Source organism: Semicossyphus pulcher, unplaced genomic scaffold, assembly GCF_022749685.1.
Source record: "Semicossyphus pulcher isolate SPU_LCO1_2020_fin unplaced genomic scaffold, fSemPul1.0.p SCAF_20, whole genome shotgun sequence".
NCBI classification, from domain to species: domain Eukaryota; kingdom Metazoa; phylum Chordata; class Actinopteri; order Labriformes; family Labridae; genus Semicossyphus; species Semicossyphus pulcher.
In genome coordinates, this window is record NW_027211694.1 from 5597385 (window position 1) to 5741563 (window position 144179).

The 144179-nt window shown below is 42.7% G+C and overlaps 6 protein-coding genes across 6 annotated transcripts in view; 3 read left to right on the top strand and 3 right to left on the bottom strand.

Annotated features, from left to right (window-relative positions):
* rhno1 (RAD9-HUS1-RAD1 interacting nuclear orphan 1) overlaps window positions 1–755 on the top strand; it is a 1403-nt gene extending 648 nt beyond the window's left edge. The window contains exon 3 of the mRNA XM_069671448.1: window positions 1–755. This exon is cut by the window's left edge and continues 40 nt beyond it. Within this exon, the coding sequence (XP_069527549.1) occupies window positions 1–695 (695 nt within the window). The 3' untranslated portion in view covers window positions 696–755.
* Window positions 756–6960: 6205 nt separating this feature from the next.
* tulp3 (TUB like protein 3) lies at window positions 6961–27049 on the top strand. The gene is made up of 11 exons (XM_069671446.1): window positions 6961–7016; window positions 9875–9916; window positions 13527–13578; window positions 18479–18932; window positions 21065–21198; window positions 21285–21476; window positions 21769–21881; window positions 22157–22274; window positions 22363–22461; window positions 23948–24119; window positions 24208–27049. The coding sequence occupies exons 1-11, from the start codon at window positions 6961–6963 to the stop codon at window positions 24339–24341; spliced, it is 1566 nt and encodes a 521-aa protein (XP_069527547.1). The 3' UTR covers window positions 24342–27049.
* Window positions 27050–27213: 164 nt separating this feature from the next.
* LOC138599810 (protein mono-ADP-ribosyltransferase TIPARP-like) lies at window positions 27214–29505 on the bottom strand. The gene is made up of 5 exons (XM_069671567.1): window positions 28670–29505; window positions 28405–28573; window positions 28097–28284; window positions 27753–28013; window positions 27214–27661 (listed from the first exon to the last, which is right to left on the bottom strand). The coding sequence occupies exons 1-5, from the start codon at window positions 29503–29505 to the stop codon at window positions 27214–27216; spliced, it is 1902 nt and encodes a 633-aa protein (XP_069527668.1).
* Window positions 29506–30651: 1146 nt separating this feature from the next.
* LOC138599631 (E3 ubiquitin-protein ligase TRIM35-like) lies at window positions 30652–34367 on the bottom strand. The gene is made up of 7 exons (XM_069671382.1): window positions 34315–34367; window positions 33399–33819; window positions 32914–33009; window positions 32115–32345; window positions 32013–32035; window positions 31810–31928; window positions 30652–31634 (listed from the first exon to the last, which is right to left on the bottom strand). The coding sequence occupies exons 2-7, from the start codon at window positions 33816–33818 to the stop codon at window positions 31090–31092; spliced, it is 1434 nt and encodes a 477-aa protein (XP_069527483.1). The 5' UTR covers window position 33819; window positions 34315–34367; the 3' UTR covers window positions 30652–31089.
* A 26874-nt stretch (window positions 34368–61241) lies between these two features.
* ptn (pleiotrophin) lies at window positions 61242–113246 on the top strand. Its single transcript, XM_069670689.1, has 5 exons — window positions 61242–61452; window positions 96235–96329; window positions 97645–97818; window positions 101906–102067; window positions 112499–113246. Exons 2-5 carry the CDS (start codon window positions 96236–96238, stop codon window positions 112552–112554), a joined length of 486 nt encoding a protein of 161 aa, XP_069526790.1. The 5' UTR covers window positions 61242–61452; window position 96235; the 3' UTR covers window positions 112555–113246.
* Window positions 113247–119290: 6044 nt separating this feature from the next.
* On the bottom strand, window positions 119291–124365 carry chrm2a (cholinergic receptor, muscarinic 2a). Its single transcript, XM_069670688.1, has one exon. The coding sequence runs from the start codon at window positions 124354–124356 to the stop codon at window positions 122851–122853; it is 1506 nt and encodes a 501-aa protein (XP_069526789.1). The 5' UTR covers window positions 124357–124365; the 3' UTR covers window positions 119291–122850.
* Window positions 124366–144179: the final 19814 nt, after the last annotated feature.

Below are 144179 nucleotides of genomic sequence, written 5' to 3' on the forward strand. Positions count from 1 at the left end.
CAGTGAGACGCGGGAGAAGGAAATGCCTCTCTGCCACAAGCATCCTTGACAATTCCACTCAACTGTCCAGGAAAAACAGTGTGTGCAAATTCCCTGCATTATCATTTCAGACAAGGTCAAGAGATCAGTCTCATCAACCAAAGAGCACACGCACAAAGAAAGCTACAGCATGTACTGCTGTGCCTGATGCGGGAAATCAACCACAGGGATCACGTCAAATCAAAAGGACGGCTTCAAGTGCGCAGTGTTTAGACACACCAAAGAGGCAAACAACCTCAATCAGAAGAAGAAATGGTGAGAGAGTTTCTGATGCTGCTGCGTCCTCAAACAGATGTTTGGATGGGCCTGAAATTCCATCCGTTCAAGAGAGATGCATAATTCCAGCAGATGGAGCTTCAATACTTGCGTTGAATGAATTCAGCACTACTGAAATCAGCAGCATTGGTCTGCCTCCTGATGTGGACACTCCGAAAGTAATACAAGAAGGGATCAGTTGCCTGTCCTCCACATCTTTACACTTGCTACTGCCACAGCCATGTACGCCACCATATGATCAGCCACCTGACGTTTTGGTGGCTGACACACCAGAGAGAGATTATGGGCTGAAGGTGACATGGAGGAGGAGAAGGGGTTTGATGTTGTTGTTGAAAGAGAGAGGCCTTCTCTCTGATTCAGATGTGTTAATTCCAAGCTGATTTTGAGAGATGTCAAAAGTGGATACAGGTTATTTGTCGGACCAGGAGGAACTATTTTTACTGCACTGAATGATGCATTCAAAAGCATCAAGCAACTTTGTACTTGTTTTTCCTCTATTAAACTTTAAATAATCAAATTATAAAACAAATCCAGACTGCAATAATTACTGGATTATTTTTCACAAGTGAGAATTTGTTAAGACAGATCCTTGTTATTCTGTACCTGTACATGTTGCAACAGTTGTTATATCAAAGGCAGTCTTAAATTCAAATCCACTTATTTATAACAACACAAGTCGATGCTTTGTTATTCTTATGCTTCAACATTTTAATGGGAGATAAATGGATAAAGGTTGTGTCCATATGGACTGTATTTTATATCACTCACCCAATGTCATACAAACATTAGATAATTTTGTCAACGACAATAAACCTTGAGTCATGGGTATTTAAGGGTGCTGCTGAATAACTATTTCAACTGTGCTTGTAACCCCCCTTGTTATCTTTCAAATACATTACATAAAATATGTAATAAATATGTAAAAAATGTTTATGTCCTAAGTCCAACAAGCAAACTTAATTATTTGGTTAATTAAGACCTCTCTCAGGTTACAATAGAAAAGCAGAAAACTCAAACAAAAAAACTAGCTTTTCCTTTACAATGTAGTAAAAGTTAATTAACAAAATACTTGACACTTAAAAATTAAATTATTTTTGTGTGCACATTTTAGAGAGGAATTACAATAGTTGTCACAAAACATGCTTTCAACAAACCCTTTAAGGATTATTTGTTTCAATATGTTTGCTTTTAATTGCTGTGGGGCATTTCTGAATTGAAGCGATGCCATATTTCAAGGTGAAAGGGCAAAAATCAAAAGCCTTTTACTGAGGACAAGTCTCCACCCTTCTGCAGACTGTCAGCCAATCAACTTCCGCCTAAGAAATCCGCGGACCAATGGGAACGCCCGTTCTTACTGTGTTCGGTAACTAAGGACCGAGTTACGGAGTTCTCCTCAACCGCGTCCACAAAAAGTGTACTGTTGCACGAGGATCTTCCTTAGCAACCGTGGATAAACATGAGTTACTACAGCATAAGGTAAAATCAAACATCACATTCTTGCACGTCATGTTAACATTTGTTCTGGTTGGCGACCTGTTAAATGTGAAACTAACTGGTGTTTTCTTTTACCCGAAAAATGTTAACTGTCGCCCACAACTTTTATAAAGGCACCATTGCCTCAGTGGAGGCTGGGCTGAGGCAGCTAACGTTAGCTTTTAATGGTAATAAGCTAGCTATAACATTACATAGCTGGCGTAAAAAACACAGATGACATGCTTATTTTCCTTTTTTCGCGATATGTTGATGTTTTTTGACGGAATGTCAAGCGCAATGAGCAAGTTAACGGTCGTAACGTCACAGCAAAACGTCGTTTAACAAATCAAACGTAAACAGTTAACGTTTTAGTTTGCCGAAAAATGAGAAGGGCACGAAATTCATCACAACGTTTCATGCTTTAAGAGTGTTCTTCTCGCTGATAAACAACGTATCAACTATACTGTTCTGGAAAAATAGACTTCAGCAATAGTTAATTATATCTTATAAAAAAGATTCATGCATGCTAAATAAATACATATTTCGCAACCTCTTCGGAGTCCCTTTGTTACAAATAGGAGCATTTGAGTGTTTTGACGAGCAATTTCCTGAGCTATTTCCGTCGTTACACCAACAATACAAAACCGATAGGTTAGGGAAAAAATCCATCCCCAGGCAAGGCAAGGCACGTTTATTATAAAGCACCATTCATACACGGTGCAATTCAAAGTGTTTAGACAGTTAAAAACAGAGCATTAAAAATAATCAGCAAAGCAAAATATATTAAATTCAAGTCGGGTCAGAACACTACAACTACAGTATATGCTTAAAAGGTAGTACTTCCCATCGTATCCCCAGTATGTTAACTTATTCTCTTCTTAATAAATAACCTTGGTATCAGTTATATTTGAGTCATCTTGACCCAGTGTTATTATAGATAACGAAGACTAAAACTAAAACTAGTAGTGAAAAAATAATTTTGTAAACTGAAATAAAATTAAAAACTACAATTTTCAAACTAAAACTAAACTAAAATAAAACTACTTAACTTGTAAAACTACCTAAAACTAAACTGAAATCAAAATAAAAACTAATGAAAATTTCCGAACTATGATAACTCTGTCCCCACTACGTCCATGAATACGTAAGATTCCGAGCACAGACTAGATGAAATCCACACTCCTTGTGTAATTGGAAAGTATCAAGTGATCTGCATCACAGATGGCACTCTGACTCTGAGCTTTGAATACAGTGGAGCGAGAGGACTAAGGAAAAATGTTAAGTCATGTTTGAGCATGCCTTTCTGTAGCATCTGTCCTTTCTGTGTCAAAGCATTCCTGTGAGGTAGTATACGTTCACAAACCAAACAAAGCTACGTATCTAATACATGAACAATCAAGTCACTAAATGAACACGTAGTCTGCATTTGGAAGTTAAAGGAGGGACTGAATGTAGATACAGTCAGACTCTGCATAATGCACCATAGTGCTTCCTTCATTTTTCTTCTGATGTCCACTGAGCTGGTCATGCAAACAGGTGTTGCTGCCAAGGGGTCGTGTGTGTGTGTGTGTGTGTGTGTGTGTGTGTGTGTGCCACTATAAACAATTTCCAGCACTGGAGCAGAGGTCTGCTTTCATTTTGCAGGGAGATGATAATCAAAGCAGCTCCCACCCTTTCCTGTTACAGCCCCTGCCTGACTATTTGATTTCTTTCAGTCTGTAGACAAGGGCCGTCATTCAAGGAGCACATGATGTAGAATAACATATATTACAGTTACAGTGATGTTGAAAAGCATTTTTATAAATTGTGTTTCGCTACATACATAAATATGTAGCTTCCACAACTTAAGCGGTGCCAGGTGTTAGTTAGAAAATGACTTGTCTTCCGGTTTATGTTTTTCCCCACATATCTGACTAACATAAGGGAAACTCTGAGCTTTGTATCAGTGTCAGTTTGGTAATCTGAGACTCATTCCTGATCAGAACACCAGCTGTGATGCACGCCACTCTGCTGGATCTTCCAACCCAGACGGTTTGTGTCACAGATGGCTGACTCAGCGTATGTCACTTGAACCTTCAAAGACTGCCTTTTCTCTGCTTCTTGTTGCCTTGTTATTATTCCCTAACAAATGCTATAAGCACTATTCTCATTCCTAGCAAGAGTGTGTGATTGTGTTTTCTTTTCCCAAAGCACTAGAACTTCTTACTCCCCTTCTCTGTAAGTGGAGACTGCTGTGTCAGTTGGCAGAGTGAAGCAATAACAAGGCCCAGAGAAGCTTTCAGAGCTGACACATCTGAGGACTGACCGTTTTTATAACAGCGTTACAAATGTAACGTTGCTTACGTGAAAGTGGGAGGCTGATGATGACGTTTTCTGCTGCTTTGTTGCGCTCTGTTTGCGCACAGTTTTCAAGGTTACAACTGAAGCTCTGCCTCGACTCTTTGGTGCAGCTCTTAGCGGCGTGTTCTCTGCTTTGATTCTGAGTACAACAGTATTATAACAGTGTCTATTGTCTAGTTAGTATATCCCGTACACTCTTTACACGTAACAGATGTGGAGCAAAATATCAGTGGTTTGTAGGAATTATGATTCATGTTCTTCTTTTGTGAATATCCTGCAGGATGAGACAAGAACCGTGGCCACAAAAAGTTACTCTAAGGCCACCAAGTATTCCATGTAGGCGGCCGCCTGTGGCCACTTCATCTAGGAGCCTTCGCAAACGCAACTTTACAGCTCCACAAACATCTCGAATCCTTTGTGCTCCTCCGATTCTCTGGTTCTTGAACTGCTTCAACAGCCAAAGAGTTTGAGCAGGTGTAGCAGACACTCATATGGCAACTTGACGCTTGTCAGGTTAGAGGATTTAATTACATTAAGCACATTTTATACATATCTTTCTCGCTGTTTAGAGACCTTAAACGAATGTAATGTTTATGTTTTTCACAAGGATTTTTGAGTCTTGCGCAAAACTGGGAGGCATGATGAGAGTAAGAGAGCGTGCTTATGAAGCAGAGTTCATATTTGAGCCACCAAAAATGTCTCTACGCTCCCGTATTTCATGCTTTGGTGAATTTTTGGACGGTGCTTTAAAGTAGCATCTATCTCTGTCTTGGCTCACTGTGACTTTATGTTGTGTCTGCTGCTGTCGTGACCAGGTTTTTCTGAAGAACTAGACCCTGAGTTTTGATTACATTACCTGTCAAAAAAGGTTAAAATCTCCTCAGACATCAGTTTTGTTCTCTTTGGCGGCACCTATGGCGATACGGTAATTGCAGGTGCACACTTCCCAGATATCCAGACAGTGCTGCATGTGTGACGTCCACGGTTGGCTCCGGTTGTAACTCTTGATTTTCCTCACTTACGGTTGCTTTCCTTTTACGGCTGTTTGCTTCATCTGAGCGTCGAGTTACTTTTTCTTTGGATTTTCACATATTTTTGAAGCTGTATCTGTAGTCATCGATCTTTTCTTTCTTTTCTTTAAATTACTGTTTACTCGCAACCGTTGTAGAGACTGGAAAAGCAGCCGCTTAGCTCTACCCTACCCTCTCTGGCAGACCAACCACTGCTGGCTGATGGAAAACGCGTCACTAACTGGGCGCCGCTTGTGATTTTCTTCCACTAAAGTCACCACAGACAGCCAGTCTGTGATACTGCAAATGCAAAGGCTTTCATCAGCGGGCCATAGGCTCAATCACCATTGTGTTACCTCATTCAGCGATAGATAGAGACATTTATTTAAATGAAAATCTTCAAGATTATTACTTTAAACAAAACTAAACTCCCAAATGTTTTGTGTCTTGGCCCCAAGAGGAATAACTGTGTGAAAAAGAATTCGCTACTTAGTTTACTTGCTCATCATAACTCCATTATTATAAATCAGTCAAACTAAAATAGTCTCCATAAGTATGGCGGCTGACCTCCGTACTACCAGCATGTTTGTGGTTAGGTTGTGATTTACTGCAGATTCCATGTAACCCAGTTGGCCGGAGTAAATCACTCTGTTGCTCACGCTCTGGGACTCTGAAGAAACATCCCTGGTATTCGTAATGGACTGACTTTCTCACTGTCGGATGCTGCAGCATGACATGCCACTGAAGCTGCAGTTTTGGCTGTGTTTGAATTTGCTACGTTCAGGCGTCTGATGAAAATGCCAAACACTTAAAGGGAAGTCGCTGACATTTAACTGAAGCCGCGTGAACAAAGTAGGCTATTCTCATGTCACTCTCTGGCATCATTGCCAGAGAGTCATGAGCCGCGTGTGTCCTTTGGGATCCCCGAGAGAAATGGTATTATTAACAACTTGTTGTAGCTTATTTCCATCATTTGTCCTGAGCTCAGTAATTACTCCCTCTGGTGAGTGATTCCCCCGCTTATCATCAGTTGACTTATATGCCGTTTCACCTCCGTCTCTCAGGACAAACACACACAAACACACTCGGCATGTGCCGTCTCTCTCTCTTGCAAAAAAATGATTGGGAGGCTCTGGTTTCCTAGCAACTAGATTAAGGTCCCTACGCCGTATCTGTTTTTAGAAAGGGTAATCTATAAGTTCCAGTTTATTGAGTTAACCTTTTAAAAACAGCGTGCGCTTTTCAATATGAAGATGAGGAACACAGACAGGAATATGTTACTCAGCGATCCTGCAACGTTGACAGGAAGGGCACACATTTGGGCTATTTTTGGCTCTATAAATTCCCACTATTGCATCTGACTGAGACGCCAGACAGAATAACGCATCTGTGGTTTGATATATACCGTGCCCCCCTTGTGAGTCACAGGAAATGGGCTGCGTCGGATTGCTGAGTCTTTCACAAAGTTACTGGAAAGAAGTCTGGAATGTAAGAATAAGGGAACTTAAGTGATCTTTTTATAGATGCAAAGAATGTCTTTTTGAGTATTTGGGCTTTGTCACTTTCACACCTATCCCTAGCTGAATCCCAGTGCGTGAAGTCATGGTAACAGCTCCAAGCCTCCCCAACCACTGGTAGCTGTCACTCCCCTGGGTGGGACCAAGCTACTCTTTCCCAGTGACATAACAGCAGAGATGTTGGAGCCTGCGGGGTTTATTGTCAGGTAGGACTGCGCTGTGACGCTGAGCTGCAGTGTAAATGAAGATTTTTGTCACACTGTAGATAGGGGAGACTCGGGAGTAACATTCCTGCCGCTGCATCCATGGACACTGTAAAGAACGGGGGATCTCAGCCTGTCTACAGCCGCTGGTCGTACAGGTAGCTGCACACACATTTATCATCACCACATAGGTATTTGCCTTCCTTGTCTGCTCTCTAATACTTTTGCTTTACGTGCTAAAGAGGCAGAACAAACACGTTTTGCTTTAGTTCGCCCGGGTGCATTGGCTCTTACGGCTTGAGAATTGCAGAGTATCCTGTGCCAGGACAGAGACAAACACTACTATAATGTTTCTTCCAGGAACTGCTCCATCCCTCTGGCAGGCTTGAACGTCTGACCTGCAGTCAAAGATGTGCCTGTTGCTCATGTTTCTGCCGCCATGATGTCGTTACTTATTCAGAGCATCAGGCTGTGACTGTGCTGTAACCAGAGTTGGTGATTTGCGTGTGTGTGTGTGTCCGACCTGTTCTTTTTTTTTGTATGCTCTGGGCTGCTTGATTAGAACACTCGTGTAACTAAGGACGTGCTTAAAATATCCAGCTGATTACTGAAACAGCTGAAATGTCCTCTTTGCTTTATCTCTGCAAAGTGTAAGTCTACGTTTGAGTGTAATGGCAGTAAATACAACATACTCAAAGGTTCTGCCATTCGTCAGAGCTGGTTGTTGACATTAAAGCTACACCTTGTTGGATATGGGGAGGCTACTTATGAGTTTCGCCCAATATATAACCAGTAACTTTTTTAAGGTAGCCTAAGCTGCGATGGGGGAAAAAAGTGTATTGATAGAGCCCTGTTTCTATGTAATAGTGAGGGTAGTAGGTACTAGGTATTATGGGTATTATGTACTTAACATTATGCTGGAAATATACACCAAAACCACTGACTGTATATTAGAAGTGGACGTAGCCAATATGATGTCACCCATTGGTTCACGGACAGCAGTTCTGAAGTCTCAAATTCAGCCTTATGGCTGTCACTGTCACTGTGTTGGTTTTTTTGGAGCCAGAAGTGACCATGTTTGGACAAGAGGGTGGAGCTGGAGAGAAGTGAGGGGTTGGCAAGCGCTAATGCAATATCGCTAAACGGTATAGGGGTGGGACAAAATATCGATATGGCTATATGTCGCCCTGACTTGTGCAATACAATTATAATATTTTCATTTACAAATATATGGCCCTCTAAACAGATTTCCCTGCTATTTTGACTCACCGCATCTCTACTTCATGACTCCTCGTGGCGGCGTGAACGAAAATTAATTGGTAGAAGAAGAAGTTATTCTGTTATTGTGATGTATCATTATATGATTGTCTTGCAATTATTGCAGAATTACTATATTGTGATACAGTGATGCTGTATGGTGATTTACAACATTGCTTCCACAGCAGGTGATTGTAGTTGTTGATTTAGCTTACCAGAGTTGTTTTTTATGGGACTAAAAAAGCAAAGCAAGCCTCTGGAACCAGGTAGAACTTGTCTTCCTATCATAATTCAAATGGGTGAGCTATACAAAAATGCACCCCTGTACTGTTGTCATGAAAACTGTTTCTGTACCAGAAGTGTACTCGTGTTTATTCCTGCTGTAAAGTCTGGCATTTTATGCTCTATAGGGACTAACTCAAGCCTCAAGTGGCCATTCGAGGAACTGCAGTTTTTGGCACTTCCTCAATGGCATCATTTTTAAGCCCTAGAGATTACTATCTTCAGCTGTTGTATCAGGCAACTACCTCATTGTCAAAGAGACTACACAGTGATAAACATCACTGTTACATGCTTGATTAATTGTGCACAAAGCATTTAGCGTAATCAAAGTTATAGTTGTATTTGTGCCAGTTTTACACAAGTGAACTAGGTGATAAAAGACCACTGTGTACTACCTCATATTGCCTGGTTTAATGAGAGAGGCCGGACGTTGTGCTTGCCCTTCATTAATTCATTTCAACATGTATTTTTTTGGGCGTATAATTTCCTCTCCCTGGAAGCCATGCAGTGGCACACAGGGAATTAAAGCATTTAATCTTATCAGTCTCTCCTTTTGTTCTGTAGCCTACTTCAGTGTGAAGCTGAGTCGCCTGTGGCACACATTAAGTCACGCTCGTTCAACTTTCAAATTCCCTTTTGAAGTGGCAAAGTGGAAGGCTTTTAATTAACAGGAACAAGAGCCAGAATGGACTGTGTTCTTTCAATAATTAGACCCTCTGGTTAATGGCATGCAATCTTCTCAATAACTTTGATACTCGTCCTCTTTTGCACGCTGAATCAACACTGCCGAGTCATTTTTTGTAACATTCAAATCATATTAGTCTCGCGTTTTCGCTTAAATATCTTCTTGAACAACACAAAAGACGCGCCGCCCTTTGCAGACCCTCCCTCCGTCTGTGTGTAAATCTTTACAGCTCAGTGTTAAGACCTCCAATTACACCGAAGCTTAAGAAGCGGCTGCAGGTTTTTAATCAATGCTGCCGGTGGAGGTGTGCTGCTGACGGAGCCCGTATCGCCATGGCTACTTTGGCCGCACACACAAGGAAGGGACAACAGCGGTGTATCTTGTCACCCAAGCTGTGACGGACTAATGAAACATTGATCACTCACAGCTGCGATGAGGCGCCGTCTAAGTGTGAGATGTGTGTGTGTTTGCATATGTGCGTGTTTTCTTAGAACATTTGTGGTAGAGGAGGACACACACTCCACACCTCCAATAGATGAAAGTAGTAATGACAACACTCTGACAGATGTTGTCTTTTACTTGATGTTGCACCTGTTCTGCAGCGTCTCTGTGTTTATTAGCAGCTTGTTTACTTTATTAGATAATTACTCCTATTAAAGCATAACCTCTGTGAGTAAACTCCAGCTCTTATGAATCATATTATGTCTTCTTTCTTTATCTTGTTGCTTAACGTTCCTCTTTTTTCCTGATGTCCTGTGCTGCTGACTGTCTTGGTGCCATTTCCCCCTGAAGACCCTCCAGCTCTGCAAGCTTCTCCTCCAACTCAACAGCAAGGTAGGCAGCAATACACTCACTACAATGCTTAACACACTCACTTAACTTTTTCCTTTCACAGTCTGTGACTTGATTTAGTATGTTGCTATATTATATTAATTAAACATCATTCATCATTCAGAATAACATGCAGCATTGGAGGCAGCGGGGCAATTAGGCTTCATTTTAAATGCTTTTCATTGTTTCTTGTTGACTACGTTAATCAATTAATGTAGTCAAGTTGATATTAAAGGCATAGTTTGGTTTGTTTGAAGTGGGGTTGTATGAGGTACTTATCAATAGTAAGTGTACTACGTACAGTAGATGACAGTCAGCACGGCCCCCATTAGGAGAAGCCGGCCAGAGTTGCTACACGGAAGCGAAGCTAAGCTCAGCTGCAGACGGGGGTCACGTGTACCACGTACGTTAGCCACTTAAAAGAGTCCTACATATAAACAAACATTCCAGTTTAAAGTAATAATCTTCAAGATTTTCTGATTGATTGATTGAGCCTATGGCCCACTCATGAAAGCCTTTGCATTTGCAGTATTACAGACTGGGTGTCACAATCACAATCACAATCACAATCAGTGCCCATTTAGTGACCTCGTTTTCCATTACCCAGCAGTGGTTGGTCTGCCAGAGAGGGTAGGCGGAGCAAACCGTCTAAAAAGAGAGTTACAGAGTTACAATCTGGTTAAATTGGGAAGCGTCCTCCCACAATGACCGTTTATCACCATTAGGTGGCGCCCAAGAGAATGAAACTGAGATCTTCGTTTAAGTGAGTGTTTAAGTTTTTTGTCACCGCTTCACATTGACATCAGACAGCTCCTTCCCTCTACTCACTCCGCACAACGACCCTGTATACCTACACATGGAGCGCACGGTATTGGTTCAGCTGTCCTGGTCAGCGGTTTGTAGAAGAGACAACAAATAAAAGAAAATACAATATTATGGTCACGACAAAGTGCTGTTCACGATGGAGACTACAGGATTCCTCTTCACACCGTGAAGTGTTTTATGCCGTATGTCAGCTGTTTGTGTCAGAAAGTGCAGCTGACTGTTCAAAGAGTGTCCTGATTACCATATAGATTACACCGAGTTCTGTTGCGTGATAATGGTGTTAGACAGCGGTGGCTATGTCCGCTGAATGTACCGGCTAGTACGTGGTACTCGTGACCCCATGTGCAGCGGTGTTTAGCTTCGCTTCCATGTAGGAACTTCGGCCGGCTTCTCCTAACAGGGGCCTGCCTGACTGTTATCTACTGTACGTGGTCGAATTTCTATCGATAGAGCTTTGAAGTGGCTAAATGCTTAGGGGTTATCAAACATGTCGCTGGATTTTAAAACATAGCCCGATGTCCCTCCAGATTTTCACTATCTAATGTCTTCAGTTGCTGACCAATCAAGACAAAGATAATGATTTGTCATATCCCCTACATTAATATGACTCGAGTGTCATGTCAGAGGAAATGGGTTAATTCGGTGATGACCTCCCCCAGGTCCCCTGCACAACTTTCCCCCGCCTCTCTCCTCGACATCCTGAATGACAGTCCCGTATTTGTAATTAAAAACTACCACCATCCTCCACTCTTTAGCTCCTCTCCCTGTCACCAGCATCTGCTCTCAGGTGTCATAATGGCCTCCCTGAGGGCCCATCTGTTTGCCAATGTCAACAACAAGGGACACTCGGAGAGGGATTTACGAGCGATGACACACTGGTGACTAACTTGGACGTAAAATCGGCAGATCATCGCGCGAGCCCCTGCTGTCTGTTTGGCTGCAGACGATGATGCCAGTTTGACCACCGAGGGCTCATTAAAGAGCTTCTTGGTGGAAATTAGTTTCCGGAACTCGTCGCCGTTTGGCATTCGGTGACTGCCCTTCAGAGACGAGCTGCACCTCAGCCGGTGAGGGCTTTAGGTGCTTAGGAAGAGTGTGTCATCACTTGAGAGCAGTGAGAGTGAGGGAGATAGAAAGAGGAAGTGCGAGTGAGTGAGTCACATTTCTGAAGAAGAGCATGATTTGATGACTTCTCACCCTATACTGTTAATCCCTTTCTATATATAAAAAAATCATTTCAGCTCAGAACATGTGAAGACGAACCTGACAGGAAAGGAGTGGAGTTAATGACCTGCGCATAACATCATGATCAGGCTCAGGGAGTGACTTCTCTGACTCAGACTCTGATAGTACAGACTCCTGCTGGTGCCCTTCTCTCTCTGCTCGCGGTAGCCGAGCAACTTGGGCCCGGTCCCTTCAGATAGGTGTCCAGGGTGAATGCCCAGAGGAGCCAGACTGCGAGGCGTTCCCTCAGCTGGAGCTTTGGCAGTTCTCCTTTTCACTTCCTAGCACAAACTTTGCTTTCTTTTTTGTATGTCTGACATTTACAAAGTCAAAACAAGATCAGACGTTTGCTAATTGTCCTTATTTGGCTTAGCTTCAAGTCTGTATAGGGTCACTATTTACTATTTCATTAAGTCTATATGTTAGATATTTTAAATCCTTCTGCATGGCTGATTTATGCTCCTAAAATTGCAACTACTGTGACTAAACCCTGACACCTGATTGATCGTTTTAAACAAGTTTATTTGTAGAGCACATTTATAAACAACTCATGTTGAGCCAAGTGCTGTACAACCATGATAATCCACATGCACATTATTACACAAATACTAAAATAAATTAAATAGAGCCGCTTTCCCACTGGTCAAAAAACCCGCTAACACTCGGCTTTTTTGCTTAGTGGGAAAGGTTACGGTCGGCATTCAGACCCGGGTCAAATGACTCTGCAGTAGTGCCGGATAATTATCGCCTCGGCTCTTATCGGCATTGATGGGAACACAAACCTGCGTCGCAACTCTAATCTTCGCCCGCTTTCTGGCGCGATGCTATGCTCCGTGTAACTTCTGCGACTCCTTGTCATCTCAGCTACAAATTCAACCCGTCTCCGTCCGCTCTGCTCTTACATCATTCCAAATTTGTTGGCGGCGAGTTTGATACACAGACTGAATGAGTAATAGATACAATAAAGACCTAACCTCTGTAACATCTTCACTGTTTACTAACCCTGTTTCGAGCGTGTTTGTGACGTCAGACGGTGACGCAGCAGAAAAGAGGCCCAAAGCGGTACACTCCACTGACAGTGGGAACAGAGACAATCGGTATCAGTAAGCGGGTCTTCACGGGTCTGAAAAACCCGCGTCAACGCGCTAATTTTGATGGGAAAGGGGTGTAGAAGAATAAAACGGATAAGAGCAGAGATAAAACAAAAAAACCCAGAATAAATATATAAGAATTGTTGGACAGTATAAGATGAAATAGAAAGAGTTGACTGGAAAAGATGGGACTTAAAAATTTAACACATGTGGATAGGTAGGCTGTTCCACAGCTTAGGAGCAGCTACCACAGCCTTTGGTTGACCTAAGTGCTCTAACTGGTGTGCAGTATTGCAGGAGATCGACAAGATAAGAAGGAGCCATTCCATTTAAAACAAAACCATACGTGTTACCAAGTCTTCATTCCTGTGCATTAATTTATTGGTAGTAGCCACCTCTACTGGTTTGATTAGGAACTGAAGATAAATGTGTGATCTGAAAATTTTAATAAGGTTTCTTCTTCTTCTGTGCAGTGGCATCGAGGACGACAGTGCCAGTCTCATGCAGCAGAAGCTGGAAAAACAGGTAGAGAACCAACGTTATTCACAAATGACAACACAATGTTTTTCCCCAAGACTTTCATTTATTTATGCCTCAGTCAATATACTTGTACACTGTACTAAAGCGAACCATCAGAGTAAAGTCAATAAGTGCAGTTTCTTCTTATGTGCAACCTCTTCTTCTGCCACTCTGTGATGTCACCAAGGGGAGTCTGCTGCTGGCACGAAAAGCTTCAACATCACTGCGGTGGCGGGATTAATGTTGTTGGTTCGGAAATCTCCTGTTTTTCACCTGCCCGCTCTCTTGGAATTTTAATTCCTACTCGCTCCTGAAGCGGAAATGTTTTCCTTTATCCACGAATTACCTGACGCAGCCCTTCTTCTATCACACATTTGCTCCCTTTTCATCCTTTCCTCCCGAGTCTCCGTAAGACGCTTTATCCCAAAACCATGTTGAAGTGCTAGAGCTTGGATTTAAGCTACAAGCCGTACACTATCTCACACATTAGGCAGTGAGGAACAGGAGGGGCAGATGTGGGAGTTCAAAGAGAGAGGAGGATTTAGTGTGGGGTGCCTGGCTTTGTGTGTGTGTGTGTCTCATGGTCCCAGTGAGTCCAAACAGCCTCACTCGAGAATCTTCTGTTCTTACGTAACTCATGAGAACAAACACACAGGCACAAACACCTGAAAGGGGATCACATTGATGAATAAATGAATAGATATCAGACAATTAAAGTTAAATCTTTCTTGTTATAGTGTTTTCACTCATAAAAAATAGTAAAAGAAAAGCATTCAGACAACAAGCGCAGGAGCCTTGTGATTGTGACCGAATCTCCCTTGTAGCACACCTCACACAGACCCCCCTCTCTCTCTTTCTCCCTGTCCCTCTCTCTCTCTCCTGCTGGAGCGCTAATGACCGATGATTCAGTTAGCAACGGTGGCCGCGCTTGCACGCACACACACACACACACACAATACACACACTTTGCAGCTCAAAGACGGACCTTTTCTGTCAGAGGACCACAAAGTGCAGTGAGGAGGCTGTCGGTTTATCGATCATCAAACTGAGTTCCGGGAGAGGCATGAGGGGGACAGGGAGACGGAGTCATGCCCAGCGGGAGTGCTGCTCTTTGCGGAGAGCTTAGTTTCCTCTGACCTCAAGAAAAATGGGACTTTTTCTTTAGAGGAACCTTTTAACTTTGACTCACACTTGTTCAGGATATCAATGGAGCGGGTTGGTAACTTTTTTTCCTGATACATGTTCCTTTTATCTGTTTTATGGTTGATACAGGTGTGTGGCTAGCTGTCTGATATAGAAAGGAGAAATGCAGAGGAAAAGTAATTAGTCAGTTGACTTAAAACTTTTATTGCTAATTATTCTCAAAGACACTCAAGTTTGTCCTCAAATCAGGTTTATACTTGACTCTATTTTCTCATGTTTTGGCTGACACAGGAAAGACTGCTGGAGCATGAATGAAGTCACATCCTGGTCCCGACATGCCAAGCACTGAGTCTTTACAAAGGAGCTGAAAATTACAATAGATTGGCTTAATATAGCAACGAGAGTGGAAGCACAAAGGGGTCAGACATATACGAACAATTAGTCCAGAATGTAGGCTGAAAGTAGTCATGAGAAGTCATTAAACACTACCATAGTCTTATTTTCAGTTTCGCTTCATTCAAAGTCAGTATCATGACAAAAATCCAAACAAGTCAGATTATAACTGAATCTAGAAAAAAAACTAAAATATGTAAAGAAAACGTTCATCTATGAACTTTTACAGACACACACATTCTGGTTTAAATGGTATGTTGGGACTTTTATTTAAACACACTTTCTGGTTTCAACATCATTGTGGGGACTCTAGTGAAACACATTCTGGTTTGAATGTTATTTTGGGCACTTTTATTGAAACACGCTGGTTTCAACATAATTGTGGGGACCTTAGTGAAACACTCTTTCTGGTTTAAATGTTATTGTGGGGACTTTTATTTACACACTATCTGGTTTAAACACCATTGTGGGGACTTTAGTGAAACACACTTTCTGGTTTAAATATTATTGTGGGGACTTTTATTGACACACTATCTGGTTTAAATGTTATGGGGACTTTTACAGATACACATTTTCTGGTTTGAACATCATTGTGGGAACTTTAGCCAAACACACTTTCTGGTTTAAATATTGTTGTGGGGACTTGTGGTGACTCAAACTTTCTGGTTCAGTTGTACTTGTGGGGACTTTTACTGACACTTATGTTACTGTAGAAAACCGTAATAATTACGCAGGTACATTTTAAGCCACCATGACAAATGTTCCGCTCTTCTTCACTTGTTGTTTATACCGTCACCATTAGCCATCTTCTGGGTTTTATTTTATATATCTTGAAATTTTCCACAGTTTTCACATCCATTTATCACACTTATGACAGTAATGATGTTCTTTATGATAATCCTGCTTTATGTTTTATTCATTTGTCACCTTTATTTATAATCATACAGCGAGCATGCAAATCCTGGTGGGTTGAAGATGAGTCCTTTGAAATGATAACAAATCCAGGTCCAGAACATAAAGCTGAAGGTGAAGTTGAAGAACTGTATTCAGTAATATACTATCTCTGTTGCTAAAACATCCTTTCTACTGTTATTCATAATAGGGTCATGGGTCAGGGACTATTTTTTTCTTGCACTATGCCTCTGTGCATCCATAAAGATTGTTCTAACAGTGGCAGAAGATGTTTCTGTAGTTTATTAGTGCTGGGAAAGCTGACATTTGTTGGAGACACTTTCCCAGTGTTCGCACAGTGACTGATGAGTTTTGACAGCTTTTTGGTTTTGGCAAATATGAGCCGAGGCTCACTGGATTCTTCCAGTTCACTAAACAGCATCACTAAACAGGACTTGTTGTTGTGCATTTGACGCACTAATTAACGCGCTTGCGTAATACATCGGCTGCTTTGACCACAGAGGACAGGGGCTTTGGGGGAAAGGACAGTGTGAAAACAGCCAGGATGCATTTTCTGCCTCTAATGAAACCGCATCACAAATCAGTATGCGCTATACCACTAAAGCTAAAGCATACGGCAATTATTCCAGGAGAAGCTTTATGTGACTGATGACATTTTGCTGGATCCTGAAAGATCAGTTCTTCACCATCTCTCTGCAGGGTGGAAGTTACAGCATAACACCAAGCGAGACTCTCACAGCAGCCATTATTCCAGCTATTCAGTGAACCCGTTCACCTCACTCTGAGGTATTCTGGCCTTGACATGATTGTTGGGTTTTTATTATGGCTTTATTTTCTCTCCCTCTCTTTTGGCTCCACTCTTGAGGTTATTTGTCTGTTGTGAGTCATGCTGTATTCCCATCACTGCGCTGTGAGTTTGCTTTGTCAACGCAGTGTGGGTGTTTATCTCTAAACTCATTTATCAAGTAAACACATACAGATTTTTCTTTACCCGTTTCAAGGCTGCTATTTTCTCTTTGTGTAATAAAGGTTTTGCTGTGAGTCTTTCTATTGTGCAGCTACGCAAGAATTGATCCTCCTGCAGAGAGGGCAGAGGCCAGATGCTCTCTTTCCTGTTACTTTAGGAAACTTAATCTGTGGTTAAATGATTGATTTGATGCAAGCTGTGTGGCTCTAGACATGGTGATGTTGGTCTGTGAGTTTGCCTGTTTCTATGCAATTTTGAAAAGACATTCATGGTCCCCAGAGGATGAATGTCTTTGGTGACTCCTGGACTTTTTATTTCACTAACAAAACCATGCCATTGTTACGGTATAAAAGTAGTTTATTTGGAATATGCTAAAGGATCGAGGTTGGGTGGGATGAGAGGGGATGGAAGTAAGGAGGGATGAGAGGGGGTCAAGGTAAGGATGGATGAGAGGGGTCAAGCTAAGGATGGATGAGAGGGGTTCGAATGGGGTCGAAGTAGTGCGGGATGAAACAAGGGAGTCGAATGGGGTCGAAGCAGCGTGGGATGAAAAAGGGGGATCGATTGGGGTCTAAGCAGCGTGGGATGAAGAAAGGGAGTCGAACGGTTTCGAATTAGTGTGGGATGAAAAAAGGGATTCGAATGGGTTCGAAGCAGTGCGGGATGAAAAAAGGGAGTCGAATGGGGTCGAAGCAGTGCGGGATGAAAAAAGGGGGATCGATTGGGGTCTAAGCAGCGTGGGATGAAAATGGAGGTCGAATGGCAGCAAAGCAGTGCAGGATGAAAAAAGGAGTCGAATGAGTTCGAAGCAGTGTGGGATGAAAAAAGGGGGTTGAGTGGGGGCAAAGCAATGCGGAATGAAAAAAGGAAGTCGAATGGGGTCAAAATAGTGTGGGATGAAAAAGGGGGATCGAATGCGGTTGAGTCAGCTGGAGCTGTCAAGAATGTGGAAGTCGAGACTCAGGGTAGGGGTCAAGAATCAGGGTCTCAACATGCTTTCTGATTCAGCATCCCCCGGTGGTTCCTGTGTTGAGATAGGAGAGAGAAGAGGAATGGGGTTTGGGGGGGGAGGGTTTTGAGAACCGAGACAAACAGGAGAGAAGGGGTTAGGCAGGGTTATACGTGTACGCACAGGTAATTGCACAGGTAACGAGACACAGGTGATGGAGTGAATGAGGGAGGCGTGGTCCTGTTCCTGAACTTATGTTATAATAACTTCATATGGCACCAGAGAGTCAACATTTTCACTTGTCCAACACTTGTTTATTGCAAGACAACTCGTCACCTGATGTCACATGACCTCACCTGTTGGTTTGTGGACTACCATCAAGTTAGGCATTTTGGCCATCGGCTTCACTGTTGAAACCAAGAGGCTACATCCACTACATACATACAAACCAGATACTATATGTATGTTGTGATTTCTTGTAACTCCTGTGCATGTAGAATGCTATGTTACATGCTATGTCTGCTCTCTCGTTTGGTCCACAGAGAGCGCTACTGGAGCAGAAGCAGCGGAGGAAGCGTCAGGAGCCCCTCATGGTCCAGCCCAACACAGAGGCTCGGCCCCGGCGCTCCAGGACGCGGCGCGGTGAGGAGCAGGCCCCTCTGGTGGAGTCTCAACTCAATGTCACCAACGATGTCATCATGGACGGTAAGAAAAAAACTGCCCTCTCATGTTTTAACGTTGCATTATTTCCGTGCAGCGACTTTAACTTCTCTTCATCCGCTGCTGTAGGTATTGATGGCCCAGCAGCTTTTTTAGGCTCAGACTCGTCTGACTCAGGAATGAAAATCCAAATCCTGTCAGTGAGCCAGTCCCCGTCTCAGTCTCAGCCTAAGTCTCAGCCCCAGTCCCCCGCAGCCGACGAGCCCGAGAGAGACGGAGACACTGAGACGCTGCTCGAGCCCAAGACAGACATCCATGAATTACTACAGAAACAAGGTGAGTCCTGGCAGAGCTTAAGGGATTTAGATAAAAGCCTGGAGTATACAAGGCTGGCTTTTCTAAAGGGAAAAACACTTAGTTTTATTGTTGGTTATATGTGGAACATTTAACCAGAAAAAAACGTGTGGGAAGATACATCTTATTAAAAGAGAAAGACGGGTTATAAAGTATATTTACACATACATATAACTACTATTTTATCAGTAAGTCCAGCCCCTTCTGTCGTGCAGTTTCCTACTTGTAGCTATAAGCACCAGCCGAAGTTAACTTCGAAGTCCCTGCACATCAGCTGTTGTTCAGCAAAGTCGGACTTTCTGATATTCCCCAGAATTTTAAGCACTCCCCGGCTGCAGTTTGGAATATAAATGCAGAGACATGGGTGTGATGGATGGCGACGCAGCGAAAAATGGGTCATTTAATAATAGGCCGGGGCATTGTTCATACCGCAGTGCTCCTCTACGGCACCATTATAGCTGCTGCCACCCACGTTCAGCAGCCTGCTGGCAGGGATTCATAATGTTTATGGACGATGTGTTCGAATGAAGTCCAGATCCACCTGCTTCTGTGGAGCAAAAACATGTTTGTCCTAAAACATGTAAGCTTTTATTTAAAGTTTACAAATGTCATAATGTTAGTATTGCAGCAATCTCACAAATGCTGTGTCAAATTATCAAAGCGCTGTAGCCACGGTAACCAATGTCTTTGTCAATAATTCAGAGCCTCATTGTTGATGTAAGGCAGGTTTATCATGTGGATATATCCTCAGGACTTCCAGCAGGTATTTATGGCTCGCTGTCTTAGCATAATAACACCTCAACCCAAAGAAGAAAAATACATTTTTACCTCCATTTATATTTAATCAGCTCTTTTTATCAAGACCTGCACCTTCTGCATAGTTATTAAAATGTATAAGTGTTCGTTTTTTGTTTTATTTTGAAGGTCTCTGACATTTCCAGATGGTTGATCCGCTGACTCGCCTGACTCTGCTCTGTGTTTTAATTGGAGCCCTGGAGTCGCAGTTGCAGGGGCGCTAACATTTACAATCTGTATTTCATGATGATTCACACGTTCTCGCAGGGGATCGCCGCAGAGTCTAGGTTCAACTTTTGTAAATACCCCCGTGTAAATATTGTGCTTGGCTGTCATATTATTATTCTGTGCTCTCCGTCTCTAACGTGGTGCCCATGACAAGGAGAAAATGCACCGTGTGTGTGTGAGAAGAGGCAGGTCCTTTCTAGCGGTGGCCCAAAAATAGTTAACATGGAAGATTAAATTACAGCAGTGAAGACTTGTGCAACATGCTCTCTAATTTGATCATAATTAATTGCTTTTTCTGGCCGAGCAGTTAATTAAGTTAAATTCTAATAAGAGTTAAACATCCGAGTCCTGAGTTTACACATCTGCAAAGCCATGGGGAAAAACTCCTCCCCTGCTTACTGAGATCTGTCCCTACCAGTGGGTCGCTGTCATCCCCTCACAGGACGTCAGAATGGGCTCGAGCTGCAGCCAAGTGTCGCATCCTGACTGATAAATCCAATTATCAATGAAGGGACAGATGTCTCAAGCAGTCTAGAGTGGCTGCAGTTGGCTAAGGCGATCTTACATCTGCGTGAGTTTCAGACGGACATCAGCCTCGTCTCTGGATGTTAATCTCACCCAGCCAGAAGTCGATTAATAAATACATCATTTCTGACAGTAAGAGCTTCAACTGAGGCCGCCAGCTAAACGTGATGTTTGTCAGTAGGTTTCGGGTTCGTTTCATTTACATTTACACGGCTCTTTCCTCTTTTGCTGTTCAAGAGTCTCCTCCGTGCAGAAGAAGTACCCCGCTTAAAATTTCACAGAAATATAAAAGGGAGCGATTTGAACTGAAAAAAAAAACAGATTTTCTGCTTCAAACATTGCTCAAGTGTTGCATCAGTTCTTGGGAAATTAGTCAGCGTCAAACATCAAAGACCAGAGAGAAAACCAAGAAAAAAAGTCCACTGTGGAATTGCACAATTTAGTCCAAAGAAATTCTTTGAGATTCTTGTGGAGTCGTGAATCTACGCAGAGCCTCTGGGCTTTATTTTCCTCTTGTCTAGTATTGTTGAAGCTCTCTCACAGCTTCGCCTCCTCTCCCTCACCAGGTCTGTGTGGCACTATGAACTTCGATGAATCCAGCGAGCATGAGGACGACGCGGACGAAGACCGGACGGGCTCTATGTCCCCAAACACGGACACAACAAGACCTGCTTCTGCTGCCAGTGGCAAAGACATTCCAGTAAATACACCCAACAGAAAACTCTGAACATCACGACCCCGCTTTCATCCTAACTAAAGTTTATTAAGTGTGTTCATTCTCCCCAGGAGCTGGTAACGCCCGGATCACCCACGGCAGACAGCGCGCTCATCGATGTGGCAAATCTAGAGGAGTTTGTCTTTCGCCCGGCTCCACGAGGCGTCACTGTGAAATGTCGAATCACACGGGACAAGAAGGGCATGGACCGAGGCCTCTACCCCACATACTTCATGCACATGGAGAGAGAGGATGGCAAGAGGGTGAGTGCGGGCCACGAGTCTTAAGCTCCTTTTATACTGCGGTTCTGCCTCAGCGCCGCAACGAAGCTCCGTCGTCATGCAGCCTTGCCATTTTACATTGGAGTAAGCAACGCCGGTGTAAAGCCGCCCCAGGGTTCTAAGTTGTCAAATTAGTGTATTCGATGCTTTTATTTCTTATTTAAAATGATTGTAAAGTGTACATCATTGGGCTTGTACCGTTGTTTGTTTGTACCTGGACTTATTTTCAATGTAAATGAATTAATTGAGGTCTTTTTTCTGCCTGTCTTTGCAGGTGTTTCTGCTGGCAGGAAGGAAGAGAAAGAAGAGTAAGACTTCTAATTACCTTATTTCAGTGGATGCCACTGATCTGTCGAGAGAGGGCGAGAGCTTCATAGGTAAACTAAGGTAAAACCACATTCAATTTACCACTCCCATTTGCATATTGATTCCATCTTAAAGGATCTAAAAGGTCAGATGAAACTATACAGAAGTTCAGACACTAAGTCAATCCTGTTATTTAACTGTGTGCAAAGTAAGAAATTAGACCCTTTAGCTTGCAAGAAAGTCAAGCACAGTACTTCTAGCATCTTCTGCACATGACTCAGATGTTAAAAAAGCTGCCAGCTGCTGACAAATATAAAACAGTGTAATCATGTCATCAACAACGTGTATCCAATCAGGTCCAACCTCATGGGCACCAAATTCACCGTGTACGACAACGGCACCAATCCCTGCAAAAACCCCGGGGCGCTGCTGGAGGAGAGCAACAAGCGACAGGAGCTGGCTGCCATCTGCTACGTGAGCCAATGACAAAGACTGTTGTTGCATGTTAGTTCATTCATAAAACATTTAGTAACACCATCAAACTGTGTGTTCTGTTTGGCAGGAAACCAACGTGCTGGGATTCAAAGGACCACGTAAGATGACTGTCATCATCCCGGGCATGAATATGAACTTTGAAAGAGTCCCTGTGCGGCCTCAAAGTGTGAGTTTCATACATTTAACTTCATTAAAAGGTATTGTTAAGGCAGCGGCTGTAAAGAAAATTCCTAATATAATAACAATATATCAGATAAATATTTAGGGCAGTACTACAAAAGCCATGCTTCAACACTATCAAATATCTTTAGACATTATTTTTAAAGGGGCTGCTCGGTGGTGCAGTGGTTAGCGCTGCCGCCTCGCAGCTAGAATTTGAATAGATTTGAATCCATGTTGGGACAAAGGGGTCCTTTCTGTGTGGAGTTTGCATGTTCTCCCCGTTTGCATGCGTGGGTTCCCTCCAGGTACTTGGGCTTCCTCCCACAGTCCAAAGACATGCTCGCAGAGGTGGAGGTAATGAAGTACAAATACTCACGTTACTGTAATGGAGTAACTTTTTTGAGTATTTTTCAAAGTCAGTAATTTTACTTTTACTTAAGTATGTTTTAAATGAAGTAAAGAAATTTGCATCCATCCGTTACTGAGTAAAATATTGATCTAATTACGAGCTAGAAAGAAAACGGACTTGGACCAGACACCAATCAAATGCATCGCACCAAAAAACAGGCCAATCAGATTCAAGTGTCATGCTTCGCGTCAAAACAGCGGTGCTGGTTGATTCTGAGTCTGATTGAAGAAGAAGAGCTGGGCTGCCACTACTAACCCGACGCATAACGTGGGTAAACTATCGGACAGAAGAAAGTTCGGAGGAAACTCCTATGACACAGACTGAAGGAAGCTTTTTTGTTTAACCAGAATCAGCCGTTAGATCGCCACCAGACTTCATTAAAGAAACAGTAATATTACCTCGCAGAACACGGGACTTGCTTGTCTAACGCTGCCTCGTTATGCGTCGTAACACACGTTAGTTTGTAACCCTTTAAAACACCACACAATAACACAAACTAACCGATCAAGGCAGCGGTAGACCATCAGCGACTCCTGTGTTCTGCGACGTAAAATTACTGTTTTTATCAATGGAGTCTGGTGGCTATGAAGAGAGCAATATAACTGCTGTTTCTGGTTAAAGGATCTTACTCTTTGACAAAAGGTCCATCTCTCGTCATTTTGACACAAACCATGAACATGAAATAATGAAGCTTCATTTTATTTTATTTGCATAGGATGCATGTGTACGGTAGCCGTGCAAAATGTGTTATAAAACTCAACGGGGTGGGAAAGTAACTAACTTTTACTTTGAATGCTTTTTAAGTGAGCTACTTGTAACTAACAGTACTTCTACTTGGGTTGAATATTTCAGTCCTCTTTACACCTCTGCATGCTCGTTAGGTTTATTGGTGACTCTAAAAGATGTGAGTGTGAATGGTTGTCTGTCTCTATGTGTCAGCTCTGTGATTGACCGGTGATCAGTCCAGGGTGTACCCCGCCTCTCGCCCAATGACAGCTGGGATTGACTCCAGAGTCTGTAGAGTGAAGGTGTAAAAAGTCCTGTGTATAATGATTGAACACAATATTTTTTAACTGTGCAGGAGCAGGAGAGCCTCCTGAGCCGGTGGCAGAATCACTCACTGGACAACCTGATCGAGCTGCACAATAAAGCCCCCGTGTGGAACGACGACACCCAGTCTTACGTGCTCAACTTCCACGGCCGCGTCACCCAAGCTTCGGTCAAAAACTTCCAAATAGTTCACGACAACGACCGTAAGTAACCCCCCCTTCTCCAGATATATTCTACTGCTCACAGTAACAGCTAACACACTGTATGTTTTCACTGTCCTCCTGACTTCAGCTGACTACATCGTGATGCAGTTTGGCAGAGTGGCAGAAGACATCTTCACTCTGGACTACAACTACCCCATGTGCGCTCTTCAAGCCTTCGCCATCGGCTTGTCGAGCTTTGACAGCAAGCTGGCCTGCGAATGAACTCCCACTTTTTACTTCCGCTCCAACACCTCTCCTGCCTGCCCTCTAATCTGCTCTCGTGGGGCTGTTTGGATGCTGACAGCTACTCTGCTTACACCATAAGAAAGGAGGCGGTTCACACAGAGGACACAATGAAACTGAAAAAGAGTGACTGAAGATGTTGGTGCTCGTTTTGTCCTCTTGGCTCCTGTGCAGGTAGCTTCTTCATGCTCTTTTGGGTGGGTTATTTCAATATCAGATGAACCGTTTTGTACAGTTTATGTGTACATTTGTATACGAACCTAAAGGGACAAGACAAAATAAAACGCACCAATCATTTGTCAGACATCTGGTGCAGAAAGAACAGATGTTAAATGTATAACTTAATCATGGTTTGAAGGGCGTACACATTGTGTATTAATTATGTATCTTCTGTTGCCTTTAGTTTTTATTTTACGCAGTGTTCTTGCCACACTAGCAGGTGATATGTAACTCTAAGGAGAATCAATCATTTCCTCTGGCGCCACCTTCAGGCCAAACCTTAGAGCTGCATCCATCCAGCACTCTTTTCTGCTAAATTATGGGCATCATAGTTTCTGTGCTTGTGCGCCTACAGAATTTCAGTCTTGTTTACATCTTTAAATGTAGCTACTTTCTTCAATCTGCCTTCTCTTAACTATTTTTAACATCATTCTTTTTTGATGCATCATTCAGAACACGCCTCTCTTAAGATTCTTGTGTTTTTTTGTGAATACGTGTCATTTTTATCTCGTGACTGTGATTTTTCTTTGTCATAACAAGTTGGGTTATCATGGAAAAGAAAACATGAATGCAGAATTGCACATTCAGATAATAGTGATATACATACTGTACATAAAATACTGTTCATAAGGTAACGCCTTCTTATTAGATCCATTCTAGCAGTCTTAAAACACAAAATGTCATTTATACATGTGGAGGATTAATTAAGGATAAATACACAGACACAGAGGTCGCCCCAGACTTTATCTTCATATAGAGGGAAACTGCAACACATCTACTGTGTCTACACGGAGAATTAAAGATGTATCCTTACATGAATGAGAATGAACGGAACTTAATTAGCAGAAGAAGAAGTTGACAGCAGGATAAAAGAGGAAGAAGACAGAGGGATAATGTCAGATAGCAGTGAAAAGGCCAGGGAGCTCACTAAACTACACTTCCTCAATCTAGGACGCCCTCCGATGTCATGTGTCGTTCAAAATCGTCAGGTTTGAAATGTAGACTGCAGACCTGAAGATTTTTTAGACGATCCACCGGTATATTCTCGCTTTATTTCAGATTCTTTACCGCTCTGAGCCATCGCCTGCAGCGATCAATGTCTATGTAGTCTGGAAAGCGGTAGTATTTCACTCCAGCGTCTCTTGCTGGGCCGTTCCTTTCAGAGGGAGAGGCGCAATGCACGCTGGGTGTTGTAGGAATTAATACACAGACACAGAGGTCGCCCCGGATTTTATCTTCATATAGAGAGAAACTGCAACACATCTACTGTGTCTACATGGAGAATTAAAGATGTACGTTACATTTTGTTGAGCTGTAATTGAGTAGGGGAATATTTTGTCTTCAAGGGAAACCTAAAGGAAATCAATAAGGGATTGTTACCTTAACGTCATCATTTAATGTCCCTAGTATTCTCTAAATCTATCGTACTGTGAGTCTGTGACGTGTGAAAATGGAACTGAAACAATCTAATGAGAACATACAGTATATGTTGCTGGTAGGGCTGGGCAATACGTAATTGTTAAAACAATATGAAAATGTCTATTGTATATGTTTTTTTTGTATATCATCCTATTGTGATGTCACAAAACCAGCAGCTGAACGCTTTCCACTCTAATCCTTGTACACGGGCGTGAACCTGGAGCGAACCATAGAAGGAGGCGCTGTTTAATAACATGGACATTAACATGCAGAAAAGGACTCAGGAAACTCAGTACTTTTTATTTATCCAGTTTTTAATTCACTCAGGATTATCCAAAAATAGGATTTACCATGTGAATATTTCATATCCACTAATTACTTAATTAAATTGCCGGAAATTGCCGGAAAACATGATATATCGTGATATGTATCGTTATCGAGGCTATATCGTGATATAGGATTTTGGCCATATCGCCCAGCCGTAGTTGAAGGTCATTATTGCTACAGAGCCAAATGTCAATAACACAAATCCGGATCCTTTAAAGCGATTAAAATCCTGCTGAATAGACTTTTCAGGAGTGTCAGAGATCATCCTAAACATGCATCACACTAATTAAAATATCTGGCTAATTTTAACAGAATTGGTGTTGCAGATATTTTCAAAATAAGAGTGCCAGGAATTTATGGAAATCCTGTTTTTGTCCTTTTGTGTGCAATGGAGTTTTGATGAGATTTGTTGAAAATATTTTGAAATGTATTTGATGCTTTTACTACACGAGACTTTGGCGACAAACATTCCAGTCGGACATTTTAAAAAATACATATATATGACTGTATTTTTAGACTGAAGATAAAGCAAATGGTGATCAAACGTGTTTAAACGCAGAGAGGCACAGAGGTGAATGTATTCAGTGAACAGTTTATTTTCATAAACGCAACAGATGTCAGTTTAATTCAGAACCTTTGAAAGAAAAACAAAAGTACTTACAATTATTTCCACTGATGTAAAACGTTTGAATAACCAAAATAAAGACATTTTGAACAATAAAGTGCTGAGTATGTTTGAACTACATGGTTACAGGTCTTCATTGTGAACTTCACTGCACATAATCTAATGTCGATAACATTTAATACACTCCAGGATATACTACAACTAGCAGCTAACAATTAGCATCCAGCTAACTAACTCTGCTAACAATGCCTCTTTTTCCCATCAAATTTCTATCTCTTTGGACAGCTCTTTGTACTTGATGAGGTAGTAAGGGTAGCACTGACAGCTGTCAAAAACTACAAACATGGTGGGATCTTCCATGTTGTCCACGCACGTGTCGTACAGACAGTGCTGCTTCGTCTTGGAGCTGAGCGGCGGCGGCCGGCGGTAGCTGCTCTTTCCCGTGCTCACCGTCCCCACCAGGACTTTGGCGAGGAACATGTGGCGATCCTCGAGCGGCTTCACCTTGGATGAGAAGGTGTCAGAGAGGGAGGCGATGGTGGCGAAGTAGGAGCCGTAACCGTAGGACGTTCCGTTAACCCCGGCCACGCGGGGGTCGAAGTTGTTGTGGCAGATCCCCTCTGAGGCCTCTTTGGTCGTCCCGTGGAAGAGATGACGCTCCAGAGGCTCCTTCTGTTTGGTGTGGTGCTTCTGCATGTGCGCCTTGTGCCTGTAATGGTGGTGCAGATGCTGTTTTAATGTTGCCTTAATGTCAGGCTTCAACTGTGCTGGCAATACTTCGATTCTAAGTGATGTCTGACCTTTGATACTTGTCCCAGTGGAGGAGGTTCTGGACCTGCTGGATGCTGATGATGTCCACCTTGGACTCGGGCAGGCTTTCATAGAAGAGGTTTTGGACCCTCCTGTAGGCCCGTGAACCCGCTGGAACGTCCACCAAGCTGTAGTCCTGCCCCAAGGCCGGAGACCACACAGGAGGATACCACGAGCCAAACTCCTCCAGAGGGTCCACATTGAAGTTAGCCGCTGAAGGATCAGTGCTGGGGTCGGCCTGGACTCCTGTCCTGGGAGGATATAAATGCGATGAAGAGGAGATGTGGGACCATGTGACTGTTGGACTGTTAGAGAATAGGTGCAGGATACTGACTGCAGGTAAGGATGCATGGAATCAGGGGAGCGGTAGACGGGTCTGCGGCGGACCTGTCGCTGGAACCCCGTGGTGACGTTGCTCTGTATCATGGTGGTGAAGTCCACTTTGTACGTCTGAGAGCCGATCTGAAAGGAACACTGCGGCTTCTTCTCATTCATGCAATTTAGCAGCGAGGTGGACACGTTCTGGGACAAAATGAAACAATGAAATGAAAGACAGTGGACAGGTAAGCAAAAAAAACTGGGAAAAAAAATAAAAAATAATAATAATAATAATAATGTGAAGAAAGAAGAGGACACATTTACCTTCTCATACTCTTCCCAGTTGTGGTTGTTCCACCAGTAGATTCTCCATTTGCTGGGAAAATAAGGGTTCTTGACCAGACTGTCAGAGTTAGTCAGCCGTCTAACCTCGTCATACTTAGACTGGTCGCCCAAATCCATCGTGTCAAAGTTCAAACAGTAGCGGGCGCTCCTAAATGTGTTGGACAGAAAAAAATAATTCTTAGTATTTGGCAATTTTTAAGGATATCAGTGAAGTAATACGCCCATGTCTTTTCTTCTTACTTACCCATCCTTGATGAAAACGACCTCTTGGTTGACGTCGCAGAAGTTCCTCTCCAGTAGGACCTGAGAGCGAGCGGGGAGGTCGGTCCACTGGTGGTTGCTCACGCCCCACAGCTGCCAGTGAAACGGATAGGGAGTGTGGTGCATCTTACACTTCTTCCCCGTGCGGCACAGACTCAGCAGGAAGTTGTCACAGATCAGGGTATCAGAGCAGGATCTGGTGTGGAAATGAGACGGGACGGAAACACTGCATGGACATTTTTGCTTGGTGGAGGTGGCCGTCGGGGTCTTGATAGCGGGTTGGGCCTCCTGCTTGATCAGGGTGTTGGGCTGACAGGCAGGCGGTTGGGTGATGATGAGAGGAAGGGAGATGATTAGGGAGGTGGCTGGGTTTGGAGGTGTTGTCTGGGGTTGACCTATCAGGCCTGGCAGTTGTTGGGTGGCGTTTTGCGGGAAGGTGAGCATGGCGCAGGAGATGTTCTGGGTGACGCTTTGTTGCTGACTGATGGTGTGGATGACCATCTGAGGCTGCAGGATGCTGGAGGTCTGCGCCTGGCTGCTTTCACTTTCACTGGAAGTTGTCGTCCTGCCCTGGGAGGAGGTCACGGGGGTTAAATGAACACCGATGCTGTAGGGGTTGACGTTCCAGACGACGTCCACCTGCTGGGATTTCATGGCATCCCACACTGGAAGGCTGGTGTTGGTGTTGGCAGGGATTTCCAGTAAGAGGAGGGAAGGACTCAGGAAGAAGACTTTGGATGATGTTGGCAGGGAGTCTGAAGGTAAAGCATCTTTTTCTGACTTTCTCTTCACTACTCTTCTGGATGAATCGTAAGGCATCTTGGACCTCCTGTAAAAAAAAAACCTATTGAACTGTTTATTATTATTTATTATTAATAACTTGTTAGTTTAGTCTCTGCAAAACACAATATTTCACTTTTTGTAACGAGCTGATAAATGTGACACCAACATAAATACAATAAATACATGTTATAAAATGTTACACTTTAAATTATTAAGTTATTATAAATAAAAAGTATTTTTGTCGGTGTCTGTATTCATGTGCAGCAACTGGGGGTCATAATTCATGTACATTTTCTTGCCTTTATCGAACAACGTAACCGGAAGTAATTATAAGCTAGTAACTAGCTCGTGCACTATTAGTACCGCTACTAAAACCAGCTAATGGACCGAGTAAAAAGCCCCAAAACAGGTCAACATTAGGCTAACCTTACCGTCTGTAACGTTCCTGACACCTGCTAAGGCCTTTAACGTTAAATGCAGCTTCGCATAAATCAACTGCACACAGAAAATAATGATAAAAAAAGAGGAATAATCGCGTTTTTTCATGGGACGTTGACTAAAGAGTCGGAACTTTGGAGGGCCACGCGCCAAGCTGCAGAGTAGACGTTAGTGGGTGTGGTAAAAATGAGCCGTTAAAATGCTATTAAAAAACAAAAAAAGTTAGTCTTTCACAGTAATTACATATTTAAATGCTTATTATGTAGTTAATACACTATAACGGGTATATGTTTGGGGTTAGGAAATAAATAATAATACAATGTGCGATTGTGGAAAATATAAAACATTCCTTCATAATAAAAGTCTTTCTTCATTTCAGAGTTTCATTGTCCAATCCAATACAGCCATCTTTACAATTAAATTGTATGTAACAATGTTTTTCAATGCACTGTGGAGTACATCGAATTTTAATATTGTGTGTGAGTGGGAGCAATGTATCTACCTCGTAATAATTATGTCGCCTATAAAACCTTTATTACGTTTCTACTGATAATGATGAGGTGAGAGGGGAACATTATCCACAGCATTCTCTGTTTAATTGTTTACTTTACTTCCCCATTAGTTATAACTGCAGTAACAACTATATTTCATGTTTATTTTTCATATAAGAGGCCGAAAATTGAGGAGTAGACCACATACAGGACAGACAGGAGAGTTTTTATCTTTGAAAATTCTTTATTTGGTTAATTAGCACTCTCAAATGTCTATGACATCATCTGTATTTGCACATTAAAAACATTTATAGCCATATATTATATTGAGAAAACATTTAGTGTTTGACATGCAAATTCAGAAACATTTCAAACACTGATATTCATAAAACAATTTCTCTGTTTAATATTCCCAGGCCACTGTGCAACATTGTAAAACACACATTATGATTATGACTGGGTTATGACTGAGATAATAAAGTTTTAAAGTCAAAGGGCAGAGACCAAATTAAAATGATTATGGTGCAGACAAAGTATTTTTTAAACTGAAAAAAGTGAAACATGGAAACAAAGTGCTGAAATTATACGGCTTGATTTTAAATTCCACCTCCTCATACAGCATGAAAATCAAAAGAGCTCCCATTCCTTTAGTGCGAAAGACAACCTGAAGTTTTGAAGTGGAAATGTACTTTTAACAATACTCGAGAGGTTTCACAGGAACATTCAGCGGCTCCACCGACAGCGGACACTGCTGACAGCCCACCCAGAAGTACGGGAAGACTCTCTCGCTGATGGTGTGCTTGAACGTGTAGATGTGCGTGTTGTCCTGCGGGTCGTAGAAAGACACCCTGCCCTTGTCACAGTTCAGCAGCACCCTGATTTTCTGCGGGTTCCTCTTCAAAGTGAGCCTCGTTAACGGAGAGGTGCCTGCAAAGTACATTTTGTGGTAGAAGTACACGCACAGGTAGCCATGTTTAAGAACCGAGGACACCTTCTCTTTCCTCACGACGGATTCTTTAGCCACGCCGACGACCCACGCCGTGTTGTCTCCCACGCTGACGTCCCAGCCGCATTTCCCCGAGGTGAAGCTCTCGCGGCCGAGGATGCCCGTATCGGGGTCGAATCTCTCCGGGTTGTCTGGCAGCTTCTGCTTCTCGTCACTGTCACAGACGCTGGTGAGGTCGTCTGACAGGACGAGCCACGGGGCAGCCGTGTTGGGATCCAGAGTCACCGGGGCTGAAGAGAACATGGCAGACTGTCAGCCACTGTACCGTAACGAACTCTGACTGTATCTCATTCAACTTTAAGATCTTGTATTCACCTCACATATTCATGAAGCGACTGAAACAGCGTCTGATAAAAAGAATAAACCTCGCCATGATCTGAAATGTATACTAGAGAATGTACTCACTGTATTTGACCATTTTATGCATCTTCTCCCAAACATGGAACGTCAGAGAACCCAGATATTTGGCCACATCTATGAGGGATCCAGGAGCCATGACGGGATCTTCGATTGTACAGTTCGCTCTACAGGTAGCAGAAGTGGAAAGTTAAAGTATCTTGTTGAGAATGCAAACAAAGAAAAGTGTGAAAGATAAAAACGTGTTTCACCTTGCTAATGTCCTCTTGCATTTCTGAAAAGAACAAAAACAAATTCACAAAAGAACTTTTACGCAAGTGTTTGTGCGTTTTTTAGAACATCTACAAACGTACTTGAAGGATGGATACGCCCTCCAAAGCGATATCCTCCTCTAAAAGTCTGATGGACTCAGACACGGACGTTATCTCCCCGGTAATTTCTTCGATCTTCTGCGCCATGGCTTGACTCTTCTGCTCCTCCTCACTCCTCAGCGCCTCCATCCTGACCTCCTCCTCGGCTCGGAGGAAAGTGTGAAGCTTTTCGAACTCGTCGTGGGTTCTTCTCTGCACAAACTGAGCCTGGACCTGGAAGGAAAAAAAGGCATGCCGGTAAGCAAGGCTTGAAAATTAACTTAAAACCAAGAATTATCCTGCATTCACGTTGTTTTGGAATAATCAGAAAAATGAGTTTCAGACTGGGAAAATTCAATCAAGGGCTCCATCCAGTCCTGGTCCCTGACTTGCCAATTTGAGAGAATTAACGTCAAAGACCAAAGTCAACATCTGCTTGAAGGTAAAAAACTTTCCTGTGTCCCTACTTGCAAATTAATTGTAATATAATTTAAGGTTAAAAATCTAAGGAGATAAAAATGTATGTTGTCTCCACATATCAAATTCAAGCTTGTACGCATATGGAAGTCGGAGGAACAATTTCCTAACTTACACTAACTTTACCTACCCCTAATCTCTATCGAGGGGGCGTGGATTTCCGGGGCAGCAAGTGAAAAACAGGTTATTTTTCTGTAAACAATGCAGCACGCGGAAAAGGAAGTTGTTTATCGCTAACCGCCGGTTACATGCCCCTGACACAGTTGTCCCCGGAGGCTACATCGTTGTCAGACTATAGCCGGTGGGATCTGAGATTGTTCTGTACCTGAATGTATGCCACTGTGTTCTCGTAGTTTTTCTTCATTCTGTCAAAAGCATCCCGTTTTTCTTGCAAAGAGCTGAGGGCTGACTTCATTTTCTCCTGAGTGGATAAACAAAAGAAATCATTTAAAAGCCTGTTGAAAAGATTACTGTCTAAAACTTTAGACTGGAAACGTACTACAATATTAAAGCTATCAACTAGAGTTGTGCCAACAAGATACTAGTATCTGTATCAGCCTCCAATACAGCCTAAAATGTGGTATCATTGTCGGCAAGTACGTCCAGTCCATCATCCAATATCATAATTTATTAGCCCCCTCAAAATAAACAGGTTTCAGGTTATGATCATGTGATTATACCAAAAAACAACATGTTATGTAATGTTAGTCGGAGCTAGCAAAATGTCAGCAATCTGCATACTGAAGTCTAGGTAATCTATAATACAGGATATATGGTATCAGCACATCATTATTCCACCTCTGTATTTACCTTCACATCTACGACCGCCTCGCTGACAGGGCAGCAATCATGTTGTTTGTGCCTCTTGGAGGTGTGGCAAACCACACAGATCGGCTCCTTGTCCAGCAGGCAGAAAAGCTTGAGCTTCTCCCCGTGAAGCAGACACATCTCCCCTGGATCGCAGTACAGCTCTCCCCCCGTGTCCTCCGTCCCCTCGCTCTCCTGGACGTAGGCCTCGCACAGGTTCTTCAGGGTGAGGCTGGGCACGGGGTCGTCCATAGACTGGTTTCTGCACAGAGGGCAGTCCCGGCTCCGTCCGGCCGTCCAGTACTGCTGCAGGCAGGGCGAGCAGAAGCTGTGGCTGCACTTGAGGACCACGGGGTCTTTGAAGATGTCGTAGCATATGGGACAGGAGAGGTCCACTTCTGGGAGTGAGAGCCTGCCCGCCATTCTGAACACCAAAAAAATGTTTCTTAACATTGTATTATAGTTAAATTAATCATTAAATATTTGCTTTGTCCAGCGCTGTTGCTCACTGTGCACATTATTCTGTTAATTATTCACAATTGCATAACGATTTGTTTTAGGCGTAAGTTGTTTTGTTGATTTTGACTGGTTGTATTATCTTTTATATGTCTTTTGGGTGTGGTTTACATTCACACAATTTACAGGTTTCTACCACACCCACAGACATGATTTTATATTTTCTTTATGTGCTTTCAAATAAATAAAATGTAGTAAATAAACAGACTCCAGCTTTCCTGTCAAAATGAAACTAGGGGAAAGGGCAGGAACTGATCCACCACACAGAAAAGGCCTTCTTTACATTCAGTAACTATGTCGTCTTTTTCTTCACCTTATAGGGTTAAATTAATTTAGAACATTCTTCAAAGCACTTAAATGCATATTGATTAACTTTCGTAAGAAAAGTTCCAGCCAAACATACCTGACAGCCTCAGTCCTGTGACAGATAAACAGTACGCGCTTGGTTGGGAGCACTTCCTGCTTCCGTTTATGATGAGTCATCCAAAGGGGGCGGGGCCTCAGCGGCAGAACAGGCTTTTAACCCTTTACTAACCCTTAGCATCGTGTTCACAGTCTAAATTAATCGGTCTTAAGGGAGGAAAATTTAACGGGTTTATACATTTTTTAAAGGATAAATGAAAACGTTATAAATTGTTAATGATTTTTCTTAATTTTGGCCGGTTTTCTTGTCAAATACTTTATACTTTAATCTTTAATAAGCCTACAATAATTTTTAGAGCGCTATAAACAATCTAAAAAACAAGTTATAGATCGATAATCGATCTAAAATCCACAATTAAACATCATGAAAGCTTCAATCCCTAGCTTCTAACATTTGAAATAACAAATATTACATTACAAATGATGCAATACAGTTAAATCTTACATTAAAATACGTGCCATAAAAAAATGAGCAATCAAATGGCGTGTAACACGGAGCCAAACCTGCAGCCTATTTACAAATGTCTGCTTGAGTTCATTGAGCTTTAAAAACAGCTCCAGTGGCGCCATCTGGTGGCAAAGTAGCGCAGAAGGGCATGACTGACGCCAATTTCTAAGCATATTATTTAGTTAAATGGGCAAATAATCACTTTGACTCTTCTCCTTGCAAATTCAGTTTTTGCTTTAACATCAGTTAGAAACGCTCATATGACTCTTTAATTAAACAGAAAAATACAGCAATTTGTGCCATGCTGCTTTTCAAATTATGCTCACATCATTTAATTTTATTAAAACTCTAATAAGCAAACTTATCAGTACATTTGCCAATTTATATTTATTCTGTAGTGGTGAAGTCTGTCCTCTTTCATCACTCAGTAAGCTGTTACTGTCCAGAAAGCCTTTCCTGTCTGAGTTGCTATTTTTATGCTCCAAAGAACAAACAGACAGAGAAAAATGGAGTCTGCTGCTGTGCTTCTTTCTCTGTGATAAATGTGCTGCACAACTTCCGAGCAGCGTCAGTGTGCAGACTCTATTTATCCTTTCATTCTGTCCACTTGGAGCCCAGTTGTACCCAGCCTCCACATGGCCTCTGTGGTTGTAACATGATTAACTGCATGTGGAAGGAACTTCTTTTGATTGTATGAAAGCTCCTCGGAGGTTTGATCAGCGGTGAGCTGAGGCCTGCTAACAAGCTGTGTTTGGGTCTGTCGTCCCTCTCTGGTGTGTGGGTCTGTCGTCTCTCTCTGGTGTGTTATCGTAGCCCTGAACTCTTCACCAGGTCAGCACTATAGCTTGAAATCTTTGGAAGCATATAGAAAGAAACAAAGCAGTTTAACAAGATAAGTTGACACATCCAGGTGTCCTCCTGCCAATTTTGCATTTAAGCTCATGACATTTGGAATTTTATTTAGAAATAAAAGTCATTTTTTTCAAGTAAAGTTCAGGCAATGGTCATTTAGACTACATGTAGAGCCTGTAACACATCTGGCACGACTCACTGTCTAACTTTACTGCTTGGATGTGACATAAGGAGACCTTATAAGAGAAGAAATATCAAGTAACAAACCACACTCTTTTTCACTTTAATACACTAAGGGGTTTTGCTGCTCCAGCCTTACTTGGTGTGGCACGACATGTAGCTATTGGTGGCTAATGCTAGCTAATAGTAGCAAACTTTAAGGAATTTTTGCTGGACATGACTGAGGTAAACCCTAAGCAGCTGTACATTCAGAAAACTACTATCCACACAGAATTAAGGCTGCACGATGGTGCAGTGGTTAGCACTGCTGCCTTACACCTATATGGATCCTAGTTCGAACCCAGGGTCTGACGAAGTGGGCCTTGCTGTGTGGAGTTCTCACTGTGCATGCGTGGATTCCCTTCATGTACTCCAGCTTCCTCATGCAGACCAAAGACATGCTCGTTAGGTTAAATTGTAACTCTAAATTGCCCGTAGGAGTGAATGTGAGCGTGAAAGGTTGTCTGTCTCTATGTGTCAGCCCTGTGATTGACAGGCGATCAGTCCAGGGTGTAACCCGCCTCTCGCCCAATGACAGCTGGGATTGGCTCCAGCCACTCTGCGACCCCGAATAAGCAGTATAGATAATAGATGGATGAATTGGCTTTGTAATTCATATTCTCTGTTATCGTTACATTTTACCTTATGAGTTTAGCTCACACATGGCAGCTGGTTGGACAAGTAGAGACAAAGAACAGACCTGACAGGACGTCGCCATTGAAAGCCAATCTCTTGCTGTCACCTTTCGGTATGCTTCAGAGACTCGCTCTGACCCCGAGCTGCAGAGGCTGATTTTACTGACTGATTGGAATGAAAACTCGCAGACTTACCTCTGACTGATGAAGCCGTCTGCACTCAGGCGACCTGAACTCGAGCTTAAAATAATCTTTTCAAAAAACGCGCTTTTAATTGAGCTCCTTTGCCTTTTTGACACGTGAAAGATATCCTATTTTTCATCCTTTAAAAGGAGGTTTTGAGTTTCCTGCGGATGCTCTGCTCGTTAAATTCCTCACCTCCTTCCTGTAATGAGTCACTTCATTAAGACACGCTGAGCTCCGCTTTAACAGGGCAACAGTCTATTTATTGAGCTGATGTTTAATGTAGGATGTCATGATGTCTTTGTAAGCCTTTCATTAGTCGTCATTTATATAAGACATTAATGCATTTTTCACATGCATCAGAATTCACTATAATTATGGTGAAATTAGGACTTAGGATGTCGGTGCAAAGTGGAGTTTTGTGACATTATGTCCATTAATTTGGACATATTAAATGCTAAAATTACTTTATAACTCTTTATGAGCCACATCAAGTCAATATTTGACTCAATTATCTTCAGTCTTTGTCTCAGATGATGGAGATTATGTCATTACTTATTACGTTTACTGGTGATAAAGTGCACTTCTTCCTTATCATGTGGCAATGGACACTAAAATCTCTCATGTTGTAACTATTCCCGACCACTAGAGGTCAGAATTTACCCACTTATACCAAAAGTTGCTCAAGCACCAAACTCCTGCAGCATCCGTGCACCGTGTCCATCTTTCTTTGCATCAAAATGACTTAAGTTTAGCAGACATGCATCAGGATTTAAAGTATAATTCGCTTTATCCTCCCATGATACGTGCTTTGAAAACACCTGAGCATCCCCCTGGAATGCGGACGAAGCACTTCAACGCTCACATTTACCTGGATGTCAGTGTCTGCAGCCTCTCCCACCATTGTAAATTGGTTGTCAGCCGCTGTGACCCAGGCTAATAGTGATTCATTATTGCCCACACCCTGCTGGTGTTCACAGAGCTTTATCTGGACCGAAGGGGGGGAAACGAGGGGGTTGCGGGCTGTGTCAATCTCTCAACATCTAATGAGGACAGGCAGGCTAACACACAGCAGTGACAACCCCGGTCAGACCTGTCTCGCCACCTGATACTTTACGGGGAGCATCGGGGACACTCTTACATCACCTTGACGGACGTGAACTGAAAATACTCTTGTTTTTAGCTTTAGAAAAGGACTAATAACGGCAGCCGGGAAGGTGCACTAACAGTATTATAAGGAAAGTGTAACAGTTTCATATTTATCTCACCTCTGTACAAGCCTATTTGCAAATATGTGACCTAAAGTCAATAGTCTATTACTGTGCTGTGCGACACAGTAGAGCTGGACAGTAAAAAGTGCACTAAAGCAGATTAATTATGGGGAAAGAAAGAGAAGTGAGAGAGAGGTAAAGAAAGAGACAAAGAGAGACTTTATTGTGTGGACTGATGGTGCTGGCAGGCTGTTCATTATTGGCTGTATACTTACACAACACCTGTTCAGTTTTTTATTGTGAAAATAATAAAAACTTGTCCCTTTATTGTGTTATGCCTCTATAATCATGCACACTTTATAAAGTCTTAGATTAAACCTGTTTTAACTTAATTAAAACCTGTCAGCTCTCTTAACTCCACCGGCTCCTAAGAGGAGTATTTGGCCGCTTTGTTTGCTAGCTAGTTGCTACTATCTTCATCTGTCGTTTAGTGCTGTCCCAGAAGCCGATTGTGCGTATAGGAATTGCTTTTGTCGATGCTGAAAACAGCTTTCTTTTGTGGCTAGTGAGACAACGACAGCAACTTTGTTTTAACTTAATTTTATGGTCACATGGGGACAGGGAAAACAAGCAGTCACTTTCTGAATTTATGTGAAAACTTAAAGCAAACGTCTGTTTTTTTCAGGATGTACAACAACATAACCCTTTAGTGTCATGTTTATATCTGTCAAAAGACCATGGGTCCAATATATACTGGCCTATTAGCGGTCTTATCTCCACCAGCTCCTGAGAAGCACGTATTTGCTTCTGTAGCCGCTAAATGCTACACTATGTTAGCTAGCTAGCTTTCTGGCCAGGAAGCCTATTGTACAAAAGATTTTCTTGGAGTTTTTATAATGCTGGAAACAACTGGTGAGACAATAAGAGGGGCAAGACTTACAAAATACAATAGTAAAGGAGGCCTTCATACCAAAACAATGAGTTAGCTTAAAACGCTGAATCACTCAGTTTAGCTAAGTCTAATCGTAGACACTCAAACTTTCATGTTACTTATTAACAATTTAATAAGTATTTTTTAGGAAGTACTGGTGGCACTTTTTAAGCTCCTTCTCGAGTGGCACAATTTGACAGTTTTTTTGCCGTCTGTGTTAATTGCCACAGCGTAACATCCACAGTGATGTTGGCTAAAGCTAGCTGGCTAGCATGAGTGCTTAGACCGCACACATTGAAGCTTTACTTCAGTTTGTCATGAAGTAATTTCAGTTATTGCCTACTAGGCCCATTTCTTTTTCTTCCTTTCTCCATCTTGTCATAAATTAACGTCATAATTTGACTTAATTGTCATAACAAAAAAGTCATAACAACCTGCACAAACAGTCTCGCTTCTCACCACCTAGGAGGAAGCATCCATCTTTATCACAACTTTGTGTGTGCATTAAATTTCGGAGGCAGTGCAACATGTGAAGCATCAAGTTGTACTTTTTTGTGTTAAGCTGCATTGTGCCTCTGTGTATCCAATTTTTGAAAGATCCTTATTTCAAGTGTCCTGCTGCGCTTTTTGACTATAACCATACTTATACTTGTAGAAATATGTGATGGCTCATTCCCCTGAATATTGAAATTGCTGCAGTAAAAAAGATTACACTCAGGCAGCAGCTGAGCCAGAGCGTAGTGTGGAGAAGACATTATGAGATTAATCTTCTAATTTGGTCATAATTGTAATTACTACCAGAGAGAAATGAGAACAGAGAGAGGGACAAGTGCACAAGAACTGAATTATACTCCATATCGATATTTGATTTGTGACGCAGAGACGAACCATTTCATCCTCTCCACATCGTGACTGACGAGCAGCGTCATCTTCGTAAGGGGAAACACCCATTTCATAAGAGGAAGCTTTCATTCTGTCTCTTCTTTCACACACGAATTGAGCGCTCTGTATAAATTGGATTAAATGCACAATTTCACCAGGGCTTCAGAGGCACTCTCACCACAAACCAGGTATAACCTTTGTTTGGTCACATATTGATTTTTTTTTTCGCCCTCTCGGTGATGGCTGAGGAATTTCTGACAACATGGCCGCTGCAAGGCATGTGATGTAATATAAGAAAAATATGAGTAAGAGAGTTTAGGTCTTTTCCCTGCTAGCTATTTTTGGTGTGTTTTTGAAGGTGTGTAGGAGGTGTTGTCTGAAAAACACACACACATGCATGGTGCTCACACACACCTACACATGAACGTGCATGGAGGAAAGCCTACACATAATCACCCCGACATTTCCACGAACACAAATGTGCTCTGAATTGGGAGTAAATTCAATCTTACTGGAAAGCCTCGGGCTCAGAAACCTCCTTGAGTCTTTGGAAGGTCGCCAGGCCCTCCACATTCACAGGAAAAACCACAGTATTTCACTCCTTCAATCACACACACACACACACACACACACACCTGCACACAGCGACCCAACCCACTGGAGTTTAAAGAAGTGACATCAATTCAATAAGCCCGGCCTGACGGAGACAGCGCAATACACCACAACACAGCTGCTCTCTCTATCTCTTCGCTCGCCCATTTCCCCTCCTGGCTTCCTCCCTTCCCTTTAAGCTCTGGCTCAGCAAAGCAGAGTGATGACAATTTTGTTTTAGCCGGATGAATTTGCAGTTTGTGATGACGCAAATCTTTATTACTTTTTTTCACTGCTCCGCCTTAAAAGCGATGTCAGGAATCGAAGCGTGTGTCAGGGTCATTCTTCCTGCCGTAATTTTATCCTCTCTGCATTTAAGTTCATCTAAAGTGAAGTGGGAAAATAATGGAGTTACTTTCACTTTCACACTTGTATATTACTAAATGGCTTTTCAATTTCCGTTAAAATTACGACGTAACTGCTACCTGGATGTTGTAGAAAGACATTTTTTAAAGGGCGGCTGTGGCTCGGAGGTAGAGTCGGTCGTCCTTCAATTGGAAGGTTGGTGGTTCGATCCCCAGCGCCCTTAGTATACATGTCAATTGTCCTTGGGCATAGCTATCGGTGTGTGAATGTGGTGACTGATTGACAGTTGGGCATTTTACATAGCAGCCTCTGCCGTCAGAGTGTGTGAATGCGACATGTAAAACGTGACAAACATGTAAAAGCACTTTGATCGTAAGACTAGTAAAGCCCATTTAAAGGGGGGGTAATATGCTAATTTCAAGCTTCATATTTCACTCGTGTGATACCTGTGGAGTAGCTTAGCATCATTTACAGTTAAGATCTCGCCCCTACAAGCCCACTTTCTTCTGATTGGCCAGCTCTCTGACATCACAAAGTGCAGCATGAAGAAAAAACTTCACCCACGTTTAGTGTGGACATGCAACATTGTAACAGTATATATATGTCTTAAAATGTGAAACAGCTTAATACCCCCTAAGTGAATGACAATACAGGTATGTACAGCACTGGGGAATACAGGAAGTAGGCTCGGGTAGCAGGCTAGCAAAACACTAGACACCAGTGTCCCGAGTCGAGGCAACTATCACAACGAAATCTGGTTCTGCTCGGGAGATTTTCTTTGCCACTGTTAACAAGTGCATGCTTGTGGTGAATTAAGTTGTGCTTTACTTAAGGTTAGGATAGGCTCGTGATTAAATGTCAAAGGTCTCACGTCCCTGCCAACGTTGTCTGTGTCAAAAGTAACAAACACATTTGAATAATTCTGTTGTTATTACGTGTGATAGCATATTACGAGTTTGTCTTTTTTTGGAAGAAACATTAAAACATACTTTTTTTTTTCAAGTTTTTGCGACTTGCTGGGAACGTTTATTCACATAATGTAAAGTGTAACTCTGTCTGCCCTCTATATGAATGTGACTTCTAGGAGACATGACCGTTCACTTCATAAAAAATGGGTCTTAATTAGATGAAATTGTAGACTTTGAGGATGGCTCCATGAGACTGTTGCACGCACCATGGATTGACCATCCCTATGTGGGTCATTTGGCTCATAGCCGCCTGTCACCATCCATGTGTCAAATCAGCTGTGGCATGGCGAGATAGACTGGGGGGGGCTTGAAGCCAGGGATCTCACAGACGAACATCACGGAGGTTTAAACCCACAGAATGCTCCCTGTGAATGCGATCATTACCTGCATCATGGTGGACCTCATTTTGTATCAAAAACCACTTTAAGGCCTGAAGCAAAAAGCCTGTGTGCTTTTGTTCTCCAGGAGCAAATTGGCCCCGGGGCTTCCCTCCATTTCATCCGCTGAAGGGAGGCATGGGTCTCTTTAGGGCTCAGATGGATGGTCCTTCTCTGCCAGTACGACACCCAAAGGGGCCTCTGTCACATGATGGCGCACATTAAGGGCTGATGCGGGAGACGGAACACCCCGCCCCTCGACGGCTCTATGCAGGGGCGAATATAAGATATGGATTGCTGGATGGAGCCGTTACAATCCCCCGTTGACCGCTACAAGTCCTCTATGTGTGCACATGTGTGTGTTTGTTTCAGCGTGTGTTCCTACTGGGGGTGATAAAAGCGCCTTCGAAGAGTCTGTGATGCACATAATTTGCTTGATATACGACCTGATAGCCACATCCTGCACAGAACAGGAGCAGAATACACTTTAAAGATACATGGGTTATCTTTTTAAGGCTGTGTGTCCAGGTAGATAAATCAAACACACCTAATCTAGTGCAAATATTTGCCCTGCTCCTCCTGATAGGACTTTGTGTGGCCTCAGCGTTAATTAACATTCCCTGGGTTGCGCACAGCAGAGCGATTCAGCCGGTGACAATCCAGCGAGATTGCATTAATATGTTTTATCTTGGCTGCGGGGAGGATTTGAATGATATAAATCCCCATTGCAGCAAAAAGGATTGGAGCTTACACCTGACTTAAAGGTGTCGGAAAGTCGGCGACGGCTGTAATCCTGTAATCTGGGCAGTCAGGGCAGCATTACTACAGCATGTACACACGCTGATACAGAAACACAGCGCTGCCATTAAGGCTACAGCTGCCACCAGCAAAACCACCACCCACATCTCGTCTGTCATCGTATCCCACCTCGCATTGCTCCACTTTATCCTAGCAACCCTTTGTCCTCATCTTTCGGCTACTGTTAGAAGCAAAACGTCGGTGTTTGCTTTTGGGACCACAACACTGCTTTACATTAGCATATTAATCTTAAATTGTCCCTGTCAGCTGGTTTAAAAGGCCAATAAACATCCAGGATAAATGTGCAGGTGGACCCTCATTTACAGGATAAGTGCATTATCATCATCATAATAGGCCGAGCACATACAATTACAAACAGTAACGCTTGATTTCACCGGGCTTTGTAGCCTGTGAATCCCTCATGCATAGGAAGGTAATATAAATTCATCACCACCACGGCAGACTCGGCCATAAACGACTGTACAGAGAGGTAATAACTGAATGTAAACACATGAATGACTCTTGCTGAATAACCACGAATAGTATCATAGGTAGTGGGATAGGTATCTACTGCACATGTGCATAAATAAGAGTCTTCATCAGGTTAAGGTGTTTTGTGAGCACTGTGTTTGACTACAAAGAATATTTTTCACTATTTAAAGGAGCAGTTCACCCCTGGATAAAGCCCCTGTCAGTCAAAGCTGGTGTTCTCTGTAATCGATAGAAGCAATAATATTTGAAATTGGCGCCACAGCTGTGGAGAAAGTTGTACAAACAGCTCGTGGTTTCGCCCATTCTACATTCCTACAACACCCAGCGTGCATTGCGCCCCTCCCTCTGAAAGGAACGGCCCTTGACCTTGACCTGGAAGAGTTTTGACTAATGTTAGTATGTTGTGTGTACAAAGAAATGGTGGCACGTGGTGCAGTGGTGCTGTGATGTTGCTTCACAGGTTCCTGGTTCGAATCCCGGTTAGCCGTCAGGGGCCTTTCTGTGTGGACTACCCGTGCATGCTTGGGTTCCTCCCACAGTCCAAAGACATGCTGGTTAGGTTCACTGGTGACTCTAAATTGCCTGTAGGTGTGAATGTAAATAATAATCACTACATGCTACACGCTGCATACTGCCATCCACTATTTCAACTACCGTTGTGACGTTCCAGCGCTTTGCATTGTGGGATACAGTAGGCGAAGCACACTGGTCCGATGCATACTGGAGATTTTTTCCAATGCAGTGCAACATCCGGGTGTTTTTATACTGTAAATGTTGCTTTTGTTTGCATACTGCAGACTACATATTAGCCAAATCAGTACGCACTGCTAGTATAGTGTGTGATTTCAAACACAGCCATTGTCTGTCTCTATGTGTCAGCCCTATGATTGACTGGCGTCCTGTCTAGGTGCCTCTCGCCCAATGACAGCTGGGATCAGCTCCCGCCTCCCCTCCACTCTGAACAGCATAGTCAGCCTAGATAATGGATTTATATACAAAGAAATGTCACATAAAGTATGTAATAGGCTAAACAGTATATATTTTAGCCATGTTTTCTACTGTATAACTCATTAAGTAAGGACACAACCCCTTGCAGACTAGCCTTTGGGCAAACAAACAAATACACTCCAGCTGATTTGTATTTGGCTTTTCTCAGCCCTGCGTTTAATCAGCATTATAACTATTGTCATGACGTGCGAGTCCTTTGAACATCATCGTGTTCCAAGAAGCTCCTGGGCAGTAATGAACACACATTCCTCTCTGTATCCAGCCTGTCCCCTCCTGCTCTCCTATGTACGTGTTAGCAGAGGAGCTTTCAAAGCCTGGGAAGAGCGACACAGACATGTTGCCGGTATACCAGAGGGCTGAATACGCTGATTGCATCTTATGCTTAAAGACGTACACTGAATCGGATTACGGCGGCTGTTTGTACCTTATTAGTCTGACATTTCTACAAGAGGAGTGCCGTGTCCCTGGATGACTCAGAGAGTCGGCTGCATTTAAATGTCAGACTAGAAGGGCTAATGATTTGTTTTAATATGCTTATGAAAGCGGGAAAAAACAGTCAAGGAAATTGTGGAGAAACTGATAAGAGACTTTTTTTTTTTTTATCGCCGCTGCTCCTTTCAAGAAGAGACAGCAAAGTCTTGGAGTGAAGCCCCGACTGAGTGCATTTGATGATAGAAATTGCATAATGAGACTATCCTGAAGCTCGGCCGGGTTCTTGACTTGAAAATAACGCAGGTTTAGCGTGGGTGACGCAGAACAAAACCACGTTTGAAGTCTTTGTTATCGTCCTCCTTTTTATCCCCTTAACTATACGACGGCCTCAATCTAATGAATACCCCCTTCTGGGTTCTTACTGAAAATAGCAGAGAAGAAAGGTCATTTAAAGCTTTATAAACATATATAATATGGCAACAATCAGTGACCCACGCTGCTGTTAGGACTTCACTTGTCTTGCGATGAATAGTGCTTAAACCACAACAGGAGCTGTAATCAGACATCGATCCACGGACAGAGCAGTGGTTGGGAGCTGTATTCACTCAGGTCTTCTTCGATTTTGATAAAACAATGATGTATGGCGGGTGAGTAGTGGGGGAAACGAGCTGGGATAATTGTTTTGTTGGTTGTTCCCTTACCAAGCCGCGCCCTCGCTGAAGGTCACGCCTTATTGAGTGTTGTGACCATAGCCATGCAGAAGTGCGGTATGTGCAATCGATCAAACCCGTTTGTGCCTTTCTAAGAGAGTACGGTATTTTACATCATTCAGAAGCGGACAGTAAATACACAGAGAATTTACAGCCAAGAGCGAGTTTCAGCGTCTTCAGGTGCACGCTCAGGGAGGCTGTCGTAAATGTGGCTCGGAAAGTCTTATTATCATGATGAGGTCGGACAGATGGAGGGGAGATTCGATTGGATTTAAGGTCACAGGAGAAGCACAGAAACACCATCAGCTACACACAGAAGGAAGTATTTGGCAAAAACAGGAATAGAAATATTTGTTTTAAGGTAGAAAGATTAACTTAGAGCTTGAATGTGTAACTGCTGAGGAACATAAAACACACTTTGTGGTCGTCAGTGTCTCTTTGTAGTCACCTTGCTTCTCTTTCTAGTCGTCAGAGTCTCTTTGTAGTTACATATGTGTCTTTGAAGTTGTTTGTGTCTCTTTGTAGTCACCAGTGTTTCTTTGTTGTCATCTTTCTGTCTTTGTAGTTGTCTCTTTGTGGTCATTTGGGCCTCTTTGTAGTTGTTTGTGTCTTTTTGTAGTTATGTTTGTCTTTCGTCGTTTTGTGCCTCTTTGTAGTCATGTATGTGTCTTTGTAGTGGCTTGTGTCTGGAGTTTTTTTTTGTAGTAGTTAAGTAGTTGTTTGTTTTATCATGTAGCTCTGGTCTTTGTAGTTGTTTGTTTCCCTTTAATGTCACTTCTCTTTGCAAACATTTTGTTTCTTCCTGAAGTTGTCAGTGTCTCTTTGTAGACGTTTTGTGCCTCTTTGTAGTCTCTCTTCTGTCTCTCTCAGTGTCTCTTTTCTGTCATGTATGTCTCTTTGCGGTTAATTGTCTCTTTGCAGTCGATTGGGCATCTTTGTAGTCGCCACCTTGTTTGTTTTTGTAGTCATTTTGTGCTTCTTTGTAGTCCTCAGTGTCTATTTGTAATCATGTATGCGTCTTTGTAGTTGCTTGTGTCTCTTTGTAGTTGTTTTGTGCCTGTTATCATTTTCTTGTCTTTGTAGTTGTTTTGTTTCAGTTGTATTTGCCTTTTTGTAGTCGTCAGTGTCTCTTTGTAGTCATGTATGTGTCTTTGTAGTTGTTTTGTGTCCCTTTAAAATCACTTCTTTGTAGCTATTTGTGTCTTTGTTATTATCGACTTCCACTATTTTCAACAAGAAAAGTGGTCACTGACCTCGGGCCCCATGGCCTCATGGCCCCTGGACATGTGCCTGGTAGGCTCAATCAATAATCCATCTGTGGATGTGTCCTGTAGATCATGGTGGCTAATGTTATCTTAGGATGAATATTACTCTGTATTAAAATTAATATTGCAAAGCTGAGTCACTCTGACTTAATGAATCGTCTCTACCTGTGCCACTGTTACTCCACGTTTTCATTTAGCATTGAACTGTAATTGCTTTGCGGCTGTTAAACAAAAATGGTGATTGTAGATTCAGAACAATAATTAAAATAACTTTGTAGAATAATTCAAGAAAATGTATTTTCTTTTATTTTCAGTCAATACAAATACAATATGTTACACTTTGCAGTAAAGATGTTTTTTTCATCTTCAGCAAATTGACTTCACCCTGATGTCCTGCTGACACATTCAAGCCTCTCCACAGAGAGTGACATGCATGATCCAGGCAGTGCTTCGGCCAGTTGTTTGCAATCTGTCAGGCTCTTGGGACTGATGGTTATGAGGTGTTAAAGGGCAACTCAGTCTGGCCTTACCTGCTCGGACTGGGGCTTATTTCAACCTCATTAAGTGGAAATCACAGAGCTCCTCTTGGACCAGACACATTCTCATCTGTATGCCGGGAAACACTAATACAGACATCGATGTGGCTGCTGCTCTGCTCCGTCTGCTTGGCTGAAATTGACCCAAATAAAACACAAACGAAACACATATTACTGCAGCTGCTTTGCTTGGGTGGTTTTCAACATGACGCCTGTCATAAAATGTAACTTGTGAATGCTAATAGCTTAAATTGCTTATAATTTTTTAATGTTATCAATATTTTTGGGCTCGTTATGCAAGGCAGGGCTTATCTTTAAAAACATTCAGATAAGTTTGAGGAAAACTGAAAAGATTTTTTCATCCATTTACAATAATGCTGACCATTTGGGAGGCTGCATTGTAAAGCACCACTTTTATTGCTTGCTAATGAGAACACAGCATTGGTACCTTATTGATAGATGAAAACTCACCAGCAAGTGTTCAGTCCAGGGCACTGAAATGTAAAAGGCTAATCCTGATACAAGACTGTCCATTTCCATACATGACAAATTAATCACTGGTGATGCACTTTCCCACTGGACTGCTGCATGTGGCTTCATTAAAAATGGATGCAAATCACAAAGAGCTGAGAGCATTGTGATCAAAGTTAAGTCACCATTAAACAAGGCCTCGTCTTTGTTTCATTTGAGCTTGACAGTCTTGTTTCTGTCTGACTGCCGGGGCTTCCTCTTCGCATTATGAAGTCTGATAGCCTCAGCCTTATACCAAACGACTTTAAAAGAAAGTTAAAGTTGTGTGTGTGTGTGTGTGTGTGTGTGTGTGTGACGCTCGCTAGCCATTAGGAAAATTGTGTTAGCAAGGTGGCGATTAGCTCTGGTGAACTGGTGAAAGAAGTAGTTTCCGGCTAGCTTGTATTACTAATCCAGCTACGGTTTTTACTTTGTCACCGCCGCTAACGCAAAACCAGTGTAAAGCTGTCACCGTGTCCTAACTTAATGTGATGCTCACTTGCTGTTAGCACACAGTGTTAACGCGGGGCAGTGAGCCCTTGTGAACCTTTCAAAGAATAAGAAAGGAAAGAAATGCCTCTTTAACGTCCTGCTAACTCTTAATGCTAATCTAGCTAATGTTACAGCCTCAAACGCCACCTATAACGCAATCCACTGAGCACAGGGCGACTGTAACAGCGTGCCAACTGAGTGCGACACTTGCTAGCCATTAGGTCACAGTGTTAGCGAGACGGTGATTAGCCGTTGTGAACAGGTGTAAGAAGTGGTTGCTAATCCAGCTAAGGTTATTGCCTTGTCACCACTGCTAATGCAAAAACCACAGTACAGCTGTCACTGTGTCCTAACTTAATGTGATGCTTACTTGCAGTTAGCTCACCGTGTTAATGCAGGGAAATTAGCTCTGGTGAACCTTTTAAAGAAGAAGGGAGGAAATAAAAGGCCTTTAACATCATGCTAACTTGTAATGCTAATCTAGCTAACATTACAGCCTCAATCACAACATATAACGCAAACCATAGAGCACAGGGCGACTGTAACTGTGTGCCAACTGAATGCGTCACTCGCTAGCCATTAGGACGCGGTGTTAGCAAGGCAGCGATTAGCTTTTGTGAACTGGTGAAAGAAGTAGAGAGGATGGAAATGCCTCACTAATGGCCTGCTAGCTTGTAATGCTAACCCAGAAAGTTCAGCCTCAATTCACACAATTCTTCTTGTACATTTTCTCCAGGAGCAGGATGGGAAATAATCTCAACAGGAAGTTTTCACTCTTGAATGATGTGAATGGTGTCCCTGCTCGATAAAAGTCTTAAGATGTGAGAAGGTTATCAAACTTGTTTTCTAAAGTTTTCTGTTGTATGGTACACAGGATGATTAATATGCTGCTTGTTTACAAACAAGAGAGTCATTTTAATCAAGATTGATTCTATTTTCTACTTTTTCAGACGTCCTCAATCAAATATTGGAGGTAGACTGGAGCAAATCAAAACAAACGCTTAATTAAAAGACTGATGGCTTGCCACTATTCCCTGCTGTTTTTGTTTCTTTAATAACTTCCTCCATGTGACGAGTATGAGCTCTGTAGTCCGAACAACCTTTGCGGCCTACAGAGCCCTGGTTGCAGATGGTCTGAGCTGTGTTGTCAGATGGACTTCTATTTACTTTACCACCTCCTGGATTGACAGTGAGCACCTGCAAAGGGCAGGACCTGCACCCGCTAAGCTGATGTGTGTTTACACGCTTGGCTGACTCGGAGAGGAGCCTGCAACTGGAGAAATGAGGCCGAAGGGGCCCGGTGCCAATCACAAACACTTTGGCTGTCTTGCCAAATCCCCCAAGGAGAAGAGAGAGTCAAAATCGAGACAAATCCATCACTTTTGCATATGTTCCCTATCACCCAGATGCCGTCTCATTACTGAAAAGTATTCTTTTTTTTTTATAGAAAGTGGGAACTGGTTGAATTGCAGCTGCGGCTCAAGCTCTCTCCAGCCCTCTGGCGAGGTTGCCAGTGGTAATTTATTTTCTCATCGATTTGGACCGCGGGCCCTTCCAAACACTGACAACTGGTGATCAACTGGAGTGAAACAGAGGTGTTTTATTATGAGGATATTGACTTCTATCTAAATTCACTTAAGTACCACAGGTAGGTCATCTTTATAAACAAGTGATGAGGCAAGGCGGCGGTCAGAGCGAGCCGAATCACACAGAATCGGATGCTTCCATCTGTGAGCTGTTGACACAAAGGACTCCCATCATCAGGTATGTGGCAGCGGAGCTCGATGTCCTCGGGTCAACGCCGCTTTCCTTCGCCCGTTCCCTCGGAGGAAACGTAGGAGGAAGGTTCAGCGTTTGGTCACGGAGCTATTTCCCTTCCTTCTTTCTCTCAATCGGCAGATAAAAGGGCCGTGCGGTGCCAAGCAAACAGCCCCCAGCCCACTGGCTACAGACTGGATGACAGAGAACAAATCAAACAGAAAGACGAGTGCTCCCTCGGGGGCTCAGGCTCCATCAGTGATAGCAGTGATCCCCGCCAGTTTTTATCCTCCCTTCCCCTGCCTTTTTTCGCTACTCGGCTTGGCACTAATCCTATTGTTAAAGGTGACTGCCGGAAACACAGAGACGCTCCCAGCACAAGTGCAGAGCGCCGCTTTTTATTTTCTGGATGATGCTACAAAGTTACTTTCAGAGAAGCGGGCAGATGATATGTCATTCATGTTTTTTTCTCACCTCCTTTACTCTCATTCTGTCTCCTTATTTTGTTCTCTGCACAGTAATTGGCCTCAAAGCTATTATGTACCCAGCGTGAGTGATGCACACTCCGTTTAATTTGGAGAATTTGGTTTGTTTTGACACCTGAAAGTTTGAATTGTTGACTGTTTTTTTTTTTTTTTTGGAGAAAATCTGGAAGTACTCTCTGTACAGACAGCGCAAAAGTGCAAAGAAATATGGGAGGCTGTGTTTATCTCACCGTAGAGCAAACACCCAAAGGCGAGAGGGAGAATCCATAACAGTTAAAAACAAAATATGGGATGTGTCTCGATTTTTACAGCTTTTTTAAGGTGGACCAACTTCTGGACCGTCCTTTCTGGTGACATCTGACTACATCACATTGGGTTACTGAATCCACTCACTTAGCAAAGACTAATTTTAAAAGAGATATGAAAGAATGAGGTGAGGAAGAGCATTTATTTTACAGCGATGTCGTGCTCATGAGTCACGGTCAGACGTCTTTGCTGCTTGGACTCTACGGGGAGATGTGCTGATTAAAGTGTTGGAACAGCAGCAACATATATCCCCCCCTGTGGAGTCTGGACACTGGTGGTGGAGGTGTTGACCGATGAGATGATGAGGCTGATGATGAGGACTGGGCGTTGACAGGGAGGTGGAGGATTGCGCATAAGCACGGCATAAAAGGAAGTGGAGGCAGAGAAAAGCTGTGTTTAAAAAGACAGCAACAACGAGGGTTTGTTGCAGTGCTATTGGACAGATGTGACCAGGTGATGAGTGCAGGAAAATAAGTATTTTTCTTTAGATAAAAAGCTTGTTAAACGGGTAAACTTATGTTGTTATAGAAAGTAGCCAGCAGCTGCAGATTATAGGCAAAGACAGTATTTGGTAGTTCTCAAGTAGCTATCATGTAGGCTTGCCTTTCACGGATTTAATCGCGTGATAAACACATTAAAAAATAATTGCAGGGTAATATATTAAAGACAAACATAAAAATTCAGCTTATTTTTATGAGTAACCTCGGCTACCTGCACCATTTCCTTCACCAGGCCTGCAAAACCAATAGCAAGCTGTATACGTTTTTGGGGCCTATTACATTCACTAATGGGGTACACTCAAAAGAAATTAACCATTGGTGGGACTGTCAGGAGAATACACTTTTCATATTATTCTTCATGGCAAAGTCAACACTGATGGAGACAGGAAGTCAAGGAATGTCATGACGGAATGTCAAACAAGTGCCAGTTCACGGCAGGTGAGCCTGATGCGCATAAAGATACCTGCACAAACATCCTGTCTGTACGAGGCCATGTCCACACGTACACGGGTATTTTTCAAAACGTAGCCTTTTCTCTGTGTTCTGGCTTTTCGTCCACACATAAACGTCGTTTCAGGTCACTGAAAACGGGTCTTTTGTAAAACTCCGTCCAGGGCGAAGACTTTTAGAAACTCCGTTTCCACGGAGACGTGTAGACGGCGTTCTTGGCTCGTGACGTCAGGCTGTTCTCTCCTTTGTGAGGCGTCACAAATGAGGCGACATTCCTCGCCAAATGACGGACGTGACAAAAGCAGTGATGCTTCTAAACTTGCTAACAGGACTTCTTACATGTTTACACATGTTACTCGTCCACTATATTGATATATAGTCTTTGGGCAATAGATTTCTTCAGACATTTGATTGGCCGCAATTTTCTTCTTCTTCTTTGCATGACTGGGTTATATCGCCGCCTGTTGGTGTGGCATTCTCATGACAGCGTTTCTATTGTGTTTTTGCGTTTTCATTTGGACTGGGATTTTTTAATAGCCATGCTTGTGTGGACGGGGTTCATTTGGAAACAAAAGACATGTCCTGAGATGTACATCTGGAATCATCTTATATGCTAACAAACCAAAAAACTATGACTTTTTAGCAGGATCATTACTTCCTTATTTAAAGTGCCCTGGCGCCGCCCATTGATGCAGATGTGTTTCATAATCACTGAAAAGAGCCTGAGCTGGAGGAAAGAATCCCCTGCCCTCTATAAACTTAGTCCGCTGTGTGTCTTTCAGTGTCTTTCACAAGTTCATCATCGTTGTTTGAACTATGACTCTCTATGATTTTCATTTTCTGTCATCATCCCTCCTCACACTCGATTATCTGCTGCTCTCACCATCAAATAAGTACAAGAGGGATCACGTACATTTTCTATTTCCAATCTAATCCTGTGAATAAAAAGGACATTTTTGTAATCTTGCTTCCGCTCTATAGCATAAGATTGAAAAGCCATTAATGAGAACATACGCGGGCCATACCGGGAACACAGAATTAAGCCATTAGAGATTAATGAGTTTTTGGGGGGGAGCGTATGGAGGCAGATAAACGCTGGTGCGTCGGGGCCAGACTGTCGGCTGGGAGACGAATCGCGCGAGGGCTGTTTTCGCCGGCGCTGTCACGCTCCGCCGGGCACGCTGGAGTGTTTTGGCTCCTTCAGATTAATTGTCAGTCATAAATTAAGTTCTGCAGTGTTCAAACAGGACAGCCAGGACAGGGGCTTTCACTGACATGGTTATACACGAGTACAGGAGAGGACATGTTTGATTTATCTGGAAGGAGTCGCATTAAAATTCAGCTGAAAAAGTTCTGAGGCATTGTACACAGCAAAAATGAACCCTGTACTGCATCACATTTCCATTCGTATGACTGGTAGCGGCTTCGACACTCTGTCACCCTAGAAAACTTGACGTCTACTGAGCTCCCTGGGGATCCCGATACGAAGGAACCACATTATCACACATCAGGATAATAAATCAGCATTCATTTTCAGTCTGATTATGCCGCCAATCGATACATTTCCACCGTTACACCGCTGATGCTGAAAGTGTATGAAGACTAATTAGCATCAAATGGAGATTAAATACCGCATTAAGGCCCGGATAACAAATGCAGCTGCTGTTTTAGAAGAGATAAACCTTTTGCATCTTATAGTGAAAACATGGGAAAACTCTCGCCAGAAGTTGCGAGCCGTTCGACAACAACACGCCGATCGGATCCCTCGGGGGGATCGTCTTTGTAGTCAAAACCTCCTTACTTTTATTAGCTAGGGCACAGCCGTATAAATATTAATATTCAACCAGGAGCTTATGCTTTATTAATGAAAGTGAGCTTCTTGTGAAATTAAACGGGCATAATGGGATACCGTTCATTACCTCATGCGGAATAGATGAGAGCCATAAACTTCAGGAGATGAAGGTCTGCTTTCTGAAGGATTCGTGACGGGAATCGATTTCACAGAGGTGTTAGTGTTGTGCTTGCGTCTAGTTAGAGGTAGTGTGTTAGAGTGTGTGCTATTGTTCGAACTGATGGGAAATTATTAGAATCAAAAAGGGCAGTGTTGCCAGGTCTGCGTGACAAAACCAGCCCAACAGCCAATAAAACCAGCCCAATACTAGAACTCAAAGTATGCCCCTGCCAAACCATATACAGTGCTTTTATTGCTATCATTGTCAAATGCATTATAAAGTACATACATTAATTAAACTCAGATGGTCATAGAGGTGGGTAGCAGAAAGGTTGTTATCATCCATCATGGACAACTCCTCTCACCCCCTGCATGAGACTGTGTGGGCCTTAAGCAGCTCCTTTAGCAGCAGACAGCTACACCCGTATTACACCTATAATACTAAAAGTAAAGGATTTCTATTTATAGCGAGCCCATCATTCATGTAACTTGCATGCAAAATCTGTCTACCCAACCGGCGGACAAAAATTTCCACCCGCAGCAACACGTCAAAAGTAGCCCAATGCTGCTGGAAAACCGCGGACCTGGCAACCCTGCAAAAGGGACTTAATCTTCTGAAAGCTCCACTTCCATCCATCCATTATCTATACCGCTTATCCTGTTCAGGGTCGATCCTATAACTTTGTTAAACAGCAGCAGGGAGTTATTTTTGCAAAAAAATACCTCAGATAAACGCACTGTGAGCTGCCTACCAAGCAACAAACACAAAAAGTTAGCATTAGCGGTTAGCATGTGAACATAATTAAGTCATAATTATATAATTAGCCACTAAAGAGTCAGATGTTTCTCTTTAAACAGTTGGTGGAGACCAAAATGGAGCTACAAGGGGATAAAATGTGCGTACGTCTAAGTTATTGGTTGTAACTTTTATACTACTTTTACAGCAGCTATTTCCATCTATTCAGTACATGTAGCACCTACAGACTATACAAGACCTATATCCTTAGTGCTCCTTTTCTCATTCTATTGATAAAGTTGTTTTGTTAAGCACTTCTCTATCAGAGTCGAGTGTGTCGGCACAGATAGAGTCGTCTGTGTTCTACTTTGCAAAGTCCTCGGAGGGAAACTTGTGATTAAGGTCGATATGAATTAACTTTTTCACGAGGTGCACTGTAGACAGCTGGATACAGTATTCAGCTGGACACGGATATAAATGGCGGTCACGACCCCACAGATGTTCATTGTGTGTGCGTGTGTGTGTTTTGTCCTGTGTTTGATATGACGTGTGGCCCAGCGGGGTACGCTCTGTGAATCACGCTGTCGAGACATTTTGTTCCTGCGTTCCATCTGCCCATGAGGAATGAAATGTATGGATAATAACAGTGAAGAAAAAGTGCATATCTGCCCTTGAGCCTGGACTGTGTTATTATGGGGTGTTGCTCTTTGCTGTGTATGATTATCTTATATCTAAACCGTTTTTTGAGTGATTTGAGAGGATGGTCGGAGACACGGTTATTTTCCCTCCGACTCTCGCAGCCATAAATTCTGTCTCCATTTCCTCCCAGACGTGTCGCACAAATTGAATACTCGCTTTTAGGGAAAAAAAGGTGTGGAAAAATGACTTTTCTGCCGTTTCCCGGTGCTCTCATCTGCACGGATACTTTGTTGTAGTGGTGTCGGGGAACGGTAGGATGGAGAGGCACAGCCGGTGGAGCTGCGGTTTGAAAAGAAAAAGAGAAAGAATTGCTGTGAGTGACTTCAACGGGCTGATTTCATTTGGTTTCATCAGACTCTCAGCTCAGTCACTGACGTATTCTTATTGGCGCGCCGGTGGACTTGCTCAGCGGACAGGCTTATTGGGGCTTAACAGGGACTTCATCCCCGGCTCTGTTCTGCCTCACAGTGACAGCAGCCAGTTTGAAGTGAGTAAAAAAAATAACAAGGGAGCCGTTTGATTTAATATAAAGATCATATTTCACTCTCATCCTTTCAGATCTGTGTAAACTCTCCTCCGGAACTCCTTCTGTGCTCTCAGCACAACAGAAAACCAACTGCGTCCGCGCAGGATCGTTTTTCAGTTATTTTTTCATCCTTCTGTCATATCTCGTTTAATCAAACGATGGGAAGTGATATCATTGGAGAAGCTCCTCTTGGACGGCACTAAAGCATATCGCACACTTAAGGGAGGGCTGAAGGGGGCTGCAAATGGATGAAATGTATTATTAATGAGTTGAATATGAGACGCAGCAGTGGAATGGTATATCGTTATCAGCGGGGGGTATGAGTCATACTAATTACTGGCCATCAATGGGGCTGATGCTGAAACAGTGCAACATGATGCCAAACACGCCGCACACTTGAAGCTCCACTTTCAACCGTTCGGTGGCAAGAAAAATAAGGACCTGAAAGAGTTTCTGTCCCTATTTGTAGAAGCTCTGAAAACATTAAAATCTCTCCACTGCTTGTTCTCATCCAAAAATCAATGCCTTCATTTCTACTTTCTACCTTCATTCAGACTTTAGCTGAGGGCATATCTTTCTCTGCCATAAGCCGCCTAATGAATCCATTACTCCGCTGCTTGCGAATATCAACATTTATTCATGTAAGCGCCTCTTTCATGACTTTCAAAATAAGTTAAAAATAAAGAAGAAAAAAAAAAAAGGTTTTCCAGACATTCGTCATCTTTGAACTTTGAGTTCATACGCCCGCAGCGGCTCTTAAAACCTGTAACATTTCACATCACCCCTCACCTCTTCAACCATCAAAAAGAAGCCGCTCCCTTTGAAAAATGAAAAGCACATTTTTAGACCTCAGACGTGGACATGAGTCAGACTCGCTTCAAAAAGGATTCCAGTATTGAATTTTACTCGACTGCTGTGAGACTTCCTGAAGATTTTACGTGGACTCGAGCGATTAAATCTCCAAATTCTGCTCGATGAAACCGCGGAGCAAAATAAGAGCAGATAACAGCAGCAGGCAGGCCCGTCCACGGAAACAAACAGTGTATCCCGGATAAACTAATAAATGGTGGCGAACTCCTCACACTAAAACAAACTCCCACACTCACAAATAAAGTTGTCCTCTTACGTATAAATAAGAGGACTTCTTTATTTGGGAGAGCTGCCTTCGTGCACCCAACCTTTATCAAGTTTCGGAGCCATGCAATGACTATATTCAACGAAAACTCCTGGTGACAACTTGGCAAACTCCATCGGCTGATGAAAAAATAATGTGACGTGATCAAAGCTTAAGAAGACCTCGCCGAAAGATGTTTCATCGACCTTTAATCCAGCTTGGATTGGTGATTTTATTGGCAATGACTATGACTCTTGTGAGAGACTGAGAGGTGTTAGTCTTCATTACTTACTTTTGCTGACACCTTTTAACTTTTACGCCCCACATTTCCCCCCAAAAATCTGTACTTTCTTCTGACATTTTTCGTTGGCTTTTGTTAGCATTATTAGCTTGAATGCCTTTTTATTTTGTTGTTTTATTTTGCATACTTTCTCACTACCTTTCAACCATCGACTGCATGAAAAGATGGACGACAAGACAGCTCCCTACAAGTGAAGTTAAACCCTCTCTATCGCCCCCTGCTGACTGGCTGCAGTATAGCTCATAAAGCCCGCCTCCTCCATTTTAACAGATGGGACATGAGTCAAACTATAAGGTCAAAATGCACGTCAAACATGGTTTCTGTCATTATAGTTAGTTCTTATCATGCTGATTTAAGTCCAAGTGTTCATTTTTCTGACAAGTTTATATTTAATTAGTTATTTGATGCTGTCAAAATGATGATTCACAGCTCTGTTGATAAATACGGCTCCTGCAGCCGATCAGTTCCTCATTAGCAGAGTGGAGGACGAGCCGCGAGTAGAAACGTAACTAAAACAATCACTACAGTCATTGAAGTTTCCATACCTGTGAACGTTAACCTCAGACCAACACAGAGAAGCTGCTCGGCTGTTAAATACGCCGGCGTGTGGGATTCTTGCTGTTTTTTCGGTAAGTTAAGTGTGTGTTTGGGTTAGCAGACGTGGCTTCGGTGTCTCTGGCTCCAAATGATGTCACCAGGGCAAGATGGCAGCGCCCGTCACGGGGGCTATTTTGGTATCCACTCCGTACAATGAGAGTGGATGGAGACACGTCGTCAATCTTTATATACAGTCATTGCTTTCAACGTCAAGATCAATTCCAACCTAGGTGGATGTGACAAGAACACAGAGAGACGATTCCTTGGTGTACGCATCAGCACGACAGACGAAACATGACAAAAACAACATATAAAGACGAAACACAAGAGAGGGAGGCTCGACTGTGCAGAAGGAGTAAATGTTTGTTGTTGGCAGTCATTTTTTTGGAGAATTATTGTGAGGTTCAATTAGTTTTGCATAGACACACCCGTTAGAAATGTCCTTCAGACGGCTACTTGTCACCGTGAGTAAATTTCTGAGCCTGTACTTTCTCACTTTCACTTCCGTAAAGAAGTTAAATCCGTACCTCTACTTTTACCGGAGTCTGTTTTATGGAAGTATCTGTGCTTCTACTTGGGTAAAGAGTTTGTGTCGTTCTGCCACCTCTGATTGGCGACCATTAACGCCCATTTTTGTCCCTTACCTTTGAATGTACAATGTTGGGTCTCCATCGCATTGTCTAGCAGCTCTTATCTAATATGCTTCAGCGTATAACGACCATTAAAGTATTGAAATGGTGCATTATAATCACATTGTGAATGCCTCTGAATAGCACCTTAACAACAGACCCTGGCACTAAAATGGTGTTATCTAATAATTACGAGCTAAAGAGCTACTTTTTTTGGCACGATGCAGTTTTTCAAGTGCGGAGTGAATTCGTGCCAAGCACTTACTCAATAACCTGCGCCAGGACAGGCAGCCTTATAAGGTGATATATAAGGCCATTTCTCTGTGTGTGGACTACAGAGAGTTTACAGAGGCGGACTGGCATCAGTATTGTACACAGGGCCTTGTGGACAGAACTAATGGTACTCCGTATTGATTGTGTGCGCTGTAATCTGTCAATCCAGGTTTGTCCAGCTGCGGCAGAGTGCAGAATGCTCTACGGGGTCATCTCCAGCCATGTGCCGCTCCAAACACCCCGAGACTGCCCACAACTTATTACCGCACTGCCTCTAAAAGGATATCTGGCCACAACAGAGAGTAAAAATGGATTTAGGCAGACATACAAGAGAAGAGGCGGTATAGATTAACTGACTGATAGCTGTACAAATGAGTCCAAGGTTTTACTTCGCCTCATGTTTGACAATTTGTAGAAAAAAAACACAATAATCGCCAGACAAGCCTTAAAAGACAAACACAAAAGGCCGACACGGAGAAACTACACTGTGAGCGAGAACTACAAATGGTGAGCAAATCACACAGACAGGTTCTTGTGGTGCTTTCACAGACTCACACGCCCCTACACAACAAGAGAAAGCACAGAGAACATCTCACTACCTCTGACGGTGAGATAAGGAGTCAGCACAGGGGCATATATAGGCTGTCCACACCTGGTCTTAATCAGGGGCAATCAGGTACACACACACCTGAACCTGCACTCAGATGATTCCCTCACCAAACTCAATGAAGTGTTTTGTGGGTCAATTGTTTTGGTCCATACTGAAACATCTCAACAACTAAGGGATGGATTGGCATGAAAGAAGTCCGCCGTCCACAGAGGATGATTTTCAGACTTCACCTGTCGGTCGATCGACAGTTCGACGTTTTCCTCATCTTGAGAAGTAAGTCAGAATTTACTGGTTGGGTTGGCACAAAACTCTGCACAGACATCCATGCTTCCCAGAGGATTTGTCCCACTGACTTGTGTGCTCCTCTGAGTTTGGAGCCACCGTGAGGTTCACATTTGGGGTTTTCAGTTATGTGTCTAATGATGTGTTCTGTTTTTGTCCAAATTTTTGATCATTTTGTTTGTTGATGCTTTCGCAAAACCGTTCCTAGAGCAGCTAACCAATTGAGGTGAAACTGAACTATTAGATGCGCGACCCGGAAGTTTTTTAAAGAGGGAATAATTCTAATTTTCACGATTATGTAACTTTTTATCTCGTGCCATCAGAAATTGTTTGTTGCTTTGGTTTAAGGCAAAACAACTGCACAGAAAATCTCATAGATGCGCATTGCGTTTAGGGCTCATTAGCAAATGTTAGCATGCTAATCAGTCTCTCCAGGAAGTTGCAAACTTTTCTTCAAATTTGATCCATCAACCTATTTCCCCCACGGGCGTTGACGTGTACATCACGAAATATTGATCCTCGGTCTGTAATGTTGTATAAACGTCAGAGAGTGTTGTTTACTGTGCCTTTAATATCTTAAGAACGCTGCATGCTAGAGACTTTTTTTGATGTGACAATTCCATCGTAATTTCCTTTTGTTTCATACAATCTTTCCTCATTTTATGCGGCTTCTTGACGCTGAAATTTACAGGAAGTGATGTCAGAAAACAAACAGCTCGCTCAGCATGTAGAAGGCTTTATTGGAGCGTTTGTAGCCCACAGTGGACACACGAAGAAAGCCCGAAAAAAACATCCCAGAATGCATTGCAACTTTTTGTGAAATCTGTCGCAAAATCTGGCAGTTCATGCCGCAACGATCACAGAGACGGTGAACATGGTATACATCAGCTGTATTGTCAATGTGAGCTTGTTGCAATGCTAGCGTTAGCAGTTAGCTCAAAGCCCTGTTACAGGAAAACAAAATGGGACATTGCGGTTTGAAAGCAGCCAGCCTGTGTTTATCTACCGTTTAGCCAACTTAGCTCAGGATGAACTTCATTATAGAGGTGATTTCGCTAACTTTCATGCACTCTCAATAAAAGTAAAGATTATCAATGAGAGTAAAGATTATTTAAAGACAGAGAGAGAGAGAGAGAGAGAGACAAACACAAAACCAGCATCTGAAATAATCCACCGTACAGTATATAAAGTTAGACAACCATTCAATACAGCAACAAGTACAACCTTATATAATCAGATGTCATTCACATGAAGTGAAAATGTTTTGCAGCGCAGGCCCGTATATAACGCTGAAACAGAAATCCAGGGCCCAGCTGGTGTCTGTCGATACTCTATTGATTGCTGTGGTTGGACTCACTTTTCCATGGATCAACAAGATATTTTATATAACGCTGTGTGCTTTCACTGGGCCGCTGTTCCCGGGCTGCTCGCTCTGTGTGCTCATCCAGCCGCGTTTTGTTGTTGTGTTTGCTCGCACCTCCTGAATCTCAGCCTCTCTGTTGGCATTTGGATCTCTCCCCGTCTCCCCTCTCTCTTTCTGTTTATCTGAGCGTCTGTTTTCTCTCTTTTTTCGTCCCCACGGATCTCCCAGGCACTTTGCCTCTTAACTGCTCTCTCCCTTTGCTCTTTCTCTCGCTCTCATCGTCCATCTCACATCTTCTGTCTGGTGTCTCGGTGAGTGCCAGGCAGGGCGTCCCTGGAGTGACCTTGGGGGGTAATGAGCTCCTGATCACGAGTCAGGAAACCCAGGCATTCAACACCCACCCCAACAACCCCACCACCCTCCCATCCCCTCACCCCAGTGCAACACACACACACACACACACACACAAAAAAGAAAAAAGAACTACACAGCTATCGTATGCTCAGCCCACAAAGAGAAATAGTATTGGAGAGGCAGGGCAGCGGGGCAGAGGTGCAGATGAAAAGAGCCTAGAGAAACTACTACTTCTTCTTCCAGCTCTGATATACAACTACCAGACCTCCAAAAATAAAGTAAGTGGATTTTTTTTCTTCTCTGGGTGTAAACTTACTGATGCATGGCTTTCATGGAGAAGGTGTGATGTAAAAGTGAGGCGGTCACTTGAGCAGCAAGGCAAGCAGAAAAGTTTGGAGTGTCTGCAGAAAGACTCCAGACTGCAGAAGGTTTGAAAGGTGTTGCGAGTGGGATTTATGTGCATTCCTTAAATGCCCGTAAAAACCTTCTTGTTTCTGGATCTTAAAGTGAGAAAACTTTGGGTGAAGTTGCAAAAAAAAAGAAGCTCGGTAAATGTTTCTACGGTGTGTAAATTTGCAATTTGTGCAAATTTCTTGATGTTGGTCTCACTTGTGTGGACATGGTCCTAATCGCGTCTTTGTTGCTCTTCCCATTTATTTCCCCCTGAGGCTGTTGATAGCAGATAATAAACATATGAAAGCTTAACAAAGTAGAGAGTTCAAACCGCAGATGGAAAAAGTAGCTTGTAGACATGTTGGGTAAACAATTGGTGAGTCCCAATAATCCGGCAGCCATGGGCGACGTGGACTGTGGTTTTAAATCATTAAGAGGGCCGTTTGCTTGGTGATTAGACTTCAAACATCCATATGTTTTCTTCATGATCGCTGTTAGCCAAATACACCAAGTCTAATCTTCAGTGCTTGGTTGAAGAGCACCACTTTTCACCCAGAATGCCGTAATTTGGGTCAGGCCTGACTGGAATGACAAACCCAGAGCGGCCGCATTGTATCAGCGCTACGTGGTCCGGCAAACCTTCTAGCTTGCGTTGCCATGGGGTTCTCCAGCACTGGTATAGCAACCCGAGTCAGACCAAACACTGTTCCTCTCTGTCTTATGGGCATTCCTGCTGCGGACAAAAGCAGCTCTCCGGCTCATTCTTGCTCGAAATGAGGTGTCCGCTTCATTTCTTTGGAATCAACACATGGTGTGGTCCCTAATGAAAGAGCTGGGGGAGATTAAACAAGAGGTGGAGATGAGCTTGAGAAACCAGCTTTGGTCCGTAGGAAGTCCAAACACAATGTGGATTAGGCTGGAGGGCATCCAGCAAGGGCCAAACTCATAAAACTGCGCAATTTCTTAACAGGTCCTGGCATTTTCCTCCCGAGATGACCACTCGGAGGCCCTTTAAGAGAGACACTTTACACGTTCTGCCCTTTTCTCTTGTTAAACGCTCGCCCCACCGAATCCACCACGTGATCTCGCCTATATGTCAAGACTAAGCACAAAGCCGGTTCATTTCCGTCCGTGTCTTCACAAATGCTTTGACGAGACTGTTCTCCATGGAGGAGCCGGAGCAATAAGGCATAGAATTGGCGCTGTTAGGGCCCTGAGAAGTCCGCTCCGGGGGGGAGGGAAGAGCTCTGAATGGAGCCAATTCTCGTCTATAGGGCACAAGTAAGTGAGAGAGAGGGGGCGAAAGAAGGGTAGGGGGGGGATGAGGACATACACAAAGATTCTCACATTGAGTGGCTGGTTTATTCTTGTGGGGTACGCACTGACCCCTCACATGTGGGATGAACAGAATGAGGCTTGATGGGGTCCGGAGGGCCTCCAAAGAAAGGGAGGACGGGATAAAGAGAGGAATAGAAGAAAAGAGGAGGGGAGGGATGCCAGGAGAGAGGCCTGTTTAGGAAACATCCTTTATTGCATCCTGTTGTAGACGTCATAGCACTGACGCAGAAGTAGCAAAAAAGTAGACGCTTATATGTGACCCTTAAAGGATTCTGACATCTTCCATCTTTGGTGTAATTTTCTTCATAATTAACTTACTACCAAGAGGAATAGTGGCCAAAGCAGAGACCTGGGAACACGAGGAAAGAGCTGAGAGAAGTCAGGCCAAAAAGAGAGCAATCATTCATGTTTGAACTCACAAGAAACTGGTTAAACTAAAAGCAGCAGAAGCTAAAGTATCCTGAAAATATCCTTTGAAATGCCAGATAGAAGTTTATTTGACGCTGTAAACTTCATCCATTATCGCAACTTTAGAGTTGTGATCTGCAAAGTGGTCTTAATCTGATCGCCCGAGATCGATTGCTTCTGTCTCCACCCACGTTCCAGGTGAAATCGTCGCATCTTCCTTCAAGTGCTCCCTGAGAAAAACATCGCCCGATAACTCTTGTGATTATTTCTCCCCATTTTTTAAAGGCGTAACATTTTCACAGGCAGAATGGTAATTTCCAAAGACAAGTATTAATGCTTATAATGCCTTTAAACAACCTCCAGACTACTGGAAGTTATCTGCAAGAAAAATGGAAGGCAAATGTGTAAAAATATTACCCAGACTTTCAAATGTGAGCATAAATCAGACTTTACAGAGTGACTTCCTGGTTCATCTTTCGACTACAGTATTTGTCATGGTTTTGTGCACAGTTTTTCTATCCATTGCATTTTATTATCAACATCTTTGGATGCCTACAGGTTTAGTTTAACTTCAGAATAATGTGTTTTTAAGATCCTGGGAATCCTGGGAAGTTATTGGTCTGTTCCTTCCATGTCCTTCTAGGGTTTGGGTAACCCTAACCCTAACCCTAGGGTAATCCGAACCCTATAAGCTGTTGTGTCCAGTATGTTCACTACTGAAACTGGCAAAAATAAGGGCCAAAAACATACAGAAATAGTTGTATTAAAGTGGAATTATGTTCTAACCACAGTTCTTCAGCAGAAGCAGAGGTTTTCTCTATCACAGTTCCAGATCTTACCGCTGAAATCTCACTTAATCTTTTATTCAGCCGCAGCCATGAGCAGCAACTGCGACGGGACCGGCTCCTGAAGCTGCCGGGGTTAACAGTCATGTCTGGAGACGCAGACGTTCTCATGGAGACGTCAAGCTCGCCGCTATCTCATTACAGGGCCGGGGCGAGACTATCAAAGCTGTCTGCAGATCCTCTAAGCCGGCGATGAGAGAATGTTCCTCTTGTGTAGGGCTGGTCCCCTTTGTCTGAGGGAAACCATCGGCCCATAAGCTTCACATGCCTTCAGTGGGGGAATTTAACACGAGTTGGGGTTTTTGAGGAATCCCTGAGTTGCGTTTTGACTTAAATCAAACATCCACTTTCAAGTTTTGCACCCTGAAAATATGCTAATTTCTTTCCTTCCTCAAATTCCCACAGTTTTTCTACTTTTCCTGCAGAAAAACAAATATCTAATCACGGCCTGCGTGTCTGTGCCCTGCTGCTGGCTTGATCGGGTTGTTTGATCATCAGAGAGCTAATGATAACCCGGGGCTTTACGCTCTCATCAGTCAACTCATTAGTCTCCCTTTCAGTCACGCAGCCACCCACACACACGTGCACAAACACAAACTGTCCCCATGGGGTGCTGGAAGGTGACAGAAAGAGGAGAGGGCAAAGGTCACGGGGCTGGAACATTAGCTCTGTACCTACTAAGTAAACATGCAGGTTAAGACTGGGTTTAAGATTTAACTGGATGTTTGTGATTGGATTTTAGTATTGGTTAGTGTGGCACACAACTTGTTCTACGTTTTAGCCCATTTTTCTACAGAACCCTTTACATAATAACTAATTAAACTGCCGTTCTGTCCTCTTAAACATTTGATCTGCATTATTTTCTGCTAAACCTGCATTGTTGTTTTCCAGCATTTTCAAATGTTCTAATAATCGCCACAGACCGGACACTCACTGGTGGATTACATTAGCTAAATTTGCAAACTGGGTTCACTGCCATACAGAAATTAATGTCTCATGAAACAGCAAAAAAATGACACAACTGTATTGTATTGATTTAAAAATGTTTGGCTAAAGCGTTAAAGCAACATTGATTGATTCTTGGCCACTTGGGGGCAGAACAGCAAGCTGTAAACACAACATTGACACATCATCACCTTGCTAAGCTAACTAACGCACGTGTTAGCACACGATCTGTGGAGCAGACAGTGAGCAACATTGCTACTCATTTTGGAGGCAACAACTCCCGGGCAATATATCTGGCTGTGGTAAATGGACTGCTCTTATATAGCGCTTTTAAACTTCATGTAACATTAAAGTTGAGGTGAAATGAAAAATGTCATTTTAATCCTTTTAGATCACATCCCCGGTAACATTGCGCATCTATTTGACAATATAGGCCAACAAAGATACAGAAAATCAATTTCTTTGTATTCTTATATCAAAATCCGATCAATTTTTCTTCCGCGTGCTTACGTAAGTTAGCACCAAACAATTTCAACCAATCAATCTGCAACATTTAGCCGCAGAGCACCAAGAACGCTCGGTCAGTTAGCTAGCTACTGCGCTGTGGAGAACGTCTGTCCACGCCCACTTCTCAACGATCAAATCAAATCCCTCCAATGATATGTCCCGCCTGCACGTCCTGTTTCACTCGGAAATACGACACGATACGAAAGCTAGATACTCTGGAAAAGCCGTTTCAGCTCGACTTTAACACATACATTCATACATGTGGGCAGAGGCTATACAAAGTGCCAATCTCCAATCAGGATTTAACACTCTCATTCATACGCCGATAGCTGCTGCTTTGGGAGCAATTTGGGGTTCAGTGTCTTGCCCAAGGACAATTTGATATGTAGACTGCAGTAGCTGGGGAATCCATCCGCCAACCTTCCAATTGGGAGACAACTGGCTATACCACTGAGCCACAGCCACCCCTGTGTAGCTGCTAGATTCTGCTAAAGTTGAAGTAGCTCTAAATATTCTCTCTAATCAGTCACTAACTAACCTTGTGTGGTTTGGGGCTGGGATTGGTGCGGGTCTGCTGCCAACATTTTGGTTTATGTGACGCATGTGACGTAGTTGAGGGATCCATGCTTAAGAGTATTGATCAGAGCAGCTTAACGTATGCATGATATGGAAAAAAGAATTAGCAAATTAGCTTGTGTGTCATCTGATTATCTCCCAAGCAGCTTTAACAGTCCCTGCAGTGTACTGTACAGTCGATTCCTTGGACAGAGAGGCCGTTTTGAATGTTTCCAAATGTCATACCAGAGAATACAGGTCCTGAGGGTGCTCTGTCCGCGCTAGTTTGTGTGTGTTCAGGCCTCAGAGTGTGACACACAGGGGAGCGGTGGTGTTTGTATTCCTCTAATGAACTGAGGGATGATCGTGTCTCGCTCACGCGCCGTGTCATCAGAGGAGAAGAGACTCAGACCGGGATGAGAGTCGGACAAAGAGAGCTACTTCGACTTTGATTAAGCGTAGAAAGAAGAATAAGAGATCATTGGAAATATGTGGCGAAAGGTCTTTTACATTTGAATAAGAAGTCTTCTGTTATTCCTCTCGATAACAGGCGCTGCAGAAATAAAAGTAAGCCACGGTATCGACTCGGAAAACTTTCTCCCCAATGCAGAACCTCGCTAAATGGCTCAGAGGTAAACCTTGAGAGGACTATTAAATAACATACACCCAATGGGCTGCCAAAGCACAGCCTTAAATGCTGTAATCTATTGGCTCAATCAATGCAATCTCCCTTTATTTAGAGGCTCTCTTTGCGGCTAGGAGTGGATTCGACCCGGAAAGGGGAGTTATTAGCGATATCACAATGATTTCTAGAAAGAGAACGTGAGTCTTGCAAAGTGTAAAGGGTGTGTAGGTTAGAGAAGGTGGGGAGAGAAGAACTCAGAGACGCGCTTACTCACAGGGATTTGTTGTGATGTGGCCACTGAGGTTGAATGGAAAGTTAAATTGATCGTGAGCATCGCTGTGGAACACCGTCTGCCACTTAGCGCGCCCATTCCAATCCTACTGCTAATTGGATTGCTAATGGTAATGTAGCGGCTGGGGTGACAAACTTCTCTGATTAGAAAGGTCTGCGTAGTTTTTAATGAAATTCAATCATGTTTAAAGTGCACAGGGAAGGGAGATCGGATGCCTTTAACAATACTCTCTTGAACGGATTCGATGAAATGATACCTTTAGGGTGGAAAGTCTTTGGCCTAATAAGACGAGCTGCGGGAGGGAAAAAGGCAAACAGAACTGTGGTTACCAGGCTGCTCAAATCTTCCATCCTTAATACCAAAATAATTTTCAACAGTTTATACAACCTCCTAATGCCAAAGGGGGTGTCTAATCCTTTGGTAAATCTCAGCAGGTTTTAATCTGGCCCAGTGGAGAGTCTCTGAATCTCTGTGATGACTTCCTGTTCTCCCCTCAAGGCACCGCAAACTGGAGAAAGTATGATTTAGATATTTCAACTCGGAAAACGGATGGGCAGAGGATTAGGAAGGCCCACTCTTTGGTTGCAAACACCAAGGCTCGGTTTCATGTCCACCCACCAGTTAGTGATTAGAAACCAGGATCAGGAAAGGTTGGGGGTGTGTTCGACAAAGGCCCAAGGGAGAAAGCGCTCAGTCAAGCACTTGTTACTTGCTCTAAATATCTTCAAATGTTTGTCACAGCTGTCCCTTAAGTCGTCACTGAATTATGCATTTTCAATCCCTAACTTTAAATTTTCATCAGCATGGAGGGAAGGAAGGGAGAAGCTGAAGCGAGAGAGTCGAGTAGGAAGGGGATCGGGAGAAAGAGAGAGAGGCGAGAGAGACTCATTAGTCATATCCATTAGTATTCCATCCACAGCTTGTGCTGTGAGACAGCCGGTCTGTCCAAACAAACAACCAGCAGAGGGGGGATGCCTCATTATTACTTCCCCCTCTTTTTTCTCACCCGGAGTTCACATTCCATCTGACCATAAACACCAGGGCCAGGGCTGCGGCCTTGCCCTCTGTCTCCGCTGGAGTTTAGAGATGTTAGCAGGGCTAGTAAAGCAACATTTCACATGCTGTTCAGAACAAGATGAGGAGAGTACAGTACAAGGCGGCGTCCTGGGAGAGGGAACAACACTGAAAACACAGAATGTGAATTCATCATGTTGAGTCCTCTGAGGTTTCGGAGATTGACGCCCTTTACAGCCTGATGCATTGTCTGGTGGAAGGACCGTCCTTCCACCCTTGAGACGTCCGCTCTTCACACGCCTGCCACCTTCCCTACCAAGCAGTTTATCACTTAAACATACCAGTGATCCCAGAAGGAGGAATCCGGCTGGTGCGCAAACCGAAAGTATTGAACGTAATGGACCTTCGACAGGATCTTTGATTGAGGTCATAAAAATTCAGCAAATATCTGAAAGCAAGAATGTAAATCAGTGCGTGTTTGCTTTAACTACCTCCTTGTGAAAATATTCAGGCGGGCAAGATTATATAATTAACGAAGCATGAGTAACTCTGATACATCAAGGCTTTTTTTGCTGCTGCCTCCCACCTAAGATGGGTTTTTTCTGATGATTAAATTTGTCTCTTCTGATCAGCCTTTATGCTTTGAAAGAGGGAGGCTACATCAGACAAAGGCCTCCTCTGGACTCCAACCAGGGATGTTGCAACTCCAGAAATCATTTTAACTCTGAGCCAGGTTTTTTGAGCTTGTGGTGGAGAGGAAGCATAAAAATATGCGGAAGAAGAAGCAGCCACAAGTACCACAATGCCAAAGCGTATCCTCTTTCCATCCAAGCCGACCATCTCCACGCTCTCAGGAAAACGTTTACCACCATCAGACCGTTATTGAGTGCAAAAGGTCATCCCTCATGCCGAGCCCTCAACAAGTACATTAAAGCACTCTTTCTTGCAAGTCAGACTTTTAACCCCTGCAATCTTTACCTTGAAAGGCTCAATTATGTCTCTGAGTGACCTTTAAACATAGTCATCAGGTAGTACAGAGAAAATGTGCTACCTTGATTTTAATGGCCAGTCCCCGTCCTTAAGCCTCATCTTCTGCAGTGGCTTGGGAAGACCTCAAGGACCTGGTCCCTCACCAGCTTCCCACCAACCAGCACTGCCAATCCAACACAGTATCATGGCAGTTGGTGTGGTGTCATCTATAGCTTTGACCACATGGACATTGATTGATTTTTTTCCCCGTGCTATTACCCTCGCTTCTTAAAACTGCGTTTGCTGTCACATATTGCACTTCACTTACTTGGCGGTGCAGATGGGATTGAAAGGAAGCCTTTCCAGCATTGTGTAACAGGTGTTTGCACAGGTGTAGACACAAAACTAGTTTTTAGTTAAGAAAAGGAGTCAATGTTGGCTTTTGGTTTCAAGCAGGACACAAACGCCGCTCTTCAGGATGCAAGTTTGATGTAGTTTTTAGACCCATGCAATCCAGCCACCTTGACCTCATCCTTTTTTTATCTTACTTTATCTAACTTCTGAAAGTGTTTCCAGCATTATGTTAAAACTTGCAGGCTTGAAAGATCATTCCAAATGAAATACATTACTTTTCTACTTCACAAACTTATGATACAGGGGTCTACCAGTTTGGACGAAGCGCTGCTGAACTCTGGTCTCTCCAATACTTTTTTCCCGGTACCAGCAGGTTCCCCATTTAGAGCCTTGCCTTTACAGACTTTATTAGCATATTTTAGAACATTTTAGAATTTCAGTACGATCAGAAAGTACTTTGAACCCTTTATGATCAATCAAAAGGCCCATGGCTGCTCTCTTGATGGCCCATTCATTCAAAACCTCATTTACCGTGATTATATCCAGAAGTGCTACATTTCTACTTTGCTGTTCTTCTCCTGCAGCTCTGCAGAGACCACCAGCTCTGCACTCCAGTTATCGAATAAACTGTGTGTCAGTTTGCGATACCTGGATGCTCTTTACACACAGGGTGAAACTACCTTGACTGCAGTGGCCTGTGTGAGACACATTAACCCCGCCACACTCTGCGGAGCTCCTACACCCGGACGCTATGTCTCCGCTGACTGTTCTAATTTTCAGTGGCAAGTTGAAAGGTCATGTTTAACGCCCTGGGCTGCGACTGTGGGCACTTCCCCTCCCCCCCTCCCTGAGCACAGCAGCCCGTGTCATAGAGAAACTACTGGCATTCGCACAGCAGCTCTGAGTTGTGTTTTCATTTTGAACGGGAATGATTGGATCTGTCCATGCAGCAAAATAAGCCCCCTTATTTATTTGAGCCACATATAGTATCGCAACATTTATGGTTTGGTAAATAAAGCTGCAGTGAATAGTGCTTTGTGCAGATGAATTTAGACAATGACAGCAGTGGGAACGCTGAAAAGCTGCTGGGTTGGGTCGCTGATGGATGGAAATGGCTTACTGCAGAGGCAGCGTGATGGTGGACATAAGCAAACGCTGCACTGTGAGATTGAGAAACAAGAGTAAATGAGTTTGGCTTGAAAATGGCCACATTTTGCAAGGAGTAAAAATCTGTAGCATTTATATTCATTATTATCATACAGTGGTTACCTTTGCAGAGAGAATAGATGTTTCAACACCCTTTAGTGCATGTGGCTTATTCAAATATTGGATTGTTCAATGTCCTACTTTATAACAACTCTGCAGCTGTATTTCAAATTCTTTCAGAGGGTATTCTATCCTTCTGCACTTGTTTTTCGCAGCCTGAAATGCAGTAATGAACACAATTATGGTACTTTCCAAGGTGGTGCTTGCATACTTCAAAGACGGGGGCGGATTCAGCCTGGGCCCCCATTGAAATCTGATTGGCCACCCCAATATTCTAAACTATGATGCCTTGTCAGAGGTAGGACAGGCTGCTTGTAGCTCTCTTTGCATTTCAATATAAGGGTAAATAAATGCTATTAATTTGTGTGTGTGTGTGTGTGTGTGTGGACCAATGACTGTATATATAGATGGACAACGCCTCTCCATCTGCTCCCATTGTGCGTAATTGATGCCAAAATAGCCCCTGTGATAGGTGCTGCCATCTTGCGATGGTGACGTCATATGGAGCCAGAGACTGCGCAGTAGAGATCGGCGAGTGAAGCGGCGGTAGCCACTTCCGCTAACCCAAACACACACTTAACTTACCGAAAAAACAGCAAGGATCCCGCACACCTGCGTGTTTAACAGCAGAACAGCTTCTCTGTGTTGGTCTGAGGTTAACGTTCACAGGTATGGAAACTTCAATGACTGTAGTGATTGTTTTAGTTACGTTTCCACTCGTGGACCGTCCTCTGCTCTGCTCACCCGGAACTGATCGGCTGCAGGAGCCGAATTTGTCAATTTTCTTTGTCATCTATCAATCATCATTTTGACAGCATCAAATAACTAATAAAAAATAAACTTGGCAGAAAAATGAACACTTGGACGTAAATCAGCATGATAAGAACTAACTATAATGACAGAAACCATGTTTGAGAAAAATGTATTTGGCGTGTATTTTGATTTTATAGTTTGACTCATGTCCCATCTGTTAACATGGAGGAGGCGGGCTTTATGACCTATACAGCAGCCGGTCAGCAGGGGGCGATAGAGAGGGTTTGGCTTCACTTTTAGGGAACTGTCATGTCGTCCATCTTTTTATACAGTCTATGGTGTGGACACATAGTTCATGCCATCCCGCCTAAGTCAGTGCCCCAGTTGGGCCACCCCAGTCAAAAAAGTCTGGATCCGCCCCTGTTCAAAGATACAAAAACTATCTGCAACATTAATTACACTCAAGATAGCTCCATAAATGGACCAAGGCCAGGCATATAAATGAACTATCCTAAAATGTAATCCACAAAATATCATATTTCAAATTTTAAGTGCATCTTGATGTTTGGGGGAAGATTTATAGCCTTGCATTTCTTACAGCTTATGTTAGCATCTTTGACAAATCATTTAAGATGCAACCCCTTCACTTAAATATCTGTGTCAAACCTTGCCGAGTCAGTATTGCAGATTTATGGAACTTTTATAATCACATTTCTTTGTATCTCTTACGATGTGTGGCTGCCTAAAACCTGGCTGATGCCATTTGCTAGATCTGCCATCTTTGTGACGTATGAATCCAGTATTCTAAGGGATATGTTACAGTATTAATTTTAAGCATCTATGACAGATCAGATCTCGCTGTATCCTGTCCGTTTAAGTTACGGATGTGTGACAGATCGATAAACCTATGTACCATTGTATCATCAAATGAAAGTCCACTTTGACAACAGACAATCCAACATGGTTCACAGAAACCCTTTTTCGCTGAAGACTCTGTGGTGAACTTTGCTGACGTTCATTGGCCCAAAACCATCAATAGAACTGCAGAAAAACAAGCTGCAGCCAATTTTATTGTGGAATAAATTAGGCGGTGTGGATGCTGTGTATTGAATTCCCATCAGGCTCTCAGGCTGACGTCAGAGGACCTCAGGCGGTGAATCTCTGCGATGCGGCACATGCCCTCCATGGTGACTGCTTTCCATTTAAAACTCCAACTCTCCCTCAAAAACATACACAAACTCTTCGGTCAAGGACGCCGCTTTAATAAGTAATCTACATGTTTATTAAGTTTTGGTGTCAAGGCAAGATTTCTGAGGGAAAACAGGTGTTCAATTAAGTTTCAGCCAGCTGGTATTGGAGATGTTTAAAGCTGATTGCTTTTGTAGTTTTTTAAAAAGTTTTGGTAGCCATCCAGACGGTGCGTCGGCTCATACTGGTTCTAAAAAAAAAATTCAGCATTTTGGTCTGAAGAGCAAGGCCACACTCTATAAAGAATTGTTCGAGTTTTCCCAGACTCTACAGGTTATAGACTGGACTTTATCTCTGTCCACGAAACTTAGCAGCGGGAGACAGTGCTAGATGAAAACAATGTGCCATGTTAGCCTCCCAATTCCATCTCCTCGTGCCAAATGGCCCCAAAGACAATGCAATAAAAGTGAAGGATTTGCTTCGGCCAAAAGTCATGTCCTTGACAGATCAGGGATGTCCAATCTTCCTCTGTCCACCGTTCTCAGTAAATAACTTTCTCCCTGCCTCCTCGATGGCTGGAAATAAGACTGTCACTGAGCCTCGGAATATAGTGCGTCGCAAGCTATGTTTGATTCATTGAGGGTCACACAGAAGCTGGCAGAGCAGGAACTGAGTGACACTATCATCGCAATCTGGAGTAAACAAGTTAAAAATAGCAGTCTTTCTTTGGCGTTGAAGGGTTTCAACGAGACATTTTTCCTCACATTTTGCATAGAGAAATAAGATAAACAGGTTATATTCAAACCAAGAAACTGCAGGAACAGGATGTAAGATATTTCAACCAATAGTGGAGGAAAAACTCTTGAACAAAAAGGAGATAAAGACCTTGCAAACACCAATCCTCACTAATGTTGGAGGTGCTAACCTTAGCAAACATTTGCTGTTGTTAAACAACATTCATTTGAAGTCATATTCTGGTCAATTTGAATTATAACATTAACTCTCTTCTAAATCTGAGTTGGTCTCCTCTCTCCTGAACAAAACATCTGGCTCGTTAGCAGCTAAATACTCTGCTATGTTGACAAGTCACGTTAAGCTAGTAGCTAACTTTTCATGTTTAAGGGGCTGATAGCATAGTGAAGATAGCATTCATTCGGTGTTGTGTTAGCATGCACCTGGCAAATGTAAGCCTTATAATTTCTGCTCTTTCTAGCACTGTTTTGCTAGTCCAACTACCGTGGGAAATATGTGGCCAATTAGCTGCTCTGCTATGTTGACAAGCTAGCTGCTAACTTTGCCTGCCTACTGTTTGGTGTTGGGCAGGTTGTGTATTTTGTGTTTATTAGAATTTCTTTAGCTAAAATTAGCTGCTAGCTGGAAACAACACTGACTAAACCATGAGACATTCTAGGCTGTAAAACCAAAACAGTTAGCTTAAAAGGTGCTAACTCTTCATTGTTTTGGCGGGAAACAGTAACGTATGGTGATAATTTTGTGTGGTTTTGTCCCTTGAAGCATCTCCTTTTACCCTATGAGTAGTCATCTGACTGATTGTTGAAATGTAAAATGTTAGCTTGTTGTAGCTACCTTTTAGAAGTAGCAATGAAAGCTAAATGACATCTCTGAAATTTTGTTTTCACTACAGATACACAAAGCTGTCAGGGGGAAATGTTTGTGGAGCATTCATTGGTAAAACATGACTTGCATTTATCGCTTGATCTTTGAGGAAGACAACGAACAAGTGAAGCAAAGGCTTCATGTCTCAAATGAAAGTATCTCCCCGCTCCGACACCACATTTTCTCAGAGACAGAAGTGGAGTTTTGACATGTTCGAGAGGCTCTTGCAGTCGGCGGGTATTTCATGCCTGTTTCACCGAATGAATTTTGATGGGCTGCTGTGGTCCGGGCGTCTTTAACAGTCCCGACAAGCCTTTGTTCTTTCCCTGTTTTTCATGTCTGATCCCCAACAGCCCACAGGGGAAGCTCTGTCGGGCTGCACGCTCCGAAAGCCTTTCTGTTTGATCAACTTCTAACATATTTGAACAATTTAGGCAGGGATGAGTGCAGGTAATTCAAAGCCTGCCAGAGGAGTGTTTTGGGGAGATGTGGAGACGCGGCGGGTTCACAACGAGTAGCGTAGAATTCGGCTTTTCTCATTTCTGCGTTCTTGCACACTGGCAAACTACCCATCAACACGAACATGAACGCCTAATGCTGCTGACACCTTCCATCTACAACATAACATTTCAAATGATCCTGTCTCCCCCATAAAAAACACATTTTCTACCCTCCCTCTGCTTCCCTGTCTTTGGGCTTTAACTTTTTTTCACCCAGTAGAGGCCAGTGTGTAGCTGATGAGGTCACCCACTCAATATGACAGCTTTCAAACACCTGTACTTAAGGACACAGTGAAAAGGAGGAGGGGATATCATTTCATCCAGTCTTAACAGGAGCGAGGGGATCAATGTGACATCGAGCAGCAGGAAACAAAGCGACACACGGTGTTCTCGGTGCGATCCATTGTTTGAGGTGGAAAAACACAGCGAGCGCGAGAGAAAAGCCCAGTTCAATACTGCCATGAAAGGACGCTGATGGTGGGAGTCATTAAATACAGTTGCCGCTGCTGAGTGCAGATGAGAGGTCAGGGCCATTATGGATAGATCATGGGAGCCCTCTGCTGACAGCTCAATCAAAAGAACCCAACACCAGCATCAAAACAAAGTCTGCTGCTCATTTCTGCTGCGCGTTAAGAGGAAAAAGAGAATTTACTGACGATTATTTTCAGCGGCTGAGTCACCAGAACGAAGCTGCTTTATGTGGAGAACTGAAGAGGGAAATTCTTATCCTCGTTTAGCAGTGGAATCTTATTTCAGACACCCACCTGCTGCTGTCAAAGACATGATTTAGAGAGCAAAGGGGAGGAGTGGAAGAGATGAAGATAACAGTGAGAGTATGTTTAAACTTTTACTCAAGGAGTGACCAGTGATTTATTTTCATTTCGGACAGTTTACTCCTGAATATGTGCAACTTCACAGCCTCTTGTGACACGTGTGAACCTGCAGAGAGACGTCAGTCTGCAAAGGAATCACTACAGTCCTGCTCGTCTCTCTTGAATCGATTTTTACTGAAAATTGTGGCAGTTTCTTTTAACTACAATGAGTCAAATCACTTTTTCTTCTGATGTACATTCATCCGAAATGTGTCAAAACTTTTAATTACATTTCTGCAGAGTGAATGAGCTTTTCACGCCACATTGATCGATTTTTCTTTCGCATTATTTGAGAAACAAAGATGCAGATATTTAAATTAGCAATTCAAGTTACTTATTCATTGTGTTTTTCTGCTAAATTCCACATCAAAAAATGCACATATTCATTACTTCATCTCATGAGGACATAAAATCCAGTTCGGTGTTCGGCTACATGTTTGATATTTGCAGACGTTCCCCTCAATCTGTCGCGCTGTTGAAGCTGTGTAACTCCTCATTCCACAAATGCGTTAACATCGTCTCACACTTGGCTTTAAAAGTAATTCTTGCTCAAATTTTGCAGCGTAATGAAATCACTCTCTGATGAACAAACGTGTTTCCGAAACAATAGTAGAAAACTTGAAATAAGTTTTCTGCATGGAGCTTTTCTAGTGAACTTTTCACACATTGATCGATTTTCTTTCATGTTATTTGAGAAAAAAGAGACTTAGACTTTTAAATTTGCAATTTAATTCACTTATTTATCGTGTTTTTCTGCTAAATTTCACATCAAAAGCATTTTTGCTTTAGGAAAAAATGCAAAAGAGCCGTAAATATTCTGCATGTCATCTCATGAGGACATAAAATCCATTTGACACATTTGGTGTTAAGCCACGTATTTGATATTTCGTGCTGCTGAAGCTGTGTAACTCCTAGCTGATGCGCTTTACTCTACAAATGTTTAATATAGTCTCACACGTGGCTTTTAAAGTAACTTTTACTCTTATTTCAACAGATTTTGCAGCTTAAACAAATCACGTTTTGATGCACAAACGTGTCTCTGAAAACAAGACGGAGTAGAAAACGTGAAATAAGTTTTCTGCATTGAGCTTTTTGAATGAACCTTTCTCACCACATTGATCGATTTTAACTTAATTCAAGAAAAATAAGTAAATTAAAATGCAAAAGAGCTGCACGTATTCATCATTTCATCTGATGAGTAAATAAAATCCATCTGTCAGTTTGGTGTTAAGCCACGTATTTGATATTTGCAGAAGTTCACCTCAACTATGTGCTGCCGTTGAAGCTGTGTAACTCCTTGCTGATGCTCCTTATTCGACAATATTAATACAGTCTCACACGTGGCTTTAAAAGTAACTTTTACTCTTATTTCGACAGATTTTGCAGCTTAATCAAATTAGGCTTTGATGCACAAATGTGTTCCTTTTATTTATTTGTTTTCTTGAGATAATTTTTTTGGCCTTTGGTTTTATATATAGGACAGGAAATGTTGGGAGTAGAGAGTGGGGGATGACATGCACCAAACGATCGGCAGACCGGGAGTCGAACCTGCATTCAGTGCGACGAGGACTGTCGCCTCTGTACATGGTGCGCCTGCTCTACCGACTGAGCTAAACAGCGCCCCGCACAAACATGTTCCTGAACTGTGGAGACGAGTAGAAAATGTGAAATGAGCTTTTCAAATGAACTTTTCCCACCACCTTGATTGATTTTCTTTCACATAATTTAAGATAAAAGAGATTTAGACATTTAAATTAACTATTTAATTCACTTATTTATTGTGTTTTTCACATTCCAAGCCTTTAATGCTAAAGGAACAAAAGCAAAAGAGCCAAACAAGTTGGCTATCAAGCCACATGTTGGTTCACCTAAACTCTGTCGCACCGTTGAAGCTGTGTAACTCTAGATAGTCTCTCACATGGCTTTAAAAGTAACTTTTACTGTGATTTGTTTAAGCTGTAAAATCTGTCAAAATTACTCTGTGATGCACAAACGTGTCTGAAATGTAAAAATGTGTTTTCAGCACTGAGAGAATGAACCTTTCCCACCACATTGATCGATTTTCTTTAACTTAATACAAGAAAAATGAGATTCAGATTCTAAAGAAAAGATTCAAGTTACTTATTCATTGTGTTTTCTGCAATATTTCACGTCCCGAGACATTTTCGCTTCAGGAAAAAAATGCAAAAGAGCCGTAAATATTCATAATTTCATCTCATGTGGAAATAAAATCCATTTGACACGTTTGTTTTCAGCCGCAGAGTCGATATCCGCAGAACTCCAAGTTCACCTTAACTCCACCAGGCTCTCTGTCAGACGCAGACAGGCTGCCGGGGGTATTTGAGGAGAAAAACTGCAGGAAAAACAAATCTCCAAACCGAAGCAGCAGAGACACTCTGCTATCGAACGGCGCGCCTCAAATCGCCCGCCTCTCCGCAGGTCGTCCATCTGGGAGCAGCGTGTGAGTGAATAATAATCAACCAAACCTGGAGATGGGGATCGAACGGAGGGGCGTGTGTGCGCTCATTAATCCACATGTGTTGCGGCACATGTGGTGCAAATTGACGGGTCACCGAGTGGTGTCCTTGGGAGAAAATGGCTGAAAATGACCACTGATGATTGCCTCCCAGCAAATCTTACAGGTTAGTGATTAAAAGGCCTAAACTGGCTCGGTTGCAGTCATCCCTGAAATTGGACGGATATCGAGGTAATGCTGCGACTCAAAGGGCGAAAGAGACCCGACTATTTTTATTATTTTAAAATCAATAGGCTTTTTTTTAGCCGTCGCTTGTGGGGGGGTGGAGTTTGCGTGGCGTTTGTCTTATAGATGTTGAGCTGGAACTATTCCTCTCCGCTGCTGCCGTGTGATCTGAGGTGAGCCTCAGCCTGGAGGGAAATGTACCGCTGTTTGCTTTTGTGAAGCTTTCGTAATCTGCAGTCAAGCTTTTGTTCCACTGCCACACAGGCTACCAGCAGCAGCAGGGCCGCGGTGCTCGAGCAAAACAAAGAAGCCATACTGTATCTTTGTTATGGTACACCAGAGGCCGTATAGACCTTCAATACCTATTTCAAGAAGGCTTAAAGACACGCACATGAAAGCAGCTCTGATTCACAGTACGTGGGCTCGGGAGAGGACCGGTTTAAATGTAAGAGGGATAAATATACATAATATATATTCTCCAGTATCTAAAGTGTGACACTAATACTGTAAACACAACATTACATCTTTTCAAAAACTGTGGGAAGAGCTGTCAAAACTGTCCACCGCAATTTGTTGTGCTAAAGTGAGACAAACCCGCCCACACTTTTCTAACTTATTGTCTTCCGTTCGTGTCAGGCAGTCAAAACTCGTAACGCGTCTCGGTGACAACACACAACTTTTATTTGACACGCAAGCTGACGTCGCCGCCATTGTCACGCGGCTAACGTCAAGATACGAGAGATCTGCCGTCAGAAAGTGAGAGGGGGGAGAAACGGGCACACAAACTCTCTGTGCAGATATTTGTTGAAAGATAAAGTCAGATTCAAACCAGTGAAACACACGGGCAGCCACGAGTACACAGGGCTGACAAAGGTTTCACACAAGGTAATCAGACACAGGTGAGACTAACGAGACACAGGTGAAAGCAATAAGGGCGGGGCACAGATATAAAGGCGGGAAAACACAAAGGCAGGAAGCAAAGCAACACATGATACTGAGCAGTGAAATACATGACCAAACAAGAAAAACTCATGAAATCTTTATTTAAATCTCAAGGATTCATCGAGGGCACGCTCTCAGTGTTTATTTAAAACAAATACATACTGAAGAAATAAAATAACCAAGAGCCAAGTAAAAAAAACATGAGACAAGCAGAACATGCTTAAAGAAGTTACATTCAAGAGCAGAGAAGGTTGCTCAAAAAGTAAAAGACATTAAACGAAATGTCATGTTTGCATGTAAACTTGGAGCATTAAACAATCATTTGAATGTCTCACATTATGATTATTAGAACAGTTTAGTTAGTAATTGATAAATGATGACAGGCAGGGCTTTCCTAAATAAATAGAAACCAATGCCTGTCGTCTCTTACAGGAGTTGATACTTAACCAACGTTTCCGTACAAATTTATCCTGCGTTTGAATTTACCCCTAAACCCTAAATGCGACATACTATAGTGTAGGTTGACCTTACCTTCTGTCTCATATTATTTCACATTGTTTTTCCAAAACCTGCTACATACACCTGTTCAATCGTCCTGGAACCAGTCTTGTAGTCGAGTCATCGAACGTGAAGTCCGAGTCGAGTCTTGAGTCCCCAGTGTTCAAGTCAGACTCCAAGTCCAAGTCATCAAAGAAGAATCAGAATCAAGTCTGAGTCCAAGTCCATGTTGCCTGAGTCCGAGTCGAGTCCCCGTTGCCTGAGTCCGAGGCTGAGTCGAGTCTGAGTTACCTGAGTCCGGGGCTGAGTCGAGTCCGACTTACCTGACGATGATAATAACCTTTATTTATAGAGCACTTTTCTGCTTTACAAAGGCAGCAAAGCAAAACAAACAGGTCATGAAGTAAAAGAGACAGGTCATAAAATCAAAGGCAGATATTAAAATAACAATTAATTTAACAAATATATAAAAATAATTTAAAAGAAGTCTTTTTTTAAATGAATTCTAAAAAAAAGAAAAGAATTTGTCTTAAGAAGGGACTTAAAAGAGATCACTGATTCAGCTGACCTGACCTCCTCAGGCAGGTCGTTCCAGAGCTTCAGAGCCCTCACAGCAAAAGCTCTGTCCCCCTTAGTCTTCAGTCTGGCATTTGGTACACACAGAAGACCTCTGCCTGAGGATCTCAGCGTACGTGTCGGCTCGTACAGTACTAAAAGGTCTGAGATATAGCTGGGAGAAAGGCCACGGAGAGACTTAAAAGTAATCAGTAAAATCTTAAAATCAATTCTAAAACATACTGGGTGTGAAGATGCTGAAAGATGCCGAGTCCGAGTGGAGTCCCCGTTACCTGAGTCCGAGTCGAGTCCCTGTTACCTGAGTCTGAGCCGAGTCCCCGTTACCTGAGTCCGAGGCGAGTCCCTGTCACTTGAGTCTGAGTTGAGTCCCCGTTACCTGAGTCCGAGTTGAGTCCCCGTTACCTGAGTCCGAGTTGAGTCCCCGTTACCTGAGTCCGAGTTGAGTCCCCGTTACCTGAGTCCGAGTCGAGTCCCCGTTACTTGAGTCCAAGTCGAGTCCCCGTTACCTGGGTCTGAGTCGAGTCCTAATTGCCGTAGTGGGATTTGGAGTCGAGTCCCCGTTACCTGAGTTTTCTGGGTGCATCCTGGACAGATGTGTGTTTGAGGTCTCTTTGATGGTTCTTTTACATATCGAACACGTTGCTCTGCTCTTGCTCGTCTTCTTTTGGCATCCTGACAGGAACTGTTGCAGAACAAGTGAACACATGCAGGTGAATACACATGCTAGATCTTTCTCGAAACGGAATCAATTATTAGGGCCTCATACAAAAACAAAAAAACTGTTCTTATGAACAAATACGTCCGAGTCCTCCTCTCTATCTTCCAAGTTGAGTCAGGACTCGAGTACTACAACGCTGCCTGGAACGACCCACCCATTTCTGTGCTGCATTTTCAACAAAAATACCCACCAAGTATTCCACGGCAGGTTCTGTTATGTTGCGACTGCAGAGCGAAGAAGCACACCCTGCATCCACAGCTCCTTGGCACTCGTAAATTTCCTGCCGCTGACCTTGACGCTCCATTCCGCTCTATTAAGTGAGGATTGGTGGCCGGCTTTAATTGACATAGATCTTTAGAGGGTCACAGCACAGAACACCTTTCTCTTTGCCAACAGACACTCTGCTGGGCCAAACATCTGGCTTTATTTCCTTGCAGATTTCCAATATTTTACCCACTACAAAATCACTGACAAATGTGAGCATATGCAAATTTGTACCGTAATATAAGCATCATAACTCAGTGGGTGAAAGAAATTAAAACTCCTTGCAGGTTGTGTGCCTAAAAAGTAATATCTGCACCTGACATTTACAGACAAATACACTTAGTTTTGGTTTTTAATCTCGTACACAGCTCAGAAATGCAGAGTTTTGTGCTCAAATAAAAGCACTTGTCTGGTAAAGGAGTTGATACTCAGATGTGGGGGAAGGTAATAAGAATGAAAGCCTCCTGCAGGAGCTCAAAATTCACAGAGATTCCCCTGTCTCTCTCTAGACGTGGCTCTTACCGTACACGCTCCGAGTCCGCCGTTAATCCCGCTCCTATACCCTGCTGTTGTACGTGTTCCTGAGTGTGAGGAGCCGGTGTGGGATTACAGGTAAACTGCAGTCTTTATCGCTCCAGCTGCAGTCGTGCTCCCTCTCAGCCTCGCAGTGAGGCGCCCCGGTTTTAGGGGAAGTGGGTGGTAAACCTCTGTGGAGAAATGTCGGCGTGTGTGTGTGTAGGTGGTTAGACATCACGGTTTAATCCAGAGTGTGAGCAATGTCCGCTCCGGTGAGTGGTGTACAATGTGGAGTCATGAGCTGGATCCGAGGTCGTACACTGGCACGCCAAACTTTCGGCTTGCGGTCATTAATATTCGAATCAGCACCAGGGTCAGCCAGCACCAGGGTCAGCCCGCACCAGGGAAACACATCACTTCTTAGTGTCTCAAAACCACCATGGGGCCTCTAAATCTGATTACTCCTGTTTTCAGTTTGGTCTAAATCTAATTAAGTCCCCAAACGTCTCTTTTTTTGGGGGATACCGACATTTTCCGTTGCAGATTATAAGATTATTACAAGCAAACAAATGTGGGGAGTTCAATGAAAAGTTTGAGACTTGGTTGTGGGAATCATAACCAACTCTAAAGATAACTTAGGGTGCTTTCACAGCAGACCAAAAGTTTTGATGTGAGAGGAAGCTGCTCTCTGATTGGTCGGGATTTCCAAAAACTCCCTGACGTAAGCAGAGAGTTAGTTCTTCACTGAGCAGATTGAATACCTCTGTATTCTTGTGTGTTTCGACAAGCATTTCTGATTTTTTTAATATATTTATGTATTTACCGGGGCGATGCCAATCCTTTGTTTTTGTTCTATCTAAACAATTCATTTTGTTGTGATTAATCAGCTGTGGCGAGGCAGGAAGGTGGGACTGAGTCTCGGTGCAGACATGTGAGATGTGTGGAAGTGGACGGGGCATCTGCGCAGTCTTTTGACCTCCTGTAGATAACACTACTACCTTTGTTCTGTGTTAATAAACCGGTCAAAAGAGGACAACACAATAAGCAACTGCAGTTGTGATTCTTGGATATCTATGTGTTAAGTAGGAATAGGCTAGATTAAAACTTTGGAACTGGCCAGAACACAATGTTACAATGTTACAGTTTCAATTAGCAGACGCTGTTGTCCAAAGCGACGTACATCTGAGAGTTAATACAACACAATCAACGATCGAGACAGGAGGGAACGAAGTCAGGAAGTGCCAACAAACAGCGATCGGACACTGGAGCCAACAGGCAGGTGTGTCGTCATCAACAACAATGTTTCTATAGAGCCCTTACCGCTCCCCCATGTTTGTCCTCTACTTATGTTGCTGCCTGACTGCGTGGCGTCTCTTTTCTGGGTTTGCTTCCTGTATCAGGTCGTACTTTATGTCTGTTTAAGTTCTCACTATATTGAACCGGACCGTGGTTCGTTGGAAACAGACTCGTCTTCGTCTTTTCTGGTGGACCACAGCCCGATGGTTTTGGTCCACAACAGAGTTTGAACGTCCAAATGTCCAAAACGAAGCAGACTTTCAGAGTAAAGTCCGGTCAGGTCTGAAAGCAGGCGAAGAAATTGAGGTTCTCTTCACCATAATTTGGTCAAATTGGAATTTGGCTTTACATCACAAAAAATGAGATTAAAATTGATGGTTTCTATTTTAAATGAAGGATTAACAGGATTATTTATTGTATGTTAAAAGACTGTCAAGGGTCAAAGGTCAAAGGTCAAATTGTATCTTTAGAATGGATTTGACTGTGTCGCAGTTTGTGTAAACCATTATCATTGTATGTAACTTTAAAGAAAAACAGAGACACGACAGCTTGTATAGCATGTTTATAAAAACCGATGTTGGTGGAGATAAACTGGGGGCGACTGAGAAGCTGGTTGAACTGGTCCTGTTTAGAGAACAGTTCTGCGTGGCGACAACGTGCACCTGCAGCTTTTTCTGCACTAAAGCGAGATCGCACTGAGAGGATTGTTCCGGAAAGTCTCTCTGGCCTTTCTTTTTCTTGTTTATGCCATAAAAAAAACTCGTTGGAATTTATTGTAACTGCAGATCCAAACTGACCTCAGCCTCCGTTTCCTGCACAGGGGAGGAAGTTCACTCTACGAATGATCGAGTGTTTAGCACTGAGTCCTCGACCCTGGGAGAGTGAACCGTGTGTCAGTGAAGGACTCAAGCTGCCAGGGTACTTCCTGAGTGAACGCTTAACGGCAAACTGTGAAACAATTATGATGCAATAACGCTGGTTAAGATATGTGTTAGCTTAGCTGTACTTATGCCTAATCAGAGTGCAAAGGATGACACTGCAGAAATGCTACATGGATATTTCCACATATATAAACCTCCAAAAGCAACATGCAGATTATGTTGAACTGAATAAATCATAATGCTTTTCCTTCTTGCCTTTTAATACATTATTTATGTGTGATATTGAAAACAGCATTATTTACCTTAATCCACTTGCAGGGCGACTGCTCATTTCCGGCCTCTTTAATAAGCGTTCACAGCCGTTCCTTACAAATATGAAAATCCACTCTGTGTTTACAAGCCAACATTAAATACACAGAGATATGAAAGGACACAATTTATCTGCATGTTTCAGAGCGAAATACGTTGAATAAGAAGAGGAGAGAGGAGGACGTGGAATGAGCGAGGCGGCAGGATGGAGGAGAGAAAAAAAGGAAGGAGGATGACTTAATCGAAAGGCGGACAAAACTGCCCACACTGTGTGCGAAAGCTTTCACATCCAGCATACTTTAATGAACAAGTGACTCAAGGTGCTTTCAGCGGCTTCTTGAGAAGCACACGCGCGCACACACTCGGAGAGATAAATGTTGCCTTTTCAATTAGACAGACACCTCTATATTGGTGGCTTCTGAGAGCAGGCAGGAGAGAGAGCGTCTGCGAGAGAGGGGTGGTGATGCTAACAGCGCGGGGAACGAGGGACGGAGGTCCTGGGCTGTCAGCGGCTGCTAGACGGCACAGGTCCAGAATCCAGATGGAGATGATCTAAAGGGAAGGAACCCTGATTATTTCGAGCAATCAGGAGGCACCCAAACAGCGAGAGGAGGACGTGGAGAGGCTATCAGAGCAGCCGAGGCCGTACACGTGATTCAGATGAAGCTGAAATGAATGGAGATTGATGGTCAGCGTGAATGCAGCAAACCCGAATCAGCATGATCAAACCTGCTGACTCCAAGTGTTCAAACTGTGAGGCCTCTTTCAGCAGATTCTCTAAATGCGGTGCATCTATCAGCCTGTGAGCCCATTTAGTTTTGACATTGTAGCACATGCAGAAAACCTTTGCTTAAAGGGCCAGTTCGCCGATTTTCAACCTCAGTGCTATCATGCTATTATGGGGAGCTAATGTGAAAAATGCAATTTGGCTCTGTGCCTTTGGAGGACGCTATCCGCTTCTCCAACGGGCCCTGGAGCTCACTAAACTACACTTCCTCAATCTTTGACGCCCGCCTCCGATGTCATGTCTCGATCAAAACCGTCAGGTTTGAAATGTAGACTGCAGACCTGAAGATTTTTTAGACGATCCACCGGTATATTCTCGTCGTATTTCGGATTCTGTACCGCTCTGAGCCGTTGCCTGCAGCGAAACGATAGTATTTCACTCCAGCGTCTCTTGCTGAGCTGTTCCTTTCAGAGGAAGAGGCGCAATGCACTCTGGGTGTTGTAGGAATGTAGAATAGGCGAAACCACGAGCTGTTTGTACAACTTTCTCCGCAGCTATGGCGCCAATTTCATCGATTACAGAGAACACCAGCTCTGACCCACAGGGGCTTTTTTACAGGGGTGAACTGCTCCTTTAAGAATACTGTTGCACCTGGAGTCAGACATAATGTTGCTGTATGTGAGTATGTAAGTACATGTAAGCTTGACATTGCATAAGTGAACGCAACATGTGTTAATTAGAAGAAGAAGCTGCTTAAACTGCTTAAAGGCCATAGGGCAGAGATGAGCGGTGGACCCCATTAGCACATCTTTTTATGGCGCTATGTGTATTTTACTAACAGTAACATCAATTGAGTGTGTTAAAACGATTTAAAGTGTTAAAGGGGGTCTTTTGTGAGATGAATACTGCAAAAAATTAACACCTTAATTAATTAACACCAGTGAGAGCGGGTTCTTCGCCAGCAGAGGCAGAATTAAATGTTTGTCGTTCTGAAAATGGACAATTCCCTGTCATCATAGTTGAACTCAGTGCAGCCTTATTTTCTTTTAAAGGTCATGTAATTTGGAGAGCTGCGTTGTGGTGCAGTTGTTAACGCTGTCGCCTCACAGCTAGAAGGTTCCTGGTTCAAATCCCACTTCGGAGGAGGTGGGCCTCTCTGTGTGGAGCTTGCATGCTCTCCCTGTGCATGCGTGGCTTCCCCTGGCTTCCTTCCACCGTCTAAAGACATGCTCGTTTGTTCCTAAAACTGCCTGTATGAATGTGAGTGTGAAAGGTCCGTATCTAGCAGCGATCGAAGTGTACCCCGCCTCTCGCCCACTGACAGCAGGGATAGGTTTACTTGTTAGACATAAGAGAAAACAGTGGCGTAATTTCAACCTGCGTGCCATCATCAACGGCGTCCTAAACTCAAACATTCTCTAACATTAGTTTGAAATGTTTACCCCATTGAGCCAGCGCTAAAACACTGCGTTATCTGTTATTTTATACCAACCTGTCTGCACTGAAAATAAGCCCTTACTGTTAATAGTTAAATCCACTTGTGTGGCCCCCTCTGGCTCTCTTTGTGCAGCCTTTTTCCTCGTGTGAAAACATGGCTCAAATATTTCAAAGCCGAATAGACTGAATAGAGAGAGAGGGAGAGAGTGGCGGTGCATTCGCAAAGTACGTTGAATAGACTTCATTTGTGGTATTGCAGTTTTATAATAAAAAAAGGAGGGTAAGTGACTATAACTAGTGGGGTTTGTTGTTCCAGTGACAGTACGGGGCTCATAATGTCCTCATATGAGTGCTAATAATAAAGAAAAAGGGTGCACGCAGATGAGTGGGAGGATAAGCGACTGAGTGGGTGTTTGGAGGCGTAGATATAATGTGATCAGCGTAATGGAGGCGTTCATGCATAAACAGAAGTCTTCAATTTCAGCTGTTTCAGCTCGGCTGCTCTCACGGAGCCCATTGTTTGTCATCCTCATTATTGTGTTTTCATCATTAAACAAGGCCGTCAGTCTGAAAACTGGGCTCTGTTTTCAGGACTCGGCCTCACACGCACAGAAAGGCAGACACATGCATAAAGGCGGACGCACACACACACAAGAGCGCCACACATGCTGTTTTTGTTCCGGAGCGCCGGCTCCCTGGGGGCTCCTCCAGGGCTGTTCTAAGAGATAGCGGGGACCCTTCACCACACACTCTCTCCCCCACTGTCTGACCTTTACAAAACACAAGTCAGAAAATATGTGGCATTTTCCTCTAATCATCTGCACCCAAACACATGAGAAATGGTGGCGTTCTTCAATTAAGGCCCCTGACGGCCCCATGAGAAATGATACATTTTTCTTCAATGGCGGTCAATCAAACCCGGGAGGTGTTATTGCACCGAGCAGCATTTCCTCAGCTTTCTGTTACAAGATTAAGCTTTTATCTATACTCTTCACACAACTGTTCAGGGCTGCTCTCTACTGGTCTTTGTCTGCAAAGCTTTCAAATGTCAGGAAGTTACAGGAAATGTTCTTTGTCTATTAGACCTATCTGTAGTCTCACCAGCCGAGCCTTCCCCTGTAAGGAAAAAACCTAATGGTTACGTATCTGTATGATTTAGTTCGGCGGGTTTGTTATTGTAGGTGCGTTAATTAGATGGAGGAAACCATCGGTCTGCTAACTGCATTAGCTAGTTAGAAGCTATGAGCCAGGCTAAGACTGAATCAGCCAAAAGAAACCAGTGTTCTCATACTGAGTTAGCTAGTAAGCAGCAACCAGCCAGGCTAAAACTAACTGGAGCAACCTGAAGAAACAAGAAGTCTCTCAACTACGTTAGCTAGTTAAGGCTATGAGCCAGGCTAAGGGTAATTTAATCATCCCAAAGAAACTAGTGTTTTTAAAGTCAGCTACTAAGCAGCTACAAGACAGGCTACATCAGCCTGGAGATAAATTCCCAATTACCTTAGCTAGTAAGCAGCTAACAGGCATGCTAAAATGAACTGGATCAGCCTAAAGAAACAAGAAGCCTCCCGACTAAGTTGGCTAGGTAGAAGTTATGAGCCATGCTAAGGCTAATTGAATCATCCAAAATAAACCAGTGTTCTTCAAACTAAATTAGCTAGTAAGCAGCTACTAGCCAGGCTACGGCTAGCTGAATCAGCCCGAAGAAACAATTGGCCTGCCAACTATGTTAGCTAGTTAGAATCTATGTGCAAGATTAATTGAATCAGTTAAAAGGATCCAGCACCCTGCCAATTACGCTAGCTAGTAAGCAGCTAACATCCAGGGTAAAACTAACTGGATCGGCCTAAGGAAACAAGAAGTCGCCCAACTATGTTAGCTAGTTAGAAGCTATGACCCAAGCTAAGGCTAATTAAATCAGCTAAAAGAAACCAGTGTTCTTCAAACTAAGTTAGCTGGTAAGCAGCTACGAGCCAGGCTACAGCTAGCTTAATAAGCCTGAAGAAACAAACAGTCTCCCAAATAGTTTCAAGCTGAAGCCGAAGAGGGACAATGTCATACAGTGTCAAAAATACGCTCAGTATCCTTGCTAGTTTTATGCCACTTTACAATCATTAGCATTCCTGCTCTTTTGTTGTTAGCATTGTCATTACCAGGCAGCTTGTGCTTCATGTATAAGGCTTATTTACTGCATATCGGAGCTATACGTGTAGACTTTACATGCTTCGCTGCTTGCTTGTCTGTCTATTTCAAAGGCCCTCCTCTGTCCTCTAGTCAATACACTTCTCATTTCATCTGTGTTGGAATCTCTCAAAGGCTCAGCTTGAGCAACACACGGGCCGAGAAACTCCTAAATAAATCCTTTCAATATGCCCTCTGTCTAGGTGAGACATTCGCTCCTCTCTCTTCAGAATCACAACTACTGAGATGGGAAAGACACTCAGAAGTGGATTTTTCTCTATGTCTTTTCCCAAGGACATAGTGCTGTATTCTGTCTGTATCGAAAGATAAACAAACACAGCGAACAGCACAGAAAAAAAATCTTTTTATACTGAAATGACATATGGAAGCAAAATCGATCCTCCAAGTAAAAAGATTTCCACACAATATGTTTTTCAAATCTAATTCTGGATTCACTTCACCTTCATTGAACAAGTCGGCGTCATCAATTTTGCAAGAAAAATTGGGCTTACTGAGATTTCTATCGTTAAAAATAGCAAAAACTTTCCAAGAAAGGAACAACAGTAACAACAACAAATACTGTTCTCACAAAAAATAGCTGAAATATACTGACAGCAACTGAAAAAATCACTGAAAAATACTGAAAGTTTACCGTTTTTTTGCACCTGTAACCACGCCCAGCAGTGATGTCAATGCGTACCAATCACTCCCTGGAGTACACCCTTACATCACTTCAGTAAGGTGACTACAACTTTATGCCAACAAAAACTTTTAGCAGCTGTTAATCTTTCGAGAGATTTGTTTAGGTTTCTACCAGCTACTGAGATGCTAAATGCTACAAATTGTTCACTAGCTTGTAGCTAACTGTTCTAGGCTAAACTGTGTTGACCACTACTTTTTTTAAGGTGAGAGGTCAAACTAAACCAAGACTTGTGCTTTATAACGAAAACAATGAGCTAAAAGATACTAAAATGCTACATGACATGAGCTTTAAACAGATAGTTGGTTTATTTTTGGATTACACAAAACTTGTGTGTCGGATGCTAACGGTAACATACTGAAGACAAACTGATTGTGAGTTCTTTCTTCAGCTCCATTTTTAGCACTTTGAACAGACCTGTGTGACCTGAGTGACTTTTTCCACATGAGACTGGTGTTTACCACTTGAAAGGGAACTCTGGGTGCAAGACTTGGGTTAAATTTTCCGTCCGATTGCACATTCATGTGAAGTGTACCTCCAAAACTTAAAGTGCCTACGGAAAGACGGAAAGGCCAGGGTGAGAATTGGGGGAAAAGCTTATTGAACCATCTCTTTCTCCTCCTGCACTACAGGTACACATTGGATGGTTGTTAAAGTTTTTGGCTGCAGTCCCTCATTTTACTTTGCTGATGAGATAGGTGGAGCATATTGGCATATTCCTGTCTGACCTGCTGTCAGGGTTCACGCTGTCTGTGTGAAGTACAACACTTATTATGCATTGTAAATCTGGCTCGAAGCACAACACCTGACATGTTTACCTGTTTAGAGACTAAAGATGTAGGCTCCTTGGGATTGGCTTTAAATGTTTATTTATGCAAATGTTGATACTCAAATGTGGGTTACGAAGCCTAGAGAGCGCGTTAAGAGGGCGCCACTTATAGTGCAAGTAGAGCCAAAAATACGGCTATTTTTATCCCGAGATTTGAATATGTATCCTCTTTTATTGAGTGGTATTTAAGTGTGGAAGCTTCTCTCAAGAAAAACAACATAAAAAGACAAGTTTGGGATCAAATCTTAGATATATTCCTTGGGTAAAATATAACTTTAACTTGCAATAACTTTTTTTGACATATATACATAAACAGAATTGACATATTAGCTAAAATTTTATATAGCTAACTTGCTAGCATATTTACACGTCCAGAAGTAGTGGAACAACTTCATTATTATTCATTTCGAGTCGTCCCTCCGGGCATCGGGGAAATGCAAGTCCATTATTTTCACTCTTTTAGCTCTGTTTTTGGTCTCCACCACCATCCGTGGGGAATGTGTGCCTCTGTAGCGCTAATGTTCACAGGGTAGCTGCTAACTGTTTGGTGTTTAGCAGGTAGTCCACAGTGGGGATTTAAGGTTGGAGGGCTAAACACTGACCAAGACAAGCTGCAGATTGGGTGATGATTCTCTCAAGGTGTATCTTTTAGAGTTTTAGACATTTTTTATTGTAAAAATACTGAATATAGCCCCATAAAAGCTACTAAAAGTTATAAATTGCATAAAGTGTGTTTGAACGCACCATAGCATCAATTCAAAAGGCACATTTGGACCAGAATAAAACATCCTAAAGAGCAAAAAGGATCCAGCATATTGCGTAATGGAGTCCGAGAGAGCCGGAAAAGACTTGCCTTTAAGAACAGCATTCTTTGATTTGTAGCCTCCAGGGGTAAACAGTTATTAAAAAAAGCATGTATAATTCATGCGCCGCTAAGTGATATTAAAAGCATACATATGTCTTATGATAATATTTGTGTTCACTACTTACACGCCACAGAGGAGCTGTTGCTTGACTACATTGCTCCCCATATGTATTTAAGCAAGTTCTCTGGTGAAGAACTATATTTTGAGAAGTTAACGGTTTAAATTAAAGAAACTAAAATCCATTCTTCACAGGACGATAACGGTGGAAATCTTTTTCGCTCAGCCTGCACAGCTAATAACCCAAGTGATTCACCTTTTCCTGGGCCTTATAATTGATTCATTAAACTCGTTTCTCCTTTATTCCTTCACCGCTGACTCCATCACCTCTTACGTTTGTATTAGAAGCAAGCAAAGGGTGTGATAGTCTAAACAGATCCTTCTTTATCTACCCGGCGGGGATTACGTCAGTCCTAATGAGCAGGAGGAGAGAGATGGAGAGCGTTTAGCGGCTGGGGTTTGTCTGCGTTCCAGAGTGGTAGAGCACCTTGTGTTTATTTGGTGGAGTCACTGAAGGTCCATCGATTTGTGGCCGGTATTGGCTTTCATCCTCCACTCCCTTCACCAGGAACCCACAGCTGGGTCCCGATCAATGGGGCAAATTGAGGGTTTGATAGGACTAATTCTCACTGGCTCATGAGCCACATCGGCTACTGGGTGTTTGTGATGTTCCTGATAAAGCGACCCTCCAAGGTGTGAGGTTTGCAACCAGTGAGTTTTCCTGTTCCAGTCTTATCTCCGCGGGGAACCCGATGAGATTTCAAATTAGGAACTGACTCAAATTTTAAGCAGTTTTGAAATGTTATCTTGTCATCTTTTTCTTGGTGTTCACAGAATTAAACCTTCAGGTGTATCCAATATCCTACATCAAATATTGAGCTTAGAATCTGGGGACAAGTTGAACTTTGATTAATGAATCTTTTTCTCTCATGTTTGGCTACTTGAGAATCAACTTTAGGAGAACACTTTTTATATAAACTTCATCACTATCATTTGTTCCTGACAAAGAAGCAGGATGAAATTTCCTGCAAAGATAATCCCCATATCTTTGTTGGTGAAGATGGCTTGGCTTATGGTACATTTGTGAATTGAGCTGTCCTCTGCCACGGACGAATTTTAAGGCAAATTAGGGCAAAGTTCAAAGGCATATTTTTGTGTCCTCTTTGGTTGTTTCATGATTTGTTTGTTTTGTGTTTTTGGTTGATGATGACTTACAATACACGAGATGATACACGATATGATACACAATATGACACACGATACGATACACAATGTGATACACGATACGATACGATATACGATGCGACACAAGATACGATATACGATGCGACACAAGATACGATATACGATTCGACACAAGATACGATACGATACACGATACAATACACAATACGATACAGAATACGATACACGATACGACACAAGATACGATACACAATTTGATACACGACATGATAATAGATACGATACAGGATATGATACACGATACGATACATGATACGATACACGACATGATACTGGATACGATACATAATACAAATCCTGGTGTGATACACAATACGATAACAGATAAACGATGCAATTTACGACACAATCATATGATACCTTTCTATAGTGATATGACTAAAAGCACTTTCAAACCCAGTTTTGGTTGATTCTTCTGAGTTTCTTTTTGGATGTTTTTTGGTCTCTTTTTTACAGGTCTGCTGGAGGCAATTTTCTTGGGTCTCTTTTTTGTTTGTTTTGAGCCTTTTTGGTCTTTGCGTGTCCTTGTGATCATTTTGTGTCGCTTTCTGGTTGTCTTGGGTCACTTTGTGGTTTTTTGTGTCTCTTTGAGTGTTTAATTGAATTTTCAACTAAAATAAAAAGTCAACTCAAACAGGGACCTTGGCCCCTGATTCACGGACGGGTGAGTTATCGGGTTCTCAGTGAGTCGTGTAAAGCTTTAACAAGCCAAAACATTAGTTGGTGGCTTCTTCCCACCTCTGCTCCATGTCAGTAAATGTTGAGCTCTCCGTTTTTCTGAATTTGTGTGTACTGAAGTAAAAGAACCTGTATGGAGAAGCCCAAGTAGAGCTTCAGTCCTTTAAGTTAGCAATCCCCAGTGCTTCTTATCATAGCCTTACACAGGCAGCACACATGCCTGTCGAATGATATTAAAAAGCCCTGATCCAACCAGACATCCATTACAGGTGCTGTCATTCTCTGGAAATGGGAGCTACAAGGTTCCGAGAGACTTCCATTTCATTGACTGACCTCAAGAGGAAATGGTAAATTCAGTTTAATCTCAAGACTCATTTCTTTCTTTAACCTACTGTATGAAACGCTCATCAACCTCGTCTCCTTTTATGCCCACACTGCACCACGAGTCGAGCCCATCACTCCGCGTGTGACTAACTGAGGAAAAGGCTGTCTTATCTTTTGAAAGGCCACAATGCCTTTTCTCTTGGAAAATGATCCTTATCGCGGAGCTTTCATTTGGTTTTCTCTCTGAGACTCTTAGAAGTCACTGTAAGCACTTCTTAAAGTTGGGATTCAATGACTTTTTTCTGTTTTTTTGGGGGGTTATGGAGATGAATAGTTCGGAATCTCTTTAAAAGAGTCAACATAAAAAACTGGGCGATAGAGTCTGATGTGTTTAATCAAAACAGGGCTGTGTGCAGTCGGAAAAGTATGAAATCAATCAGGAAGAATTCAGATGATTTTCTTTCTGGCAGGCAAATGAAAGGCACTGCAATAAAGCTCATTATGAGATAGGACACATATGCAAAATACACTATAGGACAATGCAAGGACTTAATATAAGGTTTGAATCCCTATATTTCACTGTACTTCAAACACACTGAGACTTAACTTCTTCAAGGTTCTAACGGAGAGGAATGAAAAGTTGGAAAGTTCTTTACACAATAGGGAGTGAGGCTCGGAGCCAGCTCATAATTAATTAAAAACGACAAATGGGTTTTATTTCCCTGCCAGGCTCAACCTTTCTGCAGGAATTTGAGCACAGAGGAGCATTTTTCGGCGTTAGCCAGGTAATTGCTTCAGTCTCACGCTGTCTCTCCTCTCACAGAGCGCTGACTGCAAGAGGATTTCTCTCCCCTGGAAAAAAAAAAAACAAGACAAAAGGGAGGGAAAAAAAGGGGAAGTCAAAGAGAGTGGGTTTTCTGCGGTAATTTCATCACAGTGCATTAGACAGGGGATGGCGACAGCTACAGCTTTCTGGTGATCCAGCACCAGCTGGAGGATCAAATAATGAAGTCAGATTCTGTTGCTATGAAGTTGTTTGATTTGCTGAAACCTTAAAATGTCAGCAGCTCTGTGCTCACAATGAACAACAAAGAGGCAGATGGTTGATGACATTTTTCCGATGACAATTCCTAGCACAGTGGCGAGACCTCCTAAATAGCTGCGATTTTCTCGCTGTTTTGCAACAGATGTAATGTCTCCGAAAACTCCAAAGCCGTGTAAAAAGTGAAAACTATCCCTGAAATGCAGGTTGTTCTGTAGTTCTTTCTTGTTCTCACACTCAAACACTGGACTCATTTTTATCAAAGGTGACATGAGGCCAGGGATTGCTGAGGCATTAGAAACCGAGCCTGCTGAGCCTGCAATGGATAAATGTAATTTATAGTGGAAACACTGAACCTTGTAATTACATTGGTGTATAGATTGTTTTTCACTTACAATAACAAATACCTTTAAAGGTGCCCTGTGGAGATTTTTTGTAAACAAACCGTCTGATTGCCTTCAAGATAGACACAACTAAAGATTTAAAGAGCTAAGGCTTCTCTAGAGACTTTCCACAAAGAGACTTCCATCAAGGAACAAAAAATGTCTCCCATTTATAGGCAAAGGTACGCAAAGGTTGACTTAACTTGGATCACAGTCCATTACAGACTAATTACTAGTCTCGCTTCACACTACAAAAGGAAGAGAAACAAGAGTCTGGACAAATCATATCAAACTTTTATCTGACTTCTATCTTCTAGTGAAAAGGGTTTTGCAGAGATTGACAGCAAATGCAGCAGTGACTGACAGTGTAGGGGCAGAGCAGACAATCAAAATGTTCATATTGGAATCCAGCACAGTGGAAATGACACAAGATGAGAGATGGAAATTCCCCAGGCTATTCTCCTGTCTCATGGGCTTTTTTTTTTTTGCTCCTTTCTCCTGCTCCAAATAACTGAATGTGTTGTGTAAAGGCACATTTCAGAGAGGTCCCAAAAGTTTTCAAGATGATGTGTGTCGAAATGTCGGAAATCATAAATCCTCACAGAGGTCGACAGAGACACATTTCACAACAGCTCCTGGATGTAGACCAATAATCACACACTGATATAGGATATAAGATACTGTGTACGAATAGATATACCATATGATATACAACACAATATAAGATATGATACACAATATGATACTAGATACGATGAATGATATGATACAAGATATGATAAACGATACAATACCCAATACGATACATGATACGATACATTTTACGATCCACGATATGATAAATGATATGATACACGATACGATACGATACATGATACGGTACACGGTGCGATACCCGACACAATACACAATGCGATACAAGATATGATACACGATACGATACATGATGCGATACCTGACACGATACACGATACGTTACACGATACGATACACGATGCGAGACACGATGCGAGACACGACAAAATACCTGACACAATACACGATACAATACACGATATGATACACGATACGATACATGATACGATACACGATACGTTACACGATACAATACACGATACGATACATGATACGATACACGATACGTTACACGATACAATACACGATATGATACACGATACGATACACGATACGATACATGATACGATACACGATGCAATACCCGATACAATACAAATATGATACACGTTACAAAACACGAAACAATACACAATTTGATACACAATTCAATATATGACACAATACAATATGCCATACATTACAGGACATGATATACAATACATGATGCGATACACAATACGATATATGATACGATACATCTTTGTGGGGGTTTGACTGATAGCGCTGAAAGTAATCAGGGTTTTCTTCTAAAAATTGTCTTGTCTCTTACAGAATGAATGGACAGAAGCTGTGGACGCGGGTGGCTGTTATGGCACTCCTGGTGCTAACGGTGATGGCAGCTGAAGGAGGAAAAGCAGAAAAACAAGGTGAAGCTTCAAAGCTTTGGACAAATGTTTCAACGTCTGTTCAAAAAAATCTATCAATTTGATCTAAATCTGCAGGTTTAGGCAGCTTATTAATACAAGTTAACATGTCAGAATATTATACACAATTTTCTTCAACAAAAAAACAGTGTTTGCTTCTTAAAACAGCATAAAGTGGAGCGGAAGCTTCACTGATGACTGCTGTTGGAAAAAAACGTCTGTCAATTAACCTCGTTAACATAACGAGTACTCTTCCCTGATGGGTTGACGCGCAGCACTATTCTCCAATAAAGGCTGCACTGAGAGATGTCCCTCTTAACAACTTCTTTAGTTGGACACAACTCAAAACAAAAATATGAAAATGAAAAAAATAGCCTCTGGGGTTGTAAGTAATTTGTCTCCTTTGAGAACTTAGCAGAACAAATAGCACTATCTTGCAAGTAAGGCAAAATAAGTCGGATAAATCCCACTCGGGTGAAGCAAACAACATTTAGCCTAATTTAAATTCAAGAAAAAAAGTTCATTTGCATTGGAAATTAGCACAAGCACCTAAACCAATTACATCTGCCTTGGAATAATTTGAAAAAGCCCAAGAGGGTACAATACTTTTATAAACACTCCATGTTGCAATTTCCATTTCTTGTTTTTATATAAAAAACGAAGACTCTGACACATTTTGTTTATCCAGAACTGCTGATGGGAGACTCTCGAGTCTTGTCAGTTTGGAGACATATACATGAGAACTTTGGAGTTGATTGCTTTGAGACTGGAGCTAAAACTTGAGCACATAAATACTTAATGACTAAAGTTTAGATAATAGACTGTGTGCTAAAGGTGCATGTGGCCACCATGTTTCCTCCTATAAGTTTGCTCTGAAGCCTTTCATTTTTGTGTGATTATATATAATAAATATAAGTGATTATATATCATATATATGGTTTTTCTAGCTAGTTCGGCTAACAGGCTGCATTTGAAATTCACAGCAACTGCGATAATAGTTGGTACGCTAATTTTGGCTAGCAATACAGCTTTCCAAACAGCCAATCAGAAGCTGTCAAACAATGGTGTATTGAAGTAGACTTGAAAGTAGTGATTGAGACCAAAAACTCATTAGGAACATGTTAACAGTGGTATTAAATCAAGTTAGAAGTTGAAACATTTTGTCATAGACTTATATACGATCAGACTGAGTCACACCCTGCTGGCCATTAGGAAAAATGCAGGCACCCATAGCCCTCACAACAACTTAATCTCTGACTTTATCCGTGGCTCTAATGCTAGAAGGTGATACAGTGCTTGTTTTTGTTTGGTCCTCCAGGAAAGAAGGAGCGCAAGTCAGACTGTGGCGAGTGGCAGTGGAGTGTGTGTGTAGCCAACGAGGGCGACTGCGGACTCGGCACCAGGGAGGGAACTCGCACCGGCACCGATTGCAAGCAGACCATCAAGACCCAACGCTGCAAGATCCCCTGCAACTGGAAGAAGAAGTTTGGAGGTAAAAGACTACATATAAAACGTCTACTTTTACATCGCAATTACATAATCTACAAGCTCGACTAGACTCGGAGAACTCCCTGCACAACCTGGCACCCATCACTCATATCCAGCATCTCCCCATGATGCATGCAGACCCGTCATTCACACAAACAATAGTCCCATTCTCACAATAGGAATGAGTAAGCGAGCTAATTAGAGGTACAACAGAAATGTCTGCTGAGGACGTGATACATCGCGGTGGAAAACACTGGAATAATCATCCTGCTTTGTCATTTCCTTTTTGGGCTTGAGCCTTCACAGCTGAAATGTCTTGCAGTGACAAGCCTCGGGGACTTTTGTTCCCCCAGTCAGGCCTGTCAGGCAGGGGCCTGCTGCTCTGCAATGAGCCTGTCACGAGTGATGAACACACTGCAGGAAATAATGGTCCTGCTAACTGGCTGTATAGATTATGGCAGCGAAAAGTTTGGGAGAAGTGGCAAAAGTTGCACGCCCCTGGCCTTTAAATTGTGCTCCACAGTAACCAGCCATTCTTGTGTAGAAGCAGCCAGTGTCTTTTTTTATTTCAGCATTAAAAAGATCTGTAATAACTGTAACATTTGGTGCCTCCAACCCACAAAATGCGTCAGAAAAGTGTGAAAAGAACCGGCACCTTGGCAGCCAAATCTGTATTCAGATTTTATGCTTTTCTCTCTGTCATTGATGTAAAACTGTTTTGCTGGGAGGCTAAGTACCACTACGTAGCATATTGCATTCAGCAACAACATTATTTGGCTTTAGGTGCTATTACGAGGACCTTGTTAAATCTTACAAACTCAAATTATGGGTCGTTCCGCAGCATGAAAGATTTAATATCCCATTTGGCAAAACTGTTCCATCTGATAAAACATTAAACTCCTTCCAAACAAACAGTCAAAGTAGGTTAATCTGGTTTTTAGTTTGCAGGACAAAATGCTTACAATGTTCTTCTTTACTTGTGTCACACTGCAGTACAAAATGTGACTCCTGCAGAGAGCGTGCATTAAAGCGTTTACAGGTTAAACTACACGTGTATGCAAGGGCAGAGTTGATGCACTGCTCGGAGATGAACTCAATCACTTTCCTGATCACGTGGCTTCAAATAAAAGGGACCAACCTCAAGTGTGCAATAAAATCTGATTTAAACCCCATTACATCAAATATGAAGCTTGAACACTTGTTCGTTATCCCTTTTAAGGCCGAACACTAAACAGCAATCAAGGCTCAGTTTAATAAACCCCATTTATTTTCCATTGTAAACCGCTAATGGGTTTCTATACAGCAGACTGCAGAAATACTCATACAGTAAAGGCGCAGACGTAAAGCTGAAAGTGATAAGAGAACAGGGATGCCTGATTAAAGGGGTATTCTGCCTATTTTATCATAAGTGATACTGTATAGTGTCTTCTGTTGATTTGGAGCTTTACAAAGAAAAACACCCAAAATTAAAATATATATGATTTTTATATCAGCATCCAAAGGCCATGAATGTGTGAATTAATTACATTTGTATAAGCTACTATGATATTAAATACTATATAATGATTATTATGATTGGCACCAGTGTCATCGTAATCATAGTCATTATGATAGTGATTATACCCACTTACTTATTATCACTATTATGGAAATGGAAGTGTGTAAAAAATAAATTAAACCCAATTACAAGAACCAATGTACCTTAAAGATGTTTGATTAGAAGAGATTCTTCAAAATACATTGACATAAAGCTATCCATTTTTTTCCTGCTTTTTATACATACTTAAATCTTTTCCAGACAAATACATCCAAAGTAATTTCGGACCCCACAGGACCCGTCAGATGACGCGCGCCCTAGCACACATGAAACGTTTCTTGCGGAGCGCTGGCCCAAGCAGCTGGATTCGTGAGATCACAAGAGAACTACATTATCACGCGGGAATTTGCGAAATCACGCGATAACATCAATGTCAAAACAGAGCAACACACAAACAACAGTTCAGTTTGAACCTCTGAGGTTGATTATCTGCTCATTTGGATATCATTCCGTGAGTCTGTACATGGTGTTTTATTTTGAAATGACCGAATGTTCTATGCTGCTTTTCGTGTCTGACTTCCTGTTTGATCTGCTCTGTTCAGCTTGACGCGTGCTTGAAGCGGCCTCCGTCGAAAATAGACTCGGCATGTATTTTTTAGCGGAGCAGAGCGGAGAGAAGCTTCTTGGACGTGCGTGCTGTGGAAACACAAGCGTTGACTAGAGTGGGCGCGATCGACTCCGGAGGACGCGGCGCACACGGATTCTGTGGAATATAAGCTTTCAGGCAGATCGTACTTCCACCATACATGGTGGAGGAAAATACTCGTAGTTAATGCCAAATGAACTGGCTATTCAACAGCAAAATTTAATAGTTACATTCCTTTGTTGCTGAACTAAGCCATGTCAAAAGCCGCCGTAAAAACTCCTCTGTTTTGGGGGAATTTACTGACCGTTAACTGCTAGCTAACGTTAGTTAGCGTTAGAGTGCACACAGATCCTGTGGAACATAGGCTTTAGGGCACACATGGGCCCTAGCTGGTTTAGGTGGACTTCCACTGGGTAGATTGGGCTTGTACGTGGGCTGCTGTTGGAGTACACATGGACAACCCAGAAATATAAACATGGGCTGGAAATGGGCTAACCGTTTAGACAGCAAACATTTGTACCAGTTGAGGCCCAAATGGGCTACATTCATACATTATCGGCCCTGTGTGGAGCCCATCAAGAGCCATTTATCAATCCATGTGGGGTAACACATGCAGAGCATCTAAATCAACACATTTGCCACTCCTTTGGGCCCCACATGGGTGTGCTGGCTTCCTAGAAAATGTTTTAAATGATCTCAATCCAATTCCGTTCGTGGGTATTCTCAGATTACTTTCTTGATGTCTCAAACAAATCTTCAACACTGGTTTTGAAAAGGCAAGATTTGAAATGGATCTTCTCCAATCATTCTGAGATCTATATTCACACATCCAGGACTCTGTTTGGGTGAAAGGGTCACTGATGAGTGGGCGTGTTCACACTTGCTTGTACGTGACACCTTCCAGAGTACGTCGGCTACCTGCCAAATTCCCATGAGCCTGCAAGGGAAGCTCTCTCTCAGAGACAAATTATTGAGGCACAGGGCTTTAAAGTTGGATTCTCAGGAGGTCCCTGTAGGATTCCTGCAACAATAGCACTGTCACTCCCTCTCTCCTCACCCCATCCTCTCCCCTCTCCCCTCCTCTGATGAGCACCCTGGGATCTCAGAGGCACTGACAAGAGGTCCGACGCTTTCATGTGAGAGGAGCTGAGGAATGAGTGTCACAGCCTCCAGGGAGCCGGGCTGGAGCGGCAACAAAATAATAGAGGGAGATATGAGAGACATATAGTACACAAACACACGCACACTCTTTGGCACGCACACACACACTTCAAACACATTTCTCTAATAAACACCAGCCACTGCTGCCTTTTTCTGGAGCAACCTTGCATCCTCTAGGGGTTAGTTTAAGGTGGGTTAAATTTAATATCGAGTGATGGCACATATGTGGAATTTATTTGAGGTGCTGCTCAAAGTATTTCACTTCCCTGCTGCAAAGATTGTATGCGTCCATTATTTCCAGACAGCCTTTGATTGCATTCATCTGCTGGCTGGTTTCATCATATAGAAAGTATAAGATCTAAACTGAAGCACCATCTGTTCCTGTTAGCAAAAAGCTATAAGCGTCGTTTATTTCGCCGTTACTAAAAGCGTCTTCTAATGAGGTTTTAGCAGAACTCACACTTTGGATCGTGGACAGCTTCTATTGATAGGAAGCAGATATGAGCGAAGTCAATTTAAACCGCTCATCAAACAGGCATTCAAAGAGCATGATGCACAGCTCGCAGGCTCAAGAGGCTTGTTTCATTGACTGATTGCTACTGACTGCTTTTAAAAACAAATATAGAAGCCCGCGATGTGTCATTTCACTAGGTTTCCTGCTTGATCGCTTCCATACTACGCCGGCTCGCAGATACTTCACCGAACAAAAGCGTCTAATTAAGTATCTGATTTCTTTGTGCGCTGCAGGAGAATGCAAGTACGACTTCCAGGCTTGGGGGGAGTGCGATCTGGCGACGGGCAAGAAGAACAGGACGGGCGTGCTGAAGCGAGCGCTCATGGATGCGACCTGCGCCGCCACCGTCACAGCCACCAAGCCCTGTGGGAAAATCCCCAAGACCAAGCTGCAAGGTACGCTGAGAGGAATCAATGATCAGTGGATAAAATGTAGCTCACTGAGGACATGTTGAACCTGTTGACGGCTAGGTACACAAGTCCTATTGATGAATCACTGTCCTTAAAAATATGGCACGAGGTGAAGACATGATATTTCAGGAGCATAAAAATAACCTGTAAACAGATGCTAGTACATCCACCATACAGGGTGGGGGAAAATACTCTTTGTTGCTGAACTAGGCTATGTCAAAAGCTGCCGTAAAAACTCCTCTGTTTTGGGGTGCTAGCTAACGTTAGCATGGGTGACTACACACTTCCCTTTAGAAGTAGCAACCTTACAGTTAAATTGCACTTTACACACCCTCCAACTGTGAAATAAATCGAAGTAAAGTAGCTATAATCCTTTTTAAATTGTAACAAAGTATAAAATGACAACTTGAAAGCCAAAACAAGCCAAACAAACAAAGCTAGCTAGGAAGCTCGAGTGTGTTTTAGCTTATTGTTTAGCTCGACTGTCTGCTTTTGTTCACTTTCTCTGCTCTTATATTGTTGTTTTGGGCCAGAGCAGGCAAGAGACGTCGGTGAATATGCTCTAAAAACCCCCTGTGCACTTCCTGCTCAGCACCAAGTGGCAGACAGACACAGTTAGCAGGTAACGGGGGAAAACATTGGAGCATTTGGCAGTTAAAGAGCCATACATTCCCCACAGGAGTTTGTGGAGACAAAATTAGAGCAAGGAGAGAGTGAATATTAGACTCTAAAAATTAATGATAATAGTCGCCTGTAACTGCTTGATGTGTAGATAAAAAAATGTTTGCTAAACACTTTGCCATTTTAAGTTGAAAGGTGATGATGTGACACTGTTTTGTAACAACTTGTTAGTGTATCCCCAGACTGGAAAAAACCCAGTTATGGCTTATTTAATGTAGACATAGCAGTGGCTAACGTTAGCAAGCTAGCTAAGAACACAAAAACACATTGAAACATTTTAGTAAGACAATTTTGGAGTTACTAGGAGTTGCATTTTTCCTCTTTTTGGTAACAGCTAACTGCGTTTGCAACCCCGATACCTGCGCTAAGCTAGCACTTAACGGACAAGTAAACTATTAGCTGGGACGCCATTCTTCATTACATCATTACATTACAGGCTTTACTATCAAGACATCTGTTCAAGTTCTCTCTATCTATAACAAATACTTCCACTAAATAACTGCTCAATCCTTTAAATGACATTATTTTTAAATAAGTTATAGCCTATTTAATGTAGACATAGCAGTAGCTAACGTTAGCAAGCTAGCTAAGAACACAAAAACACATTGAAACATTTTAGTAAGACACTTTTGGAGTTACTAGGAGTTGCATTTTTCCTCTTATTGGTAACAGCTAACTGTGTTTGCAACCCCGATACCTGCGCTAAGCTAGCACTTACCAGACAAGTAAACTACAAGCTGGGACGCCATTCTTTATTACATAAACTTTAAACTTTATTATCCCAGAGGGGAAATTCTTTTTCACAGACTGTACAAACATAGACTCCAAATAAACATTGACAAAGTGTACAACCACTGTGCAAAACAAGGCAAAACAAAAACAAGACATGACACTCTCAGCGGGGCCTGTTGTTCAGGGCCGCTATCACTGCAGGAATCAGGCTTTTCCCAAACCAAGCTTTCCTGCACCTTAGAGTCCGGTACCTGGTCCTTGAGGGCAGCGGGGTGAGGTGGTCGTGCAGTGGATGTGTAAAGTCCTGTTCTATTGTGTTTGCAATGCGTGTAATGGCCCTGTTATTGCAGTCTGTGAGGTTGGGTGTGGGTAAACCAATTATTTTTGCAGCAGTGTTGGTGATGCTTGTTAATTTAGTCCGGTTTCTAACAGAGAGCATGTATGAGTATGGTCCGTGCTGTCGCAGCAGAGCATGCGCCAGAGTTACCAGGCAGCCTGTACATCATTACATTACAGGCTTTACTATCAAGACGTCTGTTCAAGTTCTCTCTATCTCTAACCAATAATTCCACTAAATAACTGCTCAATCCTTTAAATGACATCATTTTCAGAAATATTGGCTTCCATATTTTGCAGTGTGCGTTTCAGAAAGCTGTTTGTTAAACAATATTTAACAATTCACAGACTTTTATTGAGGCTTATTCATTCTGAGACTTTATCCTTGACTCTGTAATATCAGTTGCAATGCAGTAGCTTTTTTGGACTCGTCTAAAAGCGAGAAAATGTTGTTTACCCTCCAGAGAAATTACATGACATACGGTAGGATCAAAAGAAAGAGCAGAAACAAAGTGCTGATTAACGAGAAGGATCTTTCCAGCACTGTCAAATCGATGTAAACTGTTTCAGGGAATGTTAGAATAGTTGGTTTGTTGAATTAATCATAGCTGAGGGGATGTTTACCACACGGGCTGTCTGTGTCTTCAGCTGAACTGCTGACATTCCACCTGACGAGCTGGTTTATTTTAGTTTGGATGTTTTTGAGCTTTAACACACAGGTCCAAAAACCTGGAATAAAAGTATCTGAATTTTATATTTAATATGATAAATTACCATCAGAATGTTTCACAAGGTGCTGTGAGAGATCAATAGGTATTTGTCTCTCGGTACGTGTCTGACGTAGATGATTTGAATCTCATGCAACGGCGGCTGAAATTCACATTCAGATCCTATCCCCCATCAGCCTGATGGGAATCCACCTACTTGAGTGCTGAGTTGAAGCGGTGAGCGACAGCGTTAAAAACAGGGGTGAAGAGGTTAACTCACTATTCAAGTGTAATTACATGCTTTTAGCCGTCTTCAGTCATGTCAGATAAAATTAAGTCTGGGAGCTTTCTCGATCCTACTCCACACGTTTGATGGAAAACTGTTGGAAAACTGGAGTTGAGATTGAACCAGTGGGAGAATGTTAAATCGGACGCATGGAGAATAAATTTGCGTCTGCTTGGCGTAAAACTGATAAGAAAACACTCGATTCATTCCAAGTGAGCCGATGCCCTTTGTTAATATTGTAAACAAGGATGTAACTGACCCGCTGTGAATGTCCCATTGTCCAAACAGGATTATAATGAGTGCAGAATTGCTGCCAATGGCCATAAACTGCGGCCTTATCGCGCTCTGCAGATGACATACGTGCACACAAGGTTTGCACACGGAGTTTGCTTAACCTTCCCGTCGCGTCATCAAACATTCAGAGTCGGACGAAGCCCCCGAACGATAAGACGATGTGGACACTCCTCAGGTACTTTTTACTGCAGGATGTCAGCCGTAACAAGTCTGTCTGCTCCACTGTTTGTCTTCACATTTTAATGCCAGACTCTATTTGACTTTCAAAGGCGGAATCTGTTGAATGTTTCACTCGGTAGCACATCATTAATGCATTGTGACAGGAAGTTAATTGGGAAGCAAACTGTACTTACCATCTGTGGTTTTTCCAATATTTTCCAGCAAATGTATATATTGTGCAGTCTGACCCTGTTAAAATATATAGAGATATGGATGGATTCATAGTAGGAAGAAGGGATTTGTTTTATTTACTTTAATGGAAGAAAGAAAGGCTGAGGCCCCCTAGCATGCACACACCAAAACAATAAAGTGATTAATTCCAAATCTTTATCGGCAAACATTTACACCAATCAGCCATTAGTTCGCAGAGGTGTGGCCTACAAAATAGCTACTATATTTGAATGAGGACCAAAAAATATGGTTTTTAGTCATTGAACAGACTTTTGATTATCAAGTAACTGCTTTTTTAATGATTTTATTTAACATGATGCAAATCCAATCCCCAGTGATCTTTGGCGCCCCCCTTAAGGGAGACCCGGACCCCAGGTTGGGAACCACTGCATTAACCCATCCATCCATCCTCTACAACTCATTATCATTCCCAAATCGTAAAATGCTTACCCTTTGTCTTGACTTTTGGCGTCTCATACGGATGTAAAAGATGAACTTGACTCAAACATAGCCCTTCTGCAGCTCATTGAAACTGCTTTAAGTCGAGTAGTAGAAAGGCAGAGAAAGTCTGCCTGGGGGTTGAGTTATTGATTTGACCTACCCTATGATGTTGTTGCTCACCTTAACCGTGTTGGTTTGGTTTGACAATGACCACGTATTAAAAAGGAGTCAAGCAGATGCTACCATGTTCTTCTGAATGAACCACCAAAAGGGTGTAACAACGCATTGATATATTAGACAACCTGGGATGAGAAAACATTGTCCTCTATATTGATTTATGCTCTCCAGAGCTGTGGGGTACCTATCCCACAATGCAATAGGTGCAAGATGAAGAGAGTGCAGGAGGGTACATTGGAGACAGGTCTCACTGTTTCCCAAACTTCTGAACTATCTGAGGAGTTATATTTCCAAGTAAAGAACGAATCAAACCAATGCTTGCCAAGCTCACGATCAGACCCTTTTTGAAGCTGGATGTTAGGCTGATTCAATTTCTTTAAGAAACACCAAATTTGTAAAGAGTTAAGTACTCAAGGGCCAAAGCAGTTTTAATTTCAGCAGCTATTTTAGATTTAGTCTTTAGACAAACATGCTTTTTATCCTTTATAGTTTTAGTCTAGTTTTAGTCGACGACAACTCAAAACATTTTAGTCCAGTTTTAGTCAATAAAAGTCAGATTTTTTGTCATTACTTTTAGTCAAAACGTTTGCTTAAGGTAAATTAACACTTTAATTTCAGCAGATCATCCATCCTAAAGACTTTTCATCACCGCTCCTCATTTAAACAGTCTGACTGAAGCGGACCGCCGATGATCGCTTATGAGTGGAAGAAGACGCGCGAAGCATAAAGTCTGGGTTAACAGAGTAACCTCTTATCTTCTAACTGGTGCTTGAGGCTATAAAATATCATAGATTGAATGTCCGACAGCCCACCACGAAAATTTAAGTTCCGTCTAGTCTTGTCGATGAAAACGAAACAAACGTGCTGCAGAGTTTTTATTATCAAAGATCTATTTTTAGCTCGTCAACGTCTCGTTTTTGCGCTGAAAAAAAGGGTCGTTGACGCACATTTATCGTTAACGAACAATGTCTAAAATGTCAAGCCAGGACTTCAATTGGGTTAACAATGCACAAAGTTGCTTAAACAGCCTGTACAGTATGTCTGTGCTTAATGATCAAAGGGATAAATCCAGCCAACTGACCGCCAATTAAGCAAGTATGTGGTACTTTACATATAGAAGCGTGTGATCCAAATTAAACCCCACTAGAAGAGTGCTTTGACATTACACTTTGAGTATCATGTTTAGTGTAGACACAGCTTTCATGTGTGTGCTGCGTACCTGTGCATCAGTTCTATTGAAGGCCAGCTGTGTGGATGCAGAGTGACAGAGGTGTGAGCGCTGAGGGCAACGGAGAAGCAGAGCGAGGGCGACAGCGGGCCGAGATGAAGGGAAGCAGTTGGGAAGAGAAACTCGCTACCTGATTGCGAGGCGATTTCCCGTGTCTGCCAGTTGGAAGATAAGCCCTGCGAAGCAAAAGGGGGTTACTGGGAGAAAGAAAGCACAATGAGGTGTGTACAGAAGAGGGAATTGTGTACGCTTTTCTGTATGTGTCAGGGGATGGCAGAGATACAGTCCACAGCAGCGGGATCACAGGGCTTATGGGAAAAAAACAGAACTGTTTGGCTTCGCAGCGACTCGGAGGCTATCTAACCGGCGGCTGGGAGCAGAGATCTGCACAGCCAAATCTGCAATTCTGAGCAGCCACCTTGGGTTTGGGAGATAGCTAGGCTTTCCCCCCTGACTGCAGCAGCTTGTTGTGACGGATGTAGCATCTGTCATTTGCAGATTCTGGAGGAGACAATGCTAAGAGGCGTCTTGGGAGCGATCCGAGATTCAGAGTTGCGTGTCTTTGCTGTCGAGCCCAGGTGAAACACAGACCCCGCGGAGCGAAAGAGAGGGAACAAAGAGTGACAGAAATGAAACATTATGAATGCCTGTAGAAACCTCGAGGTCCCCGCCTTCCCCTCTCAGCAGAGCAGGAGCGGGGAGCGCGCGACGGGAGTGAGAGGATGCCAGAGTTGATTTCAGCTTAAACAAAAGGCTTTGTTGGGATTAAATTGCTTTTAACAAATTCAGAGATGGCAGATTTGCTCGGTTAAACATCAGAGAGGCACCTGTCCGTCCAGGAGGAAACACGCAAAGTCATTCACTCAGGGCGAACTTTGTTTCTAAAGTTTTTGGACTGGGAGGCAAAACTGTTTAACAGCTTCACTCTTCCTAAAACATAACTGACAGACCATTAGGCACCATGTGGTGATGACCTCTGGGAAAGTGTCCAAAGGTCGTTACCACTCTGCTTAGTCATAAGGCAAAGCACATGAATAATACAAGACTTTCAAATTGAACACATTTTTTAGCATAATACATTAATCTGTGGTCACATTTAACATCTGTTAAGGCTGTTTTGCATTTAATTATTTTCTAATTAAAATAACACATCTCGTCATATCTTTTCAGTATTCGTGCCTTACTTAGAGAGATGGCAGAAGGGACCTGAAAGGAAATTGAAAAGACCAGTAAATACGGCACATTTCTATAGTATAGTAGTGACCTATTATGGTGAAAACATTAAAGTATTTAGATATTTTCCTCAAGAAAAGAAAACTATGTGAAGTATTCCATTATGAATAAAAATCTTGTATCGAGGGGCGTCGGTTTATCTCAGCTGTTAAATCACTCCCACCCTCGGCCCTCTGCCGCGTATAATCCCCACTCTCTTTTCCTCTGTTCCCGACACCATCCACGGTCCTCCCTCTGTCCATAAAGCATAAAAGGCCAAAAAAATAAAGTCTTGTATTGAAATTTTACTTCCATAAAAATATGAAGAACGAGGGAAAATGAAAGTTAAAGTCGCTTTATTCTTATATCATCATGTAGCATTAGCTTATAAAACATCTACGTGGTTTGTGGTCATTTTAAAGTGGAGATGAAGCTAATTTGAACTAATACAGCATCATTTTACAAATGGGGCGACACCTATGAGCTCGTTCAGGTAGACAACTCAGCGCCTCTATTTAAGCTGCACGATATCCGGTCTCTCGCTCTGCTCTGTTATCGCCACCGCTGTCCTGCACCAGTACTGCGCTCATACTTTCAGGCCCACCACCACCAAACCCAGCATCCACCTGCAGGCTCCTGCTCGGGGGTGGGTTTAAGATACGATGTCATCACTCCTCTGATTTCTGCATGTAAAATAAATCTGCGAGGAGGGATGAGGTCGGAGCCGAGGCGCCAAACACAAAGCTATGTCCTGCTGCTGCAAGAATTGAGTTGTCTGACTTACATGTGACTTAATGTTGTCTGTAAAAAATGTTGTATGCCTTTATTGAGCGAGAGAGGACAGTGGATAGTTTTGGAAACAGGGGAAGAGGGAGTGGGCAAAGGGCCGAGGGTGGGAGTCGAACCCGGGGCTGCCACATCGAGGGCTGTAGCCTCTGCATATGGGACGCATGATTTAACCGCTGAGCTGAACTCGTCCCCCTGTGTGTAAAATATTAATAAGCAAAGTTGCTCAAGTATCCCAATTCCCTCTGACATGTTCTCAATTAGAATCATAAGTAGCGCAGAGTTCACAGAATGCTACTTCGTAGACGTATCTAACGCTTGCAAAGGTCAAAAGGTCAAATTCTGCCAAACTCAGTAGAGTCACTGAACTCACTTTTTTGGTTCAGCATGATTATGAGTCAGTGTGTGAGAAGCAGAGAGAAGCGAGAAGTGTCATTGAATGTGCAAATGCTGTAGAGAAAATATTCCAGCCCGGTTTGAGAGTCCCCGTCTCGTATGTGGAGCAGATACAACAACAATCTCCCTCCCCCGGGGGTGAGCACAATGTGCTGACAAAAACAACAGGGGAAGAGAGAGAAAAAAGAGAGAGAAACAAATGAACACAAGCAAACAAATGGGATGGAAGAGCAATTTCCATATTTGCATGGGTGTGAACGCTTTGCATGTCGAAATCTTAATGCCCGCGGAAGTTTGCAGTGGAGGTGACAGGAGGAGGTTTCTAAGACTTCTTCTTGGTGCACAGTCAGAATGTTAAAGTGCTGAAAGTGAAGATAAATCTTTACATTTCATTTCATTTTTTTATGTAAGTTTTGCCACTGAAACATTCCTTATTTCAACTTTGACATGTCTTTGGTTCATATAAAGGTGGTTTAGTTGTGCACCTACATAACAGCGTTGTGGGAGGATCTAAGTGCAGCAGTAGGAACTTGCTCGGATCAGGCACAGAGGTCTAAACAATAGATGTGGATTAGCTCTGCTGTTATCTCCCTTAAACGTGTCATAAGCTGAAAAGCAGAAAACACAGCTTACAGGTGGAGATTAGTCGTGTCAAGCATCTTAGACATACACACAGATGCATATATTTTGATAATCAGATACACAGGGTTCAGTATTGGTGCCAGTTGGGTGGCTGATAACATCATAGTGTATTTAGAAGAGAGAGTGGCATGGTTATAACTATTCAAGCATGCAATATTCTTCATATGAAGCATCAGTCTCCCATACAAGTTCAGACACTAGTAGTAACGCTGAAAGCCTTACTAGTTAACTAGTAGACAGCAAAAGCTCTGACGTGTTAGCTAGTGGGGGCCAAAATATTACATCCACTAGCTAACTACCTAACACTAGCTAACTAGCTTTGACATTACTAGTTAACTAGTAAGGCTGAAATGTTTATTAGGTTTCCAGAAAAAAATGCCCACTAGTAACACTAGTTAGAGACCATAACTAGTTTTACTAGTTTTAGACTTTACTACTAGACCTAGTCACTTCCTCAAAAATGTAAATGTGTATTTCCAACTTTATGAATTATAAGGCAGACAGGACACCTCTCTGACAGCACTAGTTAACTAGTTGAACAATAAAACCCTTAGGTTAAGCCTAGGTTAACTAGTGTCTCCTTTTGAAGCACACTAGCTAGCTAGTAGGCAGCCAAAGTGCTGACATGCTAACTAGTAAGAGCTGGGATCTCCACTAGTTACACTAGTGGTGCATTCATGGGCAGCACTAGTTAACTAGTAAGGTCAGAATGTCTCACAAGTTGGAAATACACATTTACATTTTTAAGAAAGTCACAAGGTCTGAAATCACCACATCCATTACAAAGATTAGATAGAAACCACAATCGTTAGCGCAAAGTTAGCTACAGCGTTAGCTAGCTAACAACCACCTGCGCTAGCTAACTTTTTCTTGCAGCAGGAGTTTAAAGTTTCCAAGCAGAAAATATAATTTAAATATTTTTCATAGACACACATCAAAGGGTGTCTGACAAGGGAAAAAGGGGACAGTGTATGCAGTGCGCTTATGTGAGAAGGGCCCACAAAGATGCCAAGTAGCAGAGCTATGGATGTCAGGAAGTGCCTTTAAAGAATGCATATGTACAGGGCACAGAATTTATTGCTACACCCCTGGACACTATTTTTTTCTTTCTCTTCAAAGTTTTAAAGTAGTTTATTATTATTTCAACAAGGTCCTATAATAAATCACATTAATGTTAGCATTTTGTACATAAAGCTGTCATCTTTTCAATAATAAATATCCAACAGCTAAACCAAATTCCAGACAGCTGCGGGGTATACCGGCATTTATCTAATAATAAACAAGGTGGTGCATATTAGAGGTCAGCTACAGCGGCCCTTAGCAGTGTGCATTTTATTGTGAAATTGGTTAGGTAATTGCAGGCAAAAGGTTGTTCAAGTCAGACAGAGTCAGAGCTCTGCCTTAGAGCTGAAAGGAGAAGTCAGTATAAGGACCCTAATTTGGAAATCAACCATCTTTTATTTACAACTGTGACTAAATGTCTTCCATTAAGAGGCCTTTTTGGCATGGAATCATTTCACCGCTATTAAATGTTAATTGAGGATGTTATTCATATCAGGGCACACACAGGTGTAAATTTAAAGAATAAAAAAGACACACGGATAGAGAGCTCGACTGGAAGACGGACACAAATGCATACAGACAGCCCAACAAGATTGACAGTCCAACAAACAGCTAGCCAGGAGCTAGCTAGCCAAACAGCTGCAAGGTTGTTCTCTCTTCCGGTCCACCAGAGCGAAGAGGCCGCAAAGCAGAGAGGGAAGCCATGGACTGTGGCTTCTGTCATGGCTGCCAGGTACCAGTTCACTCTTGCGGGAAGTTGATAAAGCGGGTGTTCATGGGAGCATAGAATACAACACGCCACCAAATCAATCCCCCAGCAGAGACCTGGAGGAGGGAGTGCGTGCGGTGTCGCAGCTCCGAACCTGCACTGTGGCAGAGAGAAACTAATTAAACCTCATACGGTTGATTATTACAATCTGAAGCGGAGCATCTGTGCTCTTCATGGACACAATGGGATTTTCAAAAACACCACCCCTGGCTGAGAAATCGTCTGGGTAAACACTGTGGCTTAATGTTTGCTTTTTTTCCCCTCTCTTCTCTTTTAGATGCAAAGAAGCAAAAGAAGGAAGGCAAGAAGCGAGAGCGCACCCAAATGGACTGATGAGGATGTTCGTCCCTGAGGGAGGAAGGAAGAAAAGGGTGGAGAAAAGAGACGTCCACTGCCCTATTTCAACACGGTTCCTCTTTGTACGTCCTGTAGGTTGACAGTAGGAGCCTGTAGAGCTTTGACACAACACGTGGAACTTTTAGAGTGTTTTACTTTCTCTTCTTTCTAGCACCTGATAAGAAACAACTTGTATGTTGCGATAGGAGATATAATACGAATAATGAATATGGAAGACATTGGTTTAATAGTGTTCTTACCTAATGATGTTATTTCTAGGATTACTTTCTGAAGAACAAATTGGATAGGATTTGTTGCATAGCCTAACGCTAATTTGGAAAACTCTTTGGTCCATGCAACGACTTAATGAGGCAGTTTGCTAAAAGTGAAGCTTGCTTAATTAATTTGAACAAAAAAAAAGGATGCAATTTTTTTAAGTAGCTCAATTAAATGGTAACACTTTCCCCCCAATTATTCTGTGATATTTTGCTTTTATTTCCAGTAAGAAAACACATAAACTAGTTCTGTCTGGAATAGAGTTTTCCTTCTGCTGCTCTGTTGTACCTCAATTTATACGCACTGTAAAAAATTCAGCCGTCGCTTTTGTAGTCCCCCAGTTGGAGTTAACATTCCCCTTGTTCCCTGTTACACTTCCAAAATAAAATGAATACAAAAATAAATAAAAAAAATGGTATTATTCCAATTACATTTTGATATATTTTTATTTGAATGTCATTCTGAGAGCATATGGCACAATGTAACCACTCAATGCAGGTCATCTTACAGTGTCATATAGGTGGCCGGAGATATTAACACTCAGATTCATTGTCCAGAACGAATAATCAATCAAGAATGCATCAAAAAAAAAAAGGAGAAAAATAAAGGAAACCAATACCATTGTTACTGTACAGGAAGTATCATAGTGGGGGAGGGGGCGAGGGGGAGGGGGATAAATGAGGGATACTTTAAACATTCAGATAGTAGCTATTAAAAGATGCGCAAGTACATTTCAAATGTACCGCATCCCAATTACATATAATGTATTTTAATATAGATATGTACAATGCAAACAATAGTTATTTTTCCTATTGCAAGAGAAGCCACAAGCCACAGTGAGTGAACACACGATGAACATCTACATACAGAAGCAAATGAGAAATGAACACTTGTATGTACATTTAACACTTGCAGCAGGCTACGATTCTTCTTTTTTTAAAATTATTTTTCTTTGTTTTTAAATCCACATCGTGACCCTCGGAGTTCAGACCAGGTCAAACCTAAAAAAAAAATCAAATAAAACACCTTTTTCCCCCCGGGATGTTAAAATTGCAAAAAGCTATAAAGTGTGTCCAGTAAGATCTCGCATGACCAGCCTCCTTCCAAGGTGAGTGTGAGGCTTCATAACTTTACAGGTGGAATCAAAATGAAGCCCCTTTCGCCCTCTGGGCTTTTGGGTCACATTGAAGCTAGTCTGAGGTTTTTTTTTTGTCCTGCTCCGGAGGTTTTTTTTCCGCCTTTTTCAGGCTGCAGAAGTCGCTCTTGAAATCCTTCTGGAACGCTGCTCGGAAAGTTTGGATCCAGTCGCTCGTATTTCCATGAATCCATTTCTAAGGGAAATCATGCCCTCAAGAAATGCACATATATTTATACCTTCTACTTTTATAATCATATTCTCCCCGTAATATTCAAAGCCTTATAGATTTTATATAACATCTTTAAACCAAATAAAAGAAACTCTGGCTGTACACAGATCATACTCTTATTTGTAATACTACATTTGTACAATGATAAAAGAAACAGGTTTATAAAACGTGATAGAAAATTTACACTATAATGTATTTATATGTATTCCAGTCCCACGCAAAGCGTCTAAGTGAGTCTTTGGAAGCCTGTCGCTATTGTTTAAAGAGGAAGGAGTGATGACGGAGGAATAGACAATCACACTGTGTGCATCTTCCCTGATGTGTGCTCAGATATTTTGTCCAATTTGATGTCTTCATGCTGAGGAGGCCATTTAGAACGAAATAAAACGCCGCACAGCAAGCTACACACACACACACTCACACGAGAAAATGACAGCAATGATCTTAGTAACACACACACACATGCACACACTGGGTTTGCACTGGAAAGCAAAATGTCCCCAAATGACAAATGTGACCACACACACCTGACACACACACATACTGGACGGAAAATCAACCCAAATAGCTCGCTGTGCCTCCAGGAAAGTACTGAAATGTGTCACTGCAGTGACTGGAGCTGTACAGTATTATTTTAAAACGGCGCCGAGATGATTTTGAGATTGTTCAGTCCACACTTTCATTGCCGCCGCAATCAGGAAGTAGCTGTTAAGATGGAAATTACAGTAATGGGAGCTCAGAGCTGAGAAATGCAATATCTTTGAAGCCTCGGGTAGATAGATATGATATCAAAAATAGGAGTCGAATTAAACTTCCACTGAAAGTAAACCTTCGAAACAACAACAAAAAAGCAAATAGTTTGGCTGGTTTGACCATTTTTCAAGACGGCATGAGGACGGCTAACCTTGCACACAACAATAGTTCAGCCCTAGACAGTATGTTTGAGTTGTCTGAGTCAGAACCAGAGGAAGAAGTCCTGTCAACGGGAAGTGCTCATTCAACTGCTCACTGAATGGTGAGTGACAAAAAGCTTTGCTATCCGTTGTTGTGTCCCTATTCTGGGGCTGCATCCTTCAGAGTACGTGCTGTTTTTGAAGGCCGATTTTGTAACAATGGCGTGTCAAAGGTTTTGTTAGATGCGGCCAACAAATGCGTCGTCCTTTTCCCGGGCCTTGAGGATCCATCGGGTGCATCCTTCGCAGCCCGAGATTCATTACGCGCCAATTCAAATGAGATGGCATACTCTAAAACAGCCGGGGAATAAACTTTTAAATGTGAAAGTTTTTGGTTTTAACTCAATCAAATAGCTAGAAACGCAAATGTTAAGGGGGCTGGAAACAAATTATCTTTCAAATAATAGGTTACGAGACATTAGTTAGCCTGCTAGCTACCTGTTGCTAGACGACAGGAGCCGCATTTGGTGACCCAAGGTTAAATGAAGTCCTTCGTAGACCAAAGCGTCTCATTTCAGTTTGGCTTTAGCGGTCTACACAGGCTACGAATGACTCACCCTCCGTAGAACGCGTCCTTCGAAGGATGCAGCCCCCGAATTGACACACTGCTCCTTCTGTTAGCATAAACAACGTTAGCTAAGATGCCTCTGTCTGTTCTCAAAGCTATGAATGCTGCCACAAAACACCCTCGGCTAAAAATAGAACACCTTCTGCACTGAACTCAAGTAGCTGAATGTTGACAACCAGGGTTGAGACTAAACATCCGCAACTGTCAATACTTGCGACACCAACGATGGATTTTAAGAGCTAAATGGCTACCCTTTAAATTTTCAAATAACCAAACCTAAACGCGCTGAATTTAAACCCAACATCAGTAACTTAGTCAGAAACGTTTTAGATGCTTACTATTTTGTACATAAGAACCTATAATACGTTAGATATTTATTGTGGGTTTCGGTTTCCAGAGGCTTTAACAGAACATTTTGGGATCATAGTTAGCAGTTAGCATAAACGTTCAGCGTTAGCTAAGATGCAACAGTTTGTTCTATAAGCTGAATGCTACCACAAAAACACCTGCCACCAAAACTAGAACACCCGGCACACTAAACTTTGGTAGCTGAAAGTAGACAACCGGGGTTGAGACTAAACATCCGCTACTGTCAATTCTTTGCCTAATTACAGCGCTAATGCTAGATGCTAAAATCCAGACAGCTGCCCTGTCACTTTTCCTTTGATTGGATCGTTAAGTAATTATGAAAAACCAAACTTAAACCTGCCCAATTCAAACCCAACATCAGTAACTTGAAAATTGTTACGATGCTTACTATTATGTACATAAGAACCTATATTACATAGTTAAAAACGTGTTATGGATTTTGGTTTCCAGAGGCTTTAACAGAAAATTTCAGAAGGCTGAACAACACGCACCACACCGCCAGCAAAATCTACAACTTTCATCAAAGACACACTAAATAAACATCAGGAATTAAAGATAAAAAGAAGAGCAATTTGTTTATGTCACTCTGGATAAGGCACTTCTAAATTGCTCTGTACAATCTGGCGATATAAATCTCTCTTCGCTAAACTTCTCACGGCGTGCTCATTTTCACTCAAAGCGTTTCTCTTCACTATTGTTGAGATTATTCTCAGCGAAGAGTGAAGCCAGAGAAACCCTTACGTTTCAAAGTCCTCTCTGATCAACGTCACATGTCATATGTGCTCCGTAAAAGGAGTTTTAGCCCTTTGACATTAGCCGTATGAAAGAGGAGCCCAGCTAGCTCTGACGGCACATTATGATCTGTTGATTACAATGGAGACGGTGTTTATGTTGGTTACATGAGACGAACGAACATCACGTCAAAGGTCCTGTGCATGAGCATGTATGCGTAAGAATGGATGATGAGAATGAGGTGCAATACAAAGCGCAGAAGAGATGGTGCACAGCGGTGCATCACTGTGTGTTTACACCACGCTGCAGGTTTCGTCTGGTACACTGAAATTCCTCCAGCAAAACCTTTGGCTGACCTGCCAAGAACGGCTGTGACTTTTCCAAACATGGTCCACTCACAGCGAGATCCAAAAGCTTTGGATTTTGTCACTGACAACCCCTCTTCTCCTCCACCTATCCTTCCTTTCTTTCTCTCTCAATCCCCCTGTAACCATGACTGCACAGGCTTATCTGTTCCACACATACAGAGTGTACACCTTGGGGGCTATCAGCCGCCTTTCTCCTGCACATGTATGACAGCGCCTCTCTCTCCCTGTCACCCCACGACGTTTCTCCCTCTATCATAAGCCCACATGTTCGCACATCATCCCCCCCTCCGTGTATTTTTCCAACACAAAAGGCAACGCCTGATACAACAACGTTGTTTTGTCCCCGTCTGTTCGACAACATGGCAACAGGAGCAGGAGGAGCGAAACGCTTCACGGGAACTTTGCTCTTCATATTTAAAAGTGCATGCCGGGAAGATAACCAGCGTCACTGTTGTTTTTTTTAGATGCATCTCGCCTCTTTTCCCCCGCTTCCAGGAGGTGATAAAGTGCCATCACCCCCCATCAAACACCCAAGCAGCTGCTTAAACCGGGACCCCTGGACCTCCGCTTGAGTTGTGAGCCACTTACTCTCCTGCTGGTATCAATCACGCGACAGCTTAGCGAAGATTAATCAAATATTCTGGAAGGCTCTTTACCCACCACTGAGATGTGTGACAGATGTCAGACAGACACGGCTCGACTTATCACCGTGACGGATGGTTGGATGTGGAACTTGGATGGATGCCTCGGTTCTTGCTGAAACCGCTCGGGAAGATAAACATGTATGTGCAGCAGTGGTGGAAAGTACATTTACTCAAATACTACAGGGAAGTCACATTTTTAAAGATACTTGTACTGGAATATTTTGCCACATTTCAGTAGATAATAAGTACTCATTTTGACAGTTTAAATTACATGATGATGCCGTAGAGCACAATATATCCTGGCTCTCCTAAAAAACTTCCCATAATGCACTGTAGTGCTGATCACATTACAAAATGGTGTTATGGGCGTTTTTTTTTACTGTTGAATCTGGTCCTAAATCCAAAACTTTTTTCAAAAAATGTTTTTACTATTTTCACATGAGAGATGTCGTAATAAATAAAAATAAATCTTGTTTCCTCTTTGTTATTCTTACCAGTTTGAAGTGGGCGGGGCTAAATTGGAAAAAATGTGTGTACTGATATAATGACTGCTGGGTGGTTTGCTTATGTTTCCAGGCAAATATCATTTAAATCTGATCAAACTAAACAACACAGGCACAATAAAAAAGATAAGCTGAGTTTCTGACTGTAAAACTGCTTTTTTTAAAGCTCCTGTGAGGAGTTTTTCACTGGTCATGAAACAGACTGAAACTAATTCTGATTACTCTACATGACCTACAAACGCAAACCAGACCATCAGCGATTGATTGATTATTTCTAAATAGTTATTTTGAATGCCTGAATTCGCTGGCGGCAGGGGCGGATCCAGACTTTTCTGACTGGGGTGGCCCAACTGGGGCGGCCCAACTGGGGCTCTGACTTATGCAGGGGTGGCAGAATAGCATTTAATGAACCCTTCCTTCTAAGCTTAATTCTTTAAGGACTCAAACAGAAGATGTGTGGTCGGAGTAGCAATTTAAAGTACTAAAGGAAATGTGCCCCATTGAAATGGAAATAATACAGCCCAAATAGTTGATTTTAACTCTGACGAGGCAAATAGCCAATCCTAGTTTAGGATTTTGAGGTGGCATTTGGGGTGGCCCATTTCAAAGGGGGCTCAGGCCACCCCTCTGGATCCGCCCCTGGTTGGAGGGGGGTAGGGGTCAGATGAAGCGATTCACTCCACGCTGCCTTTGTTTACATTTTCCAGGGCACAAATTTAAAGTGAGTAATACATATGTTAAAGAAAGCAGGATGAGCGTTTCTGTTAAAAACCACCGCTTAAGCATGTACAGGACAAGCGATAAGAGGTGCAGCTTTGTCCACAGGGGGCGCCAAAATCACCACAAACCTAAAGTTCCTCACAGGAGCTTTAAATTAAAAACAACAACAAAGATTTGAAGTTTTAAGAGGCTTTAAAAACTTTGTGGCGTTTAAGCTCAAGCTGTGAGTCATGGGTGACAAAGCTTCTTCAGAGCTGCCGACAATGTGAGGATTAAATTGAAGCCGGCCTTTAAAGTGAAATTTTTAATACAGTTTGTAAATGGTGTATTTTATTTGAGTAAAGGATCTGAATACTTCCACCACTGCTGATGTTCGTGCTGAGAAGCAGGAATTCTGGATTTCTGCTATGTTAGCGTTAGCATTTACCTTTTTGCTTTAGGTCGCCGGCATAGAAATGTAAATGTCAGAGTGCAACTGTAGCTGAATGTCAGTTTGTGTAAGGATTTTCAGCCTGCGCTTGATGTGCACATAAAGCAGCTCGACAGTGTAATATAGCAGAAAAGAAGGGTAGAATGAACTGAGGGAAGAAGAGAATTAATAATAGCACATGCTAATATATGCAGATGTATGATATTTACATTACATTCATGACCTCAAATATGTGAGGTAGAGACTATAACAGGATCAGGGCTTAGTGGAGCACTAAGTGGGGCATGGACGCGGAGCACACAGGCACAAGCTGAGCGTGTAATGGGCAATCTTTAATCTCAAATGTAGGTGTTCCACATCGTCCCGTAATCTGATCAGCCTCATGGTGAGTTTTCATTATAGGATCTGTCCCAGATCTCTCTTTAAAAAGGAGACAGGCCTTGAGGAGCTGTTCGGTGCAGGCGTAATTCTTTCCAAAGCCCCCCTACCAGCCGCTGCGGCAACCTCCTGATGGCAAACGCTCATGAATATTCATCGCCGTGACTGGTGAGCATACATTAATGTAACTGAGAATTGTCTAACAGGCTGAAATGATGGATGACATGCATGAAAACACAGAACATGTCTTACAGTAAATTGAAATTTTCTCATTTATTTTCTAATTAAAATAAACACACCTATTTATTACTTTTAATCTAACACAATAACACAGAATTAACGTGGATTTTCAAAATAAAACTGAAGATGGGTTTCGGAACACGAGCGGTAATAGCCCTTATTTAAATCACAAGGTTTCAACCTGTGATCTGAAGTAAACTCCACTCTTGGAGCAAACACACGTCAGCATCTATACTACCTACACACACCTCACACAAGAGAACCCACACACACACACACACACACACCCAGGTCTTCACAATCATCATCAGTACAGCACACGCTGAGACATCAATCCACTAATCAACAGGATCATATGATGTCTCCCACTCATCCACACACCAAAAACAACAACAAGAAGAAAGCACCACACAGTACCGTCCCACGTACAAGCCTCAGCTCGGAGCTCCAGCCACCTGTTTCACTCACAGCAGGAAGGTTCCTAGCACTGGTGAGTAACTTGACGGCAAACATCAAAACCATAAAATATACATCAAACATCCTGTCAGAAGTTGTAAAAGCTGACGTGATGGGATGTAACAAGCTGGCGAATCAAAGAGTGCGACTGAACAATCTCATGCCACGTTTTGTTTTTCTTTTTAGTCGTAACTTGTTGTTTCTCGTCACTTTGTTGTTCTTACACTTGTTCTGTTATTCTCTGTAATGATGCAAGACAGGTTGTAGTCTCAGTTTTCTTTGAACAACAAAAATGACAAGTTGTGGTTTAATGGAGGTTATGTAAGGGACTATTTCTTGGCTGGGTGCAGTGACTTCTTCACGGGGATGAGAAGAAAAATAGTGCCAAAGATACGATTTTTTTTAAGAATAAAGAAAATAAGTTGGCGAACCAGTTCTCACTCCCAAGTGGCAGCTTTGTCAGTGCCCCAAGGCTTCAAATATGACGCTGTAGGTACCCCTCTAGCTTAATTCCTGGCACTGTCCTTTATTTTGATGTGGCATTAAAGACAAATTATGTACTATGAAGAGCCGAAAGTCTGCTTGGGGTGCCAGTAGGGGGCGATATTTTAAAGTTATGTAACACTGGTTAATTACGTAACTATCATAAGCACGTTAGAGCTGATTAAAACCCAAACCATAATCTTCATCTTAAACCGTAATGAGCAGTTTTGGTGCCTTAACATAACCAACGATAACCACGTCGAAAATTCATAACATCTGAAATGATGGTGAGCAACCTTTGTTTTGAAATGTTATAACCGGGAACTTCCTGCCTTCTGTTGAAAGTCTAACCAAACCTTACATGTTTATTATTGCCTAGATCGTCACATTTTGAAGCTGAAGGCCACAGACCAAGCTGCCATATACGATGAGTTGGGCTAGAGAGCATGTGCTGTTTAGAGGGGCTGGGAGTTGGATTATTTGTCACCACTAGACACAGCCGGACTAGCCGTTTTACCATTCTTCATGCTAAGCTAACTGTATCCCGGCATCAGTTTTGTATCTGTCTGTAATGTCATACTCCTTTAACTCAAAGTGGGGCTTCTAGAGAGCAGTTGGATCATCTGGTAGGTCCATATTAGAAGTTGAGTATGTCTTCATCCATAGACATGTGTATGTGTTTTATGGCACAAAATAGGTCCAGTTGTGTAAATCTATGGAAATAAAATAAAACAATCTTACATAAGGTCAACTATAATTTCTACTTTAGAATGAATTGTTATAGAACAAATGTTGTCACTGATAAGTCAATTATGTAACCAGCTGATGCTTTGAGCATTGCATTCATCTACATTGCTTTGGAGGTCACTTTGGCGGCAGATCTTTCAATAAAAGTTAAATAACCATGCGAATTTGGTGAAACACCACCAGCAGAAGGCTGGGAAACTGTAGTCATGTAGTTTGGCTGAACAGAATTTTAATTCCAAATTAATCCGAGCCACCAGTTGGGTCCTCCAGCGTTCAACGTTGACAAATGCAGTGTTAATATATTTATACAGTTTATCTATTATGTATTAATGGCAACTCATTCCCACAGAGGCTCATTGGTAGATGGGAAAGCTTCCAGCCCTGACGTGACTATATCAGAGGGAATCTTCTCAAGCTGCCCCACTTTATTCTACATGTTGCTGGTTGGAAGTGCCATGATGAAGATCACAGACGGATAGAAGGAAGGCAGGCAGTGGAGCACACATGGGTGTACACAGATACTCTAAACCAGCACACACCCACATGTGCGCCCACATAAATATTGAGTATACACCAATATGTACAGATATCTACAGGTATCTTCACTGAACTTCAAACTTCTGAGGTTTATAAATTCAGTCAGCCCTATTTTCCCATTTTGAAGTTTTTCTTACAGCGCAGAACTTCCACCGCTTATCTTTTGTCATTTTTTATCAGCTCACTGTCTCTCCCAAGTGTTCCCTGCTTTACACGCCCTCGTTTTCTGAGCTTACAACTCTGAAGCTAAAACATAATCCTCACAACCTTCCGTTATCTACGCTGCTCCTGCACGAAACATCTCAACGCAACTGTCATCAGTTGAATTTGTGTAAAGTGCTACAACCGGTTATTGAGAGAGATATTGAAAAAGAAAAAGATCAAATGCTGTAAAAGTAATTCCAAATGTACTCTTTCAGTCTTTCTTTCTCACGGACAAACCCACATATATACAAGAATGGCACACACACACACACACACAGTTAACTCATACTTCCACTCTTTCTCCTAGGTGGCCCATATTTATCTCGCTGACCTAATATTTTTGTACTGGCAGAGGAGAAGATGTTTGAATGTCTTTTTAAACGTGACGTTGCACAGAGCGTAGCAGGCCGGGTTGATTGTGCTGTTGATGTAGCACAGCCAGTAGCCAATAGTCCACACTGTGTTGGGGATGCAGCTGGAGCAGAAGGTGTTAATAAGCACCATCACGTTATAAGGAGTCCAGGTGGCTACGAAAGCGACCAGGATAGCCATGATGGTGCGGGTCACTTTTTTCTCCCGTGATGGCGGCCCTTTCTTCTTCTTGTTGGGCGGCTGCTTAGTCATCTTCACGATCTTCCGTGCCACGTGGTTCTGCCGCTCTGTGGCCGGGACGATCTCAACGGTGGCGTTGGACGGTGTGTAGCAGTCACCCTTGGGGGATTTAGTCTTGATCTTGATGCAGGTCAGCTTGGAGCCCCCTGCCTTGGCTCGCTGACGTGGGGGTGGTTGGCTCGTCTCTGCGCTGTTAGCAGCAGAGGGGGCCGCCTCATCTTCCTTCTGGTTGGATGCAGCCACACTGCCAGATGTTGAATCATTAGAGCTTTCCTTCTCTTCCCCAGGTGCGCAGGTCTCTCTTGTGGCGTCTTCAGCCTCGGTTTCTCCGTCTGCAGTGGTCGAGGAAGGTCCTTTACCATTTTGCAGCTTTGCATCATTATGGTTAGCTCCGTCCTCTGCATGCTGGCTCGGGGAGCACCCTGTGTCTTCCCCTGGTACGTTGTTATTGTTGGGTTTTGGTGTGTTGTTCCTCCTCTGGACGGGTGACAGGGGCTCTGGATTGGATCCTGAAGGCTTGCGGTTATCCTTCTTCACGCGGCTCTTGCTTGCTCTGGAGATCTGCCAGTAGAGCTGAATCATGATGATGACAGGCAGGTAAAAGGCGGCGATGGCAGTGCCAAAAGTGACTGCAGCATTAGAGAAGAACTGGATGTAGCACTCCTTCTCGGGGACTGTCCGCCCACCCACAATGAACTGCCAGAAGAGGATGGCTGGCGCCCAGAGGATAAAAGACAGAACCCAGGCTGCAGCAATCATCATGCCTGCCATCTTGGTGGTCCTTTTGACAGGGTAGCTGAGGGGCTTGGTGACACAGAAATATCTGTCAAAGCTTATGATGAGAAGATTCATGACAGACGCATTGCTGACGACATAGTCCAAGGCCAACCACAAGTCGCACACCACCGGCCCCAGGGGCCAGTACCCTATTACTATGTAGACTGTGTACAAGTTCATCGAGCACAATCCGATAATTAGGTCAGCACATGCGAGGCTGAATAAAAAATAGTTGTTGACAGTCTGTAAGTTCCGATTAACTTTGATGGAAAGCATAACCAGGATATTTCCAATGACTGTGACCAAGCTGAGGGAGCCGGCCACCAACACGATGAACACCACCTCCACAGTCTTGTAGGCGCTTTCGCTCTCTTCCACAACTTCTGTGTCATTGCCTTCGGAGGCATTCCAGTAGGTGAAATTGAATACATCCATGGCATTTGGTCTTTTGTTGCCACCTCCTACTCAGATGGAACCTACAAAGGAGAGCAGAGAGAGAGAAGAGAAGATTTGTAATGAGGTGCAAAGATTCAGCTTTTACATGTATACAATGGTGTCATCTGCAAAGCACAGTTATGGTTTTACTTAATCACGTCTCTCTCAACTCGGGAAGAACTCTCAACCCTTTCCATTTGAATAAACGTGGAGAATGATCTAAATAGAATTACCTAATTACTGCTGGCCATCAGCAGCACTCTCACATGCATTAGTTCCAACCACATTCAGCACAAAATATTCAAAGGCTCCAATTCCATTTTTTAAATATATAATGGTCTGAGATGATATCAATTATGATCCGGGGGTACATTATAAAATAAAAATAAGAGTATCTCAAAAACATCCGTGTGAGCAATGTGACCTTTCCGTGTTACATCATCCCTTTAGCGGGTCCGACAGCAATTCATCAAATAACAGTGACAATTTTGGGCTGTACGCCAATTAGATTGGTAATTACAAGCACAGATATCTGGCACAGATATTTTTCATAATCACTGAGTAAATAACATCTCCCCCATTAGACACCTGCTTCATTATTGGGACAAAAAATTAAAAAGGGACTGCACAATCCAAATGCACATGAACGGCTGATGGAAAATGAGATGTGTGGAGATTAGGCAACAAGTCAAATGAGGATTTGGCAATGAAAGCATGGCGGCACAAAGTTAAGCATCAAGGCTTAATAAAAGGACCCATTAGGATGTTAACGGCAACAACTACTACAACTAATTTCTGTCATGAGTCGATCTAGTTTATGATGCTGTTTTGTATTTTGGTGTTTTGATATTATTTCCGTTTTTCTTTGGTCACTTTGCCTCTTGTTGTCATGAGTTCTTGTTGTTTAGTTTGTATATTGTGTTCCTGTCTTTGTATTAGTCTGGTTTAGTTGTGCACTTCATTTAGAGAATGTCCTGTTTTACTTTGTAGTCCTGCGTTTGGTTTCTAGTGTTTCCTGTTTTATTTTGTAGTTCTCGCCCCCTGTGGGTTTTGTCTTGTTTTACTTCCTTTCGTTTGTTCTGTTTCCCGCCTTTCAGATTGTGTGCCCTGCCCTCATTGTGTTCACCTGCGTTAATTAGTCTCACCTGTCCCTGATTACCCTGTGTGTATTTAGTCTCTGTGTTCCTACCCTGTGATATCTAAATCTGCTTCTGGGTCCTCACCTTTTGGTTTAATCTGAAACCGTAACAATTTCTCCATGTAGAAGTCGCACATGTGATGAAGGACAAATAATCAAGGGCTGTTTGTTCCCGCTGACGCTCAGAGCTCATGTTTTTAAAGCTTTTGTCTACATATCCACTTAAATGTATACATTTCCAACCACAAAATGCCCTAATGACTACAATTTACTAATGGCTTGTTTACTGTCTTTCCACTTCTTTTGTCTTCTGAATGTGTTCCCAAACCCCGATAATTGCGAGTGATGAGCGTTTTAAGATCAAGCCTCCCTCCACAGAGATTATAGGTTTTCAAAACTGTTCGCACGTACACTGTAAAAAAAATGGAGAGGGAAAACGGTGATTATACACTCCACACACATTTCATATAACCAGGAGTTCAATAAAAACTTTAAAAGGAATTATTGACTAAATTGGCACGGACGTTTTATCTTCAAAGGCCCACTGCCAACTTAAGAATTCCGTTCGTACGCCACTATAAAATTCTTTTGATCCCCAAGTGACCCACTAGCTCTCGCTTTTAACCTTAAACATTTGCCTGTGTTGTAGACCTCGCTTTGATTTATACACTGCTCACTTCTGCGTTTCACAGACCTTTGATATGAGTAATGTGGTTTGTCTGCTCTGTGTCTGCCACAACTGCGGGAGCACTTTCCGGAGCTGTAGGTCAGATTTTATAGCACACTTGGTGGCTTAGCACTTATCAGTTTGACATAAATATCATCACGCTTCAACTTCAGCTCTTTTCCTTCGAGCTTCCTTTTGTGGTAAAAGAACTAATCAAACTTTAAGTCAGGCTGTGGTATTCAGGTTTGAAATCAAAAGCTGTTAAAGGTGTTATTCTGATGAACCCTGTAAATGATGGCTGCCACTAGCACATACTTTAGAGTGGGAAAAGAGAACAGTATGCTAACCCTTACTCAAGATAGCAAATGTCTGAAATCAATGTCTTTCAATCACACATTTTAGGGCTTTTTCTTTTAAATTTAAGATTTCCATACTTGTAAAACACAAAATAAAACATTTGTCTGACACTCTTTGTCAAACAGGAGGAGCTGCAAGTCAAGCTGCAGCTAACGTTAGCTTGAATTTCAAGGTGCTTAGCTTTTTTGGCGTAGGATTCAGTCTGTGCGGATGGACTGTACTTATATAGCGCTTTGCTAGTCTTGCGACCACTCAAAGTGATTTTGCACTACATGTCACATTCACACGTTCACACACAGGCAGGCAGAGGCTGCTACGTACAGTGCCCAACTGTCAAGCAGTCATCGCATTCACACAACGTTGGCTGTGCCAACGGAGGCAAGTTGGGGTTCAGTGTCTCGCCAAAGGACACTTCGACAGAGCTGCCCCGCCCCATACAACAATGTTGCCAATCATATCCAATCCATGTTGGATTAGCAGTATACTATTTTTAAATGGTACCAATATCAGAGGGGTACTTAGTATCTGCAAGTCTAGGTATTGGAATTGGTATCATGAAGGAACACCATCTGTAATTGCAGAGAAATCCGACTAAAAGCCACAAGTAAAACCGTCGTTCAGATCACACGAGGATTGAGTATGTCTACAGGCATACTGAGAATACATTTGGGTAATTTACCTGCAAGAAATCCTTTGTGATTTGGATCTACTGCAAAAAATAACTCTTGCAACTCTTTTCTCTATTTTCAGTATTCTTATTCAGAGAACATTTCGACCTTCCTTAACAGGACTTAACAGATTGGTCACTGACCATCTGACGAAGCAGAACAACTGATGTATTACTTTGTAACCACAGTTAATGAAGCGTTAAGGGTGACACACTACTGTAGCTGGAAAGCTGCCTCGCCTAAGACTTTGCCATTTCGGCTTAAAGTCTTTAACAGTTGAGTGCAGTTGCTGAGTAACTAGTGAACATTTCACTTATCAGCTGTGCCAGAAATCCCTAATCATTGCATTAGCCATGGAGCTAAGCTGGCCTAATCCCCATAAAATGTTTAAGTCCACCGATTTACATTCAAAAAACACCAACAATACAAATGGGACACACTTGTGGCTTGCTTGAGACAAGTGGATTAGGGAAGTAAAGTGGATCAGTATAGATGGTCATAGCACAGTGGAGGCAGTCAACTCCCATAGCTGCTCTTTGTCCACCTCCAGCTGCCATAAGCCGTGTCCCCCACCTGAAATCTCTGCCACGACACAATGGAAGCTGTGACCCAGCTAGAGTCAACTTAAGATGCACAAATCCTTTTTGGCTCATTGTCGACAGCCTGAAAAGGTCTCGGCGGGGCCTGGCCTCGGTTGTAAAGCTTCAAATCACATATTGCGGTGAGTCATGTTTGCATAAACCTATTGCAGAGAGACACCTCAGAGGAACGCCAGTGTTGTGCTATATTTCACCCATCAATCTGTTGTTTTACACTTTTGCCTGTAGGATTACGGCTTAGATGTCTTCACATCGTCCCCCTACGAAACAACAAGTAATAGCAGGAGAGTTTTACTGCAAAGAGGGAAGACATCTTTGCCTCTGTGCTGACTGATAGAAAGCTGGCATCCCAACCCGCTGAGCATGAGTGCAGTTGCCATCGCCCGGGGAGAGCAGCAGTGGCACTCCTAGCATAGCTATCAATCATACAGCTCACCTGCAAGTCTCAGTACCGCTGCAGTCGGCGCAGGGGCATGTGACGGAGCCCAATCAAATCATGAGTGACACATTTATCCCAGGAAAGATGGGATGAGTTATAATGGATTAGCATATGCTTAAAGTGAAACATAAGAGAGCTGGTGTCATCTTGGCCGTCCTTGCCGAGTTACATGTGTATCAATGACTTCTGCAATCCAATAATTTGACCTTTTTGCTTTGTGTATGAGAAAAATGTGAGTCGAGTCAGTTGCTGCCATGGGAGAACGTGAATAAATGAGCATGAGTATTGTTCTGTGTTCATACTTAGGTATTCCAGGAGCTGGCTCACTAGAGCTGAAAATTGCTTATGCCCGTTGGGAAGCAGAAACCTCGCCCTTTCCCCGCAACTTGTATCCTCACTTAGTAGTGGACACTGGGATGGTCAGATCACTGAGTAAACCCCAAGAAACTGGACTGGACTGGTTATATATCTTGGAAGCTAAATAACCACTTACCCAGGTCAGCGGGTTTGTCAGGGACAGATAACAACAGGTGTCAGCTTTATGCTTCCAGCAGAAATATTAGAAACATTGTTTTCAAATGTTGCAGCTGCAGTTGCACTTAAACCGATGCATTTGGCTGCCTCCCTGGTGTCCAGATTCCCATTCCCCATCTCTGAGCACTGATCCAAGGTAAAGCCCAGGGCACTTGCCCCCTGCTTTCAATGATTACATGCATTTTCATTGCTGGCTCTCTCCACGGGAGCGTGCAGGGTTAGGCCTTCGTTTACTTGCTGTTTGCAGAGAAGCATGACTAGAATGCAAAACATATCACTGCTGCAGTACTGCTGCTCCACAGGGGGTTCAGATCCATCCAACACTCCCGATGGTAAAATAGTTAATGGATATAAGTACGTTTAACAAATTCACTGCTACTCTAACTTATCGAATGCTCAGGGCTTCCCTGCCCTAGGCAAAAAAACATACATGACATATTTCTGACTAGTTTTAAGGTTTAAACTGTGTTCTGTCTTTGCAGGCTGTAAAACAGAGGGAAAGTCTTTTTCTTCAATATGACAATCTGCTGCATCTTAAGGACTTTACTTTCAGGTAAACTTCCTGCTTAGGTAAATATTGGCTCATTTTATCCTAAGGATGTGCAAACCCCTCTGCAAGTAAGGTTGTTATTCAGCAGGGAAACACACAAATCACTAAGCACCTAGACCCACACACTTACAAATATTTGAGGAAATGTTCGGCAGGAAATGAAAAAGGTTCCGATAACCATCGAGCCAGCGCACCGTCTCAGAGTTCTGATGAAACATGGCAACAAAAATGATCCAAATCTTGAGCTAGTGAAGTATAATTACAAATTTGCATTCATTTCCTCGAGGTCTCTCCACTGTCTCAGGGGTGTCTGACTGGTAGGGATAGAGCTCGACAGATGCCTGTAGAGATATAGAGGCAATATTTATACAGAGGACGATCACAGCTATTTATCAACCATTTGCAGCAGTTTATTTGGGGACTGGATCATTGTGGCAGTGGGTTAGACAAACTAGGCCAGACACCCTCCTCCCCAAGCCACAACCTCCAGCTCCAACTGGGTAATCCTGGGGTGTTCCCTGACATCAAAGGATGTGCAATTCCTCCTGCAAATTCTATAAAAGTATCCTCCTGGATCTCAACCTGGGAGGTGACCCAGGGGGATACCACCATGGGGAGTACCACCCCGGAGGCATTCAGGTCTGAACAACTGGCTCCTTTCAACTGGAAAAGGAGCATTGGTCCTATTAAGTACTCCCTTTGGACGTCTGAGATTCCCACCCTCTCCCTGTGCGTCCTTAGAGGTGAACCCAGACACGCCCCAGAAGGAACTACCCAGATGTTGGGAAAGTAGATTACTGGGTAAAACTGAATATTACTTAACAGCTGAACACTATACTTCTAACCCAAAATGGATTGAATATGATTACCAACATTGTTGTGGCGGCTGTGACTCAGTCTACATGTCAAAGTGTCCTTGGGCAAACTAAACTCTTATCCACAACTGTCCATTAAAATGCCCTCATCTGCCCGTCAATCTCATGCTCTCTTACCCTAAGGGCCAGGCTAAGCATGAAAACAACTATGGGATTGGATGTTGTCAGTCCACAACATATTTTGAGCCAGTCTCTCTTGGTATTCACCTCGATAATTTATTGTTCAAAGCAGATTGAATATCGGCTTGGTGCTTCTTTACAAAGAATGTCACATACATTCCAATGTCTGAAAAGTTTTGAGGGCGGTGCATTCTGACCGTCCAACAAGCACTTCTTACAAAGTAAACTGGCACAAAACGAAGGAGATCCCAAAATACTTGAACTCCCAAACTGAATTGGAGAATCCACCATTATTCCACAGATTACCTCGGCCTGAGACTCGGAGATACAAACCCCCGCCGAGTTTCGTTACACTTGGCTTCACACCTGTCGCTGAAGGTCACAGGCAGACATCATCTGCAAACTGTAGATATGGAATTCTAAAAGGCCATCCAATTTGAAAGTGCACACATTTAAGGTGGCTGCACACTGCCCAGACAAACGCCAACCAACTCCAACCAACACCAACTGTTGGGTCACTATGCGCCGACAGTCTGTGTTTGTTGCTGACATGTCCAGTCGGGTTTGGTGGAGTCGTGGGAAGTCGGACCGATGTGCGTCTTTTCCCAACAAACCGCAACATTCTTAGAGTGTGTTCCCTTGACAACTAGCCTATACTCGTGTGTGGAACATCAGTTTGCACGACCTTCGTTCATGTAAAATAAAGCAAAAACTTAAATAAGAAAAAGTAGACAACAAATGTCTGTCCTGTCAGCTAGTGTCTGGGCAGCGTGGAGCTGGAAGTTGGTTTTCGCAACAGTCTGAAGACTTGAGTTGGGCGTCGTCTGGGCAGTGTGCAATCACCTTTGGAGAGTGCTTTGAGACATTTTGGCAACAAGACAGCCCATTATGCCTAAAGAGGATGGCCTTATCTACTGCCAACAGCACGTATGTGTCGCAAAACAGTTACAAAAGGACCAGAAGGCTCAAAGCAATACCTGCATGACATATTCTCTTCTCCATCGCAGTGGACCACAGTGGGGTTCTCGTGAGCATCTCCACACTTGGCCTCGAACATTGGCAATCAAGGAGAAATCACGCCATATACAGGTAAAGCCATGCTTATCCATGTACCCCATGCATCTAGTATCACTTAGCCTCCAACACAAGCGCCAATCCAAGTGTCCCTTGTCTGTATAAGACAACTCTTTCAATAGAGCTGATTCAAGTGGCTTTGTCTTTTTGGAGCACCCTACCAGAAAAGCGTCTGCCCAGGTTGATGGTGGCACACAAACACTCCAACATGATAACACTGCGATTACCAGGTGGATTACAAAACCCTTATGGAACATGACAATGGCCTCATTAAAAGTTAGACAATAGCATTATGCATGAGAGGATATAATTATAGGAAAACCACTTCTTTGCAGGTGTGACAAAGCCTCTCATAGGCAGCCTCTCTGACAGTGCTTGTGTTAAGTGGACACGAAGCAAGAGACGTTAATGGAGAGTTAACGAGCAGGAAATGGCATTCAGGCGGGTGGAAAAACAAGCTGTGATAATCTGCAAACAGTCAACTACCCAGAGATTCCCCCGAGAAACTGTAGGTGGCCATGTGTCACTGTGCGCCAAGTGAGGGGAAAGAGATCAAAACGCACACTGGAGAATATGCTCGTCTTTGTGTGAGCACACATTTTGATTAAGAACGCAGCGAGGGAGTGTGAACACAGACTCCAGATCAGTCCAAATGCAGTCGACCAAATCAACTCAAAGTGACTGCTCCACTCCCTCTTTATTCCTGTTGATGAATTGTCTCGAGTCTTGACAGATGGAGGCTCATATTTCTTTCACAGTGACCTTTAGATGCCACGTCATAGAAATTATATTCAAACTGATTTACCGCAAATTAACTTCAACATTGCAGGAATGTCACTTTAAGGTGCCTTCTATCCGGCCACCCCCACTCCTTACATCTTAGGAGAATGCACAGAGATCAGCCTATTGATATTCAAGCTACTTTGCTGTGACAGCCTCCACACCATCTGTGAAAAATGACAGTGTCAGATACGACCTCTGCCGATCTGCCAACCGGCCCGGCGTATGAATCGGATTCACTCTAAGCTGCTATTTAACCCCAAAATCTGCTGCCATCACGAAGATTATATTACAGGAAGCACATTTAAGCCTTTTACTGTGCATAGATTTAATTAGACAAGAGATGCAGGTCAATGGATAGACGGGTGTACAGTTCTAACTGTATTTGATAGTTCAGAAGCCACACTGTCTGTATCTCACGAGCCTTCTGGGAAGCAGAAACGCTGGAGCTCAGCCAGTAATGAATGAAAAAAAAAAAAAGTCCTCAAGCGAGCGGGGAAAGGTTTGGAAGACGAGTCAATTTTCTCCTGTCATACAGAGAGCGACCCTGCAGGAGCCACGACTTGACAAACACCGTCACGCTTCCTACTCGAAACGCGCCGCTATCTCGCCTCTCACTTCACACTAAACGTTTCATTTCGAACAAATAATTTACCCACGCCTGAAAAAGCCTGCACCGTGTATCCTCTGTTGATTTGGCTTTAATTAGCAGATTTCCATTTTTCTAATCATAATTGCTTCTCTGGAGTGGAAGCAGTGGTGAGAGCTGCTACCCTAACCAGTACAATTTCATTAGTTTGAATCTCAGCGGAAAGTTTGAGTGTCTTATTAGAGTTTCACGTCAAGTGCACCAATATCTGCACAAATATCAGCAAGCTTGACCTCAAAAAATAATGTGCAAATACAGTCTGAGAACACATCGCAGCTTGTAAGACAAGGCCTCTTTTATGTTGTCCTCATGGAACATCCCCGGTGTCTCTGTTAGCCGATACATGACAAACAGTTTTCACTGGGCATCAAGGACGTTTGCTGCAGCAGCACTGAAACAAGCTATAATCAGACAGACGGACATATTAAGCAACATCTGGCAGGCGAGTCATTTCTCTGGTGAAATGCTGCCAGCAACCGACAGCCTGCATATTTGTGAGAGGCTAAATGCTGTGCATGGAATAACATAAATATGTGTGCTGATCCCAACGCTGCATGGAGGAATCCTCTGAGCTTGTGTAAGGGTATTGACATTTCCATTTCTTCTTCCGTAAAAATACACCCATTTTTGATTATCTAATCTGTGTCTCATGTGGGCAGAAATAGAACGTCGATGATTGTTGTTGCACGATGCCTGCGCGCCTGCCTTTCTCCACAGATGATCTTCGACGGGCCTGCTGCATATCAGGCTCACGTTCACATAAATCCCAGGAAATGGAGCCACTACAGCACTAAGCTTTGCTTTGGCCAGGGACTGTATCACGCCCTACATGACATGTAGCAATAATAGTGTCTTACCCTATTGTTGATATCAGCTAAGAGCATCTCCCAGGTTATGTACACTGCCATTAGAATGACAATATAGCCTGTTTCCTTCTCTATATTGCCTCTGGGACTCCCCTGCTGTCCCTGCCTCTTCATACTATGCATGGCAATGAGCTGGCCTGCGAGTCTCTCCCGGCAGTTGCTGGCTCATTACTGATTTCACATAGAGCATCGACATGGATGCACCCTCCGCCGAGTCCGTGCATTTATGTAGCGGCTCAGTAATCGCGTCACGCAGGTGAAGCAGAGCCCTGCTGGTGCTGCTCTGGGGCATCCTCTCACAGGCTTTGTTCAATTAAACCCTGCTCTTAGCTGCCACCGCAGAACAAGTGTGCAGTGTCACAGTATGGAAATGTGGAGGGAAGGGACGGACGAGTGCATACTTCACTTCTGATCTGCTGGAGAGTTCGAGACAGCACGACTAAGAGGAGTGAGAATAAAATGAGGCAGCGTCTGCTGCAAACAAATGGAAAGGTCACCTTCTATTAATGCGCTGCCTTTGAATAATGAGATCGAGTTATGCAAGCGAGCTCTCAGACCTTATACAGTGAGTGCTTCTGGTCGTGCCACTGAGTGACGACTGACTTCACGGCCAGACATTTCAACTCGGGCCCAACAGCAATTAGAAGTAACCCTCGGACTAAAGAGTGCTTAGTGTGAAGAACATAAGCCCGTTAATGTCACTCTCGACGCGACACTCCCAAAGGTTCAACTGCTTCTCCAAAAGGTGTCGTGCATGTAGTTGGTATTCAGCCGCTGAGTATCAGTCAAGAAAAGTCATGTGATATTACACACTCTCGGGCTCTAGTACTTGAGACTCATTAGGGTCTCAAGTCCAGTCTCAAGAGCACGATCTTCTATTGCTGGAAGATGACCGCACTCTTCCTCCCTTTTCATATTATGAGCCACGACACGGCTGCTACGTAAAGTGCCCAACTGTCAATCAGATAACACATTCATACCCGTTGGCTATGCCACCGGGAGCAATTTGGGGTTCAGTGTCTTGCCCAAGGATACTTCAACATGTAGCCTGAGGGAGCTGGGGATCGAACCTCCGACCTTCCGATTGAAAGCCGACTCTACCACTGAGCCACAGCCGCCCCGATATAGTAGTTGGCTGTATGTAACTTTACAAATGCTACATAAAAAATACGGCACATTTTACGTGTAACCTTGTTATCAGAACAACTGTGTGACGCACATTATGCATTCGGTTCAGCACGTTTTACATCAGCTTAAGATGGAGATATATCGTCTGTTTGGCGCCGCAGTTGCCGTTGTTGTGTTGCTGTTAAGCAAGCAACGGCGTGACATCAGTGTGTCAGCCGTGAGCCGCCACAGCAGCCGTCAACCGTCAACGTAGCTGTCAGCCATCAACGTACCAGCTGTATCAAGCCGTCCATTAATATTAAGGTGTCTTAAAGGGGGGGTATTGTGCGAATGTCAAGCTTCATATTTCACTCTGTGATACCTGTGGAGTAGCTTAGCATAATTTACAGTTTAAAAAAACTCCTCATTTTTCTCTCACTGGTGCTCTGTGCAGGCTCTCATGCCAGAAGCGACTTGGTCAGCTCTGTCCCTTTAAGAAACCCCGCCCCTACAAGCCCACTTTCTTCTGACTGGCCAGCTCTCCGAAGCCTGCTGAGGCTGCCCGTTGTGATGTCACAAAGTGCAGCGTGTAGAAAAAACTGTGTGAAACCTGTTCACAGCAGCCTGGGGATTACTCCAACATACTTTACCTACAGATCTAAAACTTCACCCACGTTTAGTCTGAACATCCAACATTGTACCATTATATATGTATTCAAATGTGAAACAGCTTAATACCCTCTCTTTAATAGTCAAATTAAAAATATGCTGAGGTTTTCTAATTTACCTTGCATGCTGCTGTTAAATGAACATCACCACACGTTTACATCAAGGTGGAGGGGAGGCGCAGATGAACACAGTCAGGACGTCATCGGGTCAAATCGTTTACAAGGTACAATTTTTAATTTGATCGGTTTATGAAAAGGGTTAAAGCACCCCTCTGCAACCGATTGAAATTTCAATCAGGGTTTGGATTTGTGCAGGCTCTTGCATTGCCATATCGTCTTTTAATTCTGCCACTGGAGTATGCAGGTGAGTCCAAATGAGATACCATCTCAATTGAAAGCAGGCACAATAATAAACAGATAAAAAGACTCTCCGAATCCCGTCCCTAAAAAAAGACAACTGAGGGGAGAGATCTAGCAAGGGAAGCAATTAGAAGTTCCAATTGAATTTGCCTTCAAACCATTCAGTGAATTTTTAAATTCTCTGATGGAAATCAACCCATCGAGCTGCAAGTGTTTCCAGAATCTCGCCTGCTGGGGTAGACGACATGAAAGTAAAGGTTGTCATTTGACTGCAAACAATTATAACTTGTTTTGAGAGAGAGAAAGAAGTATGTCATTGCTTGGTCTCGACTCAAACTTATTCTAACTCCGAATGTATACGCAGTGAAGTTTCCTTTAGAGGTCATGACGGATGCCTGTGCCATTTCCCTGAGCATGATGCTGCTCTTTCGCTCACACCCTGAATCAGCAGGCCTTCCTAAGCACTCTTAATCGCTCTGCCAGCGTCGCCGTCACCCTGCGACTGTCCTGTCCTCGTTCCCCCTGCATGTGTCCTGCCTGTGATGTATCACACTGGCACCATCCCTCGATAGAAAGCCGTGCTGCTCATTAAGATAGACAAAGATAGCAAAAATGGAAAAAAGGCAAGGCAAGGCGAAGGGAACGAGATAAAGCGGGTGCCTGTTGGATTCGTTCCACTTCATTGTTTCTGTATTTTGCTGCCCATCCCCCCCCGAACACTGTGTCTCCTGTGATTCAGAGTTTAGTGATAAAAAGCAGAGCCATGTTGCCCTTGGACAGGTTGCTATATTTACAGTGCTTGTTCTGGAAGTGCTCATACGTTACAGACAATAACTCCCATCACAATGTAGAGCTGCATTCAAGGAGCACAATGTAAAGCTTTGATAGGAGTCAAGTACTGTACACTTAACGTTTGTCATTTTTCATCTTCTATTGTACTTTTCTGCGGGCTTTGCCAGAGATGTGGACTCGAGACTTGGACTCGAGTCACTGTTTTGATGACTTGCGACTTGACTTGACAAAAAATAAATGTTTCTGTCTCACTATCAAGTATGTACGCAGCGCAAACTGGGAATCATGATTGGACGACTCAAAAAGCTCCCCAGTATGTGATTGTCATGATTGGAGGACTGGCTGTCAGTCAAACTCCTCGATTTGGCAACACGTAACATCAAAGCCCCCAAAGAGAAGCCTCATCAGTCGTACTCGTTACTACTCAATACGGTCTCAGAGCAGACCATCATCATGGCTGCGTCTGTGCCAAGATAATACAGATACAATTCATTGTCATACTTTTTGAACAGGTTATAAAGATTGGCCAATAATATCATTATTAGACGGGCTGCTAACACCTTGTCTTTTCTCTTTATAAAGAGCGGATACTACAGGTGAGAGTGCTGGATCTTGGGTGGAAAAAAACAGTTTTGACTCAGGACTTGACTTGCCTTAACTAAGGACTTGACTTGACTTGCCCAAGATAAAATGACTTGAGACTTGCTTGAGACTTGAGGAGATTCTTCCTGCATTCATGTGGTGTCAGAATAATGGGAAGAATTAGTTTCCGACCAAGAAAATTCAGCTGATGGTGCCGTCAAGTCACAACAACTCAGAAAGTCTGGAAAATGTTTGCTACATGACGTGCCGATATGAGACGTTTGATGGCATATTATGCAGAAACATTGGTGGACCAAAGTGATTGTCATCCTGATGTTCAACAAATTTGCATAACTTGTAAAATTGTATTTGGCTGTAACCAATTACTTCTTGTGTCATTAAATAGAGCATGTTTTATTTGTAGCATCAATACTGTTTAAATGTTACGACCTGAAGTCCTTGAACACACCAAAGTCAGAAAAAGTACCTCACAACTCTTGAAATCGAACCATCCGAGGAGCACGTGAACGCAGCGTATGACAAACTGTCTCTTTCAGTGGAGCGTTATGGGACTTGTGGTCCAAGAACCACTCATGTATGAAGGCTCTCTGTGGTTGTTCCCTTTCAGAGGGTGGTGGTGGTGGTGGGGGGGATCTGTCTCACACAAGAGGCAACTTCAGCTAAGTCTGATAAGACGGGAACACAATGTGCCGCAGCCGGTCACAAGTGGCCATCAGCATCCTTGGCAGTAATCTGCGCTCTGAAGCCAAGTGGTGTTGCTGTAAATAAAGCTGACAGATGCTAATCCATGAAAGTCAACCTTGATCCAAATAACAGATGCGCCACGACCAAAACTTAAAGCGTTCAAACCTGACGGCCTGTCAGGCGTTCATGTCACACAGACAGGCTGTTTCGACAGGACCTACTTATGTGGCTTTCTCAATTTGATTACCTTGTCATTTCATTACGTTGATCCGCTGATGAGGAGATTAGTAATGGAGTAATGTGATACCTTTTATTTCACCTCAATGCCCTTTAAAGAGGGGATTTACAATGCTTTTGACAGTTTTCACATAACTTTTAATCCTGCGATTTTAGAGCCTGAATCTGTGCTCAACTCAAACTGAAACTCTTTATCCCAGGCCGATTCTTAGCTCCTTTAAAGAGTAAAACCAGAATAAGCCTCCACTCTTTGACTCCGCACCATATTTCAAAGCCGTCGTCATCAATTATACATGTTGTATATTAACTACTCCGGCTTCACTATCTTCCCTCCACTTATTTGCATCGCCTCGAGAGGCTGCCCCGCCTGGAATAACCGCCCGTAATGGTTACCGCTTAGTTAAAGGATGTTTGTGAAGTTGAAAAAGATAAATAATGATCACAGGGTTTAATTTTCTGAAAAGCAGGACCGCACAGGAAGAGCCGCCGGCTCGCTGCGAGAGACATTTTGATTCTGCTGCTGGAGAATGCAGGAAGCATTTTGAGAGACAAGAGGTGTGCTCCTGCATCAAATGTGATTTATTTAAGCCATCTGTCTTTACTTGTCGGATTGATGGCACTTACATGTATTGCAAATGCAACCTGCTAACATTATGGTTTGCTCACTACATCTGTAACATATTTTATCGCCATCTCGTAAAGCAAAAGTCCGACAAATAATAGACAAAATAACAAACAAAGCCGTCAGTGTGAAATTACTGTGGAGATGTGAAAAAACTGCTTTGCAAAAGGATGCTCGAAGCCGAAAGGTGTCAGCTATGTAATTAGCCTTTCTTACTCTGTCCTCCCCTTGCTTTCACTATCTCATTCCCTTGTGTTTTGACTGACAGCTTTATATTACAGGGGAGAGCATGCCACCGGACTTTTGTGCTCAAAAGCCACTCTCCACCGTTGAAACGTGGCTAATTGGTATTTCACAACTGCTGGAGCAACAAGAGTGCACCTAACCCTAACATCTCATCAAAACATTGTGCCTGCAGCCAATCATATCCTTCAAACTACACATTCATTAGCAGGCCTGACACTGATGACGGCTATTTTGTTGACATAAGAGCACGCAAAGGAAAATTAGCCCAAGGAAAACAGCTGTCATTTCGGATTCTGTTAATTTGTAAATTTTGACATCATGTCGCCTGTAGCCGAAATCTATTGTAAAGGCCAAACTCTGACCCATTTACACAGATAACATATTTCCTTGACTGTGGTATTTCCATCATCTAATGAATTTGACCAAACCTCTATTACAACAGTCTGCCCTTTCAAACCTCCATATTTCACTGTTGGTATCCGGCTCTTTTTGCCCATCAGTGTGATGATTACCTGTCTTTGTATGCCTGGTCATTTCCCATGACAATTACAACTGTGTCTGTTGTTACGATGAGTGTAGTCACTCAAACAGCTGCCTGCTATCATCAAACCTATTATTTGATCAAACACAACATGAGTCCACATTTAATAATCAGAGTTTTGTACTTAAACACGTCCACAGGAGAGACATACAGTACGCAATTTACACAAATGACTGACAGCTGGCTTAATTAAGGTGGCATCTACGTGGAGTACCTCAAGGAACCGGTCTTGATCCTCAGCTATTCTCATTCTCCCATAGAAATCTTATTAATGTTGCACTTCTCTTTAGCTAATAAAGTCTGTAGGTAAGAGTGAATGAACTGTTTAAATTAAAATAAATGTGCAAAATCATGTTATGTTCTAAATTATGGTTTTATCTTTTATTGGCGTAAATTCTACAAAACTGTCAAAACCCTCTCTTATATTATTACATCAGGGGGTCGTTTGGTCATTCTTTCATGCTGTACATTGCTGACTTAGTTTTTCATTTGGTCTGTTGCGTATTTACGATACATTGTTCACTTAACTTATTAGCTCTGTATATGTTTTGTTGCGTATTTACGATACATTGTTCACTTATCTTATTAGCTCTGTACATATGTTTTGGGATACACGTGTTTACGAACTTATTTGTATATGCCCTTTATTGTAATGTTGCACTATCCACTTTAACAAGCTTTAACACTGTAAATTCCCCTGTTGTGGGACGAATAAAGGATTATCTTATCTTACCTTAAATCACATTAATGGAACTGGAAAGTCTACTGGTAGACATAAGACCTTGACTTACGACATTTAGTGCTAAACGAGGTCAGAAATAATATTTCTCAATCCATTAAAAAAACAGGAACCCGCCATACAGTCCATACAAAGTAACAAAAAATGTAAACAAGTCTTAACTGATGAACTCCATCCATCCATTATCTACACCGCTTATCATGTTCAGCGTCGTGTGGGGGCTGGAACCTATCCCAGCTGTCACTGGGCAGAGTGGCGGGGTACACCCTGGACTGATCGGCAGTCAATCACAGGGCTAACACATAGAGACAGACAACCTTTCACGCTTGACTGATGTAGTGTCCATTCTAATTAGGGTGCATTATGTGGGATTTGGTCCAAAATCCAGGAATTATCTGCTGCATTATGCAAAGTTATTAGGGAAACCAATGAACTAACTGAAGACTAGAATGTTGTGGCACACACGCGTGCACTTGTAAATTGAGAGTCCTGCCTACATTCACCCAAATGATGTTAACAGGCCAAGTTAATGTGTCACTGAGTATCTCAGTGCCTTTCAGCTCTGAGTGAACACATTTTTTGGCAGCAGTGCTCCAAACAAGATCACGGCACATTAGCAGACATGATCCAACCCTATCCAAATCTCTGTGACATGCAAAGCTTTCAACTTGATTACATGACATTACATCTATATGCGATGTTCCTGCCCAGACATTCGTCACTCATCTTGACGAACGGTCTACCTCCAACACCAGCGTTCACACATTATCCAGGCTGTGAGTGACATGACGTCATCTGCAGCACCGCCAGTGAAGAAGTGTACTGGGAATTCAGCCCGTTTGGTATTAAGAAATGCAATGTTGATGTTCACAGAGTCACTGCTGCCAGATTTGGACTTACTGCTCTTTTTTTTTAGTACATTTCCATCGTTTGTGCTACGCCCACCACCATGCAGCCCATTTACAACAAATGGCATGTACCCCTTGTTCCTTATTTCCCCTGCACATTTGGGAATAGGGCGTCCAAAAAGTCAGACAGATTGATGAGGCTAGATTCTTTATTTTTAGTAAGTAAACACACCACATTTCTTCTTTTTTTCCCATGCCGGAGACTTCACTGATGCCTCAGAGTCATAAAAACTTAATTGGTATATGATGAGTGTGCAGACGGATAACAGAATTGCACATGGTCTTTGTTTGAGTGCTTCACTGTTTGTTTGTACTGTTGTGTTCACTCAGTGTAATTCCCCCTTATCTTGATTGGAAACGCTGAAGTTAATGAAGGTAGTTTGGATATATTGAAGGGATTATTTGCCAGCAAGCGGGGAAGCAAACAATGCTGTTATCAACCAACAGGTAACAGTCATTAAGTTAGACACAGCGAGAGTAGAAGCGAATAGACAGACAATGAGCACAGGCGCGCACAGTAAATGAGGCCTTTCAATAAATCAGCAAGGACGCTCAGGCCACAGAGGCTAACGGCTGATCCATGACACACAAATCACAACCACTGCAGCTGCTTTAATTTGACGCTGGGCAACCTTTTCTGGTTTAATTTTCTTTATACTTGTTAGGTCGTTCTTGCTGCCAAATATGAATTCATTAGCATTTGTTTCAAGGAAGTATTTAAAAGGTCGGATAAGTGGCTCCTGACTGGACGAGCCAACAATTCTCGCAAAAAAAAAATGGCAGCATTAATAATCAATGCTAAAAAGGGTTTCTGTTCTCAGTGATTCTTTTAACAAATGGGATACAGCTTCTTCCCATTCCCTGACTAATGGGCTACATCTGACCTCAAAAAAACCCCAAAGGGAGCCTCTTCAAAACGCAGCGTCTTACACAGATTGAGCACAGCTTTTTGAGCGTTGGAGTGCCTCCGCAAATGTGACAGTGACGCTGACAGATTTAGATTAATTCCAATGAATTCATCCCACATTTCTGCTCCCAACTTTGTCGCGGCCTATAATTTACTGGGAGAAAGGCTGATTTTGATCCCCTTTGTTGTAATTCGATTCAGATGACTACCGGTTACATAAAAAAAGGATAATTGACCGGCGTGAAAAGGGCGAGAACATCCTTGTCTCTGGGGAATAGATTCAAATCTGCCTCGGCTGCAATCATGGTGCCAGTCAAACAGAAAAGGTGAAAGTGGGAGAGCAGAGCAGAGAGCCACAGTATAATGGTTGAAAAGGGGAAAGTGAGCGACGTGCTGCCGAGCTGCACGGAGAAATCTTGTTTACACGAGTGAAGCATTTCCTCTAAGCTGATCAGAATGAAAATCTCCCACTTCAGTCTGACTCGCTCTTTTAATCTTGTTTCATTTTCATTTACTGCATGTTCACACATACGTCGTGTCATTACATTGCATAATCTGCATATAGACGACCAATAAGCAATAAGAGAAGCGAGGGTTTCAGACGGCACACTGAAATGTAATAACGTCAGCGTGGCAGGCTTTTTACATTCAAAGGCTATTAGCAATCGTTTCTTTGTTTGGTTGAAAAGAAATAAAGTTGTATGCAGAAGTAGAAATGATGAAACTCGGGGAAAGGGAGGATTGCACTGAGTTGAGTTTGGTCAGCCAATATTCGGCCCCATTGTATCTTTATTTAACTCGTTTTCAGCCATGGTGTCCCTCAATGTTGCTCTTAAACTTTAATGTTCTATTCAATGAAATCCAAATGTCATACAGATCGATTTATTTACCGAATATGAACTTCTAATGACCTCATCTTCTTGTACAATTGTTGGTTTTATGGTTTGTATTATCTCCTTTCTACATCTTATTCTCTACACACCGCACAGAAGCATCGAGGGCTTTTCTTGCCTATTTTTAGACGATAACCTTCACAGTTTCTATGGCCATCTTCTATCCATTCAACTCAAATGCCAACCTGGAACATTGTATCTACAGTATTTGCACTCAAAGAGATTTCATGATTGAGCTCCAAAATGCACAGTCTTAAGATATACAATAGGTTTCAGAGGAGCTGATGTTGCATGGATATGGATCTCTGGTGAAGTGATGTAAAAGAACTACCAAGCGCACAAAACTCAGTAGAGTGTGTCAAACTAAACAACTGTCACAAAGCAGACGGAATGGTGTACACGGTTCAAACAGTTCCTCATGGGTTTATATTGTTGCGAGCAAAACCTTGAGGCATCTTTAGTGTGCAAAATATTCCAAGTCTAAACCGCACCCACCACCACCAAGCTGAAAACACCCAGTCATTTGGCGATTCAATTAGATTATACAAGCTGCAGAGTTCAGAAGTGCACTAAATCCACTCAATCATTGAGTTATTTAAACAAAGACAAACAGTACACGTTTACAGAACAGTATTTAGGTACATTTAAGTTCTTCAAAACACATTAGGTAAACCCAACGTTGGGACTTTTATCCTGTCTACAGTCAGCCGCCTTTAATCACACTGGATAAAATATTTATAAATCAGACTCTTGAACAGATACACGCTCCAACATGGCTCATTTAAACACTGAAAAAGGAGGAAGATACACCTCTTAGTTTTGAATAAATGTTTACATGGATAGAATCAGTCTGCCGCTAGCTAAAAAAGGCCAGTAAGTAGCAGCTGGCCTTTAAGGTGGCTAGCTATTTTGCGTTTATGTTTTGGGTTATTAAACCTGATAAGTAGTTGTTCCAGTGAAACCAAAATTAAATGAAAATAGTTAACAGGTTCTTCAGAGATATTCCACCTGCATAAAGATGTTGGAATAGTAAGAAACAGATTTAAAAAGTGTTGAAAAACGATGTAGCTGAGTCAGAGTTAGCCTAGCGTTCAGGCACTGGCATGTATCAAGCCCCCAAAATGGAGGATCCCAACAGTTCTATTAGCCTAGTGTGTGTTATCTAATTGTTAAATGTTTCCGGTGTAGACAATGTACATC

Bases quoted from the DNA above. Each gene is read 5' to 3' on its own strand.
- LOC138599810 (XM_069671567.1), bottom strand. From the start codon at position 29,505: ATGCCTTACGATTCATCCAGAAGAGTAGTGAAGAGAAAGTCAGAAAAA. The intron at 28,574-28,669 runs GTAAGTAAGAAG...CAACACATTTAG, and splicing joins GTCGTTTTCATCAAGGATGG to GAGCGCCCGCTACTGTTTGA. The intron at 28,014-28,096 runs GTCAGTATCCTG...ATATCCTCCCAG, and splicing joins TCCATGCATCCTTACCTGCA to GACAGGAGTCCAGGCCGACC.
- ptn (XM_069670689.1), top strand. From the start codon at position 96,236: ATGAATGGACAGAAGCTGTGGACGCGGGTGGCTGTTATGGCACTCCTG. The intron at 97,819-101,905 runs GTAAAAGACTAC...TGTGCGCTGCAG, and splicing joins CTGGAAGAAGAAGTTTGGAG to GAGAATGCAAGTACGACTTC. The intron at 102,068-112,498 runs GTACGCTGAGAG...CTTCTCTTTTAG, and splicing joins CCCCAAGACCAAGCTGCAAG to ATGCAAAGAAGCAAAAGAAG.
- chrm2a (XM_069670688.1), bottom strand. From the start codon at position 124,356: ATGGATGTATTCAATTTCACCTACTGGAATGCCTCCGAAGGCAATGAC.
- LOC138599631 (XM_069671382.1), bottom strand. From the start codon at position 33,818: ATGGCGGGCAGGCTCTCACTCCCAGAAGTGGACCTCTCCTGTCCCATA. The intron at 32,036-32,114 runs GTACGTTTGTAG...TGTTCTTTTCAG, and splicing joins AGGGCGTATCCATCCTTCAA to AAATGCAAGAGGACATTAGC. The intron at 31,635-31,809 runs GTGAGTACATTC...TGTTCTCTTCAG, and splicing joins GCATAAAATGGTCAAATACA to CCCCGGTGACTCTGGATCCC.
- tulp3 (XM_069671446.1), top strand. From the start codon at position 6,961: ATGGACACTGTAAAGAACGGGGGATCTCAGCCTGTCTACAGCCGCTGG. The intron at 7,017-9,874 runs GTAGCTGCACAC...TTCCCCCTGAAG, and splicing joins TACAGCCGCTGGTCGTACAG to ACCCTCCAGCTCTGCAAGCT. The intron at 9,917-13,526 runs GTAGGCAGCAAT...TCTTCTGTGCAG, and splicing joins TCCTCCAACTCAACAGCAAG to TGGCATCGAGGACGACAGTG.